The 111,502-nt window shown below is 41.6% G+C and overlaps 1 protein-coding gene and 1 non-coding gene across 4 annotated transcripts; one reads left to right on the plus strand and one right to left on the minus strand.

The window, feature by feature from the left end:
• The first annotated feature begins 45,983 nt into the window (after positions 1 to 45,983).
• Positions 45,984 to 93,643, plus strand: LOC121488324 (SSX family member 2 interacting protein). 3 transcript variants are annotated; one of them, XM_041750813.1, is made up of 14 exons: positions 45,984 to 46,275; positions 63,498 to 63,630; positions 64,542 to 64,711; positions 65,181 to 65,393; positions 68,017 to 68,127; positions 70,099 to 70,234; positions 71,989 to 72,064; positions 72,135 to 72,324; positions 75,556 to 75,706; positions 77,534 to 77,670; positions 77,953 to 78,123; positions 81,447 to 81,561; positions 81,840 to 82,005; positions 92,783 to 93,643. In XM_041750813.1, the coding sequence occupies exons 2-14, from the start codon at positions 63,588 to 63,590 to the stop codon at positions 92,955 to 92,957; spliced, it is 1,854 nt and encodes a 617-aa protein (XP_041606747.1). In that variant the 5' UTR covers positions 45,984 to 46,275; positions 63,498 to 63,587; the 3' UTR covers positions 92,958 to 93,643. The 3 variants fall into 3 exon arrangements, with proteins under 3 accessions (XP_041606747.1, XP_041606746.1, XP_041606748.1); XM_041750812.1 differs by having other exon boundaries at positions 45,985 to 46,275; positions 77,950 to 78,123; XM_041750814.1 differs by having other exon boundaries at positions 45,986 to 46,275; positions 72,147 to 72,324; positions 77,950 to 78,123; positions 92,783 to 93,642.
• On the minus strand, positions 62,644 to 62,746 carry LOC121488460. Its single transcript, XR_005987088.1, has one exon. It is a non-coding gene; the product is annotated as a U6 spliceosomal RNA (small nuclear RNA).
• Positions 93,644 to 111,502: the final 17,859 nt, after the last annotated feature.

Consider the following 111,502-nt stretch of genomic DNA (forward strand, 5'->3'; position numbering starts at 1 on the left):
CATAAGTTGAAAATATCATAAGTTGAAAATGCATTTAATACACTTAGCCAACCACCCATCATAGCTTAGCCTAGCCTACCTTAAACGTGCTCAGAACACTTAAGTTAGCTTACAGTTAAGCAAAAATCATCTCACATTAAACCTATTTATAATAAAGTACTGAATATCATATAATTTATTGTTACTGTACTGAAAGTGAAAAACAGAATGGCTGTATGGGTATAGAATGGTTGTAAGTGTATGGGTTGTTTACCCATGTGATTGTGGGGCTGTCTGGGAGCTGGGGCTACTGCCCCTGCCCAGCATCACAAGAGAGTATTGTACATGTATCACAAGGGAAAAGATCAGAACTCAAAATGTAAAATTAAAAGTACAGTTTCTACTGGAATACAAATCTCTTTCACACCATCACAAAGTTGAAAAATCATAAGTCTAACCATCATAAGTTGGAGACCATCTGTATAATATATTACCTTTTGTTTCCTGTGGTTGGTAAATAGAACCCTTTTCCTACGTAGAGCTTGTAAACAAAATTTGAAACTTTCCTTTATATAGTGGGGACGACTAGGAAAGGCCTTCAGTGGGAACATGTGAGCATTGAATGCCTTTTCCCTTAAGATATGCAGTGATTAGAAGGGTCCTGCTCATTGTGGTCAGGAAATCATGGAGAAACATGGAGAACAGCAAAAGCTTTCACTTCTAAGAGTGCAACTAACTTATTGCTATTTGTGCAGACAAAAAAAGGGTCTCCCAATTTCCGGGGGTGCCTGAGTGGCTCAGTTGGTTAAACATCAGACTCTCGATTTCAGCTCGGGTCTTGCTCTCAGGGCAATGAGATTAGGCCCTGTGTCAGGCTCCACACTCAGTGGGGAGTCTCTCTCTCTCTTACCTTCTCCCTCTCTGTCTCTCTCTCTCTCTCTTTCTCTCTCCCCTCCCTCTGCCTCTCCCTGCAACCCCATTCATGCGCACTCACTCTCTGCCTCAAATAAATGAATAAATCTTTAAAAAAAACTCCCAACTACATGAAGTAAATTAGTTTCATACCTTTATCACTTATGCCCACCCAAACAAAATGAATATCACCCAAACAATTTTGAATACCACCGTCATTCCTCAGTAATTACCCATTCATTCATTCTTCTGGCAAATCCTCATCACACACCTGCTGGCATTGTAGTTGGTGCTATGATGGAGAGATGTGATTGGCGATGAGTACATAGTCCAGGCCAGAGGCAGCATGGGTAAGGCATTAGCTCAGGGCAGTGGCTATAGAGCTGGCTCTTAGGGGTGGGTGGAGAAGAGTTGGAAAGTGGGGGGAAATTTCATACATCAGGAGAAGGAGCCAGCAGAAGGGGAGTGGGAGAAGGTGTAGGGGAGAAAGAGCAATGACAGATACAATTAGACCAGGAGAAGGTGGAGAATGTTTGAGGTTGAGGACTTAGGACTGTTGATTAACAATGAATGGAAGAAAGTATTTTTTCTCAATCCTTTGACTCTAGTAAAGATGCCAAAAAGCAGTACAATAAACAAAAGGAGGAAAGGAACTGAGCAGAAAGATAGAGGGACCTCAGGATCTCCTGGGCCCCTGAAGGAGATAATCTGGAGATGCTTGGCCTATAGCAGGGAATGGTAACAAGAGTTGGAGGAGCACTTTGATAGAACCAGGCACCTGGCCTATGAAGAAGGAGATGACTTAGCTAACAAATTCAAGCACAAAATTTAGGTATGATTCAAGAACCACTGGGCTAAATACTGTCCAGCTGGGAGTATGGAGCTAGGGAAGCCAGGCACATTATCTGGAGCCTCTGACAGTCCTATTGTCTCCAGGTCTTACATTCCTACAGCTCCTCTCTGCTTAACCCCTTGGGAATTCCAACAACTGTCTCCCATCCATTCCTAGCCCAGTGATCCGGAGCACAAGGACTCCATCAAGGGGGTGTCAGTTCTAGTCCCAGCCTCTGACTTTCATGTCATAGACTACATCAGATTCTGAAGTTTCTTCTGGCCCCAAACTCTATCAATCTTCCATCCATGATACCTCAACTCCAAGGTGGAGTTAAATCTCTAGAGGAGAGTATTCCAGCATGAGGATACATCTGAATTTATAGACTGGTTCATCCACTGAAGCATCCTGTGCTCCCTTGAGGGAACCATGATGAAGCCCTATGACAACTATATATGTCTGAGAGAATCATCCCTGGTGCTGTGTAAAGCTCTGGATTGTTCTTTTTCATTCCTGCTTAATGTTCCACCGTGTATGTATTTAAGAATTCTCCCATTCTTCAGGTGATGGATGTAAAATTAAGTTGTTTCTATTTGGGGCTATTACAAATAATGCTGTTCTGAGGATTCTTTCACCTGCCCTTTGACTTACTTGCATCAAATATCTGTAGACTGTCTGGGAGTAGAGTTGCTGGCTCATGGGGCATGTGTGTATTAAAGCTTTGGAAGATTCATATGTCAAAGATTTTAATAAAATGATTTCACCAATTTTACACTTTCATGAGCAATGTATGAGAGCTTCCATACTTCAACCAACATTCAGAATTGAGAGACCTAAATTTTTTGCTCATCTGCTGACTATGGGCTTTTCTCTGTGGTTTTCATTTTCATTTCCTAAATGAATTGCTCCCTTTCCATATGCTTGTTAGTGCTCAGGCCTTCCTCTTACGTGAAGTGACCATTTAAGTCTTTTGCCCATTTTTCTAATTGTATGAACTTTCTCTGTATTTTAGATACTGGTCCTTTGTGTGCTTTATTTATTTATTTATTTATTTATTTATTTATTTATTTTTAAAGAATTTTTTAAAAATTATATTTACTCATGAGAGATACAGAGCAAGAGAGAGGCAGAGACACAGGCAGAGGGAGAAGCAGGCTCCACGCAGGGAGCCCGATGTGGGACTCGATCCCGTGTCTCCAGGATCATGCCGTGGGCTGCAGGCGGCGCTAAACCACTGCGCCACCGGGGCTGCCCCTTTGTGTGTTTTATATTGCAAATATTTCTTCCCATTCTGTGGCTTGTCTTTTCACTCTTTATGATGCCTTTTAATGGACGAAATTTTATAATTTTAATGTAGTCTCTGTTTCAGTACATCTCAAATTATCTGTGGCAAATGCACGTTGGGGGGGGGGTTCATTTTCAAGCAGTCACAGACTGATATTTCTATGAAATATAATAAAAATCAACTAATATACAAATTAAATGGAAAACACAGACATTAAAATATTTATAAAAGGAATAAATATTTATATAAAAAAGGGAGAAAGAGAATTAAGGAATGTAAATATTCCCAAACCACATGAGTGGTTTCAAGTTCTGCTGAGTCTCCACCTCAGTCATCCATAGGATTGGACCTTGCCATGTAGCATCACTCAGAGCTACTTGCTAGGGCTGAAAGAAATCATCCAATTTTGAATTACATGCCAGTTATTTTTTTTCCTTTTTTTAATTTAATTTTTTTTTTAGAGACAGGGAGAGCAGAGGAATAGAAAGGGAGAGAGAGAATATTAAGCAAGCTCCATGAGGAACATGGAGCCCTACAGAGGGCTCGATTCCACAACCTTGAGAACATGACCTGAGCTGAAATTAAGATTCAGAAGCTTAACAGACTGAGCCACCAGGCACCCTGAATCTCATGCCAGTTCTCAGCAGATTTTGCCTCTGTGATGATCCCAATCTTAAGCAGGATAGTGATTTTAAATACATATCCTCCTGAGAGAGAGAGAAAGAACAAGGAGGTGCTACTGCCTTAGAGGGTCCCACCTTTATAGCTTTCTCTTCTTTTGATGGGTTTCTGGTGAGAGAGTGTATTTCTCAGGCAGTGGTAAAGAAAAAATGCAAGTATAAAGGCAATTATTGTAAAAATTAAGCCAGTCCTTTCTGCTCTCTCCACTCCCCAAACATGATTTAAGTACTGGCTTAGAGGACTATAATGTATGCAGTCATTTCCCATAACCATGACAAATAACTACTATAAGGTCAACATTATTTGGGTTGTAAAATAAAATTCCAGAGTGAGCATGAAGCTATATCTTCATAGCTCAGGCAAAGAAGCTAAGGCCCAAGAGATTTAAATAATGTCATTCAATCAACAGTAATTTTTTATAACTTTTTATTGTGAAATAAAAATACAGAAAAACCACACAAAACAAATATATAGCTTAGTAAAGTATTATCAGCTGAACACTCTTGTAATCATCAGCCAGGTGAAGAAATAGAACTTTGCCAGCACTCCAGAGATCCTTTCATGTGCTCTGACTTTAGTAAAGTTAAAACTTCCTACATTTCTCCAAAAGTAACCATGCTGTTGACTTTGTATGAATAATGTCTTTATGATTCTTTATGGTTTTTCACCCAAATTGAGGTCCTTAGACACTGTAATTTAGTCTTCTTCATTAAAAAATTTTTTTTTATATATCTCTTAATCTATAGCTTCTCTTCCACCCTTTTCTTTTTCTTGTACTTCTATTAAAGAACCCTGGACACCTGACCTGTAGCACTGGTTCTCAAACCATAAATGCACATCAGAATCACCTGGAGAGCTCATTAAAATACAGATTTTGGACCCCACTTCAAGAATTTCTGATTCAGTAGGTCAGGATGGGGCTTGAGAATTTACTTTTCTAGCAAGTTCCCAGGTGATGTAAGTGTGGCTGGTCTGGGACCACACATTGAGAATCACTGACCTATGAAACTTTGCTGATTGCATCCTTATGATGCATTCAATATGTTCCACTGTCCTCTGTTTCTTGCAGATTGGAATCTGGATTCAGAGGCTTGGCAAGATTCAAGTTCTCTTCCTTTAGTGAAAGTATACATGGTGTGTTATTTCATCAGGAAGCACGTAATGTCTGGATGGCTCTTTTTTAGGATATCAGCAGCCATTTCTGTTTGTTTCCTAGATACATGAATTCACTGGTAGTTTGTAATTAGTCATTCAAATTATATAATTTACTTTTCACTTATTACCTGGAATAATTTTATTAAGCATTGCTTTCCTTTTCTACTATTTGGTTACAGAATAGTAAAGTTAATATGGGAAAGGCAGGATAAATGTTTGATTCTTTCCATTTATTTACCAGTTTTCAAGATAGTAACAAATTGTTTCCCTATTATCCTCCAAAGATGACCACTTATTTTCATATTTTAAAAATATCAGTATGAACTCATCAATTCAAATATATTTTCTGTGTTGCATTCATAGTAGTTATTATCATTACAGAAACTCAAATTACTCCAACTTTGACAGTGGAAACCTCTTCAAGTCAGCCCTTGTCTTTTTGAAACAACCTTGTGGTCTTCAACAGGTTCCCTACCATCTGGAATGACAGGATGTTCTAGGCTCATTTTGTGTATTTCTTGCCCCATACCTGAAATCAGCTGGTTCTCCAAAAACAAGAAGCCTTGGTTTCTTGAAACAGTATTTCAAAATGATGGTCTGAACATTAGGGTATTCATAGGTACCCGAGTTGGTCCGTGTTTCTAGAACTTTTCAGTAGATACATACAGAAACACACACACACACACACACACACACTTGTTTTTAAATACTTCATGTGTTCATACTGACATTTTCCATTCACATACCAAGACTACAAATTTCAAGACTCCTTTCTTTCATATAAGAACTCTGGTTCTTGGGACATCTGGGTGGCTCAGGTGATTAAGCATCTGCCTTCGGCTCAGGTCATGATCCCAGGGTCCTGGGATTAAGCCCTTCATCAGGCTCTGTGCTCAACTGAGAGCTTGCTTCTCCTCCTGCCCCTGCTCCTTCCTCGCTTCCCATTCTTGCTCTCTCTCTGTCAAATAAATAAATAAAATCTTAGAAAACAGAATTCTGGTTCTCAAGAACATAGTGGATGATAGGATTAGAATATCTCCTCAGTATTCACTCGCTTTACCCCACATCAGAGTCTCAATACAATACTGATGCTATCACCACCAATTATGATTACAGAAAATAGTTATGCATATTTTGCAATGTTATCCTTATTCTCCTTTCTCATTTTTTGTTTTTTTGTTAAGAATAGTTGCTTTAGGGGATCCCTGGGTGGCTCAGCGGTTTGGCGCCTGCCTTTGGTCCAGGGCGCGATCCTGGAGTCCCGGGATCGAGTCCCGCGTTGGGCTCCCAGCATGGAGCCTGCTTCTCCCTCTGCCTGTGTCTCTGCCTCTCTCTCTCTCTCTCTCTCTCTCTCTCTCATAAATAAATCTTTAAAAAAAAAAGAATAGTTGCTTTAGGGGCATCTGTTGGCTCAGTTGTTAAGCATATGTCTTTGGCTCAGGTCATGATCCCAGGGCCCTGGGATCGAGCCCTGCATCGGGCTCCCCATGGGGAGCCTGATTCTCCCTCTGTCTATGTCTCTGCCTTTCTCTGTGTCTCTCATGACTAAATACATTTTTTTAAAAAAGAGAATAGTTGTTTTATATCTATGTTATCACAGCATACAACCATGACATATGATACTCTCTTCACATCAGTCCTCAATCAGTCTCAATTCAACAGGGAATGACCATCTTCAGTACTTACCACCAGTCGATGCTTCAAAATCCCTGGAATCACTTTGGCTGTCTCAGGAAAGGCTCAGGGGAACAATATTCTCTGTGTTCTTGCATGTGGATAACAGGTTGTGCCTTTTTTAAAAAAAAGTTTTATTTATTCATGAGAGAGAGAGAGAGAGAGAGAGAGAGAGGCAGAGACACAGGCAGAGGGATAAGCAGGCTCTGTGCAGGGAGCCTGATGTGGGACTCGATCCTGCGTCTCCAGGACCATGCCCCGGGCTCAAGGCAGGCGCTAAACCGCTGAGCCACCCAGGGCTCCCCAGGTTGTGCTTTTTATACTTGAAAGTCATTTTACTGGATATAATATTCTTGACTCGCATTTTCCTTCTCCAAGTATCTAGAATATGTCATTATTCAAATTTCTATGGCATGAAGTGTTGCCTTTGAAAAGTCTGAAGACAATCTATTTTCATTCCTTTATAAGGCACTTGCTCTTTTGGCCTGGATGACCAAAGGTTTTTTTCTTTTCCTTTGAAATCAGGTAATTATCCATGCCATGTTGGTCATCTTTAGGTGATAATGTCAGTTAAGTGATATCCTCCTTCATGGTATGCTTTCAATTTTTTTCCAAGAATTTTTCCCTCAAATTATAGATTTTAGTATTTTGTTTCTTGTGTTTTTTTTCTTCAATGGCTCTTATTTTCTGTACAGATCTTTTTTGCCTGTTTTAAGTATTTGTACTTTCTCTCCTTTATATATCTTTGATTTTTAGCATGTTTTTCTTTTTCACCTTCAACTTTTCAGGTTTCTAAAATTTTTTTGAGAGAGAGAGAATGAGTAGTGAGGAGGGGGAGAGAGAGAAAGGGAGAAGCATGCTCCCTACTGAGCAAGGAGCCCAAGTGGAACTCGATCTCAGGACCCAGAGGCTCAGGACCTGAGCTGAAGGCAGACGCTTAGCCAACTGAGCCACCCAGGCACCTCTCACATTCAACTTTTCTTAAGATGTATTTATTTTGTTTATTTTTTTCTGTGTTCTTCCTACTTCAGACTTCATATCTAAAGTAATTTTTCTTTCATTCTTCATAGTGAATACTTGAGTCCTGTCATCTCATTTCCGTGTTTTACCAAACCTAATTTATTCTGTTTTCTCATGTATCTTCTTTTCTGAATGTATCTTAACTTGTTTTGAAATAATAGGCTATAGATTTCATCTATTTTTTTTTTAAGATTTTATTTATTCATGAGAGACACAGAGAAAGAGAGAGAGTTAGAGACACAGGCAGAGGGAGAAGCAGGCTCCATGCTGGGAGCCCAACGTGGGACTGGATCCCAAGTCACCAGAATCACGCCCTGGGCTGAAGGTGGCGCTAAACCGCTGAGCCACCTGGGCTGCCCAGATTTTATCTATTTAAAGATACAATCTTTCTTCTGTGCTTTATTGACCACAAAGGTGTGTAATTCTGTTCCTTATTCTCTTTGTAATTATAATATTTTCCCTAGGATTTGATCTTGATTCCTTTCTGTGGCTCATTTTTATTTCATATTCATTTGAGATAGCTTTTCTAACACCACAGAGCCCCTTCTGTTTACTCATTTTCTTTCCTGTAGGGTTTAGAAAATGTGAAGGTTTGTTTTCTAGGATTTCCTGGCAGTTTCCTTCCACCACTTTTATCTGCACCTCTCTTCCCTTTATCTCTCTTGTCTTGTGTCCTGCTCAACTTTGATTCCACTTCTGAAAGCGTCTCCTCCAGTATAAGTCCCTGTCCTTTTACTCTGCGTAGTCTAGGAAACCATTGAAGAGTTTGGAGCAAAAAAAGTGACACAATCCAACTTAGGTTTTACAAGGATCCCTCTGGCTGTTCTGTGAATGGAGACAGCAGGGAAAAAGCCGAGGTAAACAGGGAGTTGGGAAGCCGTCGTAATACCAGTATTGACAAATTTTATTCATGAGGAAAGTGAGACACAGATGGTTACAAGGTTTCCTCTGCTATCCCAAAGTAGAGCCTTCCTACCCTCCCTATGCCAAAATGGCACAGAGTGAAGAAACAATTACCATTCATTTGTATGGGAGAATTTTTGAGCGTTCCCAGACCCCCAAAAATAACCTCTCAGGCTTTTCTGATATCTCAGGACACATCTTGCTAACAGATGCACGAAATAAATTGAGATAAAGCACAGATGCTCACACGGTTCAGAGCTGCGTGCTTGACGCCAAGCTGCTGAGTGTAGTTCTGGGGAAGGAGCTCAGCGGGGCCACTGAGCTGCGGGGTGGGGTGCGTGGCCTCTGTGACAGCCCCCCTGCACCATCGGGGCGCTTAATGCGACTTTCACTTTTCACTTTTTCACATAAAGGCAAAAAGACTCTTCAGATTTCTTGCAGTTAGCCAAAACAGGCACTAATGTACTCTTTCTTGTAAAAGCAAAGTGGTGAAATGTGAACTTTCAAAAAGCAGGGGATACCCCTGTAGCTTTCCCTAGTCTCACAGCTGGCAAGCGGCAGAGACTTTCAGTCCCAGGCATTTCAACTTCAGAATCAAGTAGATTTCTGCCATCTGAGGTTGTTCCACGTGTTTCAGACCTCCTCTATGCATTTTCATTGTTTTCCACCTAAAAGCCCCAAAGTAGCATTTCCCAGACTCCCTTGTGGTTCCAGAGCAAGGTGTGTAACTTGGGTTTCACTAATCAGAGGCACCCAGATATAGCACATTATACAATATGGTGCCTAGTTGAATTTTTGAATTACTTTTTTTTATTGAGATATAATTCACCTACCATAAAATTCTTTACAATGCAGTAGTTTGCAGTATATTCATCATATATGTGACCATCACCACTGTCTAATTTTAGAATATTTTCATCACGCTCAAAAGAAACTCCATGCCCCTAGCAATCACTTCTCATTCTACCCTTCCTTCAGCCCCTGGCAACACTAACCTTTCTGTCTTCATGGATTTGCCAATTTGGACATTTCATTTTAATTATATAACATGTGTTTTTTTGTGTGTGTGTCTGGCTTCTTTCCTTTCACCTTACCATAATGTTTTTAAAGTTTGTTGGTATTTCAGCATGAATCAGCACTGCATTCCTTTTTATGGCTGATAATATTTCATTATATGGAAATACCACATTCTGTTTATCCATTCATCAGTTGATCAACATTCAGGTTGTCTTTACTGTTTGGCTATTAAGGATAACACAACTACAAGCACCTGGATGGCTCAGTGGTTGAGCATCTGCCTTTGGTGCAGGTCGTGATCCCCAGGTCCGGGATTGAGTTCCACATTGGGGTCCCCACAGGAAGCCTGCTTCTCCCTCTGCCTATACCTCTGCCTCTCTCTGTGTCTCTCATGAATAAATACAGTCTTAAAAAAAAAAGAATAATTCTACTATGAAACTTCATGGATGAGTTTTTGGATGTTTACGTGATTTTAACTCTTCAGTTAAATTTGAATTTCAGATAAAGAATAATAGTTTAATAGAAATATGGCTCAGAGGATACAAAATCAATGCCCAGAAGTCAGTGGCATTTCTATACACTAACAATGAGACTGAAGAAAGAGAAATTAAGGAGTCAATCCCATTTACAATTGCACCCAAAAGCATAAGATACCTAGGAATAAACCTAACCAAAGAGGTAAAGGAGCTATACCCTAAAAACTATAGAACACTTCTGAGAGATATTGAGGAAGACACAAAAAGATGGAAAAATATTCCATGCTCATGGATTGGAAGAATTAATATTGTGAAAATGTCAATGTTACCCAGGGCAATTTACACGTTTAATGCAATCCCTATCAAAATACCATGGACTTTCTTCAGAGAGCTAGAACAAATTATTTTAAGATTTGTGTGGAATCAGAAAAGACCCCGAATAGCCAGGGGAATTTTAAAAAAGAAAACCATAGCTGGGGGCGTCACAATGCCAGATTTCAGGTTGTACTACAAAGCTGTGGTCATCAAGACAGTGTGGTACTGGGACAAAAACAGACACATAGATCAATGGAACAGAATAGAGAACCCAGAAGTGGACCCTGAACTTTATGGTCAACTAATATTTGACAAAGGAGGAAAGCTTATCCACTGGAAGAAAGACAGTCTCTTCAATAAATGGTGCTGGGAAAATTGGACATCCACATTCAGAAGAATGAAACTAGACCACTCTCTTGCACCATACACCAAGATAAACTCAAAATGGATGAAAGATCTAAATGTGAGACAAGATTCCATCAAAATCCTAGAGGAGAACACAGGCAACACCCTTTTTGAACTCGGCCACAGTAACTTTTTGCAAGATACATCCACGAAGGCAAAAGAAACAAAAGCAAAAATGAACTATTGGGACTTCATCAAGATAAGAAGCTTTTGCACAGCAAAGGATACAGTCAACAAAACTAAAAGACAACCTACAGAATGGGAGAAGATATTTGCAAATGACATATCAGATAAAGGGCTAGTTTCCAAGATCTATAAAGAACTTATGAAACTCAACAGCAAAGAAACAAACAGTCCAATCATGAAATGGGCAAAAGACATGAACAGAAATCTCACAGAGGAAGACACAGACATGGCCAACAAGCACATGAGAAAATGCTCCGCATCACTTGCCATCAGGGAAATACAAATCAAAACCACAATGAGATACCACCTCACACCAGTGAGAATGGGGAAAACTAACAAGGCAGGAAACCACAAATGTTGGAGACGATGTGGAGAAAAGGGGAACCCTCTTACACTGTTGGTGGGAATGTGAACTGGTGCAGCCACTCTGGAAAACTGTGTGGAGGTTCCTCAAAGAGTTAAAAATAGATCTGCCCTACCACCCAGCAGTTGCACTGCTGGGGATTTACCCCAAAGATACAGATGCAATGAAACGCTGGGACACCTGCACCCCGATGTTTTTTTTTTTAATTAACTTTTATTGGTGTTCAATTTACCAACATACAGAAAAACACCCAGTGCTCATCCCGTCAAGTGTCCACCTCAGTGCCCGTCACCCATTCCCCTCCAACACCCGCCCTCCTCCCCTTCCACCACCCCTAGTTCATTTCCCCGAGTTAGGAGTCTTCATGTTCTGTCTCCCTTCCTGATATTTCCCAACATTTCTTCTCCCTTCCTTTATATTCCCTTTCACTATTATTCATATTCCCCAAATGAATGAGAACATACACTGTTTGTCCTTCTCCGATTGACTTATTTCACTCAGCATAATACCCTCCAGTTCCATCCACGTTGAAGCAAATGGTGGGTATTTGTCGTTTCTAATTGCTGAGTAATATTCCATTGTATACATAAACCACATCTTCTTTATCCATTCATCTTTCGATGGACACCGAGGCTCCTTCCACAGTTTGGCTATTGTGGCCATTGCTGATAGAAACATCGGGGTGCAGGTGTCCCGACGTTTCATTGCATCTGAATCTTTGGGGTAAATCCCCAACAGTGCAATTGCTGGGTCGTAGGGCAGGTCTATTTTTAACTCTTTGAGGAACCTCCACACAGTTTTCCAGAGTGGCTGCACCAGTTCACATTCCCACCAACAGTGTAAGAGGGTTCCCCTTTCTCCACATCCTCTCCAACATTGTGGTTTCCTGTCTTGTTAATTTTCCCCATTCTCATTGGTGTGAGGTGGGATCTCATTGTGGTTTTGATTTGTATTTCCCTGATGGCAAGTGATGCAGAGCATTTTCTCATGTGCTTGTTGGCCTTGTCCATGTCTTCCTCTGTGAGATTTCTCTTCATGTCTTTTGCCCATTTCATGATTGGATTGTTTGTTTCTTTGCTGTTGAGTTTAATAAGCTCTTTATAGATTTTGGAAACTAGCCCTTTATCTGATATGTCATTTGCAAATATCTTCTCCCATTCTGTAGGTTGTCTTTTAGTTTTGTTGACTGTATCTTTTGCTGTGCAAAAGCTTCTTATCTTGATGAAGTCCCAATAGTTCATTTTTGCTTTTGTTTCTTTTGCCTTTGTGGATGTATCTTGCAAGAAGTTACTGTGGCTGAGTTCAAAAAGGGTGTTGCCTGTGTTCTCCTCTAGGATTTTGATGGAATCTTGTCTCACATTTAGATCTCTCATCCATTTTGAGTTTATCTTTGTGTATGGTGAAAGAGAGTGGTCCAGTTTCATTCTTCTGCATGTGGATGTCCAATTTTCCCAACACCATTTATTGAAGAGACTGTCTTTCTTCCAATGGATAGTCTTTCCTCCTTTATCAAATATTAGATGACCGTACATTTCAGGGTCCACTTCTGGGTTCTCTATTCTGTTCCATTGATCTATGTGTCTGTTTTTGTGCCAGTACCACACTGTCTTGATGACCACAGCTTTGTAGTACAACCTGAAATCTGGCATTGTGATGCCCCCAGATATGGTTTTCTTTTTTAAAATTCCCCTGGCTATTCGGGGTCTTTTCTGATTCTACACAAATCTTAAAATAATTTGTTCTAACTCTCTGAAGAAAGTCCATGGTATTTTGATAGGGATTGCATTAAACGTATAAATTGCCCTGGGTAACATTGACATTTTTACAATATTAATTCTGCCAATCCATGAGCATGGAATATTTTTCCATCTCTTTGTGTCTTCCTCAATTTCTTTCAGAAGTGTTCTATAGTTTTTAGGGTATAGATCTTTTACCTCTTTGGTTAGGTTTATTCCTAGGTATCATGCTTTTGGGTGCAATTGTAAATGGGATTGACTCCTTAATTTCTCTTTCTCCAGTCTCATTGTTAGTGTATAGAAATGCCATTGATTTCTGGGCATTGATTTTGTATCCTGCCACGCTACCAAATTGCTGTATGAGTTCTAGCAATCTTGGGGTGGAGGCTTTTGGGTTTTCTGTGTAGAGTATCATGTCATCGGCGAAGAGGGAGAGTTTGACTTCTTCTTTGCCAATTTGAATGCCTTTAATGTCTTTTTGTTGTCTGATTGCTGAGGCGAGGACTTCCAGAACTATGTTGAACAGCAGTGGTGAGAGTGGACATCCCTGTCTTGTTCCTGATCTTAGGGGAAAGGCTCCCAGTGCTTCCCCATTGAGAATGATATTTGCTGTGTGCATCCCGATGTTTATAGCAGCAATGTCCACAACAGCCAAACTGTGGAAGAAGCCTCGGTGTCCATCAAAAGATGAATCGATAAAGAAGATATGGTTTATGTATACAATGGAATATTACTCAGCCATTAGAAACAAATACCCACCATTTGCTTCGACGCGGATGGAACTGGAGGGTAATATGCTGAGTGAAATAAGTCAATCAGAGAAGGACAAACATTATATGGTCTCATTCATTTGGGAAATATAAAAAATAGTGAAAGGGAATAAAGGGGAAAGGAGAAAAAATAAGTGGGAAATATCAGAAAGGGAGACAGAACATGAAAGACTCCTAACTCTGGGAAATGAACTAGGGGTGGTGGAAGAGGAGGTGGGCGGGGGGTGGGGGGGACTGGGTGGCGGGCACCGAGGTTGGCACTTGATGGGATGAGCACTGGGTGATATTCTGTACGTTGACAAATTGAACACCAATAAAAAATAAATTTATTAAAATAAAAAAATATGACTCATATTTCATGGGACAAACTTATACTTTAAAAGTATTTGTTAGTTATCTAAAATTCAAATTTAACTTGGAATTCCATATCTTATCTGTCAACCTTACCCAAGGAAGGCTTGGATAAAGAAATGAGAAATATGAGGCAATGCTAATAGTGAATTCTGTCAAATAATCAAGAAAGAAATCATACTAATTCTACACACTGTCTTCCAGATAATAGAAGATGGGGAGCACCTCCCAGTTCATTTTCTAAGGCCAGCAGGATTCAGACAAAGACATACAAGCAAAGAACACTATGGGCCAATATCCTTCATAAGCATAGATGCAAAATCCTCAAATTAGCAAATTAAATCCAAAAATACATTAAAAGGGTAGTAGATAATAACAAGCCCCTGGATTCCTCAGTCTCAGCTCTGGAAGTGCCTCTCTGGAATTCAAGAGTATCCAGGATGCGTGGTTCAAAAATCACTATTCTAGAGTTTAAATTCTGCCCTTAGATTAAGCTACAGAGAGTGACATACTGAGGCTGGTTTGTTTTGTTCCTTTTTAGAGTTTTTTTTCCCCCCAGAATCAGTATTTTAAGACAAATGGTGGTGTGAAAGTCATAAATGTATATAGTGTATAAATATTTCAGTAGGAATGTTATGAAGGGTCTTATCCATGACATTTCATATTTGTAGGAGACTCAAAATCAAGAAAGACTATATTCTTTTCTGGAACATTAAGTTTCCCTTTTACTTTATCTTATGGAACATTCTAAATCCATATGTAATGTAATCAATTGGATTTCTCACCTTCTTTACCACTAGAAATACTAGAGCCAGATTTGTGGCTCATCTCTAGCATATATAAGAAGATATGGTTAACATTTTGTGTGCTAATCTTACCTTTGACTTTGCTGTCCTCTTAACCTTAAGAATGTCCTATTAAAATCTTTTTTCGAAAAATATAATGTATAACATATGTATGTAAGATGTTCCAAATCCCTTGTGGAACACACAATTTTGTTTCTGTGGGCAGACCAGCCAGGGTTTCTTTATAGGGTATAGTGATGACAGCAACTCCCAGGATACTTGACAGCTCAGATGCAGAAAACTATATGATATTTTAAATTACTATTTTGAAAGGAAAAAAAGATGTGTGATTTTATTGAATTCCAGAATTAGAATGTCAGGCTTACAGCACAGAACTAAATCCTGGAGCTCCCTGCTCTATTTCAAAGTAGGTACCTTTTCTCTTGGTTAATTACAAATTAATGGCAAATTCTGGTCCCTTTGGAATTTGCTGTTTGAGCAAATTTTGGGGGGGGGTGTGGAAATTTCAATAAATACTGTTACTTTACTGTTAATTTACATATATTTCTGTTAATTTTTCCTTAAAGTCAGAAGTGATATGATTATTGTTGAGAGGTAGTCATGAGTTTTGTACCTTGTTTATGCTTTTAAAGAGAAAAAAATAACCTGAGGGACTTGGCAAAACCACAAATGACATTGCATTTATCCCAGAGTCAGTCTGCTTTAAAAAAAAATAAACAAAAATAGAAACCCTGTAATGGTTAATATTATATGTTAATTTGGAGGGTGTCTTTGGATGGGATTCACATTTAAATTGGTGAACTTTTTAAAGCAGAGTGCCCTTCTTAATGTGGTAGGCCTCATCCAATCAGTTGAAGGCCTGGATAAAACAAAAGACTAACCACTTGGAGCAAGAGGGAATTCTCCAGGCTGCCAGCTTTTGGACTGGAAGTACACTTCGACTCTCCTGGGCCTACCAGCCTATATGGCAGATTTTGGGCTCATTGGCCTCCATGATTACATGAGCCAATTCTTTGTAAGAAATCTCCTTCTCTGCCTATACACATATCTTGTTTGTTCTCTTTCTCTGGAGAATCTTGAATAAGACAAACCCACAAACAAACAAACCAAAGTAGTGTGAGCTACTTTAGAAATATTGAGTTATGAATTCTACTTTATGTCAATAAAACTGTGAGATATAGCACATATGAATCTATTTTTCATTTTGAAAGAAGAGAAAAAAATTCTTTCAGCATATTTGCAAGACTCAACACACTTTCAGAATAATCTCACAGAAATATTGCTTGAAATACCATTGCAAGAAAAACATGCAAGTTTTGTTTAAATAGCATGTCAGTTAGAAGATTGTGTTTGATTGTAAGTAATGAAGCCTCCAGAAACAGTGGCTGGGGACTATATACAAAAGATGTGTAAGGCCACCAGGGACCCACACTCCTTCCAGCTCCTGTGCCCAGCCATGTGACTGTCATGCTCATGGCCATCTCCTTGGACAATCAATGATAGTTTCATAGATAGAGAAGGGGTAAGATGAAGGGTTTCAACTACCTAAACCACTTCCTTTTAAGAGCCTTCTAGAGGCAGTGGCTCAGTCAGTTAAGCATTGACTCCTGATGTTGGCTCAGGTCATGATGTCAGGATCATGAGATCTAGCTCCACAATGAGCTCTGCGCTTAATGGGGATTCTGCTTCAAATTCTCTCTCTCCCTCTGCCCCTCGCCCAGCTCACACTTGTGTGTGCACGCACTTGCTCTCTCTCAAATCAATCAATCAATCTTCCCCCTGCCAAAAGAAAAAAGAGCTTTCTAGAAGCCCTGCCCAGAAATTCTGCTCACAGCTCTAGCTTAAGGCTAAAGCCTTGTTTCTTCATCTCCATTAGCTACCTGAGAAATGCAGTTGAGCTCTTTGTCACCTTGAACAAAACTGGGAATCTCTTGGTAATAAAGAAGGGGAGAATAGACACTAGGTAGGCAGCTAGCAGTATTATCTACCCATAATTATCCTCAGGAACTATGAAGTAGTTTCTGGAATTTGAATTGTGTGGGTGTCCCTGTGCCTTCTGAGGGCTGGGAGGAAATTAGCTAAGAAGAAAGTTCAGCTTTTGTCAATTCCCTAGTTACCTTCCTGTGGACCTGTCAGTCCTGAGAGCACTCTTTAGGAGAACTGAAATGTCACCCCAAACCATCAGTGTTCAGTGATCAGCGAATCAGTGTTCTGTGCCTTGCTTCAGGATGCTCCAGAAGGAGATGGCTGGGAGTAAGATGATGTGGGTGGGGGTGGGGTGAGGTTCACTTACTCAGCATAGAGGTTCACTTACTCTCCAGTGTGAGGAGCCAATGGATATATTCTGGATAATTTCTGAACTCTCTAATTTTTTTTTTTATATTTTCATCTTAGTGACCCAAGAAGAAATTATTTTGTATAGTATATCAATAAAACTTATATGATAATATATAATTGAACGTTTTATTTTTATTTTTTTTAATTTTTATTTATTTATGATAGTCACAGAGAGAGAGAGAGAGAGAGAGGCAGAGACACAGGCAGAGGGAGAAGCAGGCTCCATGCACTGGGAGCCTGATGTGGGATTCGATCCCGGGTCTCCAGGATCGCGCCCTGGGCCAAAGGCAGGCGCCAAACCGCTGCGCCACCCAGGGATCCCAATTGAACGTTTTAATAGGATCAGCCATTACTGAAAGAAGTATTTCTCAGCTTGGAGTTTGCAGACACACTCTTAGGGGCTACAGCACTGTTTTACTTTAAGATTCTGGAGAGTACTAAAGTTTGAGCAACGGGCTCCAGTGGCTTTAAGCAAAAGCTTTTGAAGAGGGACCTACCTGGCATTGCTACTGTCCATTGACAGTTTAGTGCAGTTTTCTTGGAGGTGATGCTGAGACACTCAGTTCTGGTGCTGAGTCAGGCCCTTCATAAACACTGAGTCAGTAGACACCGTAAGAGAAAGTGATGAGTACAGAACCTGATGGGAGCCGGTTGGTCGTGTACCAGGCATTTGGGGGAGCTGCTGCTGTTAGCAGGAAGCTGCTGTCATTAGCAGGGAGCTGCCTGGGACAGCCTCTGCTCCGTGTATCCGCTGTTGCTGAAGGGAGCCGCCAGGGGGCGCAACCTTGCTAATATGAGCCCACCAACTTGAGAGCAACAGGTAAAGTCTGGCTGGGTGGGAGGGGAACCCACAATGAGGTTACTGAGGCATGGACCGGTTCTCCGTTATTAATTGCTGAATTCCCAATATTGGGCCACTGACTTGATATATATTATTGACCTGACAGTTTCAAGAACGAAAGCATACAGAATGAATAAATGAATGGTGACCAGACAAAAATGACTAATACTTGGATTCACAATCATTTACCATCCCTTTTCTTAACGTTTCAGTTTCTGCCTGCTTAGCTTCTCCTCCTCCCTTTCCACTCTCTAAGGAGATTTCTGTCTTCACAGACTTGTTCTTTGGGCTTTTATGATGAAAAATAGGGAGACAGATGTGGGCAGCGGGGGTGGGGGGGATTGGAGTTTGGCTTACTGGTGCACTAAGCACAGTTCCCTCTGTTCTTCCCACTTTCCCATCAGAACCGTCAGGGATGCTCATTAACTAACACAGAGTTCTATGACTGAACACTGATTTCTTTGGAAGTTGTTCTCTATCCAAATATGTGTCTATGTAATAATAAATAGGAGCTACTGGATCAAGAGCTAAAGTAAATAATGTAGTACTGACACGTAGAGGTGTTTTGAGGGGAAGTTTGAGGAAAGAGCCACAAGAGTTGTGGCAGGGTGTGGGAAATGGCTAGAAAAGGGGGGATTTGAACAAGGGTCAACATATGTTAGGATCCCATTTAATGTTCTTTGAGAGATTTTTCTCTACCTCCCAGAACACCAGTAGAATTCCCTTAGGCTATGCTTCTTGAATGTTAAGACTGCTATGATAATAAACCATATTAATCTCTGGGTTTATAAGGATTACAGAGTAATTAAATGAAGAAACGAAAGGAATGAATGAATGAGGAGTGATAGTGTTTCTTGTTCTGTCTCACATTCTAGTGTGAATCATCCTTGACTTAAAGAGGAAAATAGAGATTGTTAGCTTCCTCCTATGAAGGATGATTTTCTACCAGAAAATTGCACTGAGCTCAGGGAAAGCCTGGAGCCCACAGAAACTCTGGGAGAGAGTCAAGGCAGGTGCAGCAATCTTGGGTTATAATTTGGACCTTTTTTTCCAATGAAGGAGGCACCTGGGGAAAAATATGCATCATGAAATCAAACTTCAAAAGGAAAGCTCAAACAGGAGAATAGCTGTTGTGAAAAGAACACAACAGGACATAATATTTGTCTTCAGTTCTATCTTGAAAATACCCTGCCCTCAGAGAACTTTTGGATTAATTATTATCTCCTTCCTCTTTCCTTCCTCCATGCCTCCCAAAGCTTAGTATAGTAACAATAGAAACAATAACAGCCTTTTGGATGAGAAGTTAGCAAACTCACAAAAGGAGAGAACCAAGCCGTCATTGAATGGTGGGAAAGAAAGGAGAAAGGCTAATCAAGTGTGGATTTGGGGAAGGGAGTTTTGATTAAATCCTGATTCTTGTTAGGGGATGGATATGGGTCTTAAAATTAGGATCTGGGAAATCTAAGTATGGAAGGGCAGGGTTTGTATATTACAACCAAGGGGGTGGACTGAAGGCAACATTAGTTGTGTTGCAGTCACATAGCCTCTGAACAACTGTTCCTGTTTGGAGAATTTCTGCATTGTAATTCCCTGTTCCTCAGGTTATTCTTAGAGCCTTCCTTCCAGTTAGAGTAACCTTGACTCAGTTCTATCCATGCAAACCTCTTATTTAGAAGTGAGGAAAATTAAGTTCAGATACAGCAAAGGATGGAGCCGTTGTGGGAGTGGCATTGGAAATATCCCACATTTAAAGGGCAGCCATACAGAGTTCCTGGCAGCTTATCTCCATCCCTGACAGTGTGAGCTACTGGAGAAGTCACTATGGTGTGGTTTCAATCTTATTCCTGACTACATAGTCTCTAATACTGACTGTCCAAGCCACCTTACATCTTTCAATATTTTTCTTTCAAGAATATTTCTACTTAAACCAGCCAGAATGAATTGCTGCTTTTACTAAGAATGCTATTTAATTCAGGATAGGTAAATATATGCAGATTATATATGTATCTACAAATAGACATATAAGTATCTTTATAGCTAAATAGGTCAAAAAGGAAAACTTGATATTACAAACATGATTAACTTATCTGAAAATATGTTCCTCTCATTTGTCCATTTTCCTTTCTTTTGCAAAGAGAAACATCTCTTGTTCTTAAGATAGCTGACTTCTAAAAATATCAAAGAATGCTATTTGGATGAGGAGATGAAGCACTACACTTTATAAATTAAAGAAGTTGGTTTTGTTTTTTGTTTTTGTTTGTTTTTAGTTTAAGTTAATTCTAGCAGCATCAAAAAGAGGCATTGCCTAGGCAGGGGTTTAAACCTCCTGCCCCCACCTGACATCTTGGCCATGGCCTATCCATCAGGTTTGGGTCAGGGCTACAAGGTCTGCTTCAGACATTCTCAGCTAGGCCTTTGAGTTGGGGTAAGATGTGGGTGAGAGAGTAAGCACCGAGCCAGTTAAAACTGCCCCCTAGAGCTAGTGCTTATTCACAGAGAAAGGGTCATCTTGGCCTAGTCAGCCATGAGTTCCACAAGTCTAGCATGGAATAAAGGAGGAGAAGGAAAGAAGGAAAGTTATTGCCAAGGCACTGTTAGCCAGGAGGAAGGCCAGAGAGGATTCAATTGTGGCTCTGACACCCACCTTACCCCATAAGATCCAGCCAAGCCCATCTTGGCAAGGGCAGCCTGGACAACACAACCAAACATGCCTTTGGCTTTCCTTCAACTCTTCCAGCATTTATAAGTGTGTTAGAGGTGAAAACTTAGTCCCCACTGCTCATGTTCCCATAGAAGGAAAAGAATTTCCACTTCACTGTCCAGGAGAAGAAAAACACAATCAACTTCCTTCTGCCCCTCCACTACCTCCTCCTTCGGGAAGGAAGTGATGGAAATGAGCATACTTGATTTGCTCTCTCTCTTTTCTTCCGAGCTGCCAGCCTCCAAAGGCTATGTCTGTCAGTTCTCCCATATGTCATAAGTTACAGGGCTTGTTCCTTTTTATTTTTTTTAAGGTTTTTTTTTTTTTTTTTTTTTTTTTTTTTTTTTTTTTTTTTTTTTATGATAGTCAGAGAGAGAGAGAGAGGCAGAGACATAGGCAGAGGGAGAAGCAGGCTCCATCCACCGGGAGCCCGATGTGGGATTCGATCCCGGGTCTCCAGGATCGTGCCCTGGGCCAAAGGCAGGCGCCAAACCACTGCGCCACCCAGGGATCCCAACAGGGCTTGTTCCTATTGCAGAAAGGCTGCATGTCTGAGCCAGTCACTTGGTAGATAAACTTTTAGAAGAAGAAGAAATTGGGCAAGTCTGTTTTGCCACAAATCTAAAGCCATTTTTGAGTCTCCTGTGTCTTATTTTCTAATTCATTTGAACTTTGGCAGGACCTAATAGAATGACAGATGTGAGGAAGGGAAGGACAATAATTATACCAACCTCAGCAATGGATCAACTTGACTGACTTAATATCTCTTAACCCATGCTGTTCAAACTGATTAATAAAGAAGGAGACCAGGTGGCATACGGCAGCATGCCAGAGTTTGTGAAAAATGGGGGTATCTGATTACTTTCTCACAGATGATGAAAAAGGAATCTAGTGTTAACCTTAAAGTGGCCAGAATTTCTAATTCTAGTCACAGAACAAGGCTTCCTCTGCATCATCAACTCTAAAGCAGTATGAGAAATGTACCAACCAACCATACCAAAAAGATCTAGCAACTTCAGGTGATGAGAACAGCTAGTTAAGGCCATACCCATCATCAGATGTAACATAAATGTTGATTTTGTTGTCTATCAGTTTCCAGAGATTTGGAAAGACAGGGAAAGATGTCCATAGTGCAAATGTTGGAAAACCAGGATGCTAGGTCTTTTCTAGCCCTATAAATAGATTCGGTAGAAAGAAAAGAGGTGTAAAGTCTAATCCTTTCCAATCAAGCCTGGAAAGATTCAAAGAGGAATTCCCAGCTATGAATTTAAACTCTGTAAGATCACTTTCATTAGAATTTCATATTTGCTAGTCAAAAATATGAAGAGGATGAAGGCAGATTTGCTGCTTTTTCAAGGAAAGAAGAGCCAACTGCCAAAAATGGAAGAGAGCCATAAATCTGGGCGTTGACCTAATTGGAAAAGTAGAAAAAAAATACCCTATTGCAATGTAGTCACTGGATTGATGGCTGTGATGATATCATAGTGTGTGTTACCATCACTCTGTATACAGTCACCTAAGGGTGACCCAGTTTGACCTGCACTGAAGCCCCTGGACTTTGTGGCAAGGCACCCAATTTGGGTGAGAGAGGAATACACTGAGCCAGCAGATCATCTCCCCCCTATCAGGTATTCTGCGTCTCCACTGGTGCAGGCTGGGACATGGTTGCCAATTACTTACAAACACCAGAGAGGTGCTTTATGGCTCTTAGTCAAAGAAGCTGCTTCTTTCCTCAGTTATACTTTTTCCTAGGCAAATGTGCAGAGATACAGTATTCATCTCAAAAGAGGTTTGAATAGAGGGTGTCTGTAAAATCCTTATACTACAGTTTAAGTATTTGAGAAGAGGTATTTCTTGCTTTTGTTTTATATATTGAATTTTCAAAATCACTAATCCCCAGAAGAAAGCTCACCCGAATGCCTGCTTTGTTTAAATTTTATGTGGAAATAGCATTGATCCTTAACTATTCGAATATTATGCCATAGTAAAACAAACAAACAAAAAACCCCTAGTAATTTCTATAAGAGGACCTTTCTTTTTAACCAATGACCTGATTCAGTGGGCTGTAAACCCCATAATTACTAATTAATAGAAATTTAACAAAGCTTCAGCTTTTCATTTTGGTAGAGAAAACGGGTGATATGTGTGTGTGGGGGGGGGTGGATAACATTCTTCTTTACTTTCAGAGAGCTAGAAATTATGGGAATTTGTGAGATTGTGAAGTAAGGTAAATACCTGACCTTTAGGTCCCTTTACTGTTAGAATACAATGAGTTCATTTTCTCCTGGTCTTTAACTTGGGTTAAGAACTATAGGTTCAAAGAGATGTTTGTTTTGAGGAGGGAGTCTCTAATGGGGCTGAAGTGTAACCCCATCTGGGTGTATGCTGGTTCAGAAAGGGCCTTGGTAGTGGCAATGTTTTCAGCCATGGCAGCAAAATTTCTCTTTGTTGTTCTCTGGATTTGCGTTAGAATGATGCTTTGAAAATTCATTAGACCAGTAATAACACAGTGGCATTTAACCTGATACTCAGATGGCCCAATGCCCTTACCGCCATGCTCTGTTCACACAGTTACACACCAATAAAGGGCCTTTTCATTCTATTCTTTCCCTGTTCACTGAAAGCCACCATTAAGGGGGTTTTGTTTTTTGGGTTTTTTTTTTTTTTTAGTTGCATGTCTGCTAACTACATATTTTTTTAGCCCGTAATAACTAATGTTTCTGGCCAGAACCCTGGGTTAACGGTTTTTGAAATTCATATGCATAGACTGGTCAAGTTGGATTAGGAGACAAAGCACAGGACATATTCTTCACTCTTTGTGCTAGCACAGTGCTCGCGTGGTGCCTGGCACATAGATACTCACAAATATGTACTGCATGCATCAACACATAAAACATTGAAGCCACCAGTATGGTATGATCACCAATGTACACCAGAGCAAAAGGACTCAGACCTAAAAGCACAAAATTTACTTTTCCTGGCTTCTATTTGGTGTTTCAAAGAAAGGCCTTCCTCAAAACTTGCACTTCCACCTGAGAATTCAAAGTGCAGCAATCGGTGAATGCTCTCTGGTTAGATTTCTCCGGGTCTGCACTTATTTGCTCTCACTAGCTCTGTTGGAAGAGGTTTTATGTCTTTTTGGAAAATAGAGGGGCGGAAATCTCCTTTGTACCTGTAAGCCCATATTGAAGAGTTCATCATTGCTTTGGTGGCTGAGTTAAAGGCAGACACTCAATATTACCCTTAGTCTGGATGTTCTGAAACACAGCCAAGGCTGTCTCAAAACTAATTATGATAATTTGAAAAGGTTAAGTAACCCAGATATGTCTTTTTCCATTCATGCATCATTGGAATGGAAGGAAAAATAGTTGAAATACTTACGGACATATTCCCCCATCATTTGCTTTCCCCCTTTTAGTTAGCTACTCTTTCTCTATTGTCTCAAAGAAGGAATATGATAGGAGGAAGCAGAGAAGAGGATACCTTTTCCTAGTATTTGATTTTTAAAAGGGCACAGAAAAATATGTGAGGGAATACAGTTGAGTAAGAGCAAGGGCTCCCCGGTTTGCAAGGGAAGGCAGTGTGGAAATAACTATGGGAAATTGTCTTGGTAAGTCTTAAAGAAAGGAGGTCCTGTGCCAGCTCCTGGGCTCAGCCTGGACTGGGAAGTGGTAGAGAGGGATGAAGCTGGACAAAACCCCAACTACATTTGTGATGTTCAGAAGAGATCAGTGTTTGCTCTCCCAGGAAGAACCTCAGAAAATAGGAGAGTCCCAGGGAAGAAATAGCCTTGGAGAAACTCACAGATGGCCCACTGGGGTGGGAGCAATAGTATGAGTTCCAAGGACCTGAGGAAGTAGGTTAGTGACCCAATCAACCTGAAGACGGGGAAAGGAACACACAGGCAAGTGGGTCAAATGGGATGATGGATGTCTCAGCAGGTGGTAAATGTGAACAGAAGACTTGAGGATGAGATAGACTACCCCTACTCCATGCCCCCCAGCTCCAACACTGGTGTCTCTAGATACTTCTGCAATTTAGACACAACTACAGGGAAAAGTTTGAGAGTATCTTAGAACTGACAGGTCTTTCTATTGTCGTGATAGAAAGCAGTTTTAAAAGAGACATTTAAGGAGGACGTGTGATGTAATGAGCACTGGGTATTATATAAGACTGATGAATCACTGAACTCTACCTCTGAAACTAATAATATACTATATGTTAATTAATTGAATTTAAATTTCAAAAAAAGGTATTTTAAAAAGAGACATTATGTTCAGTTGTAGAAAAATAAAGCTCTGTTTCTTATACACTTGTATTTATAGGCTAAGATTTAGACCCACTACACTTAAAATAAGAATTGGCTAACATTTATTGAACACCCTTCATGTAAGTGTACCTGGCATTGTTTTAAGCACTTTATCTTTGTTAATTCATTTAGAAGAGAGCTGTTTGTTTACGAACTTTGATTTTTACAATGCCTTTATATAAGAACACTTCAAAAAATACTGTCATGTAGGGGCACGTGGATGGTTCCATCAGTTAAGCATCCAACTCTTAATTCAGCTCAGGTCTTGATCTGGGTTGTGAGTTCAAGCCCCATGCTGGGAGCCTACTTAAAAAAAGAAGACTATAGTGTTTCTTTTATTATTATTATTAATTTATCTTTTAATTTTATTATTTTTTTAAAATAGGCTTCACACCCAATGTGGGGCTTGAATTCACAACCCAGAGATCAAGAGTTGCATGCTCTACTGAGTGAGCTAGCTAGGCGCCCCCCAATAGTGTATTTCTAACAAGAATAATTTCCATTTTATTATTTAGAGCTGGTCATTTAAAAAGAGGTTTTTAGGGATGCCTAGGTGGCTCAACGGTTGAGCGTCTGCCTTTGGCTCAGGGTGTGATCCTGGGGTCTAGGGATCAAGTCTTGCTTTGGGCTCCCTGTGCAGAGTGTGCTTCTCCCTCTGCCTATGTCTCTGCCTCTCTCTGTGTGTCCTCATAAATAAATAAAAAATCTTCAAAAAAAAGAGGTTTTTATTATGGATAAATTCTAACACAAAAAAGTAGAGAAGATAATATACAGAACCCCATGTACCCATCTCCTAAGCTTAACCGTCATAAATGATCATTTGAGCCAAATCTTAGAAATTGTATTATTTTATCTATATATATTCAGTATGTGTCTTTTAAAAATGAGGGTTCATTTTATGAAATATCCAGTGTTTGAATATCCCCAGTTGTCTCAAGACTTTTTTTTTTTTTTTTAAACATTGTTGGAGTCAAGATCCAAAGTCCACACATGGCATTAGGTTGATAGGTCTCATTGTCTTTTTAATTCTTTAGATTTCCCTCTCCTCTTTTACTTTTTCCCTTGTATCTTATTTTTTGGAAAATCCATGTCACCTGTCTTGCAGATTTTTCCACAATGTGGAAAAATCTCCACCTAATCATTTAGCATATTCTCATGACCACTGCTGATTCCTGCAGTTCTTGCTAATCTTTAGTCTCATTTTTCTGACTCTTTATTCCATCCTTCCAGCTTTACATATACCTACAATATAATAAAGCTCTGACTAAAAACAAAACCAATTATAACCAAGGTTTGATAGTGAGAGGAAGTCATCTTTATTTTCAATGGTTCTGAAGCTTTCACCTGTGAAATCTAAATCTCATGTTTTACTGAGAAATCCCCACTTCCACCCAACACTGTAGTCTAACCAGACATTTATTTGCAGATGACTCACCACTTGTCTCAAAAATCTACATTTAAACAAAGATAAACATTAACAAAACACACGTAAAGCATTAATTTGTCTTAGCTTTTGTGTCATACTCCTGTGTTTCTAATTTCATTTTGTTTACCAGACAATGTCTGGTGCCCTGGGATCTGTGATATGCTAATCTGCTCTCCATTCACTGTGGGATTGAGGTCATCCCTCAGGGAACAAGCTTTCATCTGATTAGACGTATTGAATGGCTGATTTATTTCCATCTTGGCCTCTGTAGAGAAGACAGACAGTGGGCTCTCCCTTGGGAGAAGGTGGGCCTGGTCCTAGACAGCACTTGATATACTCACAGCTGAGAACTCTTGAAAACAAAGCATGAAGGAGGGAGGGTGTTGTGTTGTATTCAGAGCAGGTAGTTGCAGTTTGCTGATCAGAGAAACCATCCTCAGGTTGACATATTGTAGTTCACATGTGTGCATGCTGAAAGGTACTATTATTATTTTAGCTTTGACCTTGTGGGTGATAGTAGCATTGACTCATGTGGCCTCAAAGCTCTATTACAGCTAACACTCTTTAAAGCAGAACTGAACTGTTATGTAAGGCATATAGGTGCTAGTCAGCTAACTATGTCCTTAAATTGACTTTGTTATAAATTATTCCCCGTTGCATATAGCTTCCAATCTAGTTTATCTTTTGGGAGAGTACAGTTATTTTTATTGCATCTCAGTTCCAGTTTATAACAAATGAATTTGCAAGCAGAAAAAGACTTAGAGAAATAAAACTCAGAACTGTGGGCAGCCCGGGTGGCTCAGCGGTTTAGCGTGCCTTCAGCCCGGGGCGGGATCCTGAAGACTCAGGATCAAGTCCGGCATTGGGCTCCCTGCGTGGAGCCTGCTTCTCCCTCTGCCTGTGTCTCTGCCTCTCTCTCTGTGTGTCTCTCATTAATAAATAAATAAAATCTTAAAAAAAAAAACAAAAAACCTCAGAACTATATTACTGGAGAAAACACTTTTTGTGTTTGGACATTTACATTTGAAAAAAGATATTGATGCACTCAGAGCAGACACTGGTGAACATTGCTGGACCGACCAGGCTAGGAAGGATATCAGAGCCTTCCTAGTCCATCTAAAACCATTGTGAAAATGCCTTTAAAGATTGGAGTGAATAAAAAGGAGACTGCTTGGGAGGTAGAGAATAATATTTAACTTTACAGGCTTGGCAGCTTACAAAATGCTCTATCTTATGTTTTTCTCATTTGAACTTCATGACAACCTTGGGGAGTATGATACTATGCCCATTTTTAGGAAAGATAAATGAGGTAAAGGGTGAATCAATGACTTGCTCCAAATCACAGAGTCAATAAGTAGCAGCATTTGAAAGTAGGCCTTTGGAGACCCTCTGCATGTCCCCACATCACAAGGCCTCTGCACTTCACAGGATCAGCCTCCTTCCCCTCTCCATGTCCCCCCCATTGCATCCCAGTGGGCTTTGAGCTGCCTTTCTGGTTTCTGTAAGGATGATGGGAAGTGATTTTCTGTCCTTACTTTCTCTTGAAATACTGCTTAATATCAGTCTGTTAATTTAGCATGGAATGCTTGGCCAAGTTGTTTCTCCTTATTGGGCTTCATTTCCTTAATCCTTAAGATTTCATCTACTCATCTACTTGTTAAATGCTCTATGTTTTAAAATTATAACTTAAAGTGAATGAAAATAATAGCTACCATCTTTTGAGCACTATTTGGAATTAAGTACTGCACTGAATCTCTTATAGGCATTGTTGCTAACCCAGTGTGGCCCTGATTGACTGTATTTTATGATAAGACTTCTGAGCCACAGAGAAATTCTGTGGCTGCTCTCCCAAAGTCGAGGCATCTAGACTCTATCATCTCTCTCCTGAACCTTCACAATAGCTTCTTAATTGGTCTTCTTGCTTTCACTTTGAGATCACCACTTCCATTTTTCCACACAGCATTCATAATAATCTTGTTAAAACTTTTACTGGATCAGGTCTTCGCCCTGCTGCCTTCCCATCCTCCCTTAGCCAACCAGAGCTCAAACTCTAAACCACTTTCCTCCTCCACACCCCTGGTAGTCAGAATAATGCCTGCAACCCCCAAATGCCTATATTCTAATTCCTGGAACCTATGAGATTGTTCCATTACAATGGCAAAACAGACTTTACAGGTTTGATTAAGTTAAGGAACTTGAGGCAGGGAATGGCCTTTTGGCTGATTATCATGGATTATCTGAATGGGCCCAATGTGGTCACAAGGGTCCTTATAAGGAAAAGAAGGATGGGGTGGGAGACAGGGGGAGATCACAAAGGGGTATGAAGATACTAGGCTGCTGGCTTTGGAGGTGGAGAAAGGAGCTACAAGCCAAGAAATGCTGGCAGCCTCTAGAAGCTAGAAAGACAAGGAAACAGACTCTCACTAGAGTTTATGGAGGAATTGTGGCTCAGTTGACACCTTGATTTTAGCTCCCTGAACCCATGTTGGATTTCTGACTTCCACAACTATGAGCTAATACATGTTTATTGTTTTAAGTCACTAAGGTTCTCATAATTTGTTACAGCAGCAATAGGAAACTAATACATACTCCATATACTAATACATGCATACACACCAAGCTTGTAGCTTTAGGGCCTTTGTACCTGTTCCCTCTGCCTGGAGGACTCTGCCCTAAGATTTTAGAATGACCGTTCCACCTGAAGCATCCTGCCTGCCTATCACCCTCTGTCACATATTTTATTTTTGTCATATTATTAATACCATCTGAAGTTAACCTTTATAACTAATTTATTTTCTTTTTGTTTCACCCAACAGTGAGTATAAGCTCCATGAGAGAAGTGTCTTATCTGGCATTTTTGTTGCTCTATCCCTGATGTCGGAGACATTGTCATACAGTGTCCCTCTGTCTCACTGTAGGCAGACAATAAGTGACTTTGAAGGAAGGTTAGGGAAAGAAGTAGTAGAGCATGTATACAGACTCAGGTCAATTAACTTCTAAATGTTTATAAGTTGTAACTATTTCTAAATCACCTCCTCTTCCTCTAGATGGTTTCTTCTGGAACCTTACCAGATTTGGAAATGAATGAGAAATCAGAATATCTCACTATGCCTTTCTCTTCATGGTTGCCATTTTGTTAGTCACTGTGGAGGACTTCCAAGAGGGGAAAAGAATGGATCCATTTTAGAAATCCTTGTTGACTACAGCACTCTAAGACCTTTACAGTACCTGGGACATCTTTGCTGTATACAGAGTAAATTCAGTATTTATATTCTACTTTTGTAATTAGAACACTTGAATGTCCAATTAACTCCTTTCTAAGGGGCCAAATCCAAAGAACAATGAAAAAGTGAGAGATGGGGTGAGGGGATGCAGAAGAGAAGGAGAAATGGCCCCAGGCATACCAAGCCTATAGCACTCTCCACTGACTCTTTCTCAGTCCCTCCATCCAAAATCCCATGGATGGATCTCACTGGGTTCTATGCCTATCCTTTAACCAATTGCTATGGCCAGACGGTGTAGTACTCTCCTTAGTCAAGACTGAGTCTTATGCTCACCTCCAAATTTAGGGTCAGAATCAATGCCCCTTAACTGTCTCAAGGAAAGCTGAGGAGAGGTGATTTTTTTTTTTTTTTTTTAAGGGAAACAGGATGTTGTTACCAGAAAAAGAAATAGATGCTGGGCAGGCAAAAGCAACATATGTCTTCTACCTTCCCTGATTGCTAAAGGTGGTGTTTCAGGCACCAAGACTTGGATAAGGAAGATATTTTTGAAGTGCTTTTTTTGGGTCCTCAGATAACACCATGTTACCACCAACCTACTTAAAAAGCATTAAAGAGCCATCTGGCCTGGGTTTGACTATTCTATCCATATTGCTTGCAGTTCTAGCTTAAATTCCTTGGCTTGTAAATCAGGTAGCAGCATTTAAATATGCTGAATTCTGAAAATGTTGAGATTATAAATAGTTCATCATATTTCATAAATTCAAACAGCAGTTCTGAGAACTTTAGCATCTCAAAACCTCCAGCAGGGTTTATGGGTGTTTCTGTCTTACATTGTTTGTTTTGTACGGTTTAAAACAGAGGACATTTTATTATTAAAAATTATTCCTACACTAAACAAACCATATAACAAAACTTTCTGTATAAATTAAAACTTCAAATGCTAATTTTTGTTTGTTTTTTAATGTAATCTCTACATCCAACATGGGGCTCCAACTCACGACCCCAACCAGCTAAGCAACCCTGCTTATTTTTGTTTCTTAAGACTCTGTTCGTTTGAATATTTCAGAATGTATTCATGCTTTTTTATTGCCTATACTAGCTTTGTGGAAAGTGTGTTAAATGATTTAAAATAAATTTAAAGTGTTATTTCTTATGCAAATGAAAAGTGAAGGGTATTAATTGTATTGCTCTGATTTGGACATGTGTCTTATGTACTGCCATTTTCCAACATATGAATTAGATTCCTCTTACCTTTTTCTAAATTTTACCCAATAGGGCCCTTGCTTAATATTATTTTATAATATTTCATTTTTATTTATATTTATACTTCATAGATTATTAGACATGGCATTGAAGTTTATTTCACAGACTCTACTTTAGTGTGGGAATAAATTTGTAATCTAAATATATTAGAATCATGTCTTCTGTGATTTGTCTCCCACTCACTTTTCCAGGTTCCTGTTCCATCTTAAGAACTATATCACAGGTATCTGTTGTTTTCATTTATCCTGCGTACCTTTTTCTTTGATAACAGCAGCAGCCAGCTTAACTGCTCCTCCTTTATTCCACATAGTTCTGGTGGGACCGCTTTTTCTTTTTTAAGATTTTTTATTTATTTATTCATGATAGCCAGAGAGAGAGAGAGAGAGAGAGAGAGAGAGAGAGGCAGAGACGAGCAGGCTCCGTACAGGGAGCCCGATGTGGAACTTGATCCCGGGACTCCAGGATCACGCCCTGGGCCAAAGGCAGGCACTAAACCGCTAAGCCACACAGAGATCCCTGGTGGGACTGCTAATTGTGGTAACACTGACTCTGGTGGAGGATTTTAATAGTGGTCCAGGCTGGGGTGGTTGACCACATTTTTTAGGACATAGTAATTGGTCCAAGGTAGGCACATTACTTAAGCTGAAACAATCAAAATGTCTTCCCAAAATTTTCTGGATAGATATCTCTCTTTGGTGGCAAGCAATAAGATAGTACCCAAGAGCTATCTGCATCCATGTTCCCTATCTCATGGAGAAATCTTGTCTACATTAAAATAGAATGTGGCCAAATGTACTGTACAGAGAATGCAGGCAAATATTTTTTTCAGGACAATATAATGGAAGCAATAAAGGGCCAAGAGAGGTGAGAGTATATTTATATTTTAAAGATTTTATTTATTAGAGAGAGAGAGTTGGGGAGGAGCAAAGGGAGAGAGAATCTTAAGCAAACTCCATGCCCATGGGGGAGCCTGACATGGGGCTCCATCCCACAACCCTGAGATCATGACCTGAGCTGAAATGAAGAGTTGGATGCTTAATTCACTCAGCACCAGGCACCCTGAGGGTATATTTAAAGAAGTAATCATAAGGTAAGGCCATGGACTCCCCACTAGGTAAGGAGGGAATGAGAATCTGAGGAATGGAGATAAACAGAGTGCAAGAACAGTAGGGTCAAATGAACAAAGTGGCATAGTGGAGTAGAAGAATTGCTTGTGCTGAGGTATAAGAAGGCATGTGCTGGAAATACAGAAGTAATATGCTTGAAACTGAGATAACTGAGGGGTACAGTTGTAAATGGCAGAGTCTAAGGATAACGGTGGGTTGGTGGCTGAAGTGGTGTGATAGAAGAAATGATCATTGCAAATAAAGAGGTTGAGGAATGGAGAACTCATGAGATTGGATGGACCACTCATGCCAGAGAATGGAAAAGATAAAGACAATAAACCTGGTATTGAAATCTCCAAAAACTGTGTGAAGATGACCTGGAGGATAGAAGAGGGCCACAGCAAGGGGGTCTGGAGGGAGGTGCACTCTGATGGCATTAGCTGCAAAGCAGCTGATAGGGAGGAACAAGGAAGGGACCATAGTTTGGAAGTGGCAGGAAGAAGCAAGAAGGGTATGTGTACCACCTTCTGGCCTGGTGGTACGTGATGTGTGGGAGGAAATGGCAGCCATGTATGAAGGCTGCAGGGAATTCAGTGTCCTCAGAGAAAAGCCAGATTTCCCTGAGAGACAGAAGGTGAAGGGACTGGTCAGAGAAGAGTGTGGGTATAGGTGACTTTTCTGGTGACAGAGCCATGTGGGGATTATGATTTGAGTGGTGAATTTGACCTGGGAAGCTTGGGTATCTCAAGGTCACCAAGATAAACATCTAGACAAGATGGGGGTACCCTGGTGGCAGCTTAAAAGGGAGGGGATAATTAATTCTAATTATTCTCAGAACTTGACTCAGGCAACTCTTAGACGAGGAGAGAGCAAGAATTAAATTAGTTGGAATCTAATGGATCCAGTAGCGCTGTCCATGCTTCTTTCTTAACAGACTGAGTTGGCCCCATTCTGATCCCCACTGCTTCTGTCCTGACTTAGGTCCTCATTACTCCTTTCCCGGGGTATTATGGTTGCCCCCTAACGGGTCTCTCTCTGATCTTGCCTCTCTCTAGTCCATTCTCCACATCTCTGCCAGAGTGTTCTTTCTAAGTCATTCATTTAATCAGGTACCTACTCTGCTCTCAATCCACTGAGGGCCACTCTAAAAGCTTCAAGATAAAATCCAAACTTCTTAGCATGGGAACGCCCCTCAAGGAGCTGACCCTTGTTCTGTCCTGCATCCTAATGGCCCCACATCTCCCACAGGCACATGCTGTTCTCTTTGTCTGCAATGCTCAGGGCCTCTTTTTCACTTGATTATCCTATATTCATTCTTTTAAAATAGAGTTCATGTGCCCCACTCAGTGACCGTCGGGGCACATGATGGGATGAGCACTGGGTGTTATTCTGTATGTTGGCAAATTGAACACCAATAAAAAAATAAAGTTATTATTAAAAAAATAAAAGAGTTCAAATCTTTGAAAGAGGGTACAAGAAAAAGGCAATCCTGTTTGTTCTGAGAAGGAAACTGGGCAGCCAGATAGGGTGGGGGTGGGAGGTAGAAGGGAATCTTTCATAGCATACCCCTTTGTTTATTTATTTTTTTACTATATTAATGCATTGCTCACCTTTAAAAGTAATGAAATTTTTTAAAAATTTAAAGCATCAACAGACCACAAAATGATACATGTGTTTTCTCCTATGTGAAGTGTTCCCCACCTGGACACTTTGCTCCATTGAGCTATCATTGTGCTTTTCACATTCCTGCAGCACAGTGTTTATCATTCTATATCATAATCATTTCAAACAATTAAGCAGTCTTAATGCTATCATAGCCTAGAAGCTCCTGGAAGAAAGGGACTTGGTCTTAATTCACTTTTGAATCTCTGGCATCTTGCACAGCTCTGGTACGTAACAGGTGCTTAGGTAAAGGTTTGTTAAATTAATGAATGAATAGAATTTCCTTGTAGAAGGGAAATAAAAGATATGGAAATAATCCTGATTATTTTACAAATGATCAAACTAGGCCAAGATATGTTATATATTAAGGATTGGTAGCAGAGTAAAATAAGAATCCAAGGTCTCTGGAGAGTTAGAGAATAGATTATATTATATATATATATATATAATTATAGAATTAAATTATGTATTCTAGAGCTAGAGAATAAATGATTCACTAGAATAAATTATAAGACTTTAAGATAATGAACACGGTGAATTATATCTACTTATTTGACCCGAGGCCCTGTATTTTCAGGAAATTTCTGATTTTCAGTAAACTTCTGGTTTAACCTCCAACACTTTTATGTATCAGGTCATGGGTCCTAAATTTGACTTCAGAAATTATATAACCTAAGTAGCTCATAAGTTTGGTTTTAGAAATCGTACAACCTGGGGCACCTGAGTGGCTCAATCATTTGAGTGTCTGATTCTTGGTTTGGGCTCAGGAGGTGATCTCAAGGTCATAGGAGGGAGCCCCACATCAGGCTCTGAGTTCCACTCGGAGTCTGCTTGTCTGTCTTCCTTTGCTCCTCCCCCACTCATGCTCTACCTCTCAAATATATATAAAAAAAAATCTTAAAAAAAAAAAGAAATCATATTACCTAAGTAGCTCATAGGCCAGGCATATTGACAGACCTCCCAGGAAAATCTTATAATACATTTCTTTATCTTAAACATGGTCTTAAAAGCTGTGTTTTATGTTATGTTTTCTTCAAACACATAGTATGGTAGGCATAGCTGTGTACAGTGTCTGTAGAGATGAAACAATAGCATAGAGAAAAGTGCCTGTGTGAACTCAAAGTGGTATTTTCAGTTCTCATTTGTTAGCATTTATTTGCTGACTGTCCAGGGGATAAGAGCAGTGATCAAAGGCATTTTATTTTACATAGCAGTCCTGTTTTTATGTGTAAAATGGTAGTGATTACCTGGACCAGAGTTTAAGTGCCCTAGGGAGATCTTTTGGGACCTCATGATCAGTGATCTTCAAACTTTGTGCTCACCTACCTCCCTGGAAGATTTTTGAAAAACTTGTATCCTTCTCACATTTTTATGTTGCCACCTGTAGTTTTTCATCATTTGCAAAGGGTGTGATTTCCAATGTATTGCAATTCATGATGTTTTAAAATAAAGTTGTTAGGTCTTTTTACATATATCCCAAAGAATTTAAATCCCACAGGAATTTGTTACCCAACCTTATTCGTTTAAATATATATGAGCTGGCCCTTCTTTAAAACAGTCGGAAAATTTACATTTTTCCTTCTTCTTGAACTTGTACTTTCAGTCTATTTTCCCCCACAGAATGGTATCATGCTTAAAAATTTTTATTGATCATTACATCATTCTGCCTAGTGGGTATTTTAACTATGTATTTACATCATTTTACCCCCTGTGACTCTAGTTTCTAGGTGTTAAAAATGTCTCTGGATGGTGTTATCACTAAAATCATTAGTAGTACACAATTGATCAAATGGTGGCTCTATTACAAATTGATAATTACCTTGAAACATAAAACATAAGGCTTTATTGGACATGCATGTGTTAATGAAATGGAAGGAGCTTTTTCCTTTCCAGGGGATTTGAGGATGAATGTTATTTATATTCTGAGTGTATTACTGAGTTCTGCTCCAATTCTATTCATGCATTTGACGCTGTTTGTATAGATAGAAATGCTGAGGTACTTTGTTCACAGAAATATTGGGAGGAATTTGCTGTAGTGGTATTACTCAGTTCTTTGAATTCTCCATTATGTGCCAAAAGTCATGTGATGATCTGTCATTTGAATTATTATTTTTTTTTGAATTATTTTTAATACTCTATCAGGCTGCAGTTCGGTTTGCCACTCATCATAGACATCTCTTTCTCAACATGAACATGAGCTTCTAATTTTCCATTTGTTGTGCACCTGGGGTCAGTATACCATAGGAAGGAGCAGGATCTGTGAGAATGACTTTCTTTTGTTAAGTGGTGAAATGGCAATTGCAGGAAGCGGGTGAAAAGAGACCACCAGCCTGTTCTCAGGCAGATACATTTTAGGAAAGTATAGACATTGAGGACGTGGAATTGAGTCCCTTCAAACTGTCCATACTCTGTACCACTTGGAGAGTCTTCATGTACATGGCAGAGAGGGTGGTTATCCCAGTGTAAAAATTATTCTTCACTAATCAGCAGGCATTTGAACAAAAATGATTGGACAGCATCAGAGAGTAAGGCGATCCTAACAGGTTGGTGATGACATGGTGGTTAGGGGAAGAGCCCTGTGAACCCCAGCTCTGAAATGTACTTGCTGTGTGATCTTGGGCAAATCATTTAACCTCTTCCTGCTTAATTCTTTCTGGAAATAAAGGCAATAATGATACCTGCCTCAGAGGGTTGTTGTGAGGATTAAATCAATTCATAGGCAAGGCACTTAGAACAATCCTTGACAAGTAGTAACCACTCAGCAAATCATTGGCCTTAATACTGGGAAATGATAAAATATGACATGAGAATGAGGGTGATAACTCCTGAGTAAGTTAAAATTTGATATATACTTTGCTATTACCGAAGTGAACCAGTTTAATTGGTAAATTAGTGAAAAGTAAAGTTTCCACAGCAAATAGGTGGCTGAAGGAATATTCTTGCTTAGGGTTTTGCACTCCTAACAAGCAGGCCATGCTGCCTTTCCAAACGCAAGTGTCACAAAAATAAATGAAAAAGGAAGTGTATGAGATGTAAAGTTATTTTTCAAAGGTCAAAGAGCAGCTTTATGTTAGGCAAAATTTATAATATGCATATTTGCAGCATGGAATAAAAAGTGTTTGGTATGTTCTCTTCTCATCTTCCATAACCACAGAAAAGCTCCATTATTTCCCTCCAGGACACCACCCCTCCCCCCTACACGTATACATATTACTAAATATATCATCCAACTTTTGGTGCTTAGAGGTTTGGGGGTTTTGCCCTGCTACTGTTAACTGGGGCCTCAGGCAGATCATGTTCATCGGTTTTATCTTTGCTAAATAAAAATTTAGAGGGCTTTTTCAATATTATTTTATTTCTTTGGTATTTCTGATTGTCCCCTGTCCCCACCCAATTCTAAATTTGGGTCTTATGTTTGATAGCATATACCATAAGTTGAAAAACACAACAAAGAGCTTGAAACCCCTCATTTGAATAACATCGACTTCAGGAACAGCTGCTAAGATAAAATAAATCCAAGAGAGCTCAGCAACCAAAATGCGATTGCTTTTCTTTTTAAAGGGACAGGCCGATTCACGTATGATTTTCAGTCTTAAGCTGTTACTTTAAATCCGTACCATATTTTAATTGATATCAGAGTTTTTCACATCTGAAATTTGATGTGGGCATTTTACCCAACATATAGAGGATTCTATTCCACTATATTTCAACTTGAGCAATTATTGGATGACATCACTGATAGAGATTTATAAAGCAGGAAATAAAATCCGTCAGGAACCAAGCCTCCAGATTTCTTCTTCTCTGAGAATGCAGGAAAAGAAACTTTGCCTAGCAAAATACAAATAATGAAATCAAATGGATCTTTAAAAGTTAGGTAAAATTGAAATGCTAGTTGTGGAATAAAAACATATGAGTACATACACTGTTTGTCCTTCTCCGATTGACTTATTTCACTCAGCATAATACCCTCGAGTTCCATCCACGTTGAAGCAAATGGTGGGTATTTGTCGTTTCTAATTGCTGAGTAATATTCCATTGTATAATAGTGAAAGGGAATATAAAGGAAGGGAAAAGAAATGTTGGGAAATATCAGGAAGGGAGACAGAACATAAAGACTCCTAACTCGGGGAAACGAACTAGGGGTGGTGGAAGGGGAGGAGGGCGGGTGTTGGAGGGGAATGGGTGACGGGCACTGAGGTGGACACTTAATGGGATGAGCACTGGGTGTTTTTCTGTATGTTGGTAAATTGAACACCAATAAAAATTAATTTAAAAAAAAACATATGAGTATTTTGTTGATTGCAACACTCAGCCTTCTGTATTATGATTCATATTAGAGAAGACTCTTAATTAAAATACTTATACAAAAGTCTGGGTTTTATTTGGTATTTTTAAAAAAGATTTTATTTATTTGAGAGAGATAGAAAGTGAGCGAGAAGAGAGAGAGAGAGAGCACGCGGGCGCGCGCACACACAGTTGGAGGAGGAACAGAGAGGAGAGGGAGACACAGATGCCTGCTGAGCTGGGAGCCCGACATGGGGCTTAGTCTCAGGACCCTGGGATGCTTAACTAACTGAGCCATTCAGACACCCCAAGTCTGGGTTTTAAATGATAATAGGTAAAAGTCTAAGGATATCCAACATATTAAAATATGATCTCATAATATGGATAATGTTAAAGAGATTATTTGTTCTATAAAGATGTTGTTTGCCATCCAAAAAAATTTATCATAATTTTCTCTGAAATATCTGGTTTCACTAGAACCTTTAAATATGATTTGTTTTTTTAAAACACTTTTTAAAAAAAATTATTTATTTATTCATGAAAGACACACAGAGAGAGAAAAGCAGGCTCCATCCAGGGATCCCAACGCGGGACTCAATCCCAGGTCTCCAAGATCAGGCCCTGGACTGAAGGCAGGCGCTCAACTGCTGAGTCACCCAGGCTGCCTAGAATATGATTTGATTTCTAAGTTATTTACATAATGATTTTTCCAGAAAAATTTCTATAACATAAAGCAAGTAAATTTCAGAATAGCAAATCATTTTGTGAAAAGTTGTACTTATCAATATGCTTTTATTTTTTCTGGACCAGTTAAATTAGTAAAGAGACATTTAGAAAAATTTTGATATCCTAAATATATATTTATAATTCAAATTACAGAAACCATTCCACATTTTCCCCATTTCTTTAATTATCCCATTCAATCAGTCCTTTGTAAATAACTCCTATACTTCATTTCTCACTGACTTTTTGGCTCATGTAACTGCTTCCACTTGTGTGACTTGAGCATATTTGTACCAATAAAATGAAATACAATACCCTCAGGTCACTTTATTTGAGTACTGTCAGATAGGATGCTTTTGGCTGCAAGTAACTAACTAGTAGTTACTTAAACCACAAAACATTTATTGTTTACTAAACTGTCCATAGGAAGGAAGCTTCAGGTCGGTTTGGGAGCTCAGCAATGTCAACATGGACCCAGGTGGGTGGGCTAGTATTTCAGCCCAAGACCTTCTCGTATATGCTCCCTCTTTCCTACAATACTTAGACTGTCATTGTTCTGTCTTCCTGGGAGACTGAGTTCCTCTTGTGAACAGGGACCTTATATCCCTCAATGCTTGGCACATGGTAATCATTCAATAAATATTCATTGAACCATTGAGGAAAATTTCAAATAAGTTGGAAGGAGACTAGGACCATGTGAAATAAAAGGGTGCGTTGGTGCAGAATTAAATCAGTTAGAACTGTTCAAGTGAATGCTGGATTTTTGTGCTCTGTGGTTTTTAAATAGGTTTCACTATCACTAAAAAGCATTTGGGGTCATTTATAGTTCCCCTCATTTCCTTGGAGGGTCTTTTGTTGACTGATCAGTGCTCTGGGTTTAAATTTGCAAGTTTAGAAAAGTAGAATGAGCCAAATTGCTCTGAGGAAGGTTTAGAAGTCACTGTAGTCAGTGAGGTTAGTTTTGTACATGTGCTCATATATGTACCAGAGGGGATGGAGTGGGGGCAGTGAGCAAAAACAAGGTGGCTAAAGGAGAGACCCAATGGGAGATGTGTATGCTTGGTAACTTTTAATTTTTGTATTTTGTTATTATTTTATTAATTTCAATAGTTACTATATGGTGTATATTAGTTTCAGGTGTACAATATAGTGATTCAGCAGTTCTATACATTACTCTGTGCTCATCATGGTAAGTGTGCTCTTAATCCCCTTCACCTATTTCATCCAGCCCCCATCCTCCCTCCCCTCTGGTAACCATCAGTGTGTTCTCTATAGTTAAGAGTCTGATTTTTTATTTGTCTCTTTTTTTCCATTGTTTTGTTTCTTAAATTCCACATAGGAGTAAAATCATATGGCTTTGTCTTTCTCTGACTGACTTATTTCACTTTCTCTGACTTATTTCACTTTCTTTCTCTGACTTTCTCTGACTGACTTATTTCACCTAGAATTATACTCTCTAGATTCATCCATGTTGTTGCAAATGGCAACAAGAGGATGCCAACGGCTGTATCAATTATGAAGCCTTTGTCAAACACATCATGTCTGGGTGAAGCTGACTCCTCCAGGGTGCCTGGCCCTTGGCCTCAGCCTTTCTGGGGCGAGTGAAGCAAGAAGCCCAGAGTAACGGAGCTGGAGCTAAGGTCCTAGACTCACCATTGCATGCAGCCCTGAGCGCATCCCAGGTCCATAGCCCTCCCCGTAAATAAACAGTCCTGGCAAGGTCCTGGGCCAAATTCTCTGAAAAAAAAAAAATTACAGAATTATAATCTTGTCTTTCTTTTTCTGACTTGTCTTTCTCTGACTTATTTCACTTAGAATTATACTCTCTAGATTCATCCATGTTGTTGCAAATGGCAAGATTTTTTTTAAGGCTAAGTAATATACACACAGAGACACATATATATACCACATCTTTATTGATTGGTGAGTTTTTTTTTTGATTGGTGAGTTTTTAAAATGTGAAGTGTTATATGCACTGTGATAAGACCCCATAAGTTCTCAGTAAAAATATAAAAATCATTATATTTAGTATGATTGGATACTGAAGAAGATGAGTTTGTATAACAACTTGTGTTAGCATGGTCTATGTGTTTTACATTAGAATCTAGGACAGTCCCTCTTCATGCTCAAAATGCTCAAAATGATTGCCTATTGTGTGTGCGCTCGTGTGTGTTACATGTGGGTTTGCTGCATTTACTAAAGGAAGTATGCTTCTCTCCAAGAAATATAGGTTTTGAGAACTACTCTGGTTGATACCTTACCACCTATATATGATAGTATCTTATAATAGTTTGAGTGGTTTATGCCTAATTGAGTTTTGCATGGCATATTTTAAAATTAACAAATTGATTTCAGAACAAATGGGGAGTTGGAAACCAAAGTGTTAGAGCTTAATAAAATTCATCTGGCATTCTTGCTCAAAAAAGAACCCTTTAAAAAAAACACTAGAGCAGAACACTTAGCAAACCAGACAAAAATCTAAAGCACCAAGAATGGAATACCTGGAAGATGATCCGGCTGTTCTGTGTGTTTGTCTGCTGTCTGCTGTTCTGTGTGTTTGTGTTTCTGATGTCTGCTGTTCTGTGTGTTTGTGTGTGGCAAGGTGGGGTGGAGCAGGTAATGTGGAGAGATAGTTTTCTTTTCTGGAAATTTTCACCTCAGTGAAGATGAAAGGAAAAGGGAATTGCTGTGGTCTGTTTTCCTGCAAACTCAGCCAGCACTTTGTAAGTGGCACAGGACTGTCATTCCAAGCTGGACTACTACTGGCCAAAACCCAAAGGGATTGGCCAGAAATGAATCATCTTCAGAAATGCAGCATGATGCAGAGATTCAGTCAGATAGCTAGGGGAGCCATGTCTAGCCATATAAAATGCCACCTTTTAAAAGTCAGATAAAAAATTGATCTTGCAGGGGCACCTGGGTGGCTCAGGGGTTGAGTGTCTGCCTTTGGCTTAGGGCATGACTGCGGGTCCGGGGTCCAGGGATCGAGTCCCGCATTGGGCTCCCCACAGGGAGCCTACTTCTCCCTCTGCCTATGTCTCTACCTCTGTTTGTGTGTGTGTGTGTGTGTCATGAATAAGTAAGATCTTTGAAAAAATTTGATCTTGTAAATAAAATGAGGCCATGGATAAGAGAGTTACTAATACAATATCCAGTAAAACTTTGTTTATCCATCCTGCCCCCCCCCCTAAGGTAGTCCTGGCCAGAACACAGAATTAATAAAAGTGTTGCCATGAAGGAGAAGTGAGTTACCCATCATCTGTTACAGTATACAGGCTCTGACAAGAAATATTCTCCTCTAGGTCCAGAAATTGTTGCTGTTACTGAAATAATCCAGATGGTATGAATCACAATGGAAAGCCTTTATATATAAAAAAAAAAGAAAGCCTTTATAAATTGGTCCATTACTATTCAGATTTGAATATACACATTCGTAGAAGCTGTGTGACCTAAATGTTTGCTGTGGTATTTGAAACACTGGTTTCTAAGGCTCACATATGAGTAAATAGGGAGTGGATTATTAACTTAATACCTATACTAAAATCAGTCTCTGTATTTCAGTGAAATGAAAATATTTTAAAATTACAGTGTCATACTTGTAAAAATTCAGGTATAACAGAAGCTAATAAAATGTGAAGCAGATGTTTCTTCCCTACTATCTACCTCCCTCCCAATCTCACTATTAATAGTTTGGTTAGCAACCCTGCAGTGCCCACATGCAGGGGCTGGGGCTGCAGTGTCGAGTGCAACCAAGGTCACGGTCTTCATGGGGCTTGCATTCTTGTGGGAGGAGACAGACCATAAGCAAGGAACCAAGGAAACAAATAGAACCAGGCCTGGGAAGCTTACTTTATATATGGAAGTGAGGTCTGAATGATGAAAAATAATCAAGAGTTTAAACCCTTGTGGGAAGAACCTTCAAGGCAGACTGAATGACAGGTTCAAAGGGGCCAGAGGACCAAGAAGGAGATGGGATGGCTGTGGCTCTGGCACCTTGTGTACCAAAGTGAGATTTCCAGAAGGGGCTGGGGGCCGGATCATGTGTGTATGATTGGGTAAGAAGTTTAATTTCATGCTAAGTAAAATGAGAGGCCACGAAAGGTTCTTAATGCAAGAGAGGGGAGAAAGGATCTGATTTTCAGTTTTGAAAGATTCTGATGTCGTAGGGCAAGAAGTCTGCAGACAGTTTGGAAGAGATTCATTCACACATACACACAAACGTATAGTTTCAAATATATATATATATATATTTATATACAGACTTTTTATGCAACTTGTTATTGGTGTACATTTTTAGAATTCTTCCTCTATGTTCAGAGTCAGTTTACTGCCTGTCTTAGAAAATCAAACAAATCTTGTTTTTTGACCTTTCTCTATCTACCCAATGTAGTAACTTAGTCGGAAAACACAAGTTTGGCATTTTAACATGGCTCCAGAATGTGTTCATTAGATTTGGCTCTGAACAACATTTGGATTGTTCCAAAACTCAGATTTCTTCTTCAAGAAAGAGTTCTCAACAAATCCAGTGCCTACACTGATGTGATACCTTTTGAGCAGCATCAATGGAATATGTCACATATACAGCCTGCCAAGGTGATTACTTTGAAACAAACATTCATTTGATGTTTATTTATTCACCAAATTAAGTATTAAGCACCAATCATGAAATACTAGGCACTGTTTTAGGCCCTCAGGATACATCAGTGCACAAGCATGTGAGCAGTCTGGAGGCCAGCAGAGCCAGGGTAGGTTAACATAGCCACTCGGGGATGTCTGGGTTCTAGGTTGCTTTTCCTTAATTTTTCTTGCTTTTTTCTCACTATTGTGGGATGTACCACAACAGCTCCAAACACATCTTGCTCACTGGAGAATGGCTGAGATAAGAGGTAAGGAAAAGACTTCTTATGGGTTCTCAGGGATAAAACCCTTCCCCCAAAGTCCCATGCCCTTCCACTTCACTGTGTACTCACTAGAATTAGGTCACATGTTCAGCTCCTAAAATAGTGGCCAAAAAAGGGGGACAAAGTATCAAAACAGGTTTAGGCTAGTGGTTCTCAAAGTGTAATCTTAGGAACCCTGGGATAGGGGTGGTGGGGGGAGGGGAGATTGCCAACACCCTTTCAGGGAGTGTGCAGTCAAATCAATTTTAATTATAATGGTAAAATGTTATTTGCCCTTTTTACTGCCATTCTCTTATGAGTATATAGTGGAGACTACCTAAAATAGTACAACAGATTGAATTCAGCAGATATAAAAATCAAATGGCCTTCCGTTAGGTCAGACATTAAAGAAATCTACCAAATTTTAAAATGATGCCACTGCTTACTATATTGGGGGGAAATAGTTATTTTCCATAAGAATGTGCCAAGTATTAAGATGCCAGTATTAAGATGTCATTTTTATTTTTTAAATAAACATTTTAAACTTGTGTCTTAATTTCTAGTATGATAAATATTAATAGATATAGCCCATATAAACAAAAGCTCTTTGAGGAAAGAGTTCCCTGAAACCAAAAAATTGAGAACTGCTCTTTTATTCAGAAAGATCTGCTTCATCCTTGGGGGTGGGGAAGGGTCTGAACTTTCCAGAGCTCACCTCAGCCTTACCCAAACCTTCTTAGAACCCAGCCCTGTGTGTGGTTAGGTCACAATAGGGTGTGCCAGAAGCTACTCATTGAATTGATTGATCTCCATTCTTCTACCCACTGAAGAGTGAGCACTGCATTTTTGATTGTGAGGGGAAGTGGTCAAAATGAAGCCTTGTTATGTCAAGAAAAAACTGTGACATGAAGTTGTTTGATGGGAAGGGGTATGGAATTTTGAGGGGGTGGAGAGTTGAAATTTCAAAACCCCTCCTGGCAGCGCGAGTAACTCCTTTCCGCCCCCATCAGTAGCCTAAGTTAGGGAGTTAGGTAATCATTGGTACTAATGGGTTTCTTCCTCCCCACTAGCCCTGCGCTATTAGCGTCTTTAGGACGAAGGGCCCTAACTGGCTCCTAGGCTGTCATTTACCTATCCTTACCAGCATCTAGCTGGCTTCCTGGTGGCTTAGGCCAAAAGCAGAGGGGAGGATTTCATTGGACTCTGAAGTTGTCCCCATGGCGTGCTCATTTTCTCGCCCGGATCTTTCATCCAGGATTGGGAGTCTGTGCGTGTAAACCCGGGGCGGGGGAGGTGGGAGCACTACTTCCTCCCTTGTTCTTTCTTCATTGTTAATATTTCTTGTTTTTGTCTCATACTATTTAGGTTTCAAAGTGCTCTCGGGAGCCTCCTTAAAATACCAAACCTATTTCTCCGGAGTAAACTCATTGGCTTCAGTAAAAACAAAATCCATCAAAGCACATCTTTGTGTTTATAACTCAGCTCCTATCTATGCCTGCGATTTCACCATCTGATGATCCCTTTCCTTTCTCTGGCCCCTTTGCCTCCCTGGAGAATTTTAGGCTGACGCGGAATAGAGGAGGGGCGGATCTGACCCCGGCGACGGGTGCAGCATTCTCTCTGCACATATTTCGCTGAGTGGGCGTGGGACATTTCTGCATAAGCTTGCGGCTGACCAGTACCATGTTAGTATCCTCGCTGCCTCCTGCCCAGGTCCGTTTCTTTGCCCTACTTTTTACACGTAACTTTCCCCGGGTTGTTTGCATCCACGATTCCCGACGCTTGAACCTCCCTTCCCCTGGGCCTGACCTAATTCTGGGTGCCTATGTTCGGTGTATTTCTCCACTTTTGCCAGCGCACGTGGGTCTGCTGGGAGCTTCACTTTTGCTTCCGTCGTGGGTGCTGGGGTTCACTGGGGCCCGGAACGCGCGCCCGAAAGCCACCACGACCCGCCTCCCCCACGGAGCCCGGGGGCCCCAGCTCTGCGGGCGCGAGGAGGGGGCGGGGCGCAGGGCCCTGCCGGGTGAATCCCAGGGCGTAACAGGTGCCGCAGCCGCAGCTGCGCCCGCATCCCGCTCGGGCCCCGGGGATAAGGATTTCTTTTTCTCTAGGTTTTTTTGGAGCGCGGGTGGGGTGGGGGGTGGGGGGGAGACTCCGGGGGCCAATGCAGGCCGCGGTTGTTCATCGCCTAGCAACTGGCGGAGCCAATGGGAGGCGGCGGGGCCTGCGGCGCGGGCGGCGCGGGGGCGGGGTGGGAACCTTGCGGACCTGCCGCGGCGGGGGGCGGCCCGAGGGGCGGGGCGGAGCCGGGCCGGGGGCGGGGCCGGAGCCCGGGGCGGGGCGGGCGCTGCGGGCCCCCGGGCTGCGCGAGCCGGGCTGGGACAGCGCGCTGCGTCCCCGCCGCCCTCGGGGGCCGTGACGGTGAGAGCCCGCCCCCGCGACGGGGATTGTGACGCGGCCGCCCGCAGAGGGGCGGGGGCGCCGGCGGGCCTGGGGCGGGCGCCGGCGGGGAGCCGAGGGCGGGCGCGGAGGTGAGCGCCGGCACCTGGCTCGGCGCCCCGCTGCTGGGCGAGAGGCTCGGCGCGGCCGTTGGGGCCGTTGGAGGAGGCGGGCGAGCCCTGACCCCGGCCTGCCTGCAGGCGGCGGCGGAAGGTAGGTGGCGGCTGGGGACCGGGAGCCCAGAGCCTTGCGGGGATGGAGAGCGGCCGGCGCCCGGCGGGGAGGCGGGGAGGCGGGGAGGCCGGCGCGGGCTGTGCGCTGCGGGCTTGGTGGGGCGAGCGGCGAGAGGCAGCCCCTAGAATGAGTTGCGGAGGGGCCCGCGGCCGCCGCAGGGGAGAGAGCTGGTTAAAAGTCAAGGGGAAGAGCTTACATCATCTAAAAGGCAGGCAAGTGTGGAAATGTTCTGGTGGAGAATCTCTGCAGTAAAGAACAGTAAACCGAATCGTGAGCTCCCTGTCCCCGCTTTCGAGCCTCTGCTGATGGGCCTGTTTTGCAAGTCACTTGGGCCCAGGAAATGGAACCTGCTAAATAATTTGTTCTTAGCACATGTAACGTGAGGGTCTTTAGATCGCTCCCCCATTTCGGGGGGGGGGGGCATGGTTGTGATTGCCGGAATGTCCTCATGCAACGCTGCCACCGATGTAGTTCTTGCGGAATCTGAGAGGACGGAGATTTCCCTTTGGGGGTGGGGAGCATCGTGGGAAGAGCATTAGGAGGAGAACTCCTCCAAGAGTGGATCCCAGGTGTTAAGAGTGGAAGCCACCTGGAGTTTGAAATTGCTGGGCTTCCCTAACAACACAGATGAGAGTCTGTCTCCAGAGTTGGCTGTGAATGATGGATGCCTGGGAACATTGCGTGGCTCTGGAGGGATTGGTTTCCTCTTTAGGTAGAGGAAAATTCTGGTAGCCTTGATCCTGAACTGAAAGGTATAGGTGTGACTTGACACATTTAAGAGACTGAATGAAATTTGAAAAGAATGAGCGACCTGGAGACAGACCAAAATGCCTTTGGAGTTCAACTTTAAGTCAAGGTCTTGAAATTTAGAAGTTAAAGGTAGACTTATGAACTTGGATTCAGTCAGCAAAAGTTAATCCATTCAAAGGCCTCTCTCTCCCAGAGCTATCATATAACACAGAGGCCTAGGAAGCTTAGGTTATTTATTCGGACGTTTAGTAAAAAAAGCTAGCAAAAGCTAATGGCCAGTGTGCCCTATGGTCTACTTGCTGTGAGTGAAAGTTCCTCAAACAGAATGGTTCTCTGAAAAGAGAATTAGCAGCTGATGGTGAAAATGAAGGCTCTTTGGGTGAGTTGTAGGGCCTCTTCAGCTAGGTCGTCTTATCCCTTCTTTCCCTTCTCTTTCCCCGTCTGTACAATAAAGATAAAAAAGTCTCGGCATTAAGTAACATGGGTAGAGCAGCTTGAAGATGACTGCAAAGACTGTTATTGTAGGATGAAATGTGAAGATCTCCTCCTAACACATTGTGCCTTGTGACAAGACTTGTTAAAGCACATTCCCTTCCAGACATGCCGAGGCGCTGTATGAGAATCTACATCGTTAACTGTTCAGATGATTTGTGAAAAGCCTGAAGGCCAACACAGAGACTATATTCTTGGCATCTCCAAGAAAATGACCTAGCTGCTCTTTGACAAAGCTGGGTATGACACAGGTTTTATTAAGGTCAACATTTGAGTGTCTTCTGCGTAGCATGCACCTACAGATAAAAAAGTGAAAGATACTGCTTGAGAATTGTGTGGTTTTAATTCACTTCACATTCTTAAATTGGAGCCATTTCAAAGCTTTTTAAGTGATTTTTTTGTATCTTTTACAATAATTGTGAATATGTCTTATTGGTTTGACTATTTGCTCAGGACAAAGGCTTTTGATACTCCGAGGGGCTTTTTTGTGTCTTTGGTGATGGTGATTATGATTAGCTGGTAATGAAGGTACATGCTCATCTTGAATTCACAAGTTAATGAGGTGAGATGGACTAGAGAAGTACGCTCTTCATTATTGCTAATGGAAAACAACCTAAAGTCTTTACTCTTTTGATAGCAGGTCAATGGTATACATGGTACCAACAGATGTACTGAATTATGCTTTAATAAACACTTACCAGGCTGCTGCTTGCCAGGCCTGAAGAGAAACAAGATGAGAGTGTTCCTTGACAAGTTTGTTTTTAGGAAATTAACAGTGTAGTAAGGGAGAGAGCAAAAATAGAAAATGAAAATTGCAAATATGAGAAGGCTTTAGAAAGGAGAATTCTAGCTGTGTCCTGATGAAAGAAAAGGAATTGACCTGATAAGTGCATGGTGTCATGTTCTGCCCAATATACTGTTGAGGAAGTACCAGTGGATTGGTTGTTGGAGCCAGGTACGGTATATTAGTGATAAGGTTAGAGAACGGGGCTGTGGCCTTTGACCAGTAGGTGCTAGGGAACCTTTAAATGGTATTTTTCAGGGGAATTATATTTGATTTTTTTTTTTGAAGGGTATTTCCACCAAAGTCAGTAATTTAAGATTAGGGGAGTAGGGATGCAAAGGTAAGTAAGTTACCGCTCCATTTTCAAGCAACTTGCAATGTGGTAAGAGAAATAACAAAATTATAAAGGCAGTACAAAATCTAAGTGTCTTAAGGGCCATTAAAAAAAAAAAAGTCAGGTTCCAGCAGTGTAGGATTCTGAGATGAGAAAAGACAGAACCTGTCTTCCAAGTTAAAAATAAGTTTTTAAATAGAAATTAAACTACAGCCAGTTAGCCAGTAATATTAACATTGCTCCTCTATTAACTCTTGAGTTGCTAGTGGATCTATGAGCATCTAATAAAGCCTCTCCACATTTAAAGAAGTATGTTCTCACATTCTGTGAAACAGCTTCTTGAGCAAATGATTTATTGTCTCCTTATTTGCTGATTACTTTTCTAAAATCCAGTTTTCATTTTTACTCTTCAGGGTTGTAAAGTCCGTCATCGCCAAATCCACCATATTTTTCTATTCAGATCTTGTTCTTTCGTGGCATTTGCTGCTGTTCATCACCCCCTCTAAAGTTTCTTATCCCTTGGCTTTCCTACAGTCCACCCCAGTTTTTATCTCCTATATCCAGGTCCCCTTCACTCACCTGCTACATGTTGATGTTTTTTAGGGTTCTTTCTGCTACCTTTTTTTTTTTCTCTATGAATTCAACTACTACCTACATGCTAATGACTCACAAAGCTGCCGTGGTTTCTTTGATCTCCAAACCCTAGAGTTTATCCCCTTTTGAATGTCCTATGAGGGCATCTCTAAACCCAGGACGTTCAACACTGAGCTCATTATCATTACATACTTAACCAAACCCAATTTTATTAATCTTACTCCTCTCTTTTTATCTAAGAGACTTAATCTGTCTGGTACCAAAGACCAATTTCTACACGAGAGAATATACATACCTCCCTTTTGTATATTTGTCAGCATGTTTGTCAGTCCAACTACTGAAGTATTTATTTGTCCTTCACAATTCTCATTGTCTTGGCTAAGTCCATCAGCCAGGCCCTGACCATTAGTTGCCTTAGTTAGGTATAATATTTTTGTGCCAGGGCTGCTGAAAATGGAACCTTAGTGTTTTGGAAACATGGTGGGAGAAGGTTGGTAGAAGAGTATTGCTCTGAAGGAATCACAGCACTATATATGAATTTAAAATCATGTATAGAGTTTAATGAGTAGCCAGTAGCCAGTACAAGATGCCATTGCATATGCTTTTTATCTCAGAGTTAGTCTAGGTTATAAAGATCTTAGCCTGAGTTTGTCCTTTGTCCAGTAGATTATTTGCTTTTCTGTACTTTCCTATCTAAAAGTTGGCACCTTTAACATTCTTTTATTCTGTATCCACGTTTTAGAAATATCCCTACACCTAAGATGTAGACTATAAATGCAAGAAGACATCCTAGAAATCATCAATAAATATACCCCATCATCAGCTGTTATTTTTTAAAAATATTTATTTATTCACAAGAGACAGGCAGAGATGTAGGCAGAGGGAGAAGCAGGCTCCATGCAGGGAGCCCGATGTGGGACTCGATCCCGGGTCTCCAGGATCACACCCTGGGCCGAAGGAGATGCTAAACCGCTGAGCCACCCAGGGATCCCCCAGCTGTTATTTTATAATGAGAAGATGAGCCCACAGAATTGATATCTTTTATTTGGGATACTTGTTGAAAGTCAAGAGGAGGCCAGGATCTGTGAGGTTTGGGGACCAAAAATAGTTAGTTTTTATTCTTTCCGTATTATTAAATAGCTGGATTTTTATTCCTTCCTCTCAGGTTTGTAACTGGGCAAGTTACTTAAATCTTTCTGAGTCTCAGATTCTTCCATCAATAAAATAGTGTTCTATCTACTGCTCTGGGCCTGTTGTAAGGGTGACATAGCTGACGACCCACGTCAACTGAGAGTTGGTCTCTTCCACCGTTTCTTGTAATTAGTACAGGAGTTACAGTTCTTCCCTCCTTGTCTGTGGATCCTGTGCAGATCTGAATGGCTTCATAGATCCTCTGAAACTACAGCCAGAACTGCTTGTTTTTGTACTTTTAAAGGGGGGAGAGTCACTGGCTTTAAATTCTGTGACCCAAAACAGTTTAGTCCCTGCCTTGGCAGGTGTCAGACTCAGGACTCGTAGTGTCTCATAGCCAGACTGGGAAGACTTTAGAATTGTTTGATGTATATATTTTTTAATTTATTTTTTATTTAATTTATATTTTTAAGTTCTAAGAGAGAGCATGCACGTGTGCACACACACGAGTGTCGGGGAGATGGGCAGAGGCAGAGGGAGAAGCCTCAATCCCAGGACCCCAAGGTCATGACCTGAGCCAAAGGCAGCCACTTAACTGACTGAGAAACCCAGGCACCCCTGTATTTTAAAAATAAAAAATAAAAAAAAGGACTTCAGGTACAAAGAATTAGCTATATTGCTTGGCTCAGGACACATTCTCATAATTCATCTATTTTATTGTTTTTTTTAAAGATTTTATTTATTCAGAGAGAGAGAGAGAGAGAAAGAGAGAGGCAGAGACACAGGCAGAGGGAGAAGCAGGCTCCATGCAGGGAGCCCAATGTGGGACTCTATCCCGGGACTCCAGGATCACACCTCAGGCTGCAGGCGGCGCTAAACCGCTGCACCACCGGGGCTGCCCTGATCTATTAGTTTTAATACGGAGTACCATCTAACATAAAGCTAGGACCTTGACGATGATCTCTGTGTGACCCTATGGGCCCATCCAGTCCATTTCCCCTCTTGTCTCACCTGAGGCAACTGTTTACTGAATTCTTTTTTTTTTTTTTTTTAAGATTTTATTTGTTTGAGCGAGCGAGAGAGTGTTCAGGCTCCATCACATGACGCTAAACTAAGATCATGGCCCAAGCCAAAATCAAAGAGTCTTGCTTAACTGACAAAGCCACCCAGGCACCTCCTGTCTACTGAATCTTATATCCATCATTCCCTTGGTATCTTTTAAAACATAGTTTTACTGCATCTATGAGTTTTCCAAACACATACACAGTTAAAAACTATGTTACATGCCCTGTTTTCTGATACATTTTTCACTTACTATAATGTTGAAATTCATCCACTCAGTGTTGCTGGAAATTTCCTTTATATTGTGTGTCACTGCTGTTTTCTGATTGCTGCATAATACTCCGTTTTGCATATATGCCCCAGTTTATTTCTTCTCTTGTTGATGGGTGGGTTGCTTCCAGGGTTTTGCTCTTGTGCTACTTGGCATTTGTCAAGAGTGTCACTGTTTATGTTCATGCATCTTGGCACATAGATGCAAGAGTTTCTCTTCGATTTATACCTAGAAGTGAACTTCCAAGGTTGTAGAGTATGTGACTAGGATGTATGAATTTCACCTGCCAAATTTTTTTTTTTTTTAAGGGTTCTCCCCACCCTCCAAGGTTTAAGTAAGCCTTAGCCAAGCGTTCTCTAGGACTATTATTTTCAACCCTCATTTAGTTATTGGGAACACTTTTACATTATTCCTGAAATCTGTGCTGTATTATTATTAGGTAATAATTCCTTTTTGGTATTCCATATTCTAAACTGCAGAGTAGAGTACTAGGTTATACTGAAGCACAGTCTATAGAGTATAGCCATGTTCTCAAATTTGATGCATCAGAATCCTATGGGCGTTTTTGTTAAAACACTGATTTGTGGGTCCCACTCCCTGAGTTTCTGAATCTTTAAGCTGGAGTGGGACTTGAGAATTTGCATTGTCAGCAAATGTTTTACTGGATCCTCCGATGGGTCATTTATGATACCTCATGGCAAAGCAGAGTACAAACTGTATGATGCCAGGCAAGTAGACCAGGAACTCAGTTTAGGTGGTGGGAGAGAAGTTTCATTACAGTGAGATCTTCACTGGAAAGTTTTTTTTTTTTTTTTTTAAGATTTTATTTATTTATTCATGAGAGACACAGAGAGAGAGAGAGAGAGGCAGAGACACAGGCAAAGGGAGAAGCAGGCTCTCTGTGGGAAGCCCGATGTGGGACTTGATCCCGGAACCTTGAGATCATGACCTGAGCCACCCAGGTGTCCCTGTGCTGTAGAAGTTAATGCACAGTGACCTGGAAGCACAAACAGAAGGGAACGGCATTTCAGTAAAGTCTGACAATTTGAGGTCTATATTCACTAGGTTTTTCAAAAATAATTTTTTTGAATTGCTAGAATACTTAATTTTTGTCTTCTCCTATTTCATATCCCAGTCACTCAGTTGGAATAATTACTATCTGATTGTAATTTTGTCTCAAAATGACTTGGTAGAAAAAATGAATACCTGTGTGTGTGTTCAGTTGGAAAAGCAGCTCACATACTGTGTATTCCCTCCTTTCCTACAATAAAGACGGTAGGGTGTAGTAGTTCAATGTGCTGGACTACTTGGGTTTGAATCTTTGCTTTGTCACATTCTTGTTGTGTGACCTCAGGCAAGAACACTCTCTGGGTCTCAGTTTTGTCATCTGTAATGGGGACAGATAACTGTTTGGGCTATTGTGAGATTAAATGAGTTAATACATGTAAAATGCTTTAAATTATTCCTAATAAATTGTGATTAATAAATTGTTATTAGAATTCAGTAGAATCTCATTGGCTAAATGTTTGGTTGTCAAGACTGCACATTGTTATAAAAATGTAAAGAAAATATTTTGGTATGAATAGCTCTACTCCATTTTAAGTCCCATGAAAAATGTAAAAAACAGGTAATAGACTAAAAATAATTTTAAAACCATCTAGTTCAACCTCCTCATTTTATGGATGTGGATACTGAAAAGGAGAGAAATGATGAGCGGCTCAGGGTTGCTCAGGAAATGATAGAAGAACCTTAGCCTCTGACACCTGGTCTAGTGCTCTGTCAATATCCTGTGTACCTTCCCCGAAGTGACAGTGCCCTGAAAAAAACAAACAATAAAAACGACTAATAAGTCATTTGGGGAGCCATGACCAAAACAGATGAAAACATTAGCAGTAGAAAGTCAACATATAATGAATTATTAGATGGCGTGGCATAAGTACGTACCTGTGTAACTTCATATGCTGCTCTCCTGAAGGAGAGAAATACACCTTGTTAGTTGCTTGAGTCATAGAAGGTGGGTAGAAATAAGAACATTCTTCATCTTTTTTTTTTTTTTAAGATTTTATTTACTTATTCATGAGAGACACAAAGAGAGAGAAAGAGAGAGAGAGGCAGAGACACAGGCAGAGGGAGAAGCAGGCTCCATGCAGGGAGCCTGACGTGGGACTCCATCCCAGGACCCCGGGGTCACACCCTGAGCCAAAGGCAGATGCTAAACCGCCAAGCTACCCAGGCGTCCCAAGAACATTCTTTGAAAAGATCTTAATAGTTATAAATCAAAGTCAGTCTCTCCCCTCTCTTCTACCAAGTTTAGGGTTATAATTAAATAAATACATAAAGAAAAAGATAAAGTCCCTTTTCTCACAAGTTTTTTTTTTCTAGTTTTTTCTGTTCTTACACAAACTTGTGTCTTTATAGAGCAGAATTTATACCTATATGTACATACTCCTATAGTTTGGGTGGATTTTTTTTTTAAGACCAAATAAGATCATGTTAGATATTGTTCTGCAACTTTTTTTTTTAACAAGATATCATGAAATCGTTCAAGTTACTAAAGTATCTAATAATAGCTAACATTTATGGAACACTTTCCATGTACCCAGGACCCTGTGTTAAGCCCTGCACTTGCATAAATTTAGTAAAATTATTTTTTTTTAAAATTTTTATTTATTTATGATAGTCACACAGAGAGAGAGAGAGAGAGAGAGAGGCAGAGACACAGGCAGAGGGAGAAGCAGGCTCCATGCACCGGGAGCCCGATGTGGGATTCGATCCCGGGTCTCCAGGATCGCGCCCTGGGCCAAAGGCAGGCGCCAAACCGCTGCGCCACCCAGGGATCCCCAATTTAGTAAAATTATTAAATGTGTTACTTACCCATATGATAATCCTTTGAGGCTAAAGACTCTTTTTTACTCTCCTTTTGCAAACAAGAGAAATGAAGTCCAGAGGTTTGTGTTCAGGGCCACTAGGTGGGTGGTGGAATTGGGGTTTGAAACCAGGTGGTCTGACTTTGGATCCTGTGCTTTTAACCATTGCACCATACTGTTTCTCATACTGCAGCAGCAGTTGCTTCCAGGGTGTGTGTAAGAAGTTTAAAATACAGCATGTAGTTCCCTGCTCCCACAGCTACTAAGAGGGTGGCTTTCTCATGGCAGATTCTGGCTTGGAGCTTCACTGAGATTGTATCCCTCAACCCAAAAGGACACACATGAAATATTTTGCCATAATTTGTGGCTTCACACTATCTTGTGTAGTCTTTGCCCAGTTGGAGTTACGGGCTAGTGAGTGGTGGCTGTTGAAGATTGGTGGTAGGAGTACAGCTTCCCGAACCCCTCATCCACAGAAGCAGCAGCATGTGTTGGTTAAGAGGATGGGCTGTGGAGTCTGGGGAGGGGGCAGGTAGCCTTTCTGTGCCTTGATGTCCTTACGTGTAAAAAGGAAATGATGTAGGATTGTTGTGAGGATTGGTTTCATCATATATGTAAAGCGTTGAAAACAGCGCCTGGCACATGTTTGTTAAATCAGTTCCCCACCTACACGGTACACTATGCTCAGTTCATCAACTGTTACCTCATTAAATACCTACAGCCGCCCTCCAAAGAAGATGGCGTCATCTTCCAGGTGAGGACACCAGCTCTCAGAGACTTGGTCAGGATGTGGGCTCAGTCTGTCTGGCTCAGGCCTGTGAGGCTGGCTGGCACTGTGCATGCTCTGCTCCCCAAGTGCCCGTCCTCAGAGCCGTGGACTCAACCAAAGGGGGCAGATGGTGAAGACAATGACACATTTTGAGTTTCAGCCAGTGAGTTGTTTATTCACATTTAAGTTATGAGGGATTTGTTTCTGTGGGAAAGTATACTTAAATTATGCCACTCAGATGAATTCATTTAGATTTTAAATTTGCAAAAGGTAGATTTTTCTAAGAAGTTGCATTTAGTGAGTTTCTACACTGGACGCACACCTGAATGGTTTTGTGTAAGGCAGTGGGAGTATTTATAATGACAGTAAGATCTCTAGTCTCCTTTGGAACAAAAATAGATGGGGGTACTAGTTTAATCGTAATATATTTGCTTTTTGAGAGTAATAACATGTATTTAAAATATGATAACAATTTTTAATTGCCATGACTGAATTTGTAAGATAGGACTAGTATTTAAAGACAGTTTTAAGAATTTTATTTTCTTAGCCTGACAATTTGGTAATTCTAACTTTGTGAGATTTCAGCCAAGACTTTAGTAGTTAGCTCTTTGTGACAAGTCCTGCGCAATATTTGGAAGCTTAGATGGTATAATGTTACTACTTTCCAGTATAATGAAAAGCTATTCTTTTCTGACACTTGATTGAAGTTTTAGAATTCTGATTAGGTAGGCAATTGCGCCTTCTCAAGTTTGAATTTCAAGTGAACTTGAAAAGAACACTTAAAATGTACTGTGTGAAGGAAATCTTGTAATCAAGATACTACTTATGTTTTTGCTGAGCTCTCTTTCAGTTGGTAGATGTGTTAGAGATTTGAGGGATGAAGAGGGAAATACTTTTCTCTAAAGAACTCCTATCTTTTGCCTCTTCTCCATTGCTGTTTTCCTTTACCCACCTTTGCTTGAGTGAGCATGTTGACTTGTCATCAGCTATTGAGTATTCTGTTAAGATTAGTGGAGAAACTACAGGACTGTGAAACATGTGGTACCTGAAAGTCTAGCTAGGAATGATGAAACAAATCAGAGAGTATATGGAGAACCAAGAGGAACTGTATGGAGGGGATGATGGTGGTGGTTGTTCTGGGCTTTGAAGAAGTATTAGTTTTGGGTTAGGGGAAAGAGGAAAGCACGGGTGGAACGTGCAGGCTGGAAGTGGGTGGACCATATGTGGGACACAGTTCATTTTATAAACGTTTACTTGAGCACCTGCTTTGTTTCAGGCACTGTTTGATACCACGAAGATCCCCACCCTGTAGGAAAGTTCATAACTTCCTGTAGAAGTTGATGAACCAGTGAGGGGAGGCATCCACTTGTAATAATATGGAGCGATTAATTGTACTCCTGGGCGATATTGCCAGAAAGCTGGTTGTTGCACTTGTAGTGTATGATGGCACTTTAGTTATGTTCCAGCTAGGGACATGTAAATTATGGAAAGGACTCAGAAATGCGTATATATATTTTTAAAAACTTGTATTAGCTACCTATTGCTGCATAACTTCGCAGCTTAAAACACCAAACATTTATTTCCCAGTTTCTGTCAGTCAGGAATCTGGGTGCAGTTTGGGTGCCTCTGGCTCAGAATCTCTCACTAGATTGTGATCAAGGTGTTGGCCAAGGTGGCAGTCATCAAGGTTTGACTGGGAGAGAATACTTCTAAACTCACTCCTGTGGCTCTGGGCAGCCTCCAGCTCCTCCCTGGCTGTTGGCTGGAGACGAGTTAGCCTTGCCACATCAGCCTCCCATGAATCTGCTCACAATATCAGAGCTATCCAAGACACAGAAGGTGATAAATGATCCCAAGAGGAAGCCACGCCTTTTCATCACCTGAATTTGGAAGAGAAGTCCCATCACCTCTTGCTGTTTCTGTTTGTTAGAAGCTAGCCACTAAATCCAGCCCACAGCCAAGGAGCAGAGGCACCCAAAAGTATGTATACCAGGTAACAGGGGTAACTGCAAGCCATTTTGGAGGCAGCCCACTCCCAGATTTTACAAGTGATTATTGTATATTGAGAACCCCCGGAGTCTTTTGGTTAAAAGGAAGAGCAATAAGCAGGCAAGGAACTTTTCTGATGGAAGAGGGGAAAAAAAAAAAAAAAAACCAAGCAGGTGTAATTACCCTTAACCATAAATGTTTTTATTAAACTCTATGAACTTTTAGTTTTGATGTTGTCTTAATGTTTACTCTAGGATAGTAAATGGTAAGATGAGTTATTTCACCCACATTAAACTTTCTATGGGACTGATCTCAGAAATGAGAATGAAAGGTATTTAAACCTTTTCAAAGCAAAGCATTTCTAATGAGAAAAAAATGCTATTTGTGGCATAGCAGAGAAGCTTACAATTATGCTTCAATTTAAGTAGTAAATAAGTTCTTTAAAGGATTGTATGCTCTGAGTGGAATAATTTCAGGTGAACTATGGAACTCATTCTTCTAAAGAAACTTGGTGGAAATCTTTTTTATTCTTATTTTAATATTTTTTTAATTCTTATTTTAACTCTCTTTCTATAGAGGTTTGCATGGATAGCGTAGAAATGTTGCGTGGTGATGGAGTGAAAACATTTTTGAAGACAGGTTTGTGTCCAGGCTTTTATAGCCAATTAGAAATGTGGCCTCAGGCTATCCTGTTCGCTTCCCTGAGACCAGGTTTTCTGTCTGTAATAGAAATATATATGAAAGAAGTGCTTTGACACAAAGAATGATAGATTTATGAAACTTGTTAAAATCTTTTTTCAGAAAGGGTACAATTATATTAAGTTCAAATATCTCACTACTTCCTAATTTTCTGTCAGGATTCTAACCTAGAAAGTGCTTAGGTAATTCTTAAGGTCTGTATAATCATTTTATCCAGGAAAGACCAGAGTACCCTTGCTTTTTTACACCTGAAATATGGCAATGGTATTTTGGCAACATACTAGGGAAGCCAAAGTAATTCTTCAGAAATAGTAAGGGAATGTTTTTACTGACATTATTGTGGTGCTACTGCAATTAGTAAACTTTCTGTTATGTAGCCTCACTTACTGGAATGTACAGTGAAAAATACTTGGAATCAAGGAAGTTTATTAAGTGCCCATATACATGTTATCCACCGGAAGGAGTAAAACTATTGACTCTCTGATTTAAAGACTAGAAGGAAGAACTCTTATAGATTACTTTATAGATTTTTTTTTTTTTTACTTTATTTCAAGGTTATTCCTCAACAGTCTTGGATGAATGAAGTGAGTTTTACAGGTTGGCCAAATTATTTAATCTTCAAGCTTTGTTCATTAAACTCACTTGTGAGTTTGACCTGTCTTAGAATCTGGACAACTTCCCTCACCAATGGTATAGAGAGAGATACGGGGGTTACAGATTACTTGAAACAAAATATGATTTACTATTAGATTTTTCCCCTTTTCTGTAATGAAAAGACACAGGTGCATAAATCAGGGATGTGTTCTGGAGATGGAACCTTCAGGACTTGAAGACGGAACAAAAGGCAAAAGAGAAGTCAAGGATGACTCCTAGGTCATAGAGCGGCATACAGCATATACTAATGCAAACGATGCTGTGTGCTGTATTATATGCACACTTGTATGACTTGTCATGGATGCTCATGGTCCAATATGTAATGCTTTGCTATGACTTGCTTAATCTGTAGTAGGGAACTTCATTGTGTGTTCCAGCACTCATCTTTAATGGAGTCCTTCGTGGCTGCTTTTGAAGCTTGTGACGATATTAGGTTTATGCAAAGCAGAGATGGATGCTTCTGTTACCATTTTGCTTTTGAAACTAATGTTTATTTATTATAATATCCTTATAAACTAGCTTATAACCTTCAACAATGAGATCTGACTATGGTTGAGCTAGAACAGAATAACTTAAATTAGTCTCCTTGTTTCAGTTTGTATATTGATTAGTAGTCTGGTTGGATAACTTTTATCACAAGCCTCCTAGTGTATAATTTGGTGCATCATTGAACAGAAGAGAATACATAGAAACTTTTAGATTGTGTGAAACCATATACTGTTGGTAAGTTCTTTGTTTCATACTGCTTCAGAGTGGAGTTTTGGTTTTCCTTGTGAACGTTTAACTAGATCTGAATATTTCACAGCTGTTTTTTTTTGGTTGTTTGTTTTGTTTTGTTTTTTGTTGTTATTTTAGTTAATGGGGCAGGGAGCAATTCACTGTCTGAACCTCTAGATGCTGGAAAGCTAAATTCACAGAGGAAGAATAACTGAAATTACAGTTTTAAAGAATGGATGTATGGTAGACATTTTGGCATTTGATCTTTTATATGAGGAGAAAAGGCACTTAAGATAATGTTGTGTTTTTTTTAAAAAAGATTTTTATTTATTTATTCATGAGAGACATAGAAAGAGGCAGAGACACAGGCAGAGGAGAAGCAGGCTCCATGCAGGGAGCCCGATATGGGACTCGATCCCGAGACCCCAGGATCACGTGCTGGGCCGAAGGCAGATGCTCAACCGCTGAGCCACCCAGGTGTCCCTGTTGTGTCTTATTAAAAAACAAACAAACAAACAAACAAAAAAAAACAGGAACAAGAAGGGCTTGGGGAAATGCCCATTTCTGTTCTCTTCTGCTCTTGTCCCTCCCCTCAGCCTAACAATGACAAGGAATTAATCCCACTGCCTATTATGTTTTTATGAGGATATCTGTCCCATTTTCTAAGGTGTTCAACTTTTATTAAGAGCAACAGTGCCTTCTGTTATAGGTGTTGGAATCCTGTCATTTATAACAGATCTGTGTCCAGATGATGGTGATGATGCCGATGACGAAGATAACTGATACTAATTCCGTGCATCCCATATGCCAGGCCATGTGCTGAATACTTCTTTATGTGCATGATCTCACTTAATCCTCAGGGGAAACTATGAAGTAAGAGTCATTACTGTGGCACTTTACTAGTAAGGAAACTAGGGCTTGGAAAGGTTAAGTAACTTACCCAAGGTGAGCCAGGTTAGAGTAGATTATTTATTGTCCCTTGCATTCTGTTTTGTAATGGCTACTATCTCTGAAAGCGAAAAGTAAAATCAATGTCTTCGTTGGTGCAGACTCCAACCTTTATCCTGCTAATCCTGTTGCTGAAGGCACCCATATAAGGGCAGAGGGACGTGCAGAATAATTCAAGGTGCTCTTACCAAGGCACATGAGTAAAGAAATAGCAAAACCCGTGCCAGACTGGGTAGCTCCCTGTATGTGTGTGCATGTAATAGAGCACACAGCATCGTTTGCGTTAGTATATGCTGTATGCTGCTCTATGACCTAGTAGTCATCCTTGACTTCTCTTTTGCCCATATTTTGTTCCGTCTTCAAGTCCTGAAGGTTCCATCTCCAGAACACATCCCTGATTTATGCACCTGTGTCTCCTTCTGCTGTTCGAGCTGTAGTATAAAATTGGTCGTCTTGCCTGAAATATTGCAGTGGCCTGCTACCTTCCAGCCTCCTCCCACTGTTACCCAGCTGTAATCTACTCAGAAGGCAGAGTAGCTGAAGTGATCTTTTTCAAAGCCTAAAGAAGATCCTGTTGGCTTTTCTGCCTAAACTCCTTCAGGAGCTTTTCATTGCAACTTAGAGAAAATCCAGCTTCCTACCATCTGTCCTTGAGTACCACACTGGCCTTCTTTATGGTTTTCATACTTCCCAAGTTCATTTCCATCTGGGATCTTTGAACCTGCTGTTTCCTCTACCTGGGCCACGCTCTGGTCATTGATCATATTGTGGTTGACTGTCATTTAGGTCTCAGTCAAATGTCAGCATCTCGATGCAGCCTTCCTTGATGAATCTGGATAATCCCCTCCAGTACTCTCATGTTACTGTGTTTTGTTTTTTCTTTATAGTTCTCATCACTCTCTGTTATGCTAATTTATTGCCTAGCTATCTATTTTCACCCCTACTAGAATGTGAACTTGAGAACAGGTCTTCCCCTGGGCCTAGAAGAGTGTGCCTGGCACGTAGTAGCATAATTAAAAACCTATTGGGTGAATGAAAATTTTCATCTCGCTTCACTATTACATTATGACTATCTCTCCACCATCTTAAATATTCAGAATAGGGGTTGTGAACTCTTGATTCACAGACCAGATCTGGGCTAAAGACACATTTAATTTGGCTTATTAAAAAATGTTGTTAGGAGTGTAACTTACATGCAGTCAAGAGCATGGATCTTAAGTGGACAGCTTGGTGGCTGGTGCAGCCCTCTCTCTAGAGAGGCACTCTCACATCCTCCTTCCGGCCACGCCCCCTTCTCTTAAAGTAGCTTTTAACGTTTACAAGTTGGGAGATTTCATATAAAAATCCAGAATTTCAACATCCATTTAAAGATGGAAAGAAAGAGCCGCCTGGGACCTGCTTTCTCTTTTGGCCACAATTTATTGTGGCCCAGAAGTAGCTGTCCAGAGTGGTGGCACATGTTCTCCAGATTGCCTGCAGTCTTTACTCCTCCTTCTATCCCTGACCTTGAAATAAATCCCCAATTGACATTTTTTAAAATTTTTATTTATTTATGATAGTCACAGAGAGAGAGAGAGGCAGAGACATAGGCAGAGAGAGAAGCAGGCTCCATGCACCAGGAGCCCGACGTGGGATTCGATCCTGGGTCTCCAGGATCACGCCCTGGGCCAAAGGCAGGCGCCAAACCGCTGCGCCACCCAGGGATCCCGCCAATTGACATTTATAATCTCATTTGAATTTTTTTGTGATGGAGAAATATTTATTTATTCCATTTTTCCCTATAAAAAAATGGAAACAGGATGGTAGGCTGAAAATGTTATGTGAAACGGTTATTTGAAAGGTTCTTACACATAGTCCACTTCATTCATTTCTATTTGGTAACCCCCCTAATTCTACATACTTGTGTTTAAAGGTGTTCTGTTGTATAAATGTGTCATTTATGTAACCAGTCTCCTACTGTGTGGAGGGTATAAGCTATTTCCAGTTTTTTGATGTTATCCAGAACAACTTATAGATGAATCTTTATACAAATCATTTTTTTTTTCTTTTTCAAGTTTTTATTTAAATCCCAGTTAGTTAATATACGGTGCAATATTAGTTTCTGGTGTAGAATTTAGAGATTCATCATTAACAGTTTCCTCCTTAATGCCCATCACCCACTGAGCCCATCCCCTGCCCACTTTCCTCCAGCAACTGTTTATTCTCTATAGTTCAGAGTCTGTTTAATGGTTTGCCTCTCTTTTTTCACCATGTGTTCATCTGTTTTCTGTCCTAAATTCCCCATACAAAAATATGGAATGCTTCACGAATTTGCATGTCATCCTTGTGCAGAGGCCGTGTTAATCTTCTCTGTATTGTTCAAATTTTCGTCTGTGTTACCAGAGCAAACACAAATCGTTATTTTATTAGGATAAAAATTTTAAAGTGGTATTTATAGATAGAAATGTATTTCATTTTTAAAATTTGATACGTATTGGGATCCCTGGGTGGCGCAGCAGTTTGGCGCCTGCCTTTGGCCCGGGGCGCGATCCTGGAGACCCGGGATCGAGTCCCACGTCAGGCTCCCGGTGCATGGAGCCTGCTTCTCCCTCTGCCTGTGTCTCTCCCCCCGCCCCTCGTGTGATGACTATCATAAAAAAAAAAAAAAGATATCCTTTAAAATTTGATACGTATTGCCAAATTGCTAGTAGTAGTTTAAGTTGATGTGATCTTTCTGGAGAGCATTGTATGGAAGTATGATTTTTTCTACATCTGTGCTAACATTGGGAATAGTATTTTTTTTTTTTGCTAGCCAAGAAGATTTTTTTATCTGTATAAATACCTTGTACTTTATTTTAGAGGATATAATATAGAAGTCGTTTTTACTTAGTACAATGCTGTGCCTTAGATTTATACTGTGAGTCAAATCATGTACCATGTACTTTGTATATGAAGAAGTAATACCTTGGTAGAACTTGGTAACCCTTTACTCCTGATCCTTACACAGACCCACACATACACATACATACACAGGGTTATTACTGAGCTGTACCACGTTCTATATGGGAGTGTATGGAAATAAAAAATGTAAAATCCTTATTTTTACACATTGATTTTATATTTTTAGTTAAATGTTACTGTTCTACAATTTGCTTTTTAAGGAGATGCCTACCTAAGAAGAGTGACAGCAGCTGGACTAAATGTTTCACTGCTGAACTGGTTCCTCAGGTACCCTGGCTCTGGTGATTGCTATGGGAGAGTGGATGACTGTTACAGATCCAGATCTGTCTTCAGGTAACTAGGTCTAAAATAAATTTCAACTAAAGCAGTATTTATAAAGGTAAATATTTAAATGGAACAAAATAATTACCACAAATATTGAAGATGTGACTAGAGAGACAGATAGTTTTAAAATATCTAATTTTTATCTTCAGAAAATTTATCTGGGAAAGCTAAGAATTGTGCCATAATCAGTGGGATTCAGTGCCTTTGATGGATGATGTGTTTGTTACTGTTTTTGAGAGGAATGTTTATGCATTTGAAATAAATTTATTGGCTACTTCAATATGTTGCTGTGATTTATTCCTTTTATTTTTGTCTGTTATTTTTATGTCTGACATACTGTAAATTAAGGTAGTATATTATAGCTTAACATGCCTACTAAGGGCAGTGTATATTTGTATCTTTTTGAAAAAAAAGTACAGTTGGCTCTTGAGTAACATGGGTTTGGACCTTGTCGGTCTACTTATACACAGATTTTTTCGATAACTATAGTACAATACTGTAAATGTATTTTCTCTTCCTTCTGATTTTAATTTTTCCCTAGCTTGCTTTATTGTAATAATACAGTATGTAATACATGTGACATACAAAATATGTGTTAATGAACTGTTTATGTTATTGGCAAGGCTTCTTTTCAACACTAGCTATTAGTAAAGTTTTGTGGGGGGTCAGAAGTGATACACAGATTTTTCAGCTTATGAGTCGTTGCCCCTAACCTCTGTGTTGTTCAAGGGTCAACTTTATGTATTTTTCATAGAAAAACAGCCTTGTCTTAATTTGAAAATACTTAAAAATATTTATATAATTCAAAATCTTTGGGAATGGAGATAGTTCAGGAGATAGCCTGGAGATTGAGATTGTTCCTGACGGGGGCTTTCCATATGTTTTGTAAATTTAAGTAAATGCTTTTTTTGTTCTTCCAGAAAGCAAAAATATCTGTCAATATACCTCAGAAACAAAGATGTCTCCATCAAGTTTATACTCACAGCAAGTGCTATGTTCTTCAATACCTTTATCAAAAAATGTGCACAGTTTTTTCAGTGCCTTCTGCACAGAAGAGAATATTGAACAAAGTATTTCGTATCTTGATCAGGTAAAAAAAAAATTTTGTGAGAAGCACTTGCATAAATCATGTTATATAATAGAACATATCAAAGTTATGAGGAAAATACTTGTTAAGCACATGTATGTTATTATATATTGGCCAGGGACTTAGAACATACTAGATATGCAGAGAGCTCTGTGATCATCTAGTCTAGATACATGGTAGATATCTTTTTTTGTCAGTAGATTGGCCTCCACCTCACTCTAGGGGCTTCTCCACTGGGAATCTCTCCCGTATTTTACTGATGCAGAGACCTAAGTTCCTTCCCCCAGGATACAGGCAGTTGTAGAACAGAGACTATAAAGAGCCCAGTTCTCTCAGTTCTTTGTCCTTTGGGATATTTATAATTTCTTGACTCAGGATGGTTTTCATTATTTCTGAGAAAAGATTTCTGTCTTTTGTTTCTATACTAAGTCATCTGGTAACCAACTTTGAGAAAAACATTTTCTTCTACCAGGAATTGACTACTTTCGGTTTTCCTTCATTATATGAAGAATCCAAAGGTAAAGACACAAAGAGAGAATTAAATATAGTTGCTGTTTTAAATTGTATGAATGAGCTACTTGTACTTCAGCGGAAGAACCTTCTAGCTCAGGAAAATGTGGAAACACAGAATCTGAAACTGGGAAGTGATATGGACCATCTGCAGAACTGCTATGCAAAACTTAAGGTAGAAATTGCATGTCAACCTGTATTTCAGTTAACCACATGTCTCCTAAGCACAGCAAAGTGGTAACAGTGTTTTCTTGTTAATATTGTTAGGTTTTTATACAATGCCTGAAGGATAGAGATTGTTCCTGACGGGGACTGGAGGGGGTAGGTGGTGGCCTCTGAGGTTATAAAAAGACTGTGAGTTGTGGATAATACTTTTTTTTTTTTAAGATTTTATTTATTTATTCATGAGAGACACACAGAGAGAGAGAGGCAGAGACAAAGGCAGAGGGAGAAGCAGGCTCCCTGTGAGGAACCTGATGTGGGACTGGATCCCAGGACCACGCCCTGAGTCAAAGGCAGATGCTCAACCACTGAGCCACCCAGGTGTCCCTTTGGATAATACTTTAATCTTAATCAGAGAGACCTATGGAAAGTCTTATGAATTAGACTGACTCAGAGTTGTAAGCCCTTGAAGGCCATCATTCTGCCTTAAAACTTTTTATATGTCGGTAACCTTGGCTGAGTATTTTGTAAATAGCTAGTGAATGATCACACAATGATATTGGCAATCCAGGCCTGTTTAGCCTTTCCTCTAAGGAGTAGTCGCTTATTAGGACAGCCCAGAGTATAGAATGTTTTCCAGGAAATCATCTAATTCAGGTTTTACCTGGGCCAAAATCAGAATATTTTGCCCTGGACAGAAAAGTGTGTTCAGTGGCAAAAGTTGCTGATCTGTCCTTGAAGAGCCTCCAGATCTAGCATATGATTCATTCAGTTCATTGAGCACAATTTGTTATTTGTGTGCTAGGCACACTGGGTTTTACAGAGGAGTGAACCTCAGTCCCTGCTCTCAAGAAGATTATAATCTAGTGGAAAGAGATACATTGAACCATAACTATTTCCTTCATTAGTTGTCCTTGGTGTGGAAAGTAAGGGGATGCATCACAGAGTTAACACATGGTCTCAGATTTGAGAAGTAAACAGAAATTTACTAGTGTTTGGAGAAAACATTCTAGGCAGAGGGTATATAACCTGTTTAAAGCACAGAGGTATAAGAGACTGTAGGGACTGAAGTGTATGATTATGATGAAGAGTGATAGAGGTGAGGCTGGGCCCCAGGCATCCAAGGATGTGAGAGGCATTGTGCAGAAACCCAAAGGCACCAAGGAATATCAATGAAAGGAAGACATCATGGGCACGGTGTAAACATCAACCTGGCAGTAAGGTGGAGAAACTATGGGGAAGGTGCAGATTTGTATTTGGGACAGAGATGGTAGGGGCCCCAGAAGGCATGGTAGAAAGGACAGCTGTTAGCAAGCCTTAGCAGATTTTGGACTTCAACTACGGTAGTGCCAGTGGAGATGGTAAAAGTGAAATACAAAGCAACCTTTGGAGGTAAAATGGGTAGAATTTTATGAAAAGTTGAATTTGGGGAATAAGAGAGTCATTAATTTAAGATACCAACCAGGTCTGTGTCTGAAGTTTACAGAGGATGATGATATGAGATAAGTGATATACAGATTTGCAGGGATGATGATGAGTTCAAGTAAAGTGTTGATAATCACTCAAAGTGCATCTGATTTGACATACATGGGACATATCAACTGGCCCAGTGCCTTTAAGTGCAGGCATTCCAAGTAGTCTGGCATGACAGGAAGTATTCAGCCCACTGAAGAAGAGGGTGCCAAAAATTCTGACAACTGTAGAGTTATCCAAGGTATACTCCTAAATTTCCTAAATTCCTAAATCATCTTGAGGTCCATTGTTACAGAGATTGTGCAAGTTGTTATTTGTGGCTACTTATGCCAAAACCTGAGTGGCTTTTATATTTTATAAAGATAAGAGGATTTTAAAAATATTCCAATGGTCTCATGCAGAACTTGGCACATTTCCTCAGGAAATGTGTGGAATGAATTCAAAATGAACATCTTCTCCTATACTCATTCCAGCAATCCTGCCATTCCTCTTTGGAAAAAAAAATCTTGAGAGGTTACCATTTGCAAAGGAGAACAAATGTCATGCTTTGGTTGCACCCTTTTTACCTGAAGGGTTGCCACTTGGTCACACATCCTCTTAGACTTATCTCCATATGATTTTGGTTCTTTCTTGAAGAATATACTATAGAAGTGTTAAAAAGTACTAAAAGGAAATTTTATTTTATTTTTATTAAAGATTTTATTTATTCATGACAGAGAGAGGCAGAGACACAGGCAGAGGGAGAGGGAGAGAAGCAGGCTCTTTGCAGGGAACCTGACGCAGGACTCGATCCCGGGTCTTCAGGATCAGGCCCTGGGCCGAAGGCGGCGCCAAACCGCTGGGCCACCAAGGCTGGACAGCATCAGTGGAATAAGTGAAGAGCCTTTCAGGGGATCCACTTTGAAACTCTTTTGTATATGCATAAAAAATGTCATTTTAATAAATAAAATATTTAAATAAAATATTTAACATATTCAAACTTAAATTTATAACTTTATAGTCTTGGTTTATAATAATTGTTTTAAGTAAATGTTTTAGGGCCATTAAACTGCAGTTTTAGCTAACCCTCGTGTGTGTGTGTGTTGTTTTTACTAATCTTTGAAGAATTCATTTGCTCTGAGTCCTATGTTAATTTTAATCACAATTGCATATGGATGTTTTAGGAACAACTGGAAACCTCCAGGAGAGAAATGATTGGGCTTCAGGAAAGAGACAGACAGTTACAGTGCAAGAATCGGAATTTGCATCAGCTACTGAAAAATGAAAAAGATGAGGTGAGTTGTCAGTTACTGAAGATGAATTTTAAGTGGTATATATATTTTTTTGACATGACCAGGCCCCATTTTAAAACAAGAACATTAATTGATCCTTTGTCAGACTGCTGTGGTAGGCCTCTGTATACAGCATTGCAGTGTATTTAACCGAGGTCAGGTGCTCTCCCTGTCACCCCCACCCCCAAATCATGCAGTTTAGGACATTGGTCCATAGCTTGTGACAACCAGTGTCCTCAACCATCTGTCCTGGACTCAAATGTGTTGTTATTTTTTTCTCAGGCACAAGGGTGCTTTAACTGTGTATCTTTTATTTCCTGCCATACCTATACTTAATATCGGGCATGCCTCTTCTTTCTCTTTCTTAAATATTGGCATCGCTCATCCAATTAAACAATTAATTACTTGACTAAATGGACAGAAGAGTTCTTGCTTTTAAAAAAAAAAAAAAAAAAAAAAAGCAGGGATCCCTGGGTGGCTCAGCGGTTCAGTGCCTGCCTTTGGCCCAGGGTGTGATCCTGGAGTCCCGGGATTGAGTCCCACGTTGGGCTCCGGGCATGGAGCCTGCTTCTCCCTCTGCCCGTGTCTCTGTCTCTCTCTCTCTCTCTGTCTCTGTTTCTCTCTCTCTCTATCATGAATAAATAAAATCTTTAAAAAAAAAGCAATTCACATTTAAAAATCCTATTTCTGATTGTTAAAGACATCAATTCTAGTCTCATTTCGGCTCAAGTGTTTACTAGTGTTTGGATCTATAGATTTAATACATTTGAAATTATTATTTTTTTAAAATTACATAAGAAACATTTTGTTCTCAGTGTTCTACAGTTTGATCCCTGACCATCTGATAACTATACAAATACAGTATTTATTTTCAGTGTTTTATATAAATTTTTTTTAACTATAAGTAAGGACTTTAGGGATGGAGTGCATTTCTTTAATGACTTTATAGTGATTTAGCCAGATTTGTTTTGTCGTATTTTGACTATTTAGTAATGCAGTTAGTGGATAATGAAATACTTTAATTAAACTGCAAGGTCAATTACACATTTCCTTGAGTTATTTCACAGAAAATTTTGACTTGACCTGCTGGTTCCACTTCAGTGGTTAGTATATGGTTAATTTTTAGTAAGGATTAAGTTACACATGATCATCTCTAGCAGGATTAAAATGTTTGTATAGAAACAACACACGTCCAATCAAGGTCTGCCTGAGAAGCCACAGTAGATAAAAACCTCGAACAGTAGTAGGGCCTGGCATATAGTAGGCACTCAGCAAATGTTATTACCAGGTTCTGCTCTTTGGACCTACTCTATTTTTTTTAATATTTTATTTATTCATTCAGAGAGAGAGAGAGAGAGAGAGAGGCAGAGACACAGGCAGAGGGAGAAGCAGGCTCCATGCAGGGAGCCCGGCGTGGGACTCGATCCCAGGTCTCCAGGGTCACACCCCAGGCTGCAGGCGGCGCTAAACCGCGGCGCCACCGGGGCTGCCCGTGGACCTACTCTAATTTGAGAACTATTTATGGTCAGATAAAAACAAACCTGTTTATGTGCTGGGATGTGCTGTGGCTAATTTGTCACAGATTATTAAGGTATAAAGCGATTCAAGTCAGTAGTATAAGGAAGTCCCTACAAATGATCAGATTAATTCTTTTCCCAGATGAAGTTTTAATCACTTTAATACTTCTGTAAGAGTTTCTGGTTTCTAAAGGAGCAGAGTCTATATATAGGGTAAAAGGGGAAGAAAAAGATAATTTGGGATGTTAGTAAGCTCTGGAAATTTCAGAATTAAAAAACAAAAACTTTATGTGAATCACTTAGTGATACTTTAAAAAGTGATGTCCAGTGGTCATTGAGAAGAATAATTCTAAAATTATTTTATGAGGAGGTGGATGCTAGAACTTCTTTACTTTACAAATTTTAACTGGGGTTATCAATCATAAAGGGACTCATTCAGTGGAAATGCTATTTTCAGGTACAAAAATTACAAAATATCATTGCAAGTCGAGCTACTCAATATAATCATGATATGAAGAGAAAAGAACGTGAATATAACAAATTAAAGGAACGTCTACATCAGCTTGTTATGAACAAGAAGGATAAAAAAATAGGTAAGAAACAACTGGTTAAGATAGAAGAAAGTAAATAAGCTAAAATGCTAAGAAATAAATGTGAACAATAGAGCACAGTAGCTCATAATTTTTATGCTTCATGCAATTGTTTATAGCCAGTATATATCCATATAAACTAGAAATTGAGGCAACTTATTAGTGAAAAATAATAATTTTGTTGTTTTGTTGCATATAAGAATTATATATATCATTTTTAATATGGTAGTTGTAGTTCCACAGAGGAAAACCCAAGCCAGAGGATATTCTAATCCTCCTCAGAAAAAAAACTGATAATAAGAAAAATCAAGATGAGTTTCTGAGTATCAAAAAAAGTGTGATTTTGGAATTAACTTCATAAAATTATTCATCAGGCCAAACTATTTACATCTGTTCCTTTAAAGAAATGTAGCTGTGCATTTTTGAAGCACCTAGTCTAAAGGATGAACTGTGAATGTTAATGCTTATACTTGTGCTTAAGAGTCTTTTGAAAAGCAATTTGCAACTTCATCCAAGTATATGCATACCTTCAGGTAAATCACATAGATGAAAATAAAAACACACGTACACAAGAGTAAAGCTCTGCAGATACAGTTTTGCTGGCCTGGTAAGATGCGGCCCAGGAAATCTATGCATTTATTTATCAAAGAGTGGTTTCCAAGTGGACTATAGGTTGTCCTCTAACCTACATTGTACAGTAATGCCCTAAACTGTGGTTTCCGAAACTGAGCTTGGCTGACACAACAGCTGATGAGCAGATGTCTCAAGCTGTCACATGGTGGGGGCTGTGTCCGCTGTCAGCAGGCAGCTCAGTGCTGACTGCATCACTGCCATTCTGCACAGCAGAGCTTTTGCGATTAGTCAGCTATCTTATTTTAAAAATTACTGAAAAATGAAAATGGAATAAGCAATTAAGACAAGGTTGAAAATCTTAGGATAATCAAATTTAAACTTCATTGGTTAACCTCGTGTTCATTCATGAATTAAATAAAGAGAAGGATGAAATGCTGTAAGTATAAAATGTAGCACCTAATTAGAGAAATTTATTAAAGATTTAACTCGGGTTACAGAGCCCTTATTTTATTGGGGCCTGGCTGTTTCCTAGTGCAAACCTAATTGGAAGTGACAGTTTCATAATGATTTTATCAAGTCTAAAATTACAGTAACTTCTTGTCCTCTTATTTCCTTCTAGTACTGTCAGGGGCCTTGATTCCTTTGATGATGATGACAACACAGGGCTTGGCAAACTTTTTCTGTAGAGATTCTAATAGTAAATATGTTCAGGTTTGTGGAGTCTGTAGTCTTTCATCACTATTCATCCCCACACTTGTAGTGTAAAACTAACTAATATGAACAAATGGTGTGGCAATGTTCTAGCAAAACTTTATTTAGAAAATCGGGCAACTGGCCTACAGGCCATAGTTTGCTTATTACCCCAATGATAAAATTAATAATGATAATAAAATAACATTTATCAAGACTTTGTTAAGTGTCTTAACTTCTTTTACCCTTCACAACAACTCTTTGGTAAATACTTTCATTATTCCTTCTGTACTGACAAAGAAACAGGCTTAATCAGTGTCGAGATCTCAGTGCTTAACAGTGATGGAGAACTGGAACCTGAAATGTGGGCTGTTTGAGCCCAAATCCTAATCTGTACCAGGTTGATTTATGTGTGATAGACTGTGTTAGGGTTTTATACACTTTAACAAATGTGTGGTAAGAATTGGTTTTGTTTTGCATGTTCATGTTTTTAGCTATGGAAGTTTTAAATTATGTGGGGAGAGCCGATGGAAAAAGAGGCTCCTGGAGGACGGGTAAAACTGAGGCCAGGTAAGGTCCAATTTAAATTGATATATTTCATCAGACTTTTCTTCCTGTAACTGCATTTTCATACTGACAGTTTCTTTCTCAGGAATGAAGATGAAATGTATAAAATTCTGTTGAATGATTATGAATATCGTCAGAAACAAATCCTAATGGAAAATGCTGAACTTAAGAAGGTTCTTCAGCAAATGAAAAAGGAAATGATTTCTCTTCTTTCTCCCCAAAAGCAGAAACCTAGAGAAAGAGCAGATGATAGTACAGGAACTGTAAGTGGCTCTTTCCTCTCTCCTACAGTTTCAGATTGCTAAGTCGAACAATTAAAACATTAGATAGGTCTTCCCAGTGGGGACACTCTTGATGTTTTGGACAGGACACTCACTACTGTACCAGCTCCAGTCACTGGGACGACAACAACAAAATGTCCCTGTATGTTTCTAGAACTTGGGAAATGATGGAGATGAGTGCCAAACACTGTGATAAACACTTTGTGAGCATTGCCTCATTTCACTCTTCTAATTTGATGCTTTTCCTGTCATAATTATCCCCATTTTATAGCTGAGGAAACTGGGGCACACTCGTCTAATGAGTCCAGTATCACACGTGACAGAACTAGGATTTAAATCCAAGTCTGTCTCACCCCAGAGTTCATGTTTCTAACCATTGTGCTGAGTATCCTCTTAATAGTTTAGGTATTCTGTACTTGAGCCGGCTTTACTTTTCAGAGTGAAGCATTAACTTTGGGAGCCTACTAATCTTTCCAGAAATTTGCTGAATGTCCCTTACATTCTGCTCCCTGGAAAGAAAAAACTAAAAGGATTTTGACTTCTTTCTTTGTCTGAGTTGGGGCTGTTATAACAAACTACCACAGCCTGGGTGGTTAAGAACAACGGAAATTTATTTTTTACGATTCTGGTGCTGGAAGGCTCAAAATCTGGGGGCCAGTAGGGTCAGTATCCGGTGAGAGTACGTCTTCCTGATTGCACACTGCTGACTCCTTGTCCCCTCACCCTCACATACCAAAGGAGAAGAGCTCAACCAAGGCACTCACCCCATTCACGAGGGCTCTACTTGTCATGACTTCATCACTTCCACAGGCCCCACCTCTGACTACCTGCACCTCAGGCATTAGCATTTCACTGTGAATTTGAGGGAACATGAACGTTCAGTCCATTGCATCCTTCAGGAAGCTCTTTGGGGAGATGGGGCATGTGGAAAAGTGATTGTTACACATGTTAAAAGCTATAATAGGGGTGGTACAAGGTGTTGAGCAAAGTAGGTGTGGCAATCAGGGAAGGCATCACAGGGAACATGACATTTGAGTTGGCTCTTGAGAATAGGTAGTGGTTCCTGGGGTTAGGAGCATGTGACAGAGGGAATAATCTGTGCAGAGGTCTGAAAAAAGCAAGTCATGTAATGGTGAAAACTTCTGTTAACTTTACTGCTTTACGTGTTTAGATTCTGGCTTCAGCCAAGTGACTAAAATCTGAAAATAACATTGATGGGAAATGCTAATTATCAAGTTATCAGAACTTGGTTTTTAAACCTGTATTATGGGATTATTTACCTTGTATCAGTCTAACTGATAAACCTACCCCACCTTCTATCTCTTTTTCCTTAAAAAAAAAAAAAAAAAAGAAATGTTACCTTAATGTTCTTTTAAACTGTCCAGTTTGGGATCTGCTTGACTTCAGCCTTTTCTCACAGTCTGTCACTTTTTGTTCGTTGTGAACTTGCACAAATATATCTCCAAGACCAAACACAGTGTCTGTTATTCCTGCGGTTCCTTCAGTTTTTGGCCCAACCTTTACCATTATTACCTGCTTTTGTTTAGCAAAAGCAAGTAGTGTAGTGTAGATCAAGAAGACCTTTCTCGGGCAGCCCGGGTGGCTCAGTGGTTTAGCGCTGACTTCAGTCCAGGGCCTGATCCTGGAGACCCGGGATCAAGTCCCATGTCGGACTCCGTGCATGGAGCCTGCTTCTCCCTCTGCCTGTGTCTCTGCCTCTCTCTGTGTGTTTCGTAAATAAATAAAATCTTAAAAAAAAAAAAAAAAAAAAGACAACCTTTCTCAGATGTTTAAATTCCCCCTCTCCTCGCCACTACAGCCAGTCGATAGTATCCTGTATAATTCTTAATAATTCAGATTTTACATGTGGAGAAACAATAATCGCTTCAGTATATTTTTTGTTTTTAAAGTATCTGTTTTTCTAGATCTTTTTTCCTCTTAGGATGTAATCCAATCCTTCCTTTTAAGGATTTTTGGAGCTTTATAGTAAGAGGAATCAGATATAACCTTAGAATGCTTATGTAGCCTTCAGGTTTCGTTAATGTATCATTGTGTTTAATTATAGCCAAACATATACTAAAAATTCAAGTTAAATTTTTATTTTCATTTTGTGGTTTCAGAGTATCTTTACAGTGCTCTGGTATGCTTTAACACGTAGAAGGTGTAGCTCCTTGGAAGAATTATTGGCAAGTAGCTCCAGAGGATTTTCTGGCAAGAACCAGAGTCACAGTGAGCTCTGTGCTGGGCCTTTCTCCAGCCTGCCCCCCACTCCCACCCCCCACCCCAGGAGACCTCTGGCAGCCATTGCTCACCCGGGCCAGTGATACAGCTCTCCCAGCCGAGTCCCCCTCTCATTCCTGCTGCACCTGCCCATGGGAACGGTCTGATCAGCATTCCTTCATCTTTGACCTTTCTCCTTTTCTTCCCATGCAAGATATTTTATTGTTCACGTCAGGGAAATATATCTCTGTCTACTCTCCTGGATGTTAACAACAAATTTAGGACTTTGCAGATTATGCAGATATCATATATATGTATACATATATGTCTGTCATATACATGCAGATATCATATATATGCAGATATGATATCTGCACATATATATAAAATAATATTTATGTAGCTACAGATTATTTTGACATAATGTATTTTAGTACTGCTTCCCTGTGTTCTTTATCTTGCTTTGATTCTAGGTGATCCTATATCAGTGGTTTACAGTATTTTCCCATGTTTTAATGTCTTGGTAAAGTGAAAAGAAAAATAATCTCTAGTTTTATTTTTCAAAATTATATGAGAAAAATAGGATTCACAGTTCCTTTTACTTTGTAGATAACCTCAGTGGTTTATTTATTTAAGCAGCCTCAGATCTCAGCTCTGCCTCTTGGGTGCATGATAGGGGGTCAGTGTGTCTACTTCTCGAAGCATCACTTTTCCCACATTTGAGGATGAGTTAGCCTGTGAGAGCTCTAACACAGCACTGGGCAATAGCAAATAACTCTTCCCCACACAGCTCCAGGACTCTTCACTATCATATTTGGATTCAAATTCATATTTGAAGAGACTTGAGTTGCAGAGTTTGTCTTCAGGTATATATGCATAAGATATGGCACAAATGATTTTGGTATCTCTGATAATCGGTTTGATTAGCACTGCCTGAGTATCTAGAGCCATTTTAAGATACTGGTCTTTCCTTTTCATCTCTCTTGCTTGTAGGTTATCTCTGATGCTGAAGAAGATGCTGGAGAACTGAGTAGAGAGAGTATGTGGGACCTTTCCTGTGAGACTGTGAGAGAGCAGCTGACCAACAGCATCAGAAAACAATGGAGAATTTTGAAAAGTCATGTAGAAAAACTTGATAACCAAGGTAACTTACTACCGCAGTGCGTGCCCAGTGAGTTGTGACACTCTGCTCTTAGTGTCAGTCACTTGGAACACTGCGTTAGGGGCTCAGACCCTGAAGCACTTGACACTTGAGCTCAGTTGGGTGTGTGGTTTGATAATCAAGCTTCTGTCTACTTTTAGAGGTGAGGTTTGAACCTCATCGAGAAATACTTTGTCCTCAGAGTGAATCTCTCTCTGAAAAGAGGACACTACGTATCTCCATCTCTTCTGAGTACAGTATGTATTTGAATAAAGTGAAGCAAGTCTCTTAACCAATCTAGAAATTAAGATTTGTTCATTGTGATAGGTATAAATATGAACTTTTCACTTATTATTCCAAGATATTTATATACTCCTAGGTTGCTAATTTATTTTTAACTTATTTTCAAAATAATAGATGTTAAATATAAAGTATCAATTAGGAAGTATATGAAGTAGAATATTCAGGTTTCTGTTTCCTACCCGTGACACTTAACAGTTTGGTGCTTGTCTTCCTAGATTTTTCTGTAGGCATTTACAAGATTCTTTTTTTTAAGATTTATTCATTTGACAGCACAAGCAAGGGGAACAGCAGGGAGAGGGAGAAGCAGACTCCCCTCAGAGCAGGGAGTCCAACACAGGCTCGATCCCAGGACCCTGAGATCATGACCTGAGCCAAAGGCAGATGCTTATCTGACTGAGCCACCTAGGTACCCACAAAATATTTATTTTAAAATATATAAAAACCTGGCATACCTGGGTGGCTCAGTCAGTTAAGCGTCTGACTCTTAGTTTCAGCTCAGGTCAGGATCTCAGGGTCAGGATCAAGCACCATGTGAGGCTCTGCACTCAGCATGGAGTTTGCTTGAGCTGCTCTCTCTCTTCCTCTCCCTCAACCCCTCCCCCTGCTCATGCATGCACACTCTCTTGTCTTTCTCAAACTTAAAATTTTTATATATATATTTATTATGTATGTACATATATATACACACACAAAAATGGAATATTATATATTTTTCTACACTGCTCTTTTCATTTAACGTGTATTAGTGTTAATGGTGTTTAGACACCATTCTCTGTTACTGTAGATAGTAGAGATCTACATTGATAAATAGATTCTTAATTTTTGGTATTTTTTAAAGTTTGCATGCTTTTAAGTCAAGAAAATAAAGATTTCTGCTCAGTAAATAAGTCTGTTGAAAGAAATTTATTCTAAATGTCAAAAGTCACAAAATCACTGTCAGTTGTCTTCAGTAGTAAAGAGTAATCAGCAAAATTTTGTACCACAATTAATTTACATGAGATTTTATTGATTTCAATCACCATCTATTAGTAAGCAGCAAGTATGTTTGGACTTCCTATTTGTCAAATTTAGTACCAGCGAGCATGATTTGTAGCACTGCATTGATCTTTGAAGAAGTGTCAAAAGTAGTTTATAGATTTGTTAATTAATTTTCTCTTCTCTCAATATAGGTTGTCCATTCTTAGGACATAGACTTGGATAAATATGGATTATAAATGTTCATAGTAGAACTATTAGTAAAGGATATCATTTTAGTCCAAAAATAGTACAGATTTGTAGTTGTAGTGAATCCCTCATAATAAGTTGCTTTGCTTTTTAAAATTTTCATAGTGCTAAAATACTATAAATTTAGTTGTATTATTACAGCTTATGAGATATTTAAAGGACAGAGGAAATAAGTACCTTTTAGAAAACCTATGAGATTCCAGAATGAAAAATTCTGAGAGCCTTGATTTTTAAATATAATTCAAAAAGCACCGTAAACCAAGTGGTGAGAAACCTATGTCAAATTACTTGGCTTTACGTTAGTTTCAAAGGTACACCTGGAAGGTTTTACTGATGAAGACGTAATCTCACGACAAGACCACGAACAAGAAACTGAAAAACTCGAGTTAGAAATTCAGCAGTGTAAAGAAATGATTAAAACTCAGCAGCAGCTTTTACAGGTAAATGTGAGTTGCCTCTTAAAACTGTTTCCCCATGTGAATGGCCAGGATCTTACTGAGTCCCGTGCTGGATTTGTATTCCTGTGGCTCAGAGGGTCTACCCAGCACTCGGCTGTTTGCTTACTAACAGGTGGGGCTCCCCTGAGAAGCCTCACTTGACTTCCTGCTCTTCCATGATTTCTGCCCTTCTCCTGAAGTCTCAGCTCCCCTTGCTTTACTTTTAACTGGGAGTGTTGCGGGGACCTCCTGGAACTTATACTATGTTCTAAAATTTAATAGCAGCAGCTCGCCACGGCATGCGATGATGACACCACGTCCCTGCTGCGAGACTGTTACTTGCTGGAGGAGAAGGAGCGTCTCAAGGAAGAATGGTCCCTGTTTAAAGAGCAAAAAAAGAATTTCGAGAAGGAAAGACGAAGCTTTACAGAAGCAGCTATTCGCCTAGGATTGGAGGTATTTTAAACTGTTGGACTTTCCTGGCGGGGCTTTTGAAAGTCCTGCGGAGGCCAGCAGAAGGCCTCCAGCTCTGCCTCTCATTGTGTCATCGCTCTTCAGTTTGTTTCCTCGAGCATTGTATCAGGGAGCTTATAATAACACCAGCTGGAAGGGATTGTAAGCACCTGGACTACTTTAGGAGGATGTTATTTTGCCTCTACTGGATTTGGGAATTGAAACTTATTTCTTTAAAAAATTGTAAGCAAAAAAAAAAAAAAAATGTAAGTATCCATGATTGTCCCTTTTGGATTGGCTTTCTCCTGGTAAGGCTTCACTTCCTGCAGGAGACCTCTCTGGACATCTGTCATCCCCCGCCCGCTGTCAGTAGGTGCAGCATCAGAAGATGGTGCAAGCAGAGCATGTTTGTGGTTCAGAAAGGGGGAGGGGAGGGTATGGTACAGAAGCTCCCCCTCCCTGCCCTTACCCAGGGATGTGTGCAGACACCTTGGATGGCTCGCTTTTTCACTTACCTGTGTCTTAACCTACATATTTCCCTTTCAAAACTCATAGAAGGAATGTGTGAATGTGGTTTAAAAAAATAAAAACTCTTACAAAAAGCCACAAGGTGAGAAAATATCACCCATTCTCACCAGTGTCGTTCCTCAGAGGTAATCACTAAGTTTGTGATTCTTCCGGGAAGTACCATTTTAACTTTGATGTACTTCAGCGTTTCTGTTGATCCCCCTGCTGTGAAAGAGATGGAATTCAGTGTCCTTTCATTCCTCCCCTCTACACTGTCCCTCATCTGTACATATGACTTATTCATAATCCTTTTTAAAGTAACTTTTTATAAATGGTTTCCTCTGGCTGACTTTTTCTTTTTTACTTATTTTTTTAAAGATTTTATTTATTCATGAGAGACACAGAGAGAGGGGCAGAGACACAGGGAGAGGGAGGAGAAGCAGGCTCCATGCAAGGAGCCTGATTTGGGACTCGATTCCAGGAATCTGGGATCATGTCCTAAGCCAAAGGCAGACACTCAACCCGCTAAGCCACCCAGGCGCCCCCCCCCCTTTTTTTTTTTTGACTTTAAACAGTATATTCAGTGCTTCCATTTCCTATTCACCTTGGGACAGCATGTTTATCCCTGCCATGAAAGATGAAGACCTTCTCGTATATCCCCTTATCTCACTTCTCTTGCCCCTCTAACTTCCCAGTTTCTGTCTGTGCTTTGCTTTTTCATCCTCAAGTGTGATCCTGGAATGTGTAATCCAGGTGTAAGTCCTTTGTCCAAATTTGAGACTTCATAATTGAAAGAGCACTGATAACGTCATGATTTTGTAAATGTTATTCATTCTCTAACCTAGCAATAGGTTTGGCCGCATAGAAAATATTCTACGTTATAAGACTTTGCCTCCTGGAAGAGAACCCTTCATATATCCCCGTGTAGTGAGCACCTCCTCTGACTTTCTTTGTAGCTTTTATGATTTCCTGGATCACATTCAGCTTATATCTCATGTTATCTTCTTTCCTGGGTTCCTTTTTCAATTTACTATATTACCTCTTGAGTAATTCTTATCATAAGTATTGTGTGAGTGAAAAATACTCTGAATTCTAGAATATCCAAAAATATATCCATGTGATTGATTTGGCTGGATGTAGAATTTAGTTTCCAACATTTTCCTTCAAAACTTTGAGTTATTCCATTTCATCTACTGTTTGATTTTGCTGATGAGAAGCCTGATTATTATGTAATGTACATAGAGTACTTTGTGGATATCCTGTGTTGTGTTTTTTCCTCCTGTCCTTTTTTTTTTTTTTTTTTGTAGTCTTAAAATTCTGAAATTTTACCAGGGTATATCTAGGTGTAGCTCCTTTCAGCCTCAAGACAGTGAATTTCTTCGACTTAGGGATATTTTCTTTATTCTATATTTTTTCCTTCTTTGACTTCTGCATTCTGGAACGCTTTTATTAGACAAGTGACTGGCCTTCTAACTGTATCTATAGATGGACTTTATGTTCTGAATTCAGGGATATTCTCTCGCCTTTTTCTTGTGCATCTCCACCCTGGTATTCAGCAGGGCCAATTTTAACTCTTCACTTCATCCAATGAGTTTTTATTTTAGATTTATCTTTTAAGTTCTCTCCTGTCCTCAGTTTTTGCTTTACTTTGTATAGCACTATATTATTTTACAGATATTCATAAATCTGTGTTAGAATTCTTTTTAAAAGGTCTCATGGGGGGATCCATGGGTGGCTCAGCAGTTTGGTGCCTGCCTTTGGCCCAGGGTGCAATCCTGGAGTCCCGGGATCGAGTCCCACGTCGGGCTCCTGGCATGGAGCCTGCTTCTCCCTCTGCCTATGTCTCTGCCTCTCTCTCTCTCTCTCTCTCTCTGTCTATTATGAGTAAATAAATAAATCTTTAAAAATAAAAAAAGTTTTAAGAAAAGGTTTCTTGAGCTGTTATCTGTGGTCAGGTCTCTTTGTCTTGGCCATTTTTCTTTCATGTTCTTAGTTTTCTTCAAATGTCTGGTAATGCGGGATTTTGTATTAGTTTCTAGGATTGAAAGTCTATATTTTATTTAAGTAGCTAACATAGATGTCCTCCACAGCTGTGAAAATCTATCTTATCAATAGCTGACTTTCTTAGAAAACAAAAACAGTTTGCACCAGCTTTTTTTCCTGCCTGGTTCTGGGTCCCTGTCTCCCTCCTGTTCTAAGAGATACTCTGGCTACTTTGTGTACCATTCCCAGCTCTCTGCAGGAGAATCCATCTGCCTCTGGTCACTGGGCCCAGTGGAGCCAGTGAAGGATGGGAAGGAAGCCTGAGAGACCTGAGGAGTGAGGGAGAATTTAGGATCCTCAGCTGTTGGCAAGGAGAAAGTCTGACATGTGCCCCCTTGTGGTTTAGTGGTGGTGGCTGCTCGCTCTGGTAGGTGGTTAGAGGCTGAGAACGATGCCTGGTGAAGTCACAGCTCCTTTTTCTCAAGTGATTGCAATTTGCAGTGGGTATTTTTCTGTTGTTTGTAATTCTATATAATCTGTATGTTCAGGAGTTACGCTAATATGCTGTTTTTTTACATTGTCCATTTGAGTTTACTCAAAACAGGTATGAAAATAGTGATTAGTTGGTTTATTAGGTGAAATGGGTGAATTTTTACTTTTTTAAATATATTTTTAAGTGAAAATTTTCTTAGTTTTCTAGGTTAATTTATTTGACTTACAAAATCTATATGATAGCCAGAAAGCAAACACCAACAGCTACAGGAATTGTGGGAAATGCCAACAATGTGAATGTTGAAATATTGATCAATATGTCTTTGGTTTGCTTGTTATGATAGAGAAAGGCGTTTGAAGAAGAAAGAGCCAGTTGGTTAAAGCAACAGTTTTTAAATATGACTACCTTTGACCACCAGAACTCAGAAAATATGAAACTTTTCAGTGCCTTCTCAGGAAGTGAGTACCTCATTAACCCTTTCATCTGAAAACACATGTTAATAAAATATTGTAAATTGTTAATATAAAACATTTTTAAAACTGGTCCTTAGATGTTTATGGATTGTGCACAAGAGAGGGCAAGATGAACTAGAGTGACAGGCTGGAGTGGACCCCTCCCCCCCCATTAACTTGTTCTGTCTCAGACCTCACTCCCCTGCAGATGATCACCATAGTTAATATCCTCCACTTTGGTACCTCACCACATGGGCTGCCTTTTTTCTTTTTCCTTTCCACAGGTTCTGATCGGGACAGTCTCTCAGTGCACTCGAGGCCACGGCAAAAGAAGCCTCACAGTGTGTCTAACGGGACTCCAGTTTGCACCTCTAAACTTACTAAGTCTCTTCCTGCTTCTCCTTCTACTTCGGACTTTTGCCAGACACGGTCCTGCGCATCTGAGCATAGGTATTGGTCTCTATGTCATCTTTGCACGTGTCTGTACCACTGCTAAAGTTACCTTGCTAAGGGCACGTTGCCATGTCTGCAGTGTTAGCATAGCTTTGCTATTGGAGAGGAATTTAGTGGATTGATCATTCATTCTACAAACATTTACTGGGTGTCCATTATATAAGGATACATGTTAGGTGCTGGGAATATAGTAGCAAACCAGGTAGATCTGGTACCTATCTTCTGGGAGCTGAATCATAGAGTGTTATTCCTTTCATGTCACATCCAAAATACAATTTAAAATAGTCTAATTTACAGGAATCATTCAGTATTTTGAATTCTTTAATTTTGTTAAATAGAAGGATATTATCTTCACAATCTTTGTACATATTTTAAATTTTCTTTTGCCGTGCCCATTTAACTGGTGTTGAAGGGCAAAGAACTAAGAAATATATCCTCATCGTGATGGTAAAGATCTGTGCCCGGGGCTGACAGGGTCAAAAAAGAGTTGCTCGCACTCCAGGAAACCCACATATTTCTGTGAACTGATACATTTTGGTATTTTCCTCTGTCTCAAGTTGTTAAATCATTTTCTAAGGTATAATACCAGTATTTTACCTCAGAGCCTATTCCAAGATGAATTAACTAGGTACAGAGAACATTCCTAGTGACAGAGGAATAGGAAAGGGCAAAGGGGCACCCTGGAAAGTGTGATGGTGATCTTTCTTCTTAACCAAAGTAGGAGCCCCTGGCCTGGGGGCCTGAGAATTTGGCAGGAGCCCCAGGGAGCAGGATCGGGGTTCTGGCACACTCAGCCTCTGGGAGTGAGAGGCTTGTGTGGACCTAAGTGTTGAAAAAGCCCACTGGCCCTTGGACCAAGAGTTGTTAAATAAATGAATTTCAAGACAAAAATATGAAGCTGATAAAAGACAAGACACTGTATATATTATTGATTTGTAAAAGAATTAGGACACTAAACATTGAGGAGCAAAAAAAGAGCTTGAGGAAGAGTGCTGTAGGCAGGCGTAGGGACCCCCAAGGTGGGACACTGGTGTGTTTGTGGCCAGTGGTGGTAGCAAGCCAGGACCAGAAGGTGAGAGATGATGCTGGAAGGTGGGCAGGGGTCACATCTTCTAAGGCCCTGGGTGAGGAGATGAGGATTAAAAACTTCAAATATATATAAATGTAGAGAGAATAAGGTCGTGATGCCCTTTGTACCCATAATCCAGCTTCAGCAGTTATTGACTCATGACTGTGTTGTATGTTCATCCATAACCCCACTCTGCTGCCCCCGCACATGTGCACTTGATGTGTCGCTTGTAAAGTATTTTAGTCTGTATTTGTAGGCCAGGTATTGTTCTAAGGACACCCAGGAAACACCTTGGAGACATGTAAGCAAGAGAGAAAACAAATCTGTTTCGGAAAAAAAAACAAACAAAACAAAAAACAAAAAAAAAACCCAAATCTGTTTCGAAAAGATGACTGTTCCGTTTTATGGAAAACAGACTATTGGAGCCAGTGTCCTAAGCCAGGAGATGCAGATAGGTTTCAGTGAAGTTGAGATGAAATGATCGTAGTTTAGACAGGGGTCGTGACATGAAGGGAGACATGACTGGATTTGGAATATATTTTGCAGTTAGAGCCAACAGATTGATTAATGGGTTGAGTATGGGAAGTGAAAGTTTTAATTTACAATCAAAAGATACTGTGAGCTCAGAGTATTTTCTTATATAGAACGTTATTAAACTCCCAAATTTGATCAATCAGAACGATCTATTTAACCCAATTCTAGTCACCATTTTCAAATAGTGCATTCTGTATTTGAGAGAGAACATAGCAGTTGCCTTGATTTTTATGTCCCTACAATTCTTTTTAATCTAATTTTTTTCATTATGAAATATTTGACATAATATTCCTTTTGGACATTACTTTGTGCTTAATAAAGATATGTCCAGCCCTTAGTACCTACATCACAGGATGTTTTGAGGTTTCAGTGATGATACATATAAAGCACTTAAAACAGTACTTGGTCCATTATTAGCCTTCAGTAGCAGACTCTAAAAATAAAAACATATGCTAACATAAATGGATAATAAAAGTGCTTTTCTCCTTCACGTATTCTGAGGGCTACACCAAACATCAGTGGCATAGAAACAGAATTTTGGAGCATAAAGAAACTCCATTGAGCTATTCATGCTCATGGTGACTGGCCTCTGAAGATGAAACATAGAAAAGAGTTGTGTTACTAGTTACCAGGAGAGAAGAGCTGTGCGGAGCTTGACATAGTTCTCAGAATTTTAACTTATTTGGTAAATTTGGACTCCTTGCTCCTAAAGCACCTTGAATCTGGGTTTGTAATAAGATTATAGCAGAACAAATGGGCATATATGTAGCTAATTTTTTTTTAAGATTTTTATTTATTTATTCATGAGAGACACAGAGAGAGAGGGGCAGAGACACAGGCAGAGGGAGAAGCAGGCGCCATGCAGGGAACCTGACATGGGACTCGATCCCAGGACCCCAGGACCACACCCTGGGCTAAACCACTGAGCCACCTGGGCTGCCCATGTAGCTAATTTCTACAGCGACACCTTCAATGTACCTTCACTGTAGAATGGAATTTTACACAAAGGCTGTGCCTGGAATCCAAAGTAATTTGGTACGAAATCAGAGAGAATTTAGTTGATCATTGACCTCATCTCGTCTGAGATGGCAGGGTTTCTGAGGGCTGAATTAATAAGCAAATTCCTTTTTTAAGTATTGGCAAATAAGCATAAGTAAAAATTTTTAATTGTTTCAGGTTTCAATTTTCAGAATTAAAGCCACTTGATTTTTTTTTAAGATTGCCACCTTGAGGGATCCCTGGGTGGCGCAGCGGTTTGGCGCCTGCCTTTGGCTCAAGGTGCGATCCTGGAGACCCGGGATCGAATCCCACATCGGGCTCCCGGTGCATGGAGCCTGCTTCTCCCTCGGCCTGTGTCTCTGCCTCTCTCTCTCTCTCTCTCTCTCTCTCTCTCTCTCTCTCTCTGTGACTCTCGTAAATAAATAATAATAAAAAAAAAATTAAAAAAAAAAAAAAGATTGCCACCTTGAGGTTGAGTTAGTAAACAAACCAGTCACAGAAAATGCACATTTAGGGGGGGAAATGTACATTTGTGAGAAAAAAAAAACTATATAAGATATTTAGTAGATAAAAATGTATCATTTGTTTACTTAGATTTGAAAGTAATCATTTAACCAGATTTTTTAAAGATTATATTTATTTGAGAGAGAGAGAGTGAGCAAGCATGAAGGGGTGGCGTGCAGAGGGAAAAGGAGAAGCAGACTCCCCATTGAGCAGGGAGCCTGACACAGGACTCGATCCCAGGACCCTGGGATCATGATCTGAGCCAAAGGCACACGCTTAACCATCTGAGCCACCCAGGTGCCCCAGATTTTTTTGTTTTGAGGCTGGTGGCAGAGCATACCTCCCAGATTGTGTCATTAAAGAGTAGCAGCTGTGTCTGGGTTCAGACACTAAGATTGTTGCTCCCTCACACAATTAATTGAGCATTGGTGTAAGTGCTTAATGTGTGTTTTTTGTTTTTTTTTTAATAAATTAATTTTTATTGGTGTTCAATTTACCAACATACAGAAAAACACCCAGTGCTCATCCCGTCAAGTGTCCCCCTCAGTGCCCGTCACCCATTCCCCCCCACACCCCCCTCCTCCCCTTCCACCACCCTTAGTTCATTTCCCCGAGTTAGGAGTCTTTATGTTCTGTCTCCCTTCCTGATACTTCCCACACATTTCTTCTCCCTTCCCTTATATTCCCTTTCACTATTATTTATATTCCCCAAATGAATGAGAACATACACTGTTTGTCCTTCTCCAACTGACTTACTTACTTCACTCAGCATAATACCTTCCAGTTCCATCCACGTCGAAGCAAATGGTGGTTATTTGTCGTTTCTAATGGCTGAGTAATATTCCATTGTATACATAGACCACATCTTCTTTATCCATTCATCTTTTGATGGACACCGAGGCTCCTTCCACAGTTTGGCTATTGTGGACATTGCTGCTAGAAACATCGGGGTGCAGGTGTCCTGGTGTTTCATTGCATCTGAGTCTTTGGGGGTAAATCCCCAACAGTGCAACTGCTGGGTCGTAGGGCAGGTCTATTTTTAACTCTTTGAGGAACCTCCACACAGTTTTCCAGAGTGGCTGCACCAGTTCACATTCCCACCAACAGTGTAAGAGGGTTCCCTTTTCTCCGCATCCTCTCCAACATTTGTTGTTTCCTGCCTTGTTAATTTTCCCCATTCTCACTGGTGTGAGGTGGGATCTCATTGTGGTTTTGATTTGTATTTCCCTGATGGCAAGTGATGCAGAGCGTTTTCTCATGTGCTTGTTGGCCATGTCCATGTCTTCCTCTGTGAGATTTCTCTTCATGTCTTTTGCCCATTTCATGATTGGATTGTTTGTTTCTTTGCTGTTGACTTTAATAAGTTCTTTATAGATTTTGGAAACTAGCCCTTTATCTGATATGTCATTTGCAAATATCTTCTCCCATTCTGTAGGTTGTCTTTGAGTTTTGTTGACTGTATCCTTTGCTGTGCAAAAGCTTCTTATCTTGATGAAGTCCCAATAGTTCATTTTTGCTTTTGTTTCTTTTGCCTTCGTGGATGTATCTTGCAAGAAGTTACTGTGGCCGAGTTCAAAAAGGATGTTGCCTGTGTTCTCCTCTAGGATTTTGATGGACTCTTGTCTCACATTTAGATCTTTCATCCATTTTGAGTTTATCTTTGTGTATGGTGAAAGAGAGTGGTCCAGTTTCATTCTTCTGCATGTGGATGTCCAATTTTCCCAACACCATTTATTGAAGAGACTGTCTTTCTTCCAATGGATAGTCTTTCCTCCTTTATCGAATATTAGTTGACCATAAAGTTCAGGGTCCACTTCTGGGTTCTCTATTCTGTTCCATTGATCTATGTGTCTGTTTTTGTGCCAGTACCACACTGTCTTGATGACCACAGCTTTGTAGTACAACCTGTAATCTGGCATTGTGATGCCCCCAGCTATGGTTTTCTTTTTTAAAATTCCCCTGGCTGGGCAGCCATGGTGGCGCAGTGGTTTGGTGCCGCCTGCAGCCCAGGGTGTGATCCTGGAGAGCAGGGATCGAGTCCCACGTCAGGGTCCTTGCACGGAGCCTGCTTCTCCCTCTGCCTGTGTCTCTGCCTCTGTGTGTGTGCGTGTGTCACTCATGAATAAATAAATAAAATAAATAAATAAAAATAAATAAAAATAAATAAAATAAAAAATAAAATAAAATTCCCCTGGCTATTCGGATTCCACACAAATCTTAAAATAATTTGTTCTAACACTCTGAAGAAAGTCCATGGTATTTTGATAGGGATTGCATTAAACGTGTAAATTGCCCTGGGTAACATTGACATTTTTCACAATATTAATTCTGCCAATCCATGAGCATGGAATATTTTTCCATCTCTTTGTGTCTTCCTCAATTTCTTTCAGAAGTGTTCTATAGTTTTTAGGGTATAGATCCGTTTTTAGGGTATAGATCCTTTACCTCTTTGGTTAGGTTTATTCCTAGGTATCTTATGCTTTTGGGTGCAATTGTAAATGGGATTGACTCCTTAATTTCTCGTTCTTCAGTCTCATTGTTAGTGTATAGAAATGCCATTGATTTCTGAGCATTGATTTTGTATCCTGCCACGCTACCAAATTGCTGTATGAGTTCTAGCAATCTTGGGGTGGAGGCTTTTGGGTTTTCTATGTAGAGTATCATGTCATCGGCGAAGAGGGAGAGTTTGACTTCTTCTTTGCCCATTTGAATGCCTTTAATGTCTTTTTGTTGTCTGATTGCTGAGGCGAGGACTTCCAGTACTATGTTGAATAGCAGTGATGAGAGTGGACATCCCTGTCTTGTTCCTGATCTTAGGGGAAAGGCTCCCAGTGCTTCCCCATTGAGAATGATATTTGCTGTGGGCTTTTCGTAGATGGCTTTTAAGATGTCGAGGAAAGTTCCCTCTATCCCAACACTCTGAAGAGTTTTGATCAAGAATGGATGCTGTATTTTGTCAAATGCTTTCTCTGCATCTAATGAGAGGATCATATGGTTCTTGGTTTTTCTCTTGCTGATATGATGAATCATATTGATTGTTTTACGAGTATTGAACCAGCTTTGTGTCCCGGGGATAAATCCTACTTGGTCATGGTGAATAATTTTCTTAATGTGTTGTTGGATCCTATTGGCTAGTATCTGGTTGAGAATTTTTGCATCCATGTTCATCAGGGATATTGGTCTGTAATTCTCCTTTTTGGTGGGGTCTTTGTCTGGTTTCGGAATTAAGGTGATGCTGGCCTCATAGAACAAATTTGGAAGTACTCCATCTCTTTCTATCTTTCCAAACAGCTTTAGTAGAATAGGTATGATTTCTTCTTTAAACGTTTGATAGAATTCCCCTGGGAAGCCATCTGGCCCTGGTCTCTTGTGTCTTGGGAGGTTTTTGATGACTGCTTCAATTTCCTCCCTGGTTATTGGCCTGTTCAGGTTTTCTATTGCTTCCTGCTCCAGTTTTGGTAGTTTGTGGCTTTCCAGGAATGCGTCCATTTCTTCTAGATTTCCTAATTTATTGGCGTATAGCTGTTCATAATATGTTTTTAAGATCGTTTGTATTTCCTTGGTGTTGGTAGTGATCTCTCCTTTCTCATTCATGATTTTATTAATTTGAGTCTTCTCTCTCTTCTTTTTGATAAGGTTGGCTAATGGTTTATCTATCTTATTAATTCTTTCAAAGAACCAACTCCTGGTTCTGTTGATCTGTTCCACAGTTCTTTTGGTCTCAATTTCATTTAGTTCTGCTCGAATTTTAATTAACTCTCTTCTTCTGCTGGGGGTGGGGTCCATTTGCTGCTTTTTCTCTAGCTCCTTTATGTGTAAGGTGAGCTTTTGAATTTGAGTTCTTTCCAGTTTTTGAATGGATGCTTGTATTGCGATGTATTTCCCCCTCAGGACTGCTTTTGCTGCATCCCAAAGATTTTGAACAGTTGTATCTTCATTCTCATTAGTTTCCATGAATCTTTTCAATTCTTCCTTAATTTCCTGGTTGACCTTTTCATTTATTAGCAGGATAGTCCTTAACCTCCACGTGCTTGTGGTCCTTCCAAACTTCTTGTTGTGATCAAGTTCTAATTTCAAGGCATTATGGTCTGAGAATATACAGGGGACTATCCCGATCTTTTGGTAACGGTTCAGACCCGATTTGTGACCCAGTATGTGGTCTATTCTGGAGAAAGTTCCATGTGCACTTGAGAAGAATGTGTATTCAGTTGAGTTTGGATGTAAAGTTCTGTAGATATCTGTGAAATCCATCTGGTCCAGTGTATCATTTAAAGCTCTCGTTTCTTTGGAGATGTTGTGCTTAGAAGACCTATCAAGGGTAGAAAGAGCTAGATTGAAGTCACCAAGTATAAGTGTATTATTATCAAAGTATTTCTTAAGTTTGGTTATTAATTGGTTTAAATATTTGGCAGCTCCCACATTCGGGGCATATATATTGAGGATTGTTAAGTCCTCTTGTTGGATAGATCCTTTGAGTATGAGATAGTGTCCCTCTTCATCTCTCACTATAGTCTTCGGGGTAAATTTTAATTTATCTGATATGAGGATGGCTACCCCTGCTTTCTTTTGAGGACCATTTGAATGGTAAATGGTTCTCCAACCTTTTATTTTCAGGTTGTAGGTGTCCTTCTGTCTAAAATGAGTCTCTTGTAGACAGCAAATAGATGGGTCCTGCTTTTTTATCCAGTCTGAAACCCTGCGCCTTTTGATGGGGTCATTAAGCCTGTTCACATTCAGAGTTACTATTGACAGATATGAGTTTAGTGTCACCATGATATCTATTCAGTCCTTGTTTTTGTGGATTGTTCCACTGAACTTCTTCTTAAAGGGGAATTTTAAGAGTTCCCCCTTAAAATTTCTTGCAGAGCTGGTTTGGAGGTCACATATTCTTTCAGTTCCTGCCTGTCTTGGAAGCTCTTTATCTCTCCTTCCATTTTGAATGAGAGCCTTGCTGGATAAAGTATTCTTGGTTGCATGTTCTTCTCATTTAGGACCCTGAATATATCCTGCCAGCCCTTTCTGGCTTGCCAGGTCTTTGTGGAGAGGTCTGCTGTTACCCTAATATTCCTCCCCATAAAAGTCAGGGACTTTTTTTCTCTTGCTGCTTTAAGGATCTTCTCCGGAATTTGCAAGCTTCACAATTAAATGTCGAGGTGTTGAACGGTTTTTATTGAATTTAGGGGGGGGGATCTCTCTATTTCCTGGATCTGAATGCCTGTTTACCTTCCCAGATTAGGAAAGTTTTCAGCTAGGATTTGTTCAAATACATATTCTGGCCCTCTGGCCCTTTCGGCGCCCTCGGGAACTCCAATTAAACGTAGGTTTTTCTTCCTCAGGTTGTCGTTAATTTCCCTTAATCTGTCTTCATGGTCTCTTAATTGTCTGTCTCTTTTTTCCTCAGTTTCCCTCTTTGCCATCAACTTGTCTTCTGTGTCACTCACTCGTTCTTCCACCTCTTTAAGCCTCGTCGTTAGGACTTCTAGCTTGGATTGCATCTCATTTAATTGATTTTTAATTTCTGCCTGATTGGATCTAAATTCTGCAGTCATAAAGTCTCTTGAGTCCTTTATGGTTTTTTCTAGAGCCACCAGTAGCTGTATAATAGTGCTTCTGAATTGGCTTTCTGACATTGAATTGTAATCCAGATTTTGTAACTCTGTGGGAGAGAGGACTGTTTCTGAATCTTTTTTTTTTTTGAGGTGAGGTTTTCCTTCTAGTCATTTTGCTCAGTGCAGAGTGGCCAGAAACAAGTTGTATTGGGAAAAGGAGGAAAAGAGAGGGAAGGAAAGAAAAGAGAAAAAGAAAAAAGAGAAAGAAGAAAAAGGAAAAAAGAGAAGAAAAAGAGAAAGAAAAAGAAAGGTGAAAAAAAAAGAGGGGGGAATTCAATCAGAAATCAAAAGAAGCAATCAGAAATCAAAAAGAAAGAGAAAAACAAAACAAAACAAAAACAAAAAACACATGGGAGTATCTTCTGATTCTGTATACTTTGAAAAGAAATCAAAAGAAGCAATCAGAAATCAAGAAAAAAAAACACAAAACCAAAAAAAAAAAAAAAACAAAAAACACGTGTGAGTATCTTCTGATATCTTTGAATCAGAAATCAAAAAGAAAGAAAAGAAACCCCACAAAACAAAACAAAACACGGGGCGTATCTTCCGATTCTGTGTACTTTAAGTCCCTTGACTTCCCCTGGAACTGGTCCGTCTCGCTGGTCTTCTGGGGGAGGGGCCTGCTGCGCTGATTCTCAGGTGTTAGCACTTGGGGGAGCTGCTCTGCCCCTGCCTGGTGCAGGGCTCAGTGGGGGTTGTTCACCCCGTGAGGCCCCGGGAGGAAGCCACAGTGGCGGGGGCAGCTCTGGGACCCTGGATTCGGCCCCCGCAGTAACTCAGGGGCTCTCTGCAGGGCCTGGAGGCTCCCGGGCGGGGCCGCTGATCTGCTCAGCTCGGGGCAGGAGCGTCCTTGCTGTCCTGGGCCCTCCCGGCCTCTGCCTGTCCCTGGGGGAGGCCGGATCCTGGGCTGTGTCCCGGCGCCCTGTGCTCCGGGGCCTGCGCTGTTGGATTCGCGCTCCCGCCCCGCAGCCCCCTCCGCGGAGCCGCCGCCCGAGCCCCTCCGAGCTGCTCCGGGTCCCACCGTGAGCGCTGCAGCCCTTAGGGAGCTCGGCGCACTCTCCCGGGGTGCAGGTGCCTGTTAGTGTCCCTGGGAGCCCGAGGGCATCCCCGCCCTCCTGGGTCCTGCTCTAACTCCCTGCGAGCTCCTTTCCACCACAGGGAAGGTCGGTGCAGCTCCTGCTCCTCCGGGACGGGGCTCTCCTGTCCTGGGGACACTCGCCCCGGCCTCAGCCCGGCTCCTCGCGGGGCCCCTCCCCCTTGGAGGCCTTTTGTTTATTTATTTTTCCCCGTCTTCCTACCTTGATAGAAGCGCGAACTCTTCTCCCTGTAGCGTTCCAGCTGTTCTCTCTTTAAATCTCAGGCCGAATTCGTAGATTTTCAGGATGATTTGAAGGTTATCTAGGTAATTTGGTGGGGACAGGTGATTTGGGGACCCTACTCTTCCGCCGTCTTGCCTCTCCTCGCCCGCTTAATGTGTGTTAACTCAGTTCCACCCAACCCTATGAGAGAGATACTATTATTTCCGTTTTACAACTGAGGAGGCTGAAGTACAGTGACATAGTGAGCTGAGCAGGTCCAGCTGGGATGAGCCTAAAGCATCACTGGCTCAGAACCTGGAGTCTTTAATGCTTTTGCAGGCGCTCATTAAATAGCTGTGTGGGTGAATGGCTGCGTAGAGGAAAGCATGCATGAACAAATGGACGTGTAAAGAAGAAAACAGTAAAGACATTATAAAATAGTGGCAGGAAGATGGGAACATGGGGAGACACAAGCTTTCCAAGCCCTCATGTTCTGTATCTGACAGGCTTCAGTTGGGCAGAGAGCTTCAGAATAGCCCAAAGAGATAAATAAGTAGATGGGTAAACAGATAACTAGGTGGATAGATATGATAAAAGTGATAAATTAGGCCATTTTGAAATACTTACTTTGTTCCTAATCAGTGTGTCCTCAAAAAATTTTACTTAGCATAGGGCAAGGGAACAATTCAAATAAGATATTGAGGCAGAACTTAAGTATAAAAGGAGGAGATGATAAAGATCGATCTTTCTCTTCCCTGCAGTTCCATCAATGTACTGAATATAACTCCTGAAGAAACTAAACCAAATCAGGTCGGCAGAGAAGGTACAAATCAGAAATGGAGCACGGCATCAAGACCTGGATCACAGGAAGGGTGCTACAGTGGATGCTCCTTGACCTACACAAACTCCCATGTAGAAAAAGATGACTTACCTTAGACGTGTGGACTGGAATTGTTTTCATTAACACGTTCATCAGATTTCACATCTAAGTTGAAACAGGGTGTGTCATAAAGCCAATCATCTCTAATAATTTAAGATGGTCTGAGTTGTTTGTTTGGACTTTTCCTCCCCCAAAGAGCTAAAATGTTAAATCTATTAAAAAGGATATAAAAGCTTTGGATATGTATTTTTAGTAACAGAAGCATCTGGTTCTGTGAATAAAGGAATGTATATGTTTGGATGGAAACAGAAGCACTAGAATGAGTTTCCTCTTATAGGTATTAAAAATAGCACTTTTAGGAAACTGATTATTGTAAATGTTTAATTTTGTCTCATATATAGTTGGCATTGAAAGTTTAGCCTTTACTTGAATGTATACTGTAGATTTTTAACAAAGCAAGTTCTATATTTATTATGTTTAGTGTGATTTGAAATTTCCTCTTTCATATGTTTTAAATAAAGTGAAATTTATGTATGTTTTGTACATAGATATACATGATTATGTTAAGAGGCTTTAAGATTTAAAAATTTTACACGTCCATAATTATAGTATTTCATGCCAATAAAATTTTTTAGTGGTATTCTGTTTACAGATGTATTAGAGCCATTACCACATTATGTTTAAGAATTTTTTGAATGCATCTGAGCAATAAATACTCAAAAGATGTTCCATGAAACTGACTTCTTTAGATGATTATCACTACTGACATTGCATTTTTGAGATTTCTACAGCAGTAGACTTATGTATGTAGGCTATCACAATTTTTCAAAGGACTTTGATGATAGGGTAGTAGAGGTAAGATAACAAAAGTACCTTTGAATAAAACTAAGAATATTGGTTTAAGATATTTGGGATGATAAAAGATATTTAAGATAGCTGAGTGGTGATATTTTCTTTACTAGACCGATACCACAACATCTCTACCAGCTTGGGCTTGGTATAGTTGCCAATAATTTTGTAACAATTTTCCAGTGGGGTGTTTGCGATTAATGATAAAGAAATCTGACAAAGTGTAAAAAGCATCAGATGTTATCCAAATATTCTCCTAGACAAACTCGTGTCATCTCGGTTTCAGACCCAATGGCATGTTTCTTCATGTTGTTTTTGATGATGATAAATGTAGGCCCAGGTTCTTGCCCAGAACTACCAGAAAACTTGAGTGCCTGCCCATTCGTACATAGATGCCAATACCGATCAGCCCAGCTAGATCCGTATAGCTTATCTCTCTCCCCTTTCTCAATACGTCCACCACTTACCTACCCTCACCCCATATGGCTATTCCATTTAAATTCATCATATTAAAAACAGTTTTATTTTTGTCATCCATTTTCTCAGGCTGGTAGATTATCACTGAGTATCTTACAAGACACCGATGAAACTACTTGTAACAAAATGACCACATTTAATTTTTTTTTTTTTTTATTTATGATAGTCACAGAGAGAGAGAGAGGCAGAAACACAGGCAGAGGGAGAAGCAGGCTCCATGCACTGGGAGCCCGACGTGGGATTCGATCCCGGGTCTCCAGGATCGCGCCCCGGGCCAAAGGCAGGCGCCAAACCGCTGCGCCACCCAGGGATCCCCAAAATGACCACATTTATATCCTCACCAAAGCTGGCTCTTCAAACCAGTTACTCACAACCTTCAGTTTGATGCCTGGCCACTTCCTCACAGTTGAAAATGCTAGAAATGATATAAAACTTGAGATCATACCATATTCCAAGGGAAGAAACAGCTAAGGTTTAATTTTTTTCACTGCTGAGCAGTAGCATGATCAAAGAAAGGCCATCAAATTTTAAAAACAGTCATGATATATTTGTCAGGGTTTTCCATGATACACTTTGCCAGAAAAGGATTTTCTTTTCTAAATTTTAAAGTAAATCTTACTACAGGAAATCATGCATTCCATGACCATGGATTTCTACAAAGCAGCATCTGTTTTTTTTGTTGTGTTTCCATTTAAGTTGGTTGAATTCTCATATTGGAAAGAAAAATTCCTTGAGACTTATTTTGAAATCTCAAGTGTGAAAAAAGGCCCAGTAAAATGAAAGCCAGGTTCACTGTGCTTTAGATAAAAAGTCTGCACAGATCTGCTAAAAGTTGTATATTTACCTAGCCGTGTCCATTTTGCTTTACTGTAAATTCCAACTCCAAAGGGATTCCCAGCCATGCCAAACTTCCCAGATTATTGGAATGGTTTCTGTGCTGGAAAACTCCTGACGTCACACCTACAACTCCTAGGATTTTGCTTCCCTTCCCTTTCTGTGGCTAGTTGCAGTGTTCTGATTTAAAAAAAAAAAAATGTGCAGTTAAGATTTTTATTCATGAGAGACAGAGACACAGGCAGAAGGAGAAGCAGACTCCTCATAGGGAGCCCGATGTGGGACTTGATCCCACAACTCCGAGATCACACCTTGGGCCAAAGACAGACGCCCAACCACTGAGCCACCCATGTGTCCCCTGCAGTGTTCTAATAACTCTAATAATTGAGCTATGCTGTGGTCTTACATTTAGCCATGATTAGATGATGGTACTACAGGGAAACAGCTTTAATGTCCTCCTGATAATCTTAAACCATTTTCTTGTTCATCAATATGTAAATCTGTAATCTTATACCTCCTTTGTTTTTACATGGCACCCATTTTGAATTTTTTTCATTTTGAATTTTCATAGGACAAAAGTGGGAAAAAAATTCAAGAGAAAAATTTTATTTCCTACTCTTAAGCTTTTGTAGCTTGAATTTTATGATGATGAGAAATTTAGAATAATCATACCACAAAATTAACATTTAATAAGTAGGGGTTTTGGGGGAGGTTTGTGGGTTTGGTTTTTGGTTTTTTTTGTTTTTGTTTTTGTTTTTTTTTAGGAGCAACATGTTAAATTTTTAGATTTCCAGAACAGTCCACAGTAAATTGTTTTCCTTATAGTGTAATTAGAACACTTGTTACTTAAAAAGAGTTCCCCGTTTCCTAGCTTAGCTTACCAGACTAGGTTGCGTAGGTTTGTGGTAACAGCTTTTGTAGGAAAACACGTTCCACGGCGCATGATGGGAGGCCAGGAGGTCTTGCATGTGCATGACCAGAACAATGCGAGCCAGCGAGCCCATCATGTGATTGCCCTGTTGTAAAAGTCTTCAAAGTATGCTTCTAGGTTGGATTAAAGGTAAGTGTGGGTCACGAACACTAGTAAGTATGCTTTTCCCTGTATTTGTCCTTAATTTTTATCAGTCTTTTCAAAAGTATTTATAAAGTACCTGCCACATGTCAGGGCTTACTACTGCATTCTTAGTGGGGACAGGAAGGCTGCTTCGTGCTCACACTCTGCCACCGAGAGCCTCTGACTTGAATGGAAGACCGGCTATCTAACCCTAAATTATAATAAAGAATGGAAAATGCTATTCAAACATTTAGTCTCTTAATAGAACTTAGACTGATTTTCCTATTTCAGGACCGTATATATCCATTTCATGCCAGTGACCTGGCTGAGATTCCAGTTAAAGACTCTCTACGTTGTTTCCTATGGGAAGTACTATGTAATTTACAATTTTGTTTTGTTGGGTTTTTATTTTGTTTTCTGCAATCAAAATACTGTCCTGCAACGCAGTGTAAGATTTCCTCCCCACAAGAACATGTATTACTACCCAGTAGAAAATGCATTTGCAAAGATACAGGACATGTTGATAAGGATACTGAAATAGGTTATACTAGTTCCTTTTCTAAATATATTTTTCAGGATGGATGTAAAAATGGAGTGGACTGTTGATAAATTATTTAATGGAAAAATGATTTCACTTGACTGGTTAAGACTTTTAAGTTAACATTTACACCTAACTGAATTCAGAAGATTCAGAAGATTGTAATGCCGGTGATAAGACCCTGGTAAAGGTCCACCTCAGTATTGTTATATTTTTAAGATTCAGGGATCCCTGGGTGGCGCAGCGGTTTGGTGCCTGCCTTTGGCCCAGGGCGCAATCCTGGAGACCCGGGATCGAATCCCACATCGGGCTCCTGGTGCATGGAGTCTGCTTCTCCCTCTGCCTGTATCTCTGCCTCTCTCTCTCTCTCTGTGTGACTATCATAAATAAATAAAAATTTTTAAAAAATTAAAAAAAAAGATTCAGAAACATTTGTACCCTGTAAGATGCATGGTAAGATGATTTGTTAAGAAATTTTAAAATACTAATTAAATTTAGCACATTGCTTCATGGGCATGCATATCAAATTCTCAAGAGTGTTAAGAACCTTATGATCTTTGGTGGGTAGGGGGTGGGAGTCCTATTTCCACCCCATCTAGGTTAGTTCTTTGCAGACTATTAGGATAGAATGGGGCATGCACAAATAAAAAGCAGCAAGCTGGCGTGACTCAATACCACAATCTAACTCTTGCCCATGACGTTCTTGGGCAGTCTTCCTCCACCTTCAGGTATGGTGCCTGGAACAAGTGCCCCCGACATTGTCGCACGAGGACCACTGCAGGGTAGCAGGTGGTGCTGGAGATCTTTACAGACCAGACCTGGAAGGGACCGGCCTTCCACCTACATTGCTTTGTCGGGAACCCAGACGTACGGACGCAGCCTAACCACCGCCCAGACGAGGAGCCGCAGACAACGCAGCTGTGCGGTGGGTGCTGACGCTTTGCAACCCGCTGCAGGTCTGTCTGATACGTCATCCCTTCCGTCATTTACTTGAAAAAATAACCAGCAAAACCTCATAACCTGGTGCAAGGGATTTATTGCTGATTACTAAAGAGTCAAATAGTCTTAATTTTGGAAAGGAATATATTTTAAGGGATGTATCTAAGGCTTCTTTTTTTTTTTTTTTTTAAGGCTTCTTTTACCTTCTCTAACCTTTTCATGATATAAAGTTTTTGTGCTCAGGTGGTAGTTTTACGCAGTTATTTAAACTGTTCTACGTTACAAGAACATTCACATTGTCTTTTGTTTCCTTGAACAACAGAATATTAACCTTCCTGTTTTTAGAGAGTTAGTCACAGGCTCAGAACCCGAGAGACATAGCTAACAATTGGTAAGATTGGAATTTGACAACCCAGATCTTTTGATCCCTAAATTTCCAGCTTATTCCAGACTGCTACAGTGCCTTTTGGAATCCCTTTTTAAGTGAAATTGTTCAGTTCTCAGTCCGTAATCCGCCACTCTACAATTTTCTGCACCAAAGGTATTGATCATTCAGTCCAGGTGCAAGACCCACTCCTGTTCCCGTGAATGGTTATCGTGACAATCCCATTCAGAATCGGACATTTACCTTTCCGAGACTGGGGTGTTAAGGATCTAACTGAAATAGCCCATAGCACATAATACTCTAAAGGCCGCTGAGGAAGCCCTAGCTTTACCTAGACAGTCTGCTTCCCCTGCCCTGTCTTTGTTCACTCTTGGCTGTGTTGGTGCCTGTGTGTCCTTTCACTCTGCGACGACAGTCACAATGACCAGGTGTACTGTTCACAGATAATAAAAAGAATTTTTAAATATCACTGTGCTGTGAAACGGGGCACTGGTGGTGCTGTGATAAGTAGCAGTGGTGCGAAGCAATGGGAGCATCACACACGGTCCCTGTCACAACTCCTCGACTCTGCCATTTTGGCATGAAAGCCATCATAATAGGCAAATAAATGAAAATGATTGTGTTAGCATAAACTTCAGTAATGGTCACTGAAATTGAATTTCATGCAATTTTTACATGCCTCAAAATATTTTTGGAGGGTGACAGTAGTGGGCTTGACCGGCCACGAGGTCACCAGCCCAACTGCTGACTGGTCCGCAAGGGGCATGACCAGCAGTTCCAGTCCCATCATGGCAACCTCATTCTTGATTCTGTGTATAAATGATGGAAACCCAAGTGAAAGCAACTTAGGCAGGACGCCTGGGGGGCTCAGCGGTTGAGCATCTGCCTTTGGCCCAGGGCGTGATCCTGGAGACCCGGGATCGAGTCCCACGTCGGGCTCCCTGCATGGAGCCTGCTTCTCCCTCTGCCTGTGTCTCTGCCTCTGTGTGTGTGTGTGTGTGTCTCTCGTGAATAAATAAATGAAATCTTTAAAAAAAAAACTTAAAAAAAAAAAGATTCTAAATACATAAGGAATAATGGGCTCATCCTGCCACTACTGAACCTTGAGGGCAGAGGCTGAGATCTTCCACCCCTTTCTCGGGGTCTCTTGAAGAAGGGGTCTTGGACTCCTCCACAGTCAGGCACCCCGGAACATTCCCAAGGAATCACTCCTTTCCCAACTCCTGTTGGAGATGGCGCAAGGACAGCTTGGTTATGGACTATATTCCAGTCCTGGCCCTGTCGTGGTCAAGCTGTGTGCCTTTAGACAAGTTGTTCAACCTCCCGGAGCCTTGTTTTTACAACTGCAAAACAGATGGTTCCAGCTCAGTCCTTGATGGACAAGCATGAGACCCTGCCAGCCAGGTGGAAGGATCATCTAGGTCAAGGTTGAGTCCTGTCTCCTCCATCCGGCTGCCCACACACCTAGCTCTGAGGTTTCAGCATTGATGCAGGAGAATCAAACATAAGGAGGTACAGTGCTTTTAAATTTAGAGACTCTGCAAATGTAGCTTTCAAGACTCTCTGGGGCCCCACAGCAATCATGGAAACAGAGCCTCCAGCTAACATTACTATTCCCTGCTTGAGATTAACAGAGATCAGGAGAGCTCAGGAAACCACCTAACACTCTGCTAGTGCAGAGCAGAAGCAGAACCCAGGCCTCGGGGCTCAGTGGGTTAAGCATCCGACTCTTGATTCCTGCTCAGGTCATGACCTCAGGGTCATGAGATTGAGCCCCTACATCGGGCTGGGGGTGCAGGCTGCTTAAGATTCCCTCTCTCCCTCTGCCCTTCCCCCAGGGTGCTCGCCCACTCTCTTAAATATAAATAAACAAACAAACCCAGGCCTTCAACTCAGGTATTACAGATTTTCTACCTAATTGTCCAGAAAAGATAAACAGGTCAGACCAACACGGTCTCGCCAGTTTTATCAGCGTCACCCACGTGGTGGCTTTTTCTTCCTGAAGCTTTTATTTTCACCCAAGCAACACCCGAGGGGGAACTCAGCCCTTCTTCGTGTTCCCACAGGGGAAACTCTCCAGGAGGCGTTGCTGAGCAGTGTGGAGCTCGTGAGATTTTGTTTCAGTTCCAGGGGAGATGAAGGCCAGAGGATTTGACCTTGCACCCCCAGGCCCCACAACCCCCTTTGCTTCCACAGACTGGTCACCTACAGTCCCCACCCTCTGCATCAGCCCGGGGCCAAGTAACCCAGAGAGGCGGAGGGAGAAGCGCCTGTGAGGCCCCAGGTAAACTCGGAAGTGGATTCTCTGCTCCCACCCCGGTGACTGCAATCCTACATCCAACCACACCCCAGAGAGAGGCACAACCTCAAAATACTGTGAAGAAGAGTCTTGCTTGGAGGCCCCAATCTAGCTGGAAGGGTGTGTGTGTGTGGGGGGGGGTAGCCTGAAGCTGCAATTTGTAAAGCAAGAACGCTGTTTGTAGGACATGACAAAGTGTGTGTGTGGGGGGGGGGGAGAAGACAGTGACCACTGAGACTCTAGTATTTTTCCAGGTGCAACAAATGGGCCCTGAGACAGATTCCAGCTGCAGGGAGCTCAGTGCCTAGAGGCAGGAGACCACACAGGTTGGGTCAAACAGCTGCAGGGAGAAGCCTGGGAGGAGGTGAGGGGCAGGAGCTGGAGCCACACCACGTGGCAAAATATGCTCTTAGAACCTTCTAGTTACGGAAAGCTAACAGCGAGACAATATCCTTCCCTCCCCACCCCACTGGCCGCTGCCACCTTCTTGTTCAGTAAAGGGGCAACTTTAGCTTATGTGCCCCCCCCCAGCTGAGATGAAAAAGACAAACTTCACTGGGACTAGAATAACTGGTTTACCAAGCCTAGAGGCAGCCCGGCGGGTTTCTAAGGCAGGAGGCCCTTCTCCCTGCCCCTTGGCCTTCTCTTCCAGGGGCCGTTCACCAGCCGGCTGACCTCTCAGGCAGCCCCCTCAGTTTGTTTAAATACACACCGAAATGTTGGATACAGAATAAAACACGAGAAGGAAACTACTTTAAGCATGTGCTTATCCTGGGTGGTGAGATTAACGGTGTTTATTTTCTCTATGATTTTCTGTGCTTTCCAAAAAAATTTATTTTTTTTTACAATGAATAAGCATTACTTTAGAGAGTAGAAAATAATTGGTGTCGCAAAGAAAGGGAGCAAAAAAGGCAGCATGAGTGGAGGGAAATAAGGATGGACTGGCAAGGCGCTGAGAGCCGGAGACCAAACCAAACCCAAACCCAAACCCAATGTCGGAAAACCAGGGCAGGTCCCCGAGGGCAGCGCCTTCTTCCCTCCGCATCCAGGCTTCGCAAGCCTGTGGCCCCGCGCCCGCCCCTCCGCCCCGCACCCGCACCCGCCCCCCAGAGGGCGCCCTGGAGCCGCCCCGCTCCTCCCCAGGCCGGGCCCACGGAGGCGGCGGGCGAACCGGGGCGGAGGGCGAGGCACCCACACAGCGAAGCGGCTCCCGTGCGGCCGTCGGCGGACTCGCACCACACCTGGCCCCGCCGAGCACAGGTAAGCTGCGGCCGGGCCCACCGGCTCCGACCCCGCGCAGCTCCAGACGCCCACAACCCGGCGGCCCCAGGCCCCGCCTCCACCTCAGGCCCCGCCTCCGCCCCGGCCCCGCCTCCGCCCAGGCCCCGCCTCCGCCCAGGCCCCGCCCCTGCCCAGGCCCCGCCTCCGCCCCAGGCCCCGCCCCTGCCCAGGCCCCGCCTCCGCCTCAGCCTCAGGCCCCGCCTCCGCCCCGGCCCCGCCTCCGCCTCAGGCCCCGCCTCCGCCTCAGGCCCCGCCTCCGCCCCGGCCCCGCCTCCGCCCCGGCCCCGCCTCCGCCCAGGCCCCGCCTCTGCCTCAAGGCCCTGCTGAACTTGGCTCCAACCTTGCTCAGCTACAGGGGGTTCACCTCTGCGCCCCCAGGGCACACCCAGGCACACTCACAACTGGACCCCTCTGCTCCTGAGAGTGATTGCTTTGAGCTTGTGCAATTTAAAAAATTAGGGAAGTAAAACATGCGTAGTAATATGTAGTCATGACAAATCGCAAGTAATCTCCGTTCACCGCCACCTACCGATCCGCTCTCCGCAAGGAACCAGTGAGAGGCTCTTAAGTGCACTTCTATACATGTGGTCTGTTGTGGGTCCTGTACCTGGACGGACCTGCAGGTCCGTCCATCCACTCGTGCCTCCATGCCCGGAAGATTCGTCAAAATGTTCACGGTGGTCCTTGGCAGGTGGCAGAACGATTCTTCTTTTCTGGATGTTCTACAGTGAAAACGTGGGTGGGAGGAGGGTTGTTAGCATTTTAACGTCCCTTCTGCCCTTAAGGCTGCATGACCTCCTGACCTCCGCAGACGTGGCCTGCACCGAGGGCTGGCAGGAGGGGTGGCGGGAGGGCTGGCAGGAGGGGTGCAGCGAGTCGTCGGGCCTCCCAGGCAGCACTCGGGGGGGGGGGGGGGGGGGGGCCCAGTCGCAGCTGCGGGGCGCGACTTCGTGATCGGGTCTATGATGCCCTTGGCAGCTGCCTTCACCAGTTTCAAGAGCAGAGTCTCCAAAAAGGTTGGCTGCTGGCTGCTGGGAAATAACAATAGAATCAGGAGGATGATTTTATCAAAATACTGTGGAGTAAGAACCTATTCGAAGGGGCTGCTTTTTTTTTCTTTGTGATTCTTGCAAAGGGATTTTGAAAACTGCCTTTGATTTTGGAGGCCAGAGAACCCAAGTTCTGACGTAAGAGCGTGTTCCAACAAGGCTGCATCTTCGTGGTCTTGGAGGGTTATGGAACCACCACAGGTCTCCTCCCCCCTCCTTCCTGGTTTCTGCAAAGCAGAGAAGGCTTCGGTGATCTGTTCTGAAAACCCGCGCGCAGCCAGGTCTTTGGAGGATGTTCGTGAGGGAAGGTGCGCAAGGCCCGCGAGGTTCCCTGTTGAAGCTGCTTTGCAAGGGTGGACTTTTTTGACTTTTGTATATGAAATTGATTTTTTAAAAATACGTATACTTCAAAAACCACCACCTCAAAAGTAGTTAAAATGTTTAACATTTTGGTAATTTGTGGAGGAAACAAACAAAAAAGAGCCCCGTGTAAGCTTTGCAACCCCTGTGGATCAAGCATTCCCAATAAATGTTTTATCGAGCACCTGTGCCAGCGCCAGCCACTGTGATGCGCAGGGTGAGGCCAGAGAACCAGACCCCCGGCCCTACCCCTGGATCTCAGGGAATCGGCAGAAAACCTCATCTGCTTCCAAGCTTGTAGGAAAGGCCTGACTGAAGGGAGGCCCAGACTTTTACGTTCCACCAGCAAATAAAATTCCAAAATGAATTTAGGGAACAGTGGTGGTGTGCCAGCTTTTAATTTTGCCAAATAAGGTTATTCCAGAAGAACCTGTCCTCTGCTGGCACTACTGTTTATATAAAAGACAGGACACGCTGACATTAGAAAGGACACGATCCCAGGATAAAGGACTGACTTAAAAAAAATAAACTCTATAAAACATTTTACCATATCGTCTTTAATTTTTCATGTTTCCAAAGTGAAAATGTCAGCAGCTTGCATTCTGCCTGTTTTCATGTCTTGGCTACTAGAGCATGAAGACTATACATGAGTCTTTATTTGATAGGCGCTTTTCTTACACTATTTTTAGGCCATCGTGTTAAATAATTAGTCAACACCGCCAAGCACACTGAAGTGAGAAATGTGGACATTTGGCTGAATTTATACTAATTCCTAATTTATATTAATCCTTGGATCCTACACTAATCCTGTACCCAAATTTTCCAACTAAAACAAGTATACCATTTATTTTTATTTTTTTAATTTAATTTTATTTAAACTCAACTAACATATAGTGTATTATTAGTTGCAGAGGTAGAGGTCAGTGATTCATCAATCTTATATAACACCCAGGGCTCAGCACATCACGTGCCCTCCTTAATGTCCATCCCCCAGGTCCCCCATCCCCCCTCCCCTCCAGCAACCCTTAGTTTGTTTCCTATGATTAAGAGTCTCTTATGGTTTGTCTCCCTCTCTCATTTCATTTTATTTTTTCCTCCTCTCCCCTATGATCCTGTTTTGTTTCTTAAATTTCATACATGAGTGAAATCATATAATTGTCAATCTCTGATTGACATATTTCACTTAGCATGATACCCTCTAGTTCCATCCACATTGTTGCGAATGGCAAGATTTCTTTTTTGATGGCTGAGTAATATTCCAGTGTGTGTGTATCTATCTGTCTATCATCTATATCACATCTTTATCCATTTAACTCTGGTGGACATCTGGGCTCTTTCCGTAGTTTGACTATTGTGGACATTGTTGCTATAAACATTGGGGTGCAGGTGCCCCTTCAGATCACTACGTTTGTATCTTTGGGGTAAATACCTAGTAGTGCAATTTCTGGGTCGTAGGGCAGCTCTATTTTTAACTTTATGAGGAACCTGCACAGTTTTCCAGAGTGGCTGTAGTAGCTTGCATTCCCACCAGCGGTGTGAGAGGGCTCCCCTTTCTCTGCATCCTCGCCAACAGCTGTTGTTTCCTGACTTGTTAATTTTAGCCATTCTGACTGGTGTGAGGCGGTATCTCGTCGTGGTTTTGAACCACCATTTATTTTAATTTTAGATTGCTTTTGTTGTTTCTGTTGGGTTTGGACTTTTAGTGCTTTCTAGATAATTGAGGGTCTTTCTACTTGGATTCTCATCAGTTGAAGGTACTTTGCTAGTGACCACCCAAAGATTTGGGCATTTTGATATCATATTCTTTGACCTAAAATATTTTCCAAGTTATAATCATTGTATTTCAAGAAAGCAGTGCTTTGAAAGTGGGTTATACTAGCCAACTGCTTAAAATGAGAAAGGGGGCAGGGGCAGCAGATGTCCGGGGGAGGGAGGAAGAGAAGGAGGCAAGGGGTGGAAGCAGAGAAGGGCAGGGACCATAAGAATCAATTAAGGGGCGCCTGGGTGGGTCAGTCTGTTCAGTGTCTGAGGTTGGTTCAGGTCATGATCTCGGTGTCCTGGGATCCTGCCCCTGTGTAGGCTCCAAGCTCAGTGGCGAGTCTGCTTCTCCCTCCCCCTGCCCCTCCCCCCTCACTCATGCTCTCTCTCAAATAAATAAATACAATATTTTAAAAAAATCAATTAAAATGAAAAGGATGCTATTTACGATGTTCTTAAACCTTTTCTAGGATTGAATCAGATCCTAGGACCAACAATCAACATCCCATTTCTTGAAAGCAGTCTAAAAAGGCACTAAATCACCCCAAAGTTGAAAGCCCTTTGTAGGAGAGGGCTCCCCTGACCTACCATCCCTTACCACATCTGTGGCTGCCCGCTGGCACTGCCCAGCCCGGGCCGGGCGGCATAATGACAGGCCAGCGCCCTGCGCGGTGAGGGAGCCAGGAGGTTTGCTGGGCACAGGCTCTGCTGAATTACAGAGTAGTAATGGAAACCTCAGCCTTAAATATGACTTTTCCCCCAAACGTACCATTAGCTGGTGTTAAAGTACTTCAGCCAGGGAAAGCAAGAGCTTTTTAAGTGGCTTTACCTTGTCTTGAAATGAAGAGTTTGACCCAGTTCCTGAATGTCTGGGAAAAGGATGCAACCTGAGACTTCTTGAGCTTCAATTTCCAAAGAACCTTCCATCAGAATGGACTTGGCAGAGAATTCACACAGCTTTGGCACTCCCCAGCCTTCATCCTGGGCCCTGTTCCCTCATTCTTTTTCCGGCAAGCCGTCCCAAATTGTGTCTGCAGCTGTCATGCAGACCCCCCCACCCCCACTCCTGAGTCCTTTTATGCCTGACTTCCTCCCAGAGCTGCAGACGTGTACTCTTGTCCACTTGCTGCACATCTTCCACCCAACAGGCGCCTTAAACTCCGCACACCCCAGATCAAACTGATCAACTCCCCCACCGCTGGCAGCAGCCTCCTCCACCCTCTGTGCCCCTTTCTTTATACTTTGGTTAGCCACGTTGTCATTCATCACCCTGCCCAGCCGGAAAGCCATGGTGTCATCCTCAACCCATCCCCCTCCTTCACCCCCATTCCCTAGTTGTCACCAGGACCCATCCCCCCATGTCTTGCTCTCCGTTCTCGTCTCCAGCCTCCAGGCCCTCGCTGCCTCCTACCCACAGGGGGAACTACCCCCACCCGGCCTGGGGCACAGCAGCATCCCCACCAGAACCTTCCGCACCCCCGCCAGGGAGATGAGCGTCGGTCTCCACCTGTCTCTCGCTAACCTGGTTCCCACTGCCACTAGCACAACGTCCACACTGCGGGCCAAGGCCTTCCCCTTGGCAGCCCGTCCCGGGACAGGCTCCACCACGTCCTGCGGGAGCGCCGGTACCTGGTACCTGCGCGCTGCACCTGTAAGTTCCCTCCTCCTGATTGAGACCCGGCCTGCTGACAGGCTACGGTCTTCCCCGGGTCCCGCAGGTCCTGGACGCTGGAAAGTGGGCCAGAGGGTCCCGAGGGTCTCCAAGGATGTCTGCGGAGGAGCCTAGGACGGGACCCTCACGCCTTTTCTCTTGTCCCCCTTTCCGCCCCGCAGCAGGACCAAAGGTGTAGAGGGCTTCCGGGGTGCGGGGGGGTGGGGGGGGCTCCTGGGAGTGGAGGAGAGTGGGGGGGGGCTCCTGGGAGAGGAGGAGAGCGGGGGGGGGCGGTCCTGGGAGAGGAGGAAGGGGGGGTCCTGGGAGAGGAGAAGCGGGGGAAGGGATGGGGGGCTCCAGGGAGAAGAGAAGGGGGGAATGGATGGGGGGGGCTCCTGGGAGAGGAGGATGGGGGGGAGGGGGAGGGGGGCTCCTGGGAGAGGAGAGCAGGGGGAGGGGGGCTCCAGGGAGAGGACAGCGGGGTGCCTGCAGCAGGCTCTGCAGCCCGCCCCCCTCGGTGGAGCCTGGGGCCCCGGACTCTCGATCTCTCACGCCTGAGCCTGAGCCTGAGCCTGAGCCTGAGCCTGAGGGACCAGAAGCTGCCGGCAGGTGGCAGGTCCTGGAGGTGACCCCATGCTTGTCTACACACGCAGGAAGCCGGGCAACCGTGGCTCCCGCATCCCTCGCTCCCCGGTTCCCAGGGCCACTGGGCTCCCCGACGTCGGGTTTCCGGGACGCGCTCTCCGCCCGTGACCTGCAAGTGGCCTGCAGACCGCGGGGGGGGGGGGGGGGCTCGCAGGGGCGCGGGGCACTGGCGCGGCCTCGGGGGCCTGCAGCCCCGCCACGGCGCCCTCCCGCCGCCTCGCTTCGCCTCCCGGGAGCCCGTCTCTTAAGATCCAGATCCGCTGCCACCGTGGCCCGAGCTAGTGCATCCTCCTGGGTCCCCGTCCTTGGCCGACCCCCCCCCCCCGCAGCCCTCTGCGCCAGCGCGAGCCCCTCGGGCCCACCTCCTGGGCAGCCGGGAGCCTGTGCCCCCCTCGGCGCCCCCCTTGCCTCCCCGGGGGCCACAGAGCAGGTGCGGAGCAAACAGTTGCTGAGCTACTGAGTATTGACAACGGCTCCATAGCAAGCCACCTGGTCCCCCAGACCGCAGGTGACAGTGCAGACTCCCGCGGGCAGTGTGTGAACCTCGCTGGGCCTTAGTTTCCATCTCCCTGAGTGGCTCAGTAGCACCTACAGTGTGTCGGAGGATTCAATGACACCCTTTCGGGGAAGCACTTAGCACAGCACCTGGCCCACAGATGGAGCTCAGCAAACAGCAGCTCCTACCATTTGGTGGTTGTCTCTCCCCTGCATGCTCGTTCCCTCTTCTCTCCTTCCCCTACTCCCCTCCAAACGTTGCTTTTCAGGAACATTTCTTTTCTTTTTTTTTTTTTTTTGAAGACTGTTAATGTATTTATTCATGAGAGACAGAGAGAGAGAAGCAGAGACCCAGGCAGAGGGAGAAGCAGGCTCCCTGCAGGGAGCCCCATGCAGGACTGGATCCCAGGACCCCAGGATCACAACCTGAGCCAAAGGCAGATGCTCAACCACTGAGCCACCCAGACGCCCCTTCAGTAACAGTTCAACTCAGCAAATATCTCCTGAGCCCCAGGACTGTGCCAGGACAAACACACTCGTCACCCCAGGGAGCTTGATGGCTTTGGGGGAGGCAGATGCATAAACCATGAGCTGCAGCAAAGCCGAGTGATGGACGTGCTCACGGTTTTGTGGAAGCACGGGGAGGGGGCGGGCCCCGTGGGTGGGGGGAGCTGGTCGGGAAGTGGTTCACAGAGGAGGTGGTCTGAAATAGGGGTCGGGGGGCCCTGGGCGAGGGGCAGGTGGAAAGGCGTGCAGATGGCCAGCGCTGTGTGGTCTGGGAGCCGCCAGTGGTTCAGTCAGACTAGGCCGCTGGTTCTCACACTTGAGCATGCGTCAGAACCCCCTGGAAGCCTTGGTGAAACGCACATTGCTGGGCCTCTTCACCAGCCTTTCAGGTTTATTAAATTCAGGGTAGGGCCTAAGCAGCTGCATATTTTTTTTAGAGATTTATTTAGTTATTTTAGAGAGACAGAGAGAGAGAGCATGGGGGGGGGGGGGAAGAAAATCTCAAGCAGACTCCGCCCCCCCCCCCCCCCCCCCGCCCCAGCGCAGAGCCCTACAGGGGGCTCCATCTCACCTCCCTGAGATCACAACCTGAGCTGAAACCAGAGGCAGGTGCTTAACCCGGCTGAGCCACCAGGTGCCCCCCTGAGCTTTTGTATTCTTTTTTTAAATTTATTTATGATAGTCACAGAGAGAGAGAGAGAGAGAGAGAGAGAGAGGCAGATACACAGGCAGAGGGAGAAGCAGGCTCCATGCACCAGGAGCCCGATGTGGGATTCGATCCCGAGTCTCCAGGATCCCGCCCTGGGCCAAAGGCAGGCGCCAAACCGCTGCGCCACCCAGGGGTCCCGAGCTTTTGCATTTTTAACAAGTCCCAGGGGGGTCCTCCTGTTGCCGGCCAGGGACCACGCAGTGAGCACGGGGAGCAGGAGTGGTGGCAAGTAGGGTGGGCTTCACACGCCAGCTCCGGGTTTAGGTTCTATGAGGACAGTCCCAGAGCAATGGAAGCGTTTTCAGGAGACCCACAGTGAGATCCGTGTGGCGCAAGTAGGTGCTAAGGGCACACGATTCAGAAGGGAAGGCATGTGAGGACTTGCCTCCAGGTGAGTTGTGGGTGGTCTGGACCATGCTGAGCACGGAGCCCAGCCCCGGCCTCCCTGCCCTTCCTGCTCCCTTCTCCTGCTCACAAAGGAAGAGGTGATCCCTCTTCTCCAGGCGCGAAGCTTCCCGCCCTCCAGCGCCTCTCACTGTCTCCTCTGGCGGCAGCTTCCTGACACCTTCAGCCTCTCTCCCCACCCCTTCCTGTTGGGCATAAAGCAAACCTTCAAACACATCCAAGCTCCCAGAAGCTCCCAGAATCCCACTATAGCTGCCTCTTTCAGCTGTTATTATTGATAATTTTGAAAAATGTATTTATTTTGTATTTGAGTATAGTTGACACACAAGGCTACGTGAGTTTCAGGTGTACAACATAGTGATGGCACAAGTGTATACAACGTGCCATGCTCGCGCACACGACAGCTCCCCTGTCCCCGTAGGATGCCACTACGATACCATCCACTGTCTTCCCTGCCCCGTGCCTCTCATCCCCGAGACTGCTTCATTCTGAACTGGAAGGGTCTACCCCGAACCCCCCCGCTCCCCTTCACCCATCACACCCACCTCCCCACCCTCTCCCTTTCAGTTTGTTCTGTGTACTATGGATCTGTTTCTGCTTTTTTCCTTATTTGTCCTTTTTTAGATTTCACATATTGAATATTGACAACTTCCTTTTTAACCAAAAGCTGCCCCGTAAATGGTCATCATGTGCTCTATTTTTTCACCCTGAGGTCTTGCCCCCACCCCACCCAGTCTCATCTGCACCTACCTAAACAACGAAATGGTAACCTGGTTTTTGGTGTTGTTTGGTTTAATAGCTTCACCACTACTCCCACCAGCATGTCCAAAGAGAACCCACATAAAAAGCTCTGGTAAAAATAGTTAATAAATGTAGAAAATGCCTCAACAGAATTGAATTTTTAAGCCTCTAGGCCTTTATTAACCTTCCAACTGCAAAACAGCTTACAGGAAATCTGAATGTGATGGGAACATTTTCTTGTCCCTGAGTTAGCCGGCATGATCCAATTTGTCTGAACTGATGAAATTAGAACAAAATTGAGACTTATGTAAAGTATAATTCCATGGAGACATTACGTCTGCTACTCTCCTGGTCTGTGTAGAGCTCAGTTCCTTAGAAACAGGATTTATTATATATCACCTTTGCATTAACTACTGTAATGAAGTGTCCATGAATTGGCCATCATTTGTTTCTACATTTTGAATTTTTTAAAGACTTGAAGTAAAAATGGGTCCTGTGGGAGTCTGGGAGCAGAAGCAAAGACTGCTCTGAAAGGTTCTTCACTCAAGTGTTAGATAAAACACAGAAATCTTCATCGAATCCAGTTCAAGCTCTTGACTATATAACAGGGATTGGCTTCTTACCGGAAGAGGCCATTTTCTAAATGTTGCTTATAGTCAGAGACCTCACATTTCTGTTTTAAGCTTTTCCCCTTCTTCTGGACCATTCAGATATTCTGAAATGTCTCCAAAATAAATTTCTGACTCAGGTAGGGTGCCCTTTGCCTCATAATGTCAATGAATCAGAAGAGCTAGGCAGTTACAGAAATCAGAGAGGCCCATTTCTTAGTAAGTTTTCCCCTTTCAAATATTTCTCCTCCACTTTCTTCCTGCTGTGGTGCTGCAAAAATCCACACGCCAGCTCAGAGTTTCTCAGCTGTTCATGTTGTTCCCCAGAAGCAAAAATAATGTTTCTATTTTTCTAGTCAAGGAGAACACCAGCAATTCTTCCACCATTACCTTTGGAGAGAGAGAGAGAGAGAGAGAGCAAGAGCAAGTGTGCACAGGGAGAGAGAGAATCTTCAGCAGGCTCCATGTTCAGCATGGAGATCATGACTGAGCCCAAATCAAGAGTCTGATGCTTAACCAACTGAGCCACCCAGGTGCCCCCAGACATTTCTCCTTTTCAACACAATTCTGCTTCATTTACTTTATTTGGTGAGAGGACACAAAGCAGAACACCTGTGATCTTAACTCCCAAGCCCCTCCTCCCTGGATCCCTCAGAGAGCTCCCACCAGGAGGAGACTCACCCCTAACCATGCAGGTAGAGTGGAGCCTGTGCTGCATTCTGGGAGGGAGCCCCAGAAACCTAGTGGGATGGAGCTGGAGGAGGGGTAGGGAGAGGACAGGTGGAGGTGACAGGTGGAGGTGTTTTCCTCCCCTCCAACTCTGGTGACCCTCTCCAGATTAGAAGAGAAAAATTGGTCACGTTATTTTATACTTGAGGCAATCCAGTGAAATCCAAGTGTTGATCTTTCTGGTCTAGTTCTCTCAAGTGCAAAGAATTTAGAAGTCGATGAAAAATGGCCAGAATACTGTCTCCTTCACTCTGGCTCCTGCCAACTCAATTTGAAATTGGCTTTCTC

Source organism: Vulpes lagopus, chromosome 3, assembly GCF_018345385.1.
Source record: "Vulpes lagopus strain Blue_001 chromosome 3, ASM1834538v1, whole genome shotgun sequence".
In the NCBI taxonomy this organism is placed as follows: domain Eukaryota; kingdom Metazoa; phylum Chordata; class Mammalia; order Carnivora; family Canidae; genus Vulpes; species Vulpes lagopus.

Excerpts from the sequence above, each read along its gene's own strand:
- LOC121488324 (XM_041750812.1), top strand. The coding sequence starts at position 63,588 with ATGGGAGAGTGGATGACTGTTACAGATCCAGATCTGTCTTCAG. Across the intron at positions 65,394-68,016 it reads ACTGCTATGCAAAACTTAAG|GAACAACTGGAAACCTCCAG; the intron begins GTAGAAATTGCA and ends TGGATGTTTTAG. Across the intron at positions 72,065-72,134 it reads ACGGGTAAAACTGAGGCCAG|TTTCTTTCTCAGGAATGAAG; the intron begins GTAAGGTCCAAT and ends TCATACTGACAG.